The sequence below is a fragment of the Alosa pseudoharengus genome, unplaced genomic scaffold, assembly GCF_046254945.1.
Source record: "Alosa pseudoharengus isolate Yale_2024_CS ecotype anadromous, Long Island Sound unplaced genomic scaffold, YU_APseudo_1.1 YU_APseudo_1.1_scf_1, whole genome shotgun sequence".
Taxonomy (NCBI): Eukaryota; Metazoa; Chordata; class Actinopteri; order Clupeiformes; family Clupeidae; genus Alosa; species Alosa pseudoharengus.
In genome coordinates, this window is record NW_027468564.1 from 25116408 (window position 1) to 25255519 (window position 139112).

Consider the following 139112-nt stretch of genomic DNA (forward strand, 5'->3'; position numbering starts at 1 on the left):
TTAGCTGCTAACACTACCGCCACCACTGCACACAACTGCGAACCTAGAAACATACCTGACGTCCTACTAAATCCTCGGTTATCGCTTAATCAAGTTATGAACTTACTCGACGTAATACCAATCTTATCAAACTAGCTAGAGTTAAACCTAACGTCCTCTCTATACGTAGCAGCTATGAGTTTGTTGCTAATCGATGACAGGTAAAGCCAGCTTGGTTGCTTACTTGATTAACTAGCCAAGTCGTTAAAAACAGACTTCACACAATCCATTCGAATAAAAAACACAAATTAATTGTAACTTACTTTGGGTGTGGTAGGAAAATGTCCGTTTCGTCATAGTTTGTTGGATGAAGCAGACGCCAAGAATGTAAACTTTCTTGAAAAGAATTGAGATATGCTTGAAAGCAGTGTGGTCGAAAGCGATTAGTCATAGGATGTGTAGTTTAGGGAGCGCCAGATTGTATGCTTAGAAGCTGACGTTGCAGGTGGACCCACACCTGATTACTTTACGACCCTTCTAAATGAGCCCCCTTTGTGATGTCATAGAGAGAAAACATTTTAATCCCCTATTTCTCAAAAATTATAAACTTTTCAAAAAATCTAAAAAGATTACTCTTGGCCAATTCCAGACCTACACAACGGTTATTTCAACAAGTCTGTACGTTAAGCGATTATAGCCGCATTCATTTTTGAAAAGGTAAAAAGAAAAGGTAAAAAGAAGAAGCCAGGAGATATCATAATAGTGGATTCCATCCACTATAATTAGTGGGTCACACAGTCACATTGATTTGAGGACTTAATTTATTTGTAAACATAGGTAAGTACAGACGTGTACACACATTTGATTCCATTTCCATTCCATTTATGAATTATTTATTCCATTTTCCATTCCATTTATGACAGACGTTTATTAAAACATGACTAGTACATCTTCAGATATATATCCGGACATCGGACCAGCATGAGAAAAGGAAACCATGAAAACCCTGGTATGGATCTATTTCATGGCTTATTTAATGTGTTGTGTTTTCCCAGTGAAACGGACAGGATTATGCACTTCATCCTCCATGGCCCCTTCAGAGAGTCCCACGTCCAGCTGGACCCTGCAAAAAGAGCCGAAGGAGTCTGGAAGATTGTCCCGTCCTCTGCGTAAACACAGCTCCCAGCTCAAGTTGTGTAATTACACTCACACAAGAGAGAAGCTACACTGCTGTAAACTGTGCGGCAAAAGTTTCAGTCATGCTGGAAATCTCAGAGTTCACCAGCGAGTACACACCGGAGAGAGGCCGTACAAATGCACTCAGTGTGGCAAGAGTTTCAGTGCAGTAGGACATCTCAAAGATCACCAACGAATGCATACTGGAGAGAGGCCGTACAAATGCACTCAGTGTGGCAACAGTTTCAGTGTAGTAGGAAATCTCAAAGTTCACCAGCGAGTACACACCGGAGAGAGGCCGTATAAATGCACTCAGTGTGGCAAGAGTTTTTTTCAAAAGGTACATCTCAAAGATCACCAACGAATGCATACTGGAGAGATGCCGTATAAATGCACTCAGTGTGGCAAGAGTTTTTTTCAAAAGGGACATCTCAAAAGACACCAACGAATGCATACTGGAGAGAGGCCGTATAAATGCAGTCAGTGTGGCAAGAGTTTCAGTCAAGCGGGAGCTCTCAAAGTTCACCAACGAATGCATACTGGAGAGAGGCCGTATAAATGCACTCGGTGTGGCAAGAGTTTCAGTCAAGCGGGAGCTCTCAAAGTTCACCAACGAATGCATACTGGAGAGAGGCCGTATAAATGCAGTCAGTGTGGCAAGAGTTTCAGTCAAGCGGGAGCTCTCAAAGTTCACCAACGAATGCATACTGGAGAGAGGCCGTATAAATGAACTAAGTGTGGCAAGAGTTTCAATGTAAATGGAAATCTCAAAAGACACCAGCACATTCACACAGGAGAGAGGCCGCACCAATGCACTCAGTGTGGCAAACGTTTCAGTCAAATAAAATAATTCAAAAGACATCAGTGCATTCACACAGGAGAGAGGCCGCACCAGAGTTGCAGTGAAAAGAGAATGTAAAAGCTTGTTCACATTTTAAAAGCAGGTGTGTTTACCTGGGCACATCTAATCCAATTACAATTGGATTCATGACTCAGTTGGAATAAAATTACTGTTCTGAAACTGATAGTTCTGGTTCTTGATTATGATCAGTGTTGGGAAAGATACTTTCAAAACGTATTCCGTTACAGAATACATGCCCAAAAATGTCATTTGTAGCGTATTCTGTTACGTTACTCAATCTGAGTAACGTATTCTGAATACTTGGATTACTTCCGCATTGAATTGCATTTTATAAGTGTAGGAATGCGGCCATCATATCCTGCTTACGAAACAGGCCTATTCTGGTGTGTTCTTGTTCCAAATGGCTGAATGTGTTAGGCCCACAGGTATATTCACAAAACCTTGAATATATCACCATGGGACTTCATTACTTACATAATTTCCCCTGATAACCTTAAGTTTTAATAAATAGATAAGCTTGTTTTGTGCGTTCAGGAGAAATGTAGTTTACAGATGCAAACAGAGGGTATTCCAAAAAAAGATGATCAAACCAAAATCTCAAAATTGACAAGTAGCTTATACTGGGGGAAAGGTTTTGGCTCCTTATCTCATAACTTGGCCTATTAATTCTACTAGTTTGTTCTTTGTCAATAGATCTTCATCAATACATGATATAAGCAGCCTTATATGTGAAAGGGGAATAATTAAGAAGACCAGGGGCCTCATGTACAAAGTACAAAAATGTTGCGTACGCCATCTTTAACGCTCACGGTCGGCTGTATCAAGAGTAAATGAGCCTGAGAATTTTCTCCACGGCAACTATATGTGTGTCGTACACACATTTCCAATGTGTATCGTCAGTTGGCGACACTTAGACGCAATGCAGCGCAACAACATTAGTTGATCACGACTAGGCCTTTATTTGTACAGCATATTGTAAAATGTGGGCTATTAAAAATGACAAAATTTCGAAGTAGGCCTATCTTTCTAGACAAATGGGCATGCAACATGCGCAAATACTACTAAGCTATGCAGCATAGGGTTGCCACCTGTCCAGGATTTTCCTGATTGTCCAGGATTTTCATGGTCTGTCCAGGAAAATAAAAATAAAAATCCTGGACACTGAATGTCCCGGATTTTTGTACATGATGCGCAAAATGTGTATTTCAGTTTAATTGAAGCGTGCCTACGTCCATAAACGTATGCACAGCCTTATTGGCTCTACAAAAATGACGTAGCATAACATGGGTGGTGGTGGTGGGGGCACGCACCGTGGAGGTTCATTAGAAATGGTAAGGTGGAGACGGAGAGTGTGTGGGACATATCCTGCTTACGAAACAGGCCTATTCTGGTGTGTTCTTGTTCCAAATGGCTGAATGTGTTAGGCCCAACATGCGCAAATACTACTAAGCTATGCAGCATAGGGTTGCCACCTGTCCAGGATTTTCCTGATTGTCCAGGATTTTCATGGTCTGTCCAGGAAAATAAAAATAAAAATCCTGGACACTGAATGTCCCGGATTTTTGTACATGATGCGCAAAATGTGTATTTCAGTTTAATTGAAGGAGAGACAGAGAAAGGAAAGTTTATTCCACATAAGCAAAAAAGCAGAACCTAATTATGTATTCCCCCTTTTTTCTCAATACTGCCCCCAGGTGTCCACAACTAAAAACTGTTGAAAATATAACAAAATAATAAAGGTCTGCTATTAAATAAAGCAATTAACTAAACAAATAACTAGAAATTGTCATTCTTACTAATTTTAGCTATACAATTGTCGCTTAGAATGACGGTTTTTATCTTGTGTTAGATGTGCGAAAGGCACCGTTGCTTACAAACAAAAAGGTCGATTGGATGGTCAAAATGTCCAGGATTTTTGTCAGACACAGGTGGCAACCCTAATGCAGCAGCCTACATCTATAATGACAATAGTGTTATCAAGAGATATCAAGAATTAAAAGGGAATGTGAAACATATTTTGAGACAGCACCTATATTTAATTACACACATTGTTAATGACTGGCTTATTAAACATTTCAGATTATGAACCTGTTTATTACAAATTACAAACCTGTGATGAATGAGGTCAGTTTCTCGCATTTGCGCATGCCTTGAACATTTGCCGGGCGTTTTCACTTCATATCTCATATCCAGTGTTTGGAATAACGCCGTTTAAAAGAACGGCGTTAGGTAACGACGTTATTTTTTCACTAACGGGGTAATCTAACTAATTACTTTCCCCGTCGTTACAACGCCGTTAACGTTACTGGACGTTAAATGCGGTGCGTTACTATGCATTGATTGAATAAACTGTGTAATCCGAACGCACACTCACAGCTAGTGAGGAGGTGGGTTAATAACGACGTAAGCGATTATGATTGGCTAAGGCAGAGTCATGTTCCATGATAGCCAATCAGAGCCAGTGTTTTTACACACTTGCCAGCACATGTGCCACACACACACACGCAACAGCTAAATTAAATTCGACGAAACAGCAGAGGTCAGGAGCAATCCGAAAAGTTGGCATTTTCAAGGTGGAGATATAAGCACTACTTCAAATTCATCAAGGCAAGAACGTGCATGTAATTTGTACATTATGTCCAGGAGCGAAGACTTTGTCGACATCCGTTGTAAGCAACTCTAATTTAACCCTTAGAACCCGATTGACGCAAAGTGCGTCAAAACACACACCCTTTCTTCTCTGTTACATTGCTCCGCGACTGTTCATCGCAACAAGATGTAACCTTTATTGCATGACAGAGAAGAAGTGGGGCTTTCCAAAGAGACTACAATCAAGTATGAAAATTTAAAAAAATCATGAAATTAAATCAAATTGCATCATATTTACAGTCTATACTTCTCTGCGTTCACCTGCGCACCCATTACTCTCGTTTGAATTACTCGCGAACCCGTGATCGCATAGATATGGGAAGCATATCAGATAAAAGAGGAAACAGGGCTATCCATTGGTACCATGGATATTGATCTTTCTGGCTTATAAAAACAGACAAAGTGACTGCAAAATATTAACGTCATGTACACAAACCAACGCTGCACACCCATTACTCTCGTTTGAATTACTCGCGGACCCGTATGTCAGATGAAAGAGGAGACACAGAGCTATCATTTGATGCCAAATACATCCTTCTGGGTTATAAAACAGACGAAGTGACAGCAAAATAATAACTTCATATAGCTGGACTTACCCCACGTTTTTGTCTGTTTTTGTGGCAAAGCATGTTTATAATCCAACGCTATCGTGTGTTTCTCTATGGCAAAACATGTTCATAATTCGGTTTTGAGATCCTAGCAAATTCCTGCATGGCATCCAATTCAAGGCTCACATTGCATCCCAATTTGTTCAACAAAGAAACACCTTTTTTGCCTTTACTTTGTTCATGGCAATGCAGTAAAAAGTTGAGAATCATCATGAGTGCATACACCATAGTCACACATGCCAACTTGGGTCAAGTCAGGTCAGATCAGTTCGTGTCACAGATATGGAGCGCAGAATGGTCATTTTTCATCGCTAAATAAAAAATGGCATTTATTTCCGTAAATCACACACCACATATTTCTGTAAATTACTCAGCCCCAGAGTATCCCTCCAACATGGCAATTATATTGCCCGTTTCAGGACAGTCTGCCCTATACACACATGAAATGCAAATACAGGTCAAAATATAAAAACATTTATAATATGACTTTTTTTTTTTATTCTTTAATATTCAAAATAAAACCAATGCTAGTACTAATACATGAAATGATGGCAGATCTGGATAGCCTAGACTCTGCTGAAAAAAATATATATAATATGTGTGTGTGGCACTTACATTGACCAGAATACATCCTTATGAATAAAGGTAGTGAAAATGCCCTAAAACAGCTTAGGGTTCTAAGGGTTAATGAAGCATCTCACACACGCATCTAAAGCTAGTGGCCAAAAACCTATACCTCCACCACAGATGATAGCTCGCCATCCACTAGTAAAGAAAGACTCGGAGCAAAGTCCTCCAAGCAGCAAAAGCTAGATCTTTCTGCCTCACAACAAAAACCTATGACACAGGCTGAAGTCAACCGTAGGTCTGTCGATGTGCAATATCTTGAATTTCCCCTTGGGGATCAATAAAGTATCTATATATCTATTTATCTATCTATCTCGATCTAATAAATATCAAAAGTTATGTAGCCTACAAACACCTGTCTGTTCTACTCATTTCAACTGGCTGCTCAAAACTGCTAAAAAAAATCCAAATTCTTTGACATATAGCAACTTTTTTTTTGTAACAGTAACACAAATAGTTACTTTACCTAGTAATAAGTTACTCTTATCATAGAGTAATTCAGTTACTAACTCAGTTACTTTTTGGAACAAGTAGTGAGTGAACTATAACTAATTACTTTTTTAAAGTAACGTTCCCAACACTGCTCATATCATATAAAGTGAATAACTAAAGCCTGACTAATAAGCGCAAATTTAAGCTATTTCCCTTAGTGTGACTGACTGCTATAGGCTACTTTGACTTTCCTTGAGTAAGCATTCACATCATTGATGTTATACTTGTGTGCAAATTATAGGAATATGATCCAGAAATTGTAATGTTGTGGCAAGGTGGCCTGGATCAACTTTGTTTATTCTACTTCGAGTGCGCGATGAGTGGATTCTTACTTGTTCACGATTGACTTAATGACTTTTTAATTAATGCAGTTGTTTTGTAATGGTCCAAATGCCCACCAAACCCCGTTATGCAAACCCTGTCAACTATATGCAGACTGACCAATGAATCTGCCACGGTCTCTGACCCTAGTAGCCCTCTGCCACACTCCTCTGCCACTACTGTTTTTTTTTGTTATTAATTACAGACAATAAAGACGTACGTTTCTTGCCATTTCCATTACATTTTGGAGCAGGTTCGAGTACGGATGGGTCCACAAATTAGTTTTCATTCGTATTAATATTGTGGGATAGGCCATTGTCTCCGGAGGTCTGCAATCTCGAGCGTCCTTCTAGTTAGCATATTAAAATGAGTGTGATTGAGGGAGGAGAGAGGGTGGAGTATAATGCTTGTTCATGTGCGCTTAATTTCACGTTAATTGGGATGTACAAAGAAAGGTTGCGCGGTTTGCTTCTTATGTACAGTTTCATACATCTGGATTATTGTATGCGTGTGCAACTTTCCATATTTTTGCGTACGCAATGTTTTAGTAGGAATTCCACGCGAGTCTTTGTATTTGAGGCCCCTGAAGAAGCATGAAGGTTAAAACATCTGCATTTCAGAATTATTTGTCCCTTTTAATACCCTGAAAATTCAGAGTTCTCGCGAGAGCACAATTTGAATTGTCTCTGCAAGACACTCTGGCAATGAGTAATGATGCACATTGGTTCCTCGCGATGCGAAAAGTAATCACGGCGGTGTATCTGATATAGGCGGGCCAGAGGCGAGCTAAACAGATGACGACAGCGCTGCAACGAATCAGTCAGTAAACATTGGTCGTAGTGTTACCCAATTGCGTCGAAGTCCGGGATCAGTCAGCAAACATTGGTTGTAGTGTTATCCAACTGCGTGCAGTGAGATTTTCAAATGCGTGCTTGGTGCTGCCCCTCGAGTTGGGCCATTAAATTATTTGTGGCCAGACCCTCTGGCAATGAGTAATGATGCACATTGGTTCCTCGCGATGCGAAAAGTAATCACGGCGGTGTATCTGATGCATGCGGGCCAGAGGCGAGCTAAACAGATAATGACAACATTGAAGTCCGAAATCAGTGAATAAACATTGGTCATAGTGTTATCCAATTGCGTGCAGTGAGATTTTCAAATGCATGCTTGGTGCCGCTCCTCGAGTTGGGCCATTACATTAGTCATGGCCAGACCCTTAATCTTTCTAGATTTCCAGGGTCTGTAATCTCCAGGCTAAGAGTTTAACATGTGTGATAATTCAAAATCCCCATGTTATTTTCACATGGAAAAAAATGCAAGATACCTGATCTCATAATATACCGTATTTTCCAGACTATAAGTCGCTCCTGAGTATAAGTCGCATCAGTCAAAAAATGCGTCATGAACAGGAAAAAAACATATAGAAGTCGCACCGGACTATAAGTCACATTTATTTAGAAATGTATTTCACAAAATCCAAAACCAAAAACAGAGACTATGTAACTGGATTATTGAGGCCAAAAAGATGAAGACGAAGGAGTGAAGGCAGCCAAGTGGAGGGCAGGAAGGTAGGCTAATTGCAAAACAAAAGATTCACTGAAAGAAAATGCCATGTGGTACACCAAAATGTATCTAAAATGTGGATACAATGCAATCAAGCATTTTGGGCGATGTGGAGTCACAAGCTGGCAGCAGATTAAATGCTCATGAGAGAGAAAAAGATGCAGTTTTAGACGTGACCAAAGCAAGCCAGGTGATAGGCCTATAGGCCCGAAGGTAATTGTAAAGCAATTTACAAAAGCATTTTTGAATCTGATATGATACATGAAATTTTTGCTAAAAATGTGGAGAATGCAATGCAATCAAGCATTTTGGGCGATGTGTAGCTGGCAGCAGATTAAATGCTCACGATAGAGAAAAAGACTGTTTTAAAAGGACGTGCCCGAAACTGGCATGCCAGGCAATAGGCCTATATAGGCCCGAAGGTATTTGTAAAGCAATTTACAAAAGATCCACTGAAACAAAAATGCTGATGTGGTACATGAAGATTTTGCTAAAAATGTGGAGAATGCAATGCAATGCAATCAAGCATTTTGGACGATGTAGAGAGACAAGCCAGCAGCAGAACAAATGCTCGCTGGCCACCTCCGAGAAAGCAGAGAAAAAAAGATGCACATTTAAAACCAGGGCCTAAATTTCAGCGCGGGATTGCGGGTAGGCTATTGCACATAAATTATTAATAAAATTAATAAGTATTGAGCATACTAATAAAAGTCCTGCAACTCTAGCCATCATAATGCGAGAAATTCCCACACATTTTACAGCGCTGTCTGACGTTAATCTAATAATGGAGCGGCCTGAATGCGGAACTAGACTGGACGGACCAACTCTGACTTCAATTGAACCCCATGCAGAGACACACACACACACACACAGGCGCGCGCAGGACCACTTTGGGGGTGCCTCTCTCTTTGCGCGCTCTCTCTCTCTCTCTCTCTCTCTCTCTCTCTCTCTCTCTCTCTCTCTCTCTCTCTCTCTCTCTCTCTCTCTCTCTCTCTCTCTCTCTCAGCAGGATTTGTCACCACTGAAGTCGCAGGGCGATATGTAGCAAAAAAAGGTGTTTGGAACATTTCATATAGATTTTTGCAAATTATGTTTTTTCACTTCTTCAGACCCTATAGTTTGCAAAACTACCTGTTTCCAATTTTTTCCCGGACTGCACAGGTCCAAAATCCAAGATGGCGGATATATCACCAAAAATTGCAAATAATCGCCTTTTTAAACATTTTAAATGGATATATGTTAGGTTTTATCATTATATACATACATTTTCTAATAAAATTGAATGACTTAGGTAATAAATATGACCATGGGTGACATGAGATGTCATGATTATCAACCAGTGATGGGTGTAACCACCATTATGCTATTTATTGGCATACCCGGAAAAACACATTGACTGATTTAAAAGTTTCCTTCACATAACCTAATAATCATTTGAATTAAAGTAATGTTCTGCACTCACCCCAATAGATTAGAGTAGATTAGATTCAACTTTATTGTCATAGCAGAGTACAAGTATGAAGACAACGAAATGTGGTTTGCGTCTAACCAGAAGTGCAAAAAAGGAGAAAAGTGCAATGTGATATACAAAGTATAGACAGGTGGTGCATAGACAGGTCAAGAAATATAGTGCAGTGTAGACAGTAGTATACAGTTGATTTATATAAAGTAGAGAGGTTTAGAGTAATATAAATATGTGCAGTGTATTAGCAGTTACCTTATAAGAGCAGAATAAATATGGCTATGTAATGTGAACAATGTATGAACAACATGGGGGGGGGGGTCTGCCTCCTTGTTGTCCATGTCAAGGTTGCCATGGTCGTGGACACCTCAACAGGCACAGGCAAGGAGGCATTGGACAGGGGTGGGTAGGGGGGGGGCTTAGTTGGTTGGTTGTCACTGGGATGGAGAGCTAGACTTCAGCTGCAGGAAAGAAGCTTCCTCTGAACCTGCTGTGCGCCTTATGCAAGCATCGCTTGCCCTGGATGGCCTCAATGGAGGGGAGTGAGGAATGCGTTGGGCAGTTTTCACCACCCTCTGCAGTGCTTTTCAGTTGTGGGCAGAGCAGTTGCCATACCAAACTGTGACACAGTTGGTAAGGATACGCTTGATGGTGCAGGGGTAGAAGTTCACCAGGATCTGAGGAGGCCGGTGGACCTTCTTTAGCCTCCTCAGATAGAAGAGATGCTGGTAAGCCTTCTTGATCAGGGTAGAGGTGTTGAGGGTCCAAGAGATGTGGACACCCAGAAATCTGAAGCTGGTGATACACTCCACTTCAGTCCCATTGATGAGAATGGGTGTGTGTGCTAGCTTTAGACTTCCTGAAATCCACAATGAGCTCTTTGGTCTTCAATAATTCTGTTAACAGGACTTGCAGGAAATTGTGGGAACATATGCATTTGTTGATTATATGCAAGCTCTAATGCTGCCCACTACAGCTAAGTCTGCCTTCATCCATGAATTGTGACTGGTTTCAGAAACAGCATCCTCTGAACAATCTACAGAGAGTAGCTCAGTGCAATTAACACACACATTGGATAGCATCTTAATAGATGGCATGGCTGTTGTGCAGGAGATGGTTGTCAGGAAAAGTGACATAAACTGTTGCCAAGATCTGGCAGAATGCTTCTTTGAAAATGTTGAAAGTAAGGCACGAGGCTACAATGATATATACTTATTATTTAACAACTATACCATCACAAACTCCATGAAAGACAGGTCGAGACAGCTCCATACAATGGGAAAAGCACATGATAAGGGATACAAAATACAAGACTACACCAATCAAAGACTTTAAAGCTTTCCTGGGATCGAAGGAAACCAAAGCCAACCTCATCCTCTACCTTGGTCATAAAGCTGTTGAACTATGTAAACTGCCAGTCACAGTTCACACACACAAAGGTGGCAGTAGCAGTCAGTCATTTTGGCAAAAACCCATATATCTACATGTCACACAGATGTCTTGGTGCTTGCCCTTCGCAGGGTACCAGACATCAACAAAGACAGTCTCATTATCATGGGCACTGGAGAACGTCGACAAAAGATACAGCCTAGAAATCTTGACGCACCCTAGCGGCAGCAAATGTAATTTGCAGTCAGGGTAGTCTAGCAACTCTCTGTTGGATTGTGAGGTGGAAAAACCAAACTTCGCTCAGGGCAATCACATCGTGTATAGAGACGGTGGACCTATCTGGTATCCTATTGTATCCTATCCTATCAGGAAATTGAAAGTCAACCGTTTGTCCCGCCATTTACCATTTATCTCGTGGGAAAGGAAAGGTTTCTGTTTCAAGTCAATCAAGTCATGATGGTGTCATTAACACACTTTGTAGGCTTGTAGTAGGTCCTCATCCATCTCCAGACGTGTTAGCTGGATGTGAGAAATTTGTGTGTCAGCTCCTCAAAACATGGTTTTCAAACAGCTAAAGCCCTTCGGTGGAACATGTTTAAAACTCTAAAACCCAACCAGGGAAAAACTCGGGAACTAGGGAAATCCCATCCCTATGATTGCCCTACCATCGCCTATTGCTATCCCCATGCTCGGATTTCTGCCCGCGCAGCCTAGCGACCCACTATTTGCCCGATGACAACTCCTAATTCCTATGGACAATTCATCCCCTACACTGGACTATTTGAACTTAACACTAAATATGCATCATACTGGTTATGTAACCATCCAACCACTTTGTAACATATACCTCAGGTGGCTCTAAATACCATGTTCTATTCTCTGTATATAGACCTTACTGTCCTGTAACTGACCCCAGGCAGATGGGTCAGGCCCTTGAGTCGTGGATCTGCTTGAGGTTTCATCCTATATGTTTCTCCCATTCTTGGGAGTTTTTCCTCGCCCCTGTTACTCATGGGCTCTGTCTGAATGTTTAACACTCTGTAAAGCGCCATGAGACATGTGTAATGTTTTGATGCTCTATAACTGAAATTAAATTGAAATTCTGAGAGCACACAGGCAAGCAAATGTTTGGGCACAAGATACAGTGCCTGCTCCAAAGATTCTTGACTCACTATCACTGGGATGGAGACAAATTGTTGATTGGCAATGGGCTCCTGTTCTGTCAAAACTTCCACCAGCACCGCAGTATAAGGTGTTCATGCAAGAATAACAACTTACCATTCACGCAACTTTGCAGGTGTGAAGGCTCTGAGGAGATGTACACCAATATTAAAAAGACAGTGACAGTGGTGAGGATAAATACTTGAGTGACAATGACAATGTTTTGTTGAACTCTTCAATAATGAAACAAGATGCAGATTTTTTTCTCTTTTTTATTTATTTTTTTTACAATTTTTCTCCAATTTTTTTGGCAAATGATGCAATACATCTTTTGAAAATAGTCTGTATCTCACTTGTCTACCTTATTAGGTGTATATTTATCAAAAAGTTGACCACTTTAAGCCTTTATATTATTTTTCCGCATACATTGTCCGCCATCTTGAATTTTGGCACTGAAAATGAAGAAAAAAATTGGAAACAGGTTGTTTTGTATTCAATGGGGTCCTAGCAAGTAAAAAAACACCAATTGCAAAAATCTATATGAATCGTTCCTAAAAATAACACAATTCCCCATACTAATATAGGTGCTTCTACATCAACTGCTATCGACAGGAAAGGAAAACAAACGTTTAGCGATCAGGAACCGTCACACAACCGGAATTTTGCAAACACAAAAGCATGACAGCCTATAACGCGAGAGAACATGGACGTGTTCTCCATTTCAGGAAAGTTATAATCGATTGCGGACGTGAACAGACAGCTACAGACACGGAGCGCATAGTAGGCCTACTTTTACTTTCTGTGCGTATTCACGTGAAAGATAATTAGTAGCAAAACAGCGATCAAATATTACATGGCAGTGAGTTTTTGTTTTTTGTAGATAACGGGTAAGGAATGTTTAGGGGACAGACTATCGTAAATCCTCAAATTATGGCTGGGCAAAGTACAGCACCTTTATTTGGACCATATTCGAGTCAGCTATAGGCCTTTATTTCTTGCGTTTTATTGTGAGACATAGGCCTATACTTTTCGTTTGGAGCGGTAGGCTATCAAAAGCAGAAGATGTTCAATTTGAGATTTAATTTACATTTGGACTGTTTGATTATACTGCTAAATATCGGGACTGATGACCATGGGGTATTTAATGGTTCACTATTAAGTTTCATATATGAAAGAGTGTCGGGATTTCCATCTGCTTATTGCATAAGGCATCCGCTTTCATTCATTCATGGAACGTGTGCTGTGCTGCAAGGGAAACCATATTCCGTACAGCCAAAGAGGTCTAATATTATTAAATTATGCATGATTTACTTTTTTATAAAATTCGTAGGCTGATGCCTGGCAACAACAATTGTGTTTAAATGTAGGTTATTGCTTCAGCCTCTAGCTCAGAAAGGGGCTGCGTACGACTGGTAGCTTGATAGCAAGGTGTTGGAAACTCATGGTGTAGTACAATGACTTTTCATTGGCAACAATATTAAACCAACCAACAATATAAATTATTAAGAAGAGCTCTTTTATGAGTTGTAACAAAATTATACTGGCTTTTATTTTTCCAAATCTGAGGCCCGGCTATAAATAGAATCCCGGCCATAATTTGAGGATTTAAGTATGCATGTGTGTTTCAGGCATAGCGCAAGCACTAATCTCTGACTGAAAGTGCACAGTACTTGTGCATTTGAGAGCGCTCTCTCGAGGCTGTAGACGGTAATGTTTCATGTAGGGTTCATGTCAGTTAATATAAATTAACATTTAAAAACATGTTCAATTATATATTTTTTTTCATATATAAGTCGCACCTGACTAGAAGTCGCAGGACCTGCCAAACTATGAAAAAAAGTGCGACTTATAGTCTGGAAAATACGGTAGGCAAAAATGTCAGCCTTTTTGTAGGTGAACCTCAGAGGTCTATTGGAGCCCTTTATATTTGCAAAACTTTGTATTCACCAGTAGATGGCAGCAGCTGCTTCTGTCATTCCCACAGTCAGTGCTAATATTTTTTATTAAATGTTGCAACGTTTCGACCCGGCTGGGTCTTCCTCAGGCAAATGTCATATAGCAGTGGCGACAATTCAAGCGTATAAATAGAGCATATACCTGCTCAGATGATCATTCATCAGCTGAGCCCATTCACACTAATTACCAAGGCCTAAGTATCACCTTATCCATCACACGTGCCACCACATAAGACAATTAGTGATAAAATTACATATACGATTTACCCACAAAAAACAAAGAAAATAGAAAAAGACCAACACCATGGCTCACAAAGTAATAAAATTACATTGTATATTACATTATCCCACAATGACATAATTTGTCACATCAGAGCAATCCCACACACAATGTTACATGAAGATACAAAAAAGGACATTAGAGGAAAGGCTTTATGTCAAATTCCTCATTTAACCCCCCTGGCGACATTGTATTGAGGTAATAAATCCAAAAAGTTTCTCTTTGGAGAAGCCTTTTACCACGATCGCCCCCTCTTGGAGGGCTATTTACATATTCCATACATAGCTCCATTGATTATAGTGGAAGCCTATTTGTGATATAATATACAAAATAGTTGTTTTCTGCAAGCTAGTTCACTTGTGTGTGTGTTTGGTAATATTTTGTTCCTTAAGCCAAAACATTTATTTAATGTGATTCATGTTTTGTCTTCATTTATATTACAGTTTTTTCTGAATGCTTAAACACATTTTTTGTAACTATGGCTTTTTTTGCAAAACTCTACACACAAATGGCAAAACCACTCACTGAGTTCGCAAAACTAAAAGCACAAACACTGCTTTGCACTCAGTTTGCAATTTTGTAACACACACTTTGCACAACTGTAGGCACAATGGCTATTATTTACACTATTTTGCCAACTCTCTGGCACACTTTCTCATGTGAAAACTGTTTTAGATAATTAGTTCACTTTGCAATCAGCCTAAGCACTATAAATAAGCCACAGGTAATGTACAATGGGTACAATGGAGTGAGCAGGAAGAGTGAGAAGAGAAAGAAATAGCCCTTTTACAGACAAAAAAACAGTCTACATGTGGGGATATTGTCATGTCAGGCCTGGATACGTCATTCCAGAATATATTTTTCCCGGTGCCTTGGACTAGGACATTGCATGCGATGTAGACAGAATTTTGAGAGAGACGACCCAATGTAGACTGATTTGTTTTGTCTCAGTGAAATGCTATTTTGTGTTTTGACTTGGAAAAACACACTTGTGTTTGTTTTGATGTGTGTAAATAAATACCAATACTTGAAGTTTGGATCGATCCCTGTATGTTTACAGAACTATGACAAAAGTATGACCTCAAACTGACATAGTCTACCTTGTGCACAGAGAAAGCAAAAGCCAGATGTGTTTTTTATTCATACCATCAGTGTGTTGTTGGCACATTGTGTGCTTACTATTGTGATGGCTTGTGTTTACTGTTAGATACGAAAACACCATTTTTACGAAGGTGTGAAGAGTTAAGCAAAGTGTGTTAGCTTTTGCAAGAGAACTACAATGTTTTGCTGATTGGGTGAGAGGTTTTGCCATTTGTGTGTAGAGTTTTGCAAAAAAAGCCATAGTTACAAAAAATGTGCTTAAGCAATCAGAAAAAACTGTAACATGTTCTCATAAACATCAACAACTTCTTACAAATAATATAGGTGTTGCATTTAAACATATTGATAATGTAACAAGAAAAGATATATGAAAGTATACTCCCACTCCATAAGCTAAATATATTATGGCATCACCTTCACTTTGTTTGCTCATGGTTGATGTCATATTGCTTCACATTCTCATCTTTAGACTGCTGTAGATCACAGAGGGCTCCCCCTCTGATGGGTCAAGTGAATTACAGGACAACAGAGATGAGCACAGCCATAAGACAAAAGTAGCAGTGAGGTGACACAGCAAGTAGGGGTCAAGTGAAACAATGTTAACGCTTCCAGGTTGCGATGCCCTCGGTGGCATATTTCAGTGATGTCATTAACATGCTATTATAACGCTGTTATCAACCGTGATTACTGGGTAACAGAATGATACCTTTTTTGTGCACCATCTGTCTTGAAGTGGACACTGGCGTACAGGACATCGTCCCCTTGACCTCCTGCAGTCTGCCCGCTGTGCTTGGGATGGACAGTCATGCTGAATGTCATCCTCTGTTCTTCCTGCTGCCTCGGCACTGGGGGGAGCAAGAGCTCCGCTCATCGTTCTGATTCTGCAGGGATGCAAACCTCAGTCATAGCAGTCACACGAGGATCAAGTTAGGAACCTCATTGTTAGGTCAAAACAGTCATGAGAAGAGCAAGTTTGGAATGTGTAATGCTCTTCAAATTCAGAAACGTCGTAGATTATGTTTCTGAATTGGAGAGCAATACAGATCTGATAATCAAGGTAAATTAGAGAAGCTTTTTGTACACAGTGGGAAGAGGCATCTCACCTCTGTGCCTATTTTCTCTGTCCTACTGTTTCCCTTGTTTTATCTTCCTTGTAAATCAAAAACACTTGATAAAGTCATGTTCTCCAGGAGAGTATATTTTATGACAGTCAACTGTTTTGGAATAGACTCACCCACATCCTCCCTCATGTGATCTCACCTCAGCCAATAGAGGACACACAGTAGACCCACAACTCCACAGAATTGTTCATAATTGCCAAAAGGTCCTTCTTGGCAGCCACCAGAACAGTCATGCATTCATATGGTTGTAACTGACATTCGCTGCTAGTCAACAAGTCATGCCTATGACAAAACACATCAACTGTATTAACAAATCATATTACAGAGAGAGGACTACCAGTTCTGTAGTGTAATAATTTGCATGGGGTACAAACATCAACTAACCTCTTTTGGGTGATGTTTTTGCTCACCAGCTTAGAGGTGACTTTTTTTATCAATGAAGGCAATGAAGTCCTGGCACTGTTCCTGCAGTGTACCATTCTCCATCCTCAGATCTGATAAATTAGCGTGGTAAACCAGGAATCTTTTCAAGCTCTTCAGGTAGTTCAATTGTGTTGCCTCAGAAAGGTCACGCAGGTACTGTCGGAGCTTCTCTCTGTCATTGACAAACTCCAGGGATACTTGCTCAGGGTTCACATAGTACAGATACCGGGAAACATTTTCAACCTGAAAATAAAAGCAACAATGTTAAATTACCTTCTAATCATGACTGTTGCTTCATCATTTGTTATTGTTTTTCCCTGCCTTTGACTCTGTTGTATTGTTTTGTTCTTTTGTTATTGTGTTTCCCTGCCTTCCTACTATGTAAAGCGACCTTGGGTTTGAGAAAGGCGCTATATAAAATAAACTTATTATGTATTATTATCATTTGTCAATTTTCTAATGAATGTGCCTAATAAACACAGAGTGTGTATTGATTGTCCTCACCTCCTGTTTGTAATTTTCTTTTAGGAGATCTATCCTTAGGTGTTCGGCAAAGTCTTTCAGCAGTGGATTTTCCAGTGGATGTTTGTTATAAAGCTCCTTCTTAAGCATGAGTTGCTTGGTCTTCTGGGAATAATTCACATCTCGGCCACTGCAATGTGGGATAAGACTTTTGTCATAATAGTGCATTATTATGATTTAATGTGAACCACACTAAAAAACACAAATCACAGATAAGTTGTGAAAACTGAGACTCTCACCTTTGAAACAACTTTCCACTGCCGTCAGATGCCACTTCGGCTGACTCTCCCCGGTCTCTGGTGGATGGTCTGGCCTCAGAATTAGTCTGCCTGGTGGATGGTCTAGCCACAGAATTAGCCTTCCTGGTGGATGGTCCGGCACCAGAATTAGTCTGCCTGGTGGATGGTCCGGCCTCAGAATTAGTCTGCCTGGTGGATGGTCCGGCATCAGAATTAGCCTGCCTGGTGGATGGTCCGGCATCAGAATTAGCCTGCCTGGTGGATGGTCTAGCCACAGAATTAGCCTGCCTGGTGGATGGTCTAGCCACAGAATTAGCCTTCCTGGTGGATGGTCCGGCATCAGAATTAGCCTGCCTGGTGGATGGTCCGGCATCAGAATTAGTCTGCCTGGTGGATGGTCCGGCATCAGGTGGGAGGACACCATTCTTAACCATGTCATAACGCTTCAGCTCCTCAATCAAGCTTTCAATAAGGAAAACAAGATATTTGAAAAAGGTAATGAAGGCTTTTCACACACATACTCACACAGCAGAACAGAGCTGTCAACCAGAACAATAGGAGGGTCATTAACTAAACAAAGCATGTGGCCTATTGGGGATTGGACATGAGCAGTGACATGAGCTCTGACTAAAGCAGTTACAATCAATAATCAATGACCTATTCACATAAGACTGAGAGAGGTGATAATGGAGCAATTCACTGAGATGCATTCCTACATGGCAATTAACTGAGATACATTCCTACATATATACACAAAGCATGTTTTAAGGCTTTCAAAAACAAGCTGAATGTGATAACTCTGACTAAACAAAAAGTAATGTAGAAGCCACCAACCTTTGGACTGGATCTTGACTTTTCCTAACTTTCTGAAGGATGCAATAGTACCATACTCGATCCAGGACTTCCGCAGCGTCCATCTTCGCCTTTTCAACCACTGCCAAACGGTCTGCTTCAGTGCTCGTTCTCATGCAGGATCTGCACAGGTGGACGGGCAGGTTATCTTGGGTTTTACGACAAAATGGGCAGAACAGAGAGTGTCCCTTTGACACTTTTCTTGGAGCCATTTCTCAGGATTGAGTTAAGCAGAATCTTCAGGTGAAAGCCTATGGAAGAAATGCTTCTCAGTGTAGCAATGAAAATTGCTTTTTTGGCTTCAGGTGAAGGCCTAAGGAAGAAATGAAAAATGCAAAAAGGAAAAATCAGTAGCAATGAAAATCTACTGTAGCAATGTTGTCTGTAGATCTCCTGCACAGTAAGATAATTCCCAAAGTGTCATGCTTCTATTTATGCTTCTGTTTACAGGTTAGCCCCACCCATTAGCACGTGTATGGTTCACCTGTTGAAGATGGGTGGAGCTACATACAGGTTGGCTCCACCCACAGGTTAGCCCATCTGCGGAGGGCATGCTTGAGGGACAGCACTGAAGCTGCCATTGCTGAAGTGGTTGAAAAGGCCAAGTTGGACGTTCGGGACGTCCTGAAGAATTGCAGAACTTTACCTTTTGGAGTCTTTGCTGAAATTATGGAATGGCTTCCACATTACATTTTGTTTAATCAGAGTTACCCACAGTATGGCATGTCACATGCTTTGTTTTGGTTGATGGCCCTCCTATTGTTCTGGTTGATAGCTCTGTGCTGCTGTGTGAGTGTGTGTGAAAAGCCTTCATACAATTTTCTGTAGCCAGTGTGGCAAGAGTTTCTGTCAAGCGGGACATCTCAAAACTCACAAACATATTCATACAGGAGAGAGGCTGTATAAATACACTAGGTGTGGCAAGGGTTTCACCCTGGATGGAAATCTCAGAGTTCACCAAAGAATACATAGAGAGGCCATATTCTGTAGATGCAATCAGTGTGGCAAGAGTTCCTCTCAAGAGGGAGATCTCAAAAGACACCAAATACATACATATAGTATAAAATAGTATACACATACATATAGTATAAAATAGTACATATAATATACTATTTTGATCCTGTGAGGGAAATTTGGTCTCTACATTTATCCCAATCCATGACTTAATGAAACACAGTGAACACACAGTGAGGTGAAGCACACAATAATCCCAACGCAGTCAGCTGCCTGCTACTGCGGCGCCTGGGGAGCAATGAGGGGTTAGGTACCTCAAGGGCACTTCAGCCGTTCCTACTGTTCAGGGTTCCAAATGGCAACTGGTTACAAGTCCAAGCGCTAACCAGTAGGCCACGGCTGCCCACTAGGAGAGAGGCCGTATAAATGCACTCAAGTGTGGCAAGGACTTCAAAGTAAAGGGACATCTCAAAAGACACCTGTTTACACTAGGGCTGTCAATCGATTAAAAAAAATAATCAAATTAATTACATACTCTGTGATTAATTAATCTAAATTAATCGCATATATAATTTTTGCTGTGAATATATTTTAAATATTTTAATTCAAATGAATCATTGAATAACCAGCATTAGTGACATTAAAGTTTAAAAACTCTTTCATTATTATTTTCACTGTTCAAATGATGGCCATAATAATCTATGATATGACGTAATATGATGAGGAAATCAATTCAAAAGTGCTTCGGGAAGAAGTTTTTTTTTCATACAGGCATTTCAGGCCACAGATATAACCCAGGGGACACAATGAAAATAAATTAACACTCCCTTGAATGTCAACACTATTTCTTTGCATTGATGTGCGACTTTAGAGTTGACAAACTCCGGTGATATGCAAATTCCTTGCTGCAGACATTGCAGAAGGCTTTATTTTAATCAACACTTCATTTTTATCAACATCAGGCCGTTTTTTAAAAGTAAATGTTCCAATCAATGATCTAGGCAGCACATTTTTCTCTCTCCTTCATTTTACAGTCTAATGGTTACTGACTAGAATGGCTCGGGGTCAAAGGTCATACGGAATCGGTTAATCTGCGTTATTTTTTTTAATCAGTTATTTTTTCTCAAATTAATTAATCGAAATTAATCAGTTATTTTGACAACCCTAGTTTACACAAAAGAGAGGCCGTACCACTGCAGTTAGTTTGGTAAGAGTTTTGGATGCAACACAACTTGTTCTTGATTATAATTGACTGAATCACGTTTTTTGCTGCTGCAAAACCTACTGCAACCCCCCATGTTCACCTCATTTCATTCTATACTACGTGCTACGAATTGAATCAAAAGTCAAGAGTTGCTACATCTTTATAAACGCAATAACCCCTACTAGAGGTGTCACAATCTCGGTTTGAAGTCAAACAGAAATGACATCACAATCTTGAACTTTGAAATCAAAGCTAGAATCGACGATGCAGCCACACCCCAAATGTCACGTCCAGCATGCATGTCAAGAGGGAGAAAACAAGCACACAATCGATGCTGAAGTGCAGCACGGCAACATTATCTACTTAAACTTTACGCTGTAGCCACTTAAAAAATGCATCAACCAAACTAAAACCTCTTCCCGTTTCTCTGAAATCACAAATTCATTCATTCACGTCAGTTAACCCTAACATAAGCTGCTCAAGTTTGCAAATGAAGTTCTAGACAGAATGAAGCTCTGAGCACATACGCAGCACGCAAAACGCTTACTGCCAAAAGGAAACAACATTAAGAAAGCCGGATCTCACTGCAAATACCGTGTCCTATCTGATCACAGCCTAAGTTAGCTATGTTCTCTCCCTCTCTCTCACCTTTAATCATATTGTGATGACTCGAGCAAGGCTTGTTCAAAACATTTAGCTTTATTTATAGGTCAGGAGTGGGGAATACAGACGACAATACATGGCTCACACTAGGGCAGTCAACAACACTCATACAGTACACAGAAAGGGTGGTCACACTCACACTGACAAGAAGGGTTACACGAGAGGCAGAATTAAAGATGGTTACACGCTACACTAAAACACATCCATAATGTTAGTCACTTTTAAGCGTGATGCTTAGACCACTGGTCTAATCCTATTCATGATCTAGGCTAGAGCTAAGTGGTATCGCCAGACTCAGCGAACAGCTGGAAGAACTGGAGAAAGATAAAACTCAATTTTTTAATTTTTACATTACGTTGGCATGTGTCAGGTAATCGGCCAAGAGGTCTGTGTAACACCTGCTGGAAGTCTGTGGAAGGGCCGTAAGGGCTTGAAATGTTACTAATAAAAAATGCTTCAATGGGAGCACTCCAGTGTGAGGATCTTCACTTTTTGTTTGAACCGTATCTTCGATCCTGCACGCGTATTATTTGGATGCGCGTGATTAAACCGTGCTCATTCAACCCATGTAACCGGCCAACATTGACTTCTCAGCTTCCGGCCAGCTCTCAGCTGCTGTCTGAAACGCTCTCCGCGCCATCTGGCTGGTCACTGACGGGAGGTTGTATCTAAAATGCAAGTTTAAACAGTATGTTAGAAATGTATAAAGACATCTCATCTGAGGCACAATGAACAACACATGGGCAAACATACAGTATAAGAGGGCAAATGGTTCACTTACTTTGAATGCAGCCGCAACAGGTCATTGGATGGGTTGTGAATTGCCCTCCCTGTTGAGGAGACAAAGAACCTGTCTTCCACGTCAGCATCTTTACTCCTCTTGCGTTTCTTGTTGGATCTAAGGAGCTGTGGACGCACCCCTCTATGGTATAGATCAAACCACTGTTGGCAGATGAGAAAAGGTAATTAAGATTAATTTCTGCTGTTGAACACACAGCTGACTAACCCACAGACGGGCAGGTTACAGATGGACTGCTCATCTAAGAATACACTGTCCCTGCTTCTCCTATACAGGATTTCACTCATTCTTCAAATGACATTTGCTTTGGTTTATCCATTTTCTCTGAGGAAATGTAATATCTCTGAATTGAACTTACGCGCGCCTCCTCCTCTGACAGGGCAAACGAGGCCTCTTCCTGTGGTGCTGTCTTGTGCTCGTGTACGTCAATGATGTAACGTGATTGATGTTCTCTCCTGGCAAGCCACTCCGCCACAGTCATGTGTGCCACCACGCCTGGTCGTTGGAGGTGTTGCAGAATGATAACAGCCTCGAGGTAGTACACCACAAAGGTGCACTCGGCCAACTCCAATGAGGCAGAACAACTGTCCGATAGTTTGTTCATAATTGCCAAAAGGTCCTTCTCGGCAGCCATCAGAACAGCCACGCATTCATATGGTTGTAATTGACGTTCGCTGCTAGTCAACAAGTCATGCCTATGACAAAACACATCAACTGTATTAACAAATCATATTATAGAGAGAGGACTACCAGTTCTGTAGTGTAATAATTTGCATGGGGTACAAACACTTCAACTAACCTCTTTTGGGTGATGTTTTTGCTCACCAGCTTAGAGGTGACTTTTTTCAGAGAATCAATGAAGGCAATGAAGTCCTGGCACTGTTCCTGGATTGTAACATTCTCCATCCCCAGATCTGATAAATTAGCGTGGTAAACCAGGAATCTTTTCAAGCTTTTCAGGTAGTTCAATTGTGTTGCCTCAGAAAGGTCACGCAGGTACTGTCGGAGCTTCTCTCTGTCATTGACAAACTCCAGGGATACTTGCTCAGGGTTGACATAGTAGAGATACCGGGAAACATTTTCAACCTGAAAATAAAAGCAACAATGTTAAATTACCTTCTAATCATGACCGTTGCTTCATCGTTTATTAACTTTCTAATGAATGTGCCTAATAAACACAGAGTGTGTATTGATGATCCTCACCCCCTGTTTGTAATTTTCTTTTAGGAGATCTATCCTTAGGTGTTCGGCAAAGTCTTTCAGCAGTGGATTTTCCAGTGGATGTTTGTTATAAAGCTCCTTCTTAAGCATGAGTTGCTTGGTCTTCTGGGAATAATTCACATCTCGGCCACTGCAATGTGGGATAAGACTTTTGTCATAATAGTGCATTATTATGATTTAATGTGAACCACACTAAAAAACACAAATCACAGATAAGTTGTGAAAACTTAGACTCTCACCATTGAAACAACTTTCCACTGCCGTCAGATGCCACTTCGGCTGACTCTCCACGGTCTCTGGTGGATGGTCCGGCCTCAGAATTAGTCTGCATGGTGGATGGTCTAGCCACAGAATTAGTCTGCCTGGTGGATCGTCTAGCCACAGAATTTGTCTGCCTGGTGGATGGTCTAGTCACAAAATTTGTCTGCCTGGTGGATGGTCTAGTCACAAAATTAGTCTGCATGGTGGATGGTCTAGCCACAGAATTGTTCTGCCTGGTGGATGGTCCCGCCTCAGGTGGGGGGACACCATTCTTAACCATGTCACGACGCTTCAGCTCCTCAATCAAGCTTAAGGAAAACAAGATATTTGAAAAAAAGGTAAATTAACTAAAGTATGAAACATTTAAACTCAAAGAAATAGTAAAAGGGGACTGTGATGGAAGATAGTTTTGAGTTTGGAAGCAAGGTATGAAGGCTTTTCACACACAAACTCACACAGCAGAACAGAGCTATCAACCAACAATAGGAGGGTCATTAACTAAACAAAGCATGTGGCCTATTGGGGATTGGACATGCGCAGTGACATGAGCTCTGACTAAAGCAGTTACAATCAATAATCAATGACCTATTCACATAAGACTGAGAGAGGTGATAATGGAGCAATTCACTGAGATGCATTCCTACATGGCAATTAACTGAGATACATTCCTACATATATACACAAAGCATGTTTTAAGGCTTTCAAAAACAAGCTGAATGTGATAACTCTGACTAAACAAAAAGTAATGTAGAAGCCACCAACCTTTGGACTGGATCTTGACTTTTCCTAACTTTCTGAAGGATGCAATAGTACCATACTCGATCCAGGACTTCCGCAGCGTCCATCTTCGCCTTTTCAACCACTGCCAAACGGTCTGCTTCAGTGCTCGTTCTCATGCAGGATCTGCACAGGTGGACGGGCAGGTTATCTTGGGTTTTACGACAAAATGGGCAGAACAGAGAGTGTCCCTTTGACACTTTTCTTGGAGCCATTTCTCAGGATTGAGTTAAGCAGAATCTTCAGGTGAAAGCCTATGGAATAAATGCTTCTCAGTGTAGCAATGAAAAGTGCTTTTTTGGCTTCAGGTGAAGGCCTAAGGAAGAAATGCTTCTCAGTGTAGCAATGAAAAGTGCTTTTCTGGCTTCAGGTGAAGGCCTAAGGAAGAAATGCTTCTCAGTGTAGCAATGAAAATGGCTTTTTTGGCTTCAGGTGAAGGCCTAAGGAAGAAATGCTTCTCAGTGTAGCAATGAAAAGTGCTTTTTTGGCTTCAGGTGAAGGCCTAAGGAAGAAATGAAAAATGCAAAAAGGAAAAATCGGTAGCAATGAAAATCTTCTGTAGCAATGTAGATCTCCTGCACAGTAAGAGAATTCCCAAAGTGTCATGCTTCTATTTATGCTTCTGTTTACAGGTTAGCCCCACCCATTAGCACGTGTATGGTTCACCTGTTGAAGATGGGTGGAGCTACATACAGGTTGGCTCCACCCACAGGTTAGCCCATCTGCGGAGGGCATGTTTGATGGACAGCACTGAAGCTGCCATTGCTGAAGTGGATGAAAGGTCAAGTTGGTCGTTCGGGACGTCCTGAAGAATGGCTGAACTTTACATTTTGGAGTCTTTTCTGAAATTATGGAATGGCTTCCACATTACATTTTGTTTAATCAGAGTTGTTCCAGTGTCCAGTGTTACCCACAGTATGGCATGTCACATGCTTTGTTTTGGTTAATGGCCCTCCTATTGTTTTGGTTGATAGCTCTGTGCTGCTGTGTGAGTGTGTGTGAAAAGCCTTCATACAATTTTCTGTAGCCAGTGTGGCAAGAGTTTCTGTGAAGCGGGACATCTCAAAACTCACAAACATATTTATACAGGAGAGAGGCTGTATAAATACACTAGGTGTGGCAAGAGTTTCACTCTCGAGGGAAATCTCAAAAGACACTAAATAGATACAATATACAATATATATAAATTGGTCTCTACATTTATCCCAGTCCATGAATTAATGAAACACAGTGAACACACAGTGAGGTGAAGCACACAATAATCCCAACGCAGTGAGCTGCCTGCTACTGCGGCGCTTGGGGAGCAATGAGGGGTTAGGTACCTCAAGGGCACTTCAGCCATTCCTACTGGTCAGAGTTCGAACCGGAAACTGGTTACAAGTCCAAGCGCTAACCAGTAGGCCACGGCTGCCCAGTAGGCCACGGCTGCCCACAGGAGAGAGGCCGTAGAAATGCACTCAAGTGTGGCAAGGACTTCAAAGTAAAGGGACTTAGGGACATCTTAAAAGACACCAGTCTTTTTACACAAAAGAGAGACCGTACCACTGCAGTCAGTGTGGTAAGAGTTTTGGATGCACCACAACTATGAAAAAATGTCTTAGGGGGGCATGTTTTGTTAGTAATATTTCTTTAAAGCTGATGCAGTGAAAAGAGAATAAAAAAGCATTTGTTCACATGTTAAAATCCAGTGTGTTGACCTGGGCACATCTAATCCATGCAATTTCAATTGGATTCATGCCTCAGTTGGAATAAAATTACTTACTGTTCTGAAACGGATAGTTCTGGTTCTTGATTATAATTGACTGAATCACGTTTTTTTGCTGCTGCAAAACCTACTGCAACCCCCCATGTTCACCACATTTCATTCTATATTACTGTGCTACGAATTGAATCAAAAGTCAAGAGTTTCTACATCTCAACGTTTCTTTCTTAACGACTTGTTGCTATGTTTAAATGTTATGAAATCTAGACAGGGTTATGTAGTAAAAGGAACCGTTTTATAAACGCAATAACCCCTACTAGAGGTGTCACAATCTCGGTTTGAAGACAAACAGAAATGACATCACAAATCTTGAACTTTGAAATCAAAGCTAGAATCGAAGACGCAGCCACACCCCAAATGTCACGTCCAGCATGCATGTCAAGAGGGGGGAAACAAGCACACAATCGATGCTGAAGTGCGGCATGGCAACATTATCTACTTAAACTTTACGCTATAGCTACTTAAAAATGCATCAACCCAACTAAAACCTCTTCCTGTTTCTCTGAAATCACAAATTCATTCATTCACATCAGTTAACACTAACATAGGCTGCTCAAATTTGAATTGATTCAAATGAAGTTCTAGACAGAGTCCAACAAAACACACAATAAAAGTGTAATATTCTGTGAACACTAAAACACTAGCTTTGTGTCTCTTCGGAGTGTTCTGTGAAAATCAGATTATCATTCCGTGTGATTTCATTTTGCTACTGCATGTTTGTCACATCACATCTATGTGTATGCCTGTTCTGTTCAGTAGCTTGGTAGGAATGGTTTTAAAATAAAAGCCCAGCAAAACATAACTGGAAATAGGACAAAAAAAAGTAAACAATATAATACATGCATTGATAGTAATATATTTTTAAAAAGATGCAAAATTGAATCGAATCATGACTTTAAAATGGAAGATTAAATCGAATCAAGGTAAATCGAATCAAACCGATTAAATCAAATCAAACTAAAGTATGAAAAATCTAAACTCAAAGAAATAGTATAAAGGGACTGTGATGGAACAAAACATCACACACACTCACACAGCAGAACAGAGCTATCAACCAACAATAGGAGGGTCATTATCCAAACAAAGCGTGTGGCCTATGGGGGGTTGGACATGCGCAGTGACATGAGCTCTGACTAAATGAGCAGTTAAAATCAATAATCAATGACCTATTCACATTAGACTGAGAGAGGTGATAATGGAGCAATTAACTGAGATACATTCCTACATGGCAATTAACTGAGATACATTCCTACATAATCCTCTAGTTAGGCCTAGCCACTCAGGTAAGACACCCAGCATGTTTTAAGGCCTTAAAAAACAGCTGGATGTGATAACTATGACTGAGCAAAAAGTAATGTGTATTATTATTATTATTATTATTGGATAAGTGGTCCTTGGTCTGAAAAGGTTTGGGAAACACTGACCTAGGCCTAGGTAAATAGTAAAATGAAATTGAGAACCAAATGGCTGCATCTGTAGGCTAGGCATTTTTTACCTAGAATTCTCTTCCAGGACTGCAGAGGGCGATAAGATTAAGGCATTAATTGAATACCGAAAGCGTCAATCGCTGACGCTGAAGCTTCAGAGAGCATCTAAACAAATCCACGTGTCTGTCGCCTTTCAACTATGGAAACCTGAACATTGGTCAAACAAGATAACTGAGGTCATTCGTACGTAGGCTACACAAAATAATGCAGAAACTGACAGGCGATACACTGAGCTTTGCCTCGAGCCCCGAGGGTTTAAAGTTACAACACACCGATTGGTAGTGATGGCGAACTGAAGCTTTCTGAACCAGTGAAGCTTCCAATCCAATTGTATCGAAAAAAGGTTCAGTACTCGAAGCTTCAGAACTCTATGAGGACCTCTGCTGGTGAAAGTTAAGGATAGCATTGTGTCACGAAGTGTTTCAGCCATTAGCCATGAATGTCTGTGAGTCGAAGATGAATAAATGTTGAGCATGAATTAATGGATAAATAAATAATGTAATAAATAGGCCTAACTAAGCCTATTTTGTACCCTGCATAAATACAAATGTAATTGCCTTCTCTACAAAAACAATAAAGGTAGTATTTTGGCTGTGAACATTTCTTGTATTTGTAAACAAAATATATAAATTTAGAAGGGAGATGAATAAAGAATGGGCATGCACATTGCACACACATTTCTGTGATTACGTTGAGTACATAGACTATGATTGAGTACGTAGACCAATTGTAAACTGGGTTGTGTTGTAACTGTGCGATTCAGTTCTGCACACGCCTGGACTCGAACCCGCGAAACAGACGCACCTTAGAACGGGAGTCGAGCGTGCTGATAATTGAGCTAAAAGCCCAGCCTATAAGCTTTCGTGTTAGCAGCATTATTGACTCTGTTGGCTCTCCTTCTTCAACAACCCACAACGGCGCCCCCCGTGTCGCGCAACTTTAATGCTTTGAATTACATTTCGAAGCAGTCACGTGGGTGTGTGTGAAACGAAGCTTCGGACGTCACTGATCACGTGATTATCACAAAACGAATCAAGCTCCGATACAAAGCTTCATTCCAAATTGGTTCATATCTTCGATACACGCTTCGAAGCAGGGGGTTCACGGGTAACATCACTACCGATTGGTACCAGAGGAATGTACGAAGTAAGGTGAGTGTTTGACTGAGGACTGAGGTAGTCTACAAATTAGTTAACAGTGTATGTATCTGTTGGTGTAGCCTACAATTTCTGGGGATTATATAAATCTCCAGATTTAACAAACCTTGAGATAAAAGCTAACCTCCGACCCAGGTAGCAAACAGACGTGTTGTACACGTTTTTTATCGGTGCTCTGTTGGTGTCAGACACGTTCAGAATTGGTTCAGAATAACGTTCATTTTTGGTAAAAGTGTAGGTTCCCGATTACGCTTTTTACACGTTCCAGAATAGTTCATATTAAGTGTCCAGTACGTTTTGTGCACGTTGCAAAAGGGTGTAAAAACACAATGTTGTGAAAAACACGTTCAATGAACGTGCAAATTAGATTTTTATTACGTGTACTGCACGTTGAGTTTGACACTTAAATTAAACGTGCGTGCTGATGCTTTGAATTTTATTTTGGCCTAGGCCTATATGCTTTATAATAGCATTTATGTGGCCAGTTATTCTAACTTCGATGGAAAAGGCATAACCAATGAATAATTGTAATAAATATAGCTATATTTATTTATTTAAAATAGCATCAGCGACTGTGACGGGCTTGGGCTTGATGTCGGACTTGGGCTGCCGTGGTGCCGCTCGAGGTCATCCAATGCTTGGCCTGCTGAAGTTTCTCTCTGAAACAATACAAACATATATGATGTAAGCTTATTTCTATGAGCAGTTTCTTTACTTCTTTACATAAAAATAGTGGATCAAAACAAAACAACAATGAGTGTAAACCGGAGAATCAACCTAGAGGATGAATTCCATGAATGGCTTTCATGGTAACGCTAGCTGCTACATTGTTTATGTTTTCACCGCCGTTGCGTTGCGAAGGGGTCTATAGCGCTAGCCTACAGCTAACAGAAGTAGCAAAGATCCTTGATTACTCCGCTTGAACCCTCTCTGGAAGTAGCCAAACTATTTTGGAAATAGTATTAAACTATAGTAATATTAGAGATCTACACTGCTGGTTAAGACATTGAATATAAGTAACTGAACATTGCTTATCAAATAAAACTGACTTGACTTGACTTATCAGACTCCGATTGGTTTTTATAAAAATGTAATTATCATGGTCTACATCACAGCATTCGATTCTACGTAGCAGCTAGCATTTTAACTGTCATTTACCAATGTAGTATGCTAGCAAGTAGCTCTGCTTACCTGAGCTTCGTGGTGAAAAGCATAACGTTGAGCACTGGCTTCACGTCGGTTTTCACTTCTGGATTGATCTTTGATATAAAATAACTTATTAGTATTGAATTTCATTACATTTATGAAAGAATTGAGCGATTTCAAAGTATTTAGTACCTTTTTTTCCTTTTGGACGTTAGGCTTGGGTTTCCTTCAGTGTCAAAGCGTAACGACAAACTGACGTTGGCATAACAACAGCTGACTATGGTGTGCGTGCACCACCCTGAGGTCAAACTGCTACAACATCTTTCATGCTGATAATGGCTAACCATTTCATATGGGTTACACCAGTGTTTTTCAACCTTTTTTGTGCCACGGCACACTTTTGACACTTAAAATGTCCCACGGCACACTAACATCCTGTGTGATTTAAATGTCATACTGACTAAAGACTAGTGAAAACAGCTTGTGTGTTATTTTGCACTATACAGTTAACAGTTCAATGTCAACGTCTAATTACTTCAAATCAATATCATACAGCAAAACCTCTCTTAACAGAATGTACTCGTGCTTTAAGAATAAAAAAATATAATTTTGTAATTGTCTACTCTCCTGCTATCTCCACACTTTCTTGGAGGTTTACAGGTACCTGGGTGGTACAGAAAAGGTATTTAAATAATACACTATAATTAACTAACTATCAAATCCTGTGCATTCTTGGCTAAATGTAGCAACAACTATTGTACACGAGTTCAAGTGCCGAATGTGTAGTAGGCTAGCTCAGCTTTCTCAAAATTCAAGTTGAGGCCCGGTCATGGCAGACTTTGAAGTTATAGGGCCCACCTACACATGCCCCCATCAAACCATTATTATGATTATCATTACAACAATTACTTTTATTATCCTATAGTTACACATGCAGTTTCATTTCAAAGCAGTCAATGTTTACAGTGCTATAGTTATAACATTGTTCACAAAAAGTTTGTGAAAACATGCACATCAGAGGACTGCTTTAGGCTACTAATGTAAGATATAATTAGAATAGTTAATTACTTAAGCATGGTTGCATTAGATCTAAAAACAACAGCAATTATATGAGTACTATTGTTTTGGGATGTTTCCCGCATGCAATCATCATACTCTGGTAGGCAAATGGAGAAAAAATGTACATGTTTTTTAATTAAATGCATCATGCATTCGACGAACGCTCACACCATAATTTAATTGTTTGCTCCATGTTTAATGACAACGAATTAGCAAGTATTTCTGTTCTTCCTGATTACCGTTTTTTTTCTGTCGGCCCGCAGTTGCGCAATCAATTGCGCACCGGGCTTATAATTTCACTCCGCGGACCAGCAGTCGCACAAATGCCGGTGTGCTCACAGTTTTGCCTCTGGTTAACATCAGACGTGTCTGACACGTTTCCCACACGTTTTCCCCTCGTTAGTATTTGGTGTAAAAATAACACCACACCAGCACCTTCATTCAATGTTGAAAGTAAGTGTCATATACGTGCGTGAAAAAACGTTGTGATTTTCACCCATTTTGAACGTGTAATTCACGTAGTTTTTTGGTTGGTGTAAATTGAAACCGAAATTGCATCTTCTGTTGGCGTTGGAATCGGTGCTAGATGCGTTGGGTTTTGCACGTATCTTTTGGCACCAGGTTACAACGTTCAATGGACGTTTTTAACATGGTTATTTGTACTGGTGCCAGAAAACAAGTTGAAAGAACGTACTAAACACGTCTGTTTTATTTGAAACCAAAATACAACCTAAATAAAACGTTTGTTTTGGTTCAAATAACGTGTTTTGCTGCTTGGGGAGTTGTCTGAACCTGTGGCGACTAAACCTGAGCTGTCGGTTCCAAAACACCGGTTCCAATTAGTTCAACCTAGAGTTCTGACGGCGAACTTAAAGTTGAAGTTGAAAGACATCATCATAGTCGGAACCATGAGTAAACCGGCGAAACAAGAGCACCGTATTTTTCACTTTTAGAAACGGTTAAACAGAAATTGGCAGATTTGTAAGATTTGCGTTTGCCGGTTCAATAAGTCATAGGCGAAATGTTTTCATGACATAATATACAGTTATATCTAACCGTAGTAAGGATAGCTTCACTCTCATTGAGCCTAGTGCTTCCAAAATCACAACACACATTCTACGGCCTCCCAGGCAACATACTACATCTGGGTCATTCCATGTCAATTCAACCAGGGCCCACGCACTTAGGTCTCAAAAAATTCTGAAAAAATTACCAGGTGTACCTATGTTACCCAGGAGACATACAAACATGTATTTTATGTAAGATCAATACTTTCCAAGATACAGCCAATTTTACAGGGGGGAGGGGGTGTCGATTTTGTCATTAAGTTAAAGTTAACCTCCTCCTCTTGGTTTTTAATGGACTTCCATTCCTGATTGAGTCACCTATGACTGACTATCTAGCCCTATATAATAATTAATCTTGACATGTCGACATTAAACTCGAAATTTCGACAATTAAGTTGAAATAGCATGTTGACTTTTATCTTGATGGTCCAGATTTGACTGTCGAGATTAAAGTTGAAATTTCCAAAATTATATCATCACATATGGCATTTCGTCTTTATTCTAGATTTGTCCATCAAGAGACAGTAGCTGCCAGTGAGTCCGGACAGTCAGTCAGCAACAAAATACCTTGTATAGAGGATTTGGTGAAATTGACTATTTCAAAATCGGGTTTAGCAACAAGGAAATCCTCGTTTTTTTTTTAGCCCAGAAACACAGTGTGCTGTGGAGCAGTTAGGAGCATTTCAAATTTAATGTTTAATCTTGTCATGACAGAATATTTATTTTTTTCTTCATGTTTGGCCCTTATAGGCTACTATAGGCCTAGTCTCCTCTTTATGGAAAATGATATTTTAACATTTTAGGCTAGTTTGTGTGGACGTCTACTTATTGGCATGGTTGTCAGTTGATGGACCGTGCATGAAGTGCTGTTGTGTCCTCTGTGTAGATCATGGATGAAAGTGGTCAGCAGCAGCATGTTGATATGATGAGTCACAAGCAAGCCTGCATTGACCTGGAGAAGGCAACTCAGTTTATCACTCAAGTATTGCAGGTAAGACATACACACACACACACACACACACACACACACACACACACACACAAAAGAGTGAAGACAATCAAACTCACAATTGATTTCAAACCATGCTCATTGTTGTTTAAATTTATGTTTTCATTATTCTCCAATTTATGTAGGCTACCATCTCATTTTTTTTCTCTTGATCTTCAATTTGATGACTTCGATGGAAATACTGTAGATGAAGCTTGTAAATCAAACAGAAATCATCTAGTATTGCCTTAATTTTATGACATATCCTCTTTTCGTCAATCTACTGTTTTGGTCTACTTTTCTACCTCATGCTCGAGCAGACATGAAGCTGACCTAAGCCTCGCTTGAATAAACGAATGCAAGATGCAGCTAACTTCAGTGAATGGAACGGCTTCAGCCCCAAGTGAAAGTCTACGCTAGTTCAAGCCAAGCTATTTCTGTTAAGCGCCACCTTCATTAGTGAGGATGATGGAATACCCCTCTGGGCAATTCTTCAGAATGTTAATTAGTGTGTGTGTGTGTGTGTGTGTGTGTGTGTGTGTGTGTGTGTGCAGCATGCAGTAGGTCGAAACCGGGAGCTTTGTGTATTGATCCGTTGTCTGGAGGAGAAGGATGTGGAGACTGGGCGGAGTCTAACAGAACTGGCAGAGTCAAACCACCTGCTGCAGGCGAAGATTGATGAACTACAGAAACGCCTGGAGGAAAAAGGCCACTCCCTTACACAAGCCAACCAGGTGTGTGTGTGTGTGTATGAGGAATTCCCCTTATTCACCCGGCGGCCATTACGAGGCTGAAGGGTACACTTGCGATTACACCTCAGTCCAGCAGATGGTGGTGGTAATGCACTCCGTTTGCAAACTGCCAAAAAAAAGCTCACCGAAAAAGAAGAAGGGTTCACTAGCCTGTTCTCCTTCTTCAGTGAGTTTTTTTTTTTTGGCAGTTTGCAAACGGAGTGCATTACCACCACCATCTGCTGGACTGAGGTGTAATAGCAAGTGTACCCCTCAGCCTTGTAATGGCCGCCGGGTGAATAAGGCAAATTGAGGTGATTCAGTCACCACATTCACTAAATACAATTTCACTCATTGCAAAACACTACATGAAAACGGGAGATGGCAGCACAGCAAGAATGAACAAAACTGTAAAATGATGGAACAAATTGTTTTATTTACAATAACAGCGATTGTCGGATGAGGTAGGGGAAACGCCACTGCTGGGGAATTGCCCCAATTACTAATTGCATGCATTGTAAGTGTGCATTGACAGGACAGGACAGTAGATACATTATTATGTGATCTAAAAACTACTGATATAAAAAGAAAAGAATGATGCATTTCTGATTATTTATTCATGACCGCATACATTATGCAGGTATAATAGCCTGTTTAAAGTAGCCTACTTCTATACTCTTAAAAGCTCTGCAACAAAAGATACAATTATTATTGATTTATTTATTTTTGGACAACTTAGTTAAGGCGGGAGGCGTGTGTTACTTAGGTAGCTCACTGTCCACATGACAAATGACTGTATTTATCTGTTGGGTGATTTCAGCTAGGGGTGTAAATCGGAGTCTTCATGACGATTCGATACAATATCGATTTCTTAAGCCAATGATTCGATTATTTTCGATACTTCAGAATTCCCCACGATACGATTCAATACTCAATATTTTTACATGATATCTATGAAGTTTCAAATAAATCAACAAAAGTTTGGAATGTAGGAGCAGGTATCTAAAGCCTTCGTTCTCTGTGACACAATTAAATACAGCCTCATGTCTTTGCATATAAAAAAAATGCAATGGCCTTGCAAAGTGCTCGACAACTTTTGAGTGAAAAACGTTGTCATTGATGTGGCAGGCTTAGAAGCCTGTGCTCTCGCCTTTAATACCATAGCGCCTTTTCAGGTGTGCGGATAGATTTGATGGCAACATCTCTTACCACTGCTTCATCTGTTTTTCTGAAGCCAAAATACTTCCACACCCATGACTTGACGCCAACTGGAGTGTGTAAAATTTCACTTTCATTGCCAGAACGCTCTAACGGTACCATCGCTCTTGAAAGTCAGACTCAACAAAACAATGTGTGAAACGTAATAACGAATGCGTCTGAAGTGGTGTGAAGTATAAGTGAAGTAGACAATAATGAGGTTAGTGCCACCCGCAGCTTAGGACTAGGTAGTGCGCTTACATCGGAGCCATAGACAGAAAAAGAAAGGTCGGAGCTAATGCTGAAAATAGATAGGCAAACAAACAGGTGGCAAAATAAACACATTAATCGATACTCTTGCGGACGAATCGATGCATTGAATCGTCGGCTGCATAATCGATGCATCGATACGAATCGATTAATATTTACACCCCTAATTTCAGCAGTCTTTGTGTGTGTGTTTACAGACTGTGGTTTTACTGAGGAATGAACTGAGGGACTTGTGTCAGCAGCTTCAGACGCAGCAGCGTAAAGAGAGGTACAGTGAGAGAGAGAGAGAGAGAGAGATGGTGGGGGGGTGTTATGACTGCCGTTATTCATGACTTCCACACACATGGACATGGCACACACACAAACACACACACACTCATAAGTTAACATAGACAAACACAGAAGCACACATACCCACAACAGCAAACACACAAACACACACACACTCATAAGTTAACATAGACAAACACAGAAGCACACATACCCACAACAGCAAACACACACACACACACACACACACACACACAAACACACACACACTCATAAGTTAACATAGACAAACACAGAAGTAGGCCTGTCGCGATATTCAATAAATCAATTAATCGCATATTAATTAAAATTATTCGATAATTTTTCTGGCCACGATAAATGCCATTTGCATGCTTGTTTGTTTTCCTCGTCTCTCTCTCCCTCTCGGGTCCTTAGAGTAACCATGAGTGAACCCTCATGTCAGTCACTTGTCAGTCGCATGGTGTGTGGGGAGGCGGAACTACTGGCGTAGCCTACCACAGAGTGCAGCTAAAGAGCCGCGTGAGAAGTATACCGGTAGGCACTAGGCAGAGAGAAAGCTAGTTGCAAGTTCGAATAGGCATAGATGGAATTGGTTTCTAAGCCAAACGTGATAGCTGCAGTGTGGGAGCATTTCGGATTTAAACCGAATGCCCGTGGTGAACCACTGAACGTGTACGAGTCGGTGTGTCGCATTTGTTGGAAAACAGTCGGCAACACAACAAACATGCATACCCAGATAACAAACATACACTGGGACGGAACTGGGCCACACCTACCACAACGTCCGGCACGGATCTGCATAATGGACCTGATCCGGCGTCCAAACGCACATCGGTCCAAAACTGGTCTGGATCCGTTTGACGGATCTGGTTCCAATAAGGGCTAAGACTGGCCCAGTTCCGTATGAGAGTCTGTGTTACTGACGTGTTCCAGATCTGCAATACGGGTCCGCTTATTGTGTGTGGTACGGACCCGTTTATCAGATATCAGCTGGCTTTATTTGACACGTGAAATGTGATTGGTAATTAGGCTAATTATCCTGAAAATCTGTTTGCTACACTACACATTAGCTAACAGGTTCGTTATCGGTTAACCCAGGCTAAAGTTCGTAACGTTTTCCCAACAGCTCAACTAATAAACATAAGCTAGGCTACAAACACAATAGGGGGGTAAAAAAAAACTTTACAAATAAGTGTCCTATTATTTTTTTTATTCAACAACCTGGCTGTAGAAGTGCAATCCCATGTTTAAATCGTGTTAATTCCACTGTTCCCATCGATATTCAGGCTGTCTTCCAGTCATCTCCATGGTCAATCTGAAACAACACAAAATAAACATTAGCCATTTATTCCTTTTGAAAAATAGGCTAAGACAATTACACTCGTTTTTTATCATAAGTGATCCTGTTAGCGTTATCACTGTTTTTTTCCAAAATAGGCTAGTTATTGTGAGTTATTTTGCTCAAGCTAAGCTAGTAGCCTATATTGCTGGAAAATAATAGTATAAACTTACAGGAGGCCTAAAGTTATCAATCGCTCGGCTGCTTGTTGTTGTCTCTGAATAAACCAACAGAGATAAAAAGCAGATAGCTTACCTTGTGAGCTGTGTCCTAGTCCAACCCCAGGCTGGCAAATCATGTCAAAAGATTGATAGTGCGCAAACCAAAGATCCTTGATTAACGTTACTGCTTGGACTTCTGCATGCGTGGCAAGAATATGGGGTTGTCTCATAGCACTGTTTGATCTGACACAAACAGCAATTGACTACTTTTACCACTGCTAGGTAATAATAAAAATAATGAAACGAGCGATCAATATTGAGCCAACTATATCTTCTTTTCCAGCCTTACTGTAGAAATGAAGGGGCCAAGGGAACATAGTGCACCCCCATGGCTTCTAAATTTGTGCCATTACAAAATACCTTTTTTTTTCTTTAGCAGCCAGTTGACAATAAAGTAGGGAAAGGACAGTCAATTTAGCAGAATCCGCACCTTAATTAATATCATTACCACCTGGGTCTGCTGTGAAAAAATGGTCATTCGGCTCATATCCGTATCACAGGTTTGGGCCAAATCAGTGTTTTGTATTTTAAACGCATTTCCTGACTTCCAGTTGAGTTGCGGAAATCGGACCTGGGACAAATCTGTAAACCGGTGATAAAACAGCATTACTAGCAGAGCTGAAATCTCTATCAGGAGCAGATCTGGCCCACAGCCAGATACCGTATGTCCGCTACAGGCGGATCTAAAGGCTTTTATGCGGATCCGGCCCAAAGGAAATTGCTATCTGGGTATGCATCTAAAACACAATCATCCGCTGCAGTTTTCCCAGTTGGGGAAAAAAAACACAACAAGTGGGCCGTCTTCCTCTTCCCGAGGAAAATTCTCAGAACGACAATATTATCGCTTATCGCAATAATTTCTGAGACAATTTATCGTCAAGCAAAATTTGTTATCGTGACAGGCCTACACAGAAGCACACATACCCACAACAGCAAACACACACACACACACACAAACACACACACACTCATAAGTTAACATAGACAAACACAGAAGCACACATACCCACAACAGCAGAAACACACATACCAACAAAAGGGATGGAGACATATTGACATGCGTGATTTATTTTTGCAGAGAGAATATGCAGAGCTGAGTGGCAGTCATATTTTGTGGGGTTGGGGGGGGGGGGATAGGCTATTAAGTTACAACTGAGTTTACAAACCATGCGCAGACGGGAACGCATCTTGATGCGTTGTCAGAGCCCCATTACAAACTTGTCTGATCCAGCAAGGAATATGTGAATGCAGCCCCTATGCATTTAGCCTATTAAACAGTGGAAGCTAATTTTTGCCGCGGACGCATCGCGAATAGCGCTGGAATAGCCTCTATGTCTGTGTGACTGCAGATAGATGCGTCTGAAATGTCTGCTGGAATGTGAGCCCGGCGAGGAGAGATGCTTAATTGATGTCACAGGTGGGCTAGTTGAAACTTTCAACTTCTGTCAGAAAAAGACGTTGAGATTGGCAACGTAGCATAGGCTGTTGTTAAAGTTAGCGATATTGGACAGAAATATAGACATAACGAGTTCATTTGATGAAGAATACGTGCAGTTTGAGCCATCTAGATCGACAAAAGGTGAAGCAAATAGGCATACTGTATCAGTCGCCTATAGCAAAGGGACAAAAAAATGTGAATAACTAAATAGTTGAATTAAAAGCTCCAGGCGGATCTAAAGGCTTTTATGCGGATCCGGCCCAAAGGAAATTGCTATCTGGGTATGCATCTAAAACACAATCATCCGCTGCAGTTTTCCCAGTTGGGGAAAAAAAACACAACAAGTGGGCCGTCTTCCTCTTCCCGAGGAAAATTCTCAGAACGACAATATTATCGCTTATCGCAATAATTTCTGAGACAATTTATCGTCAAGCAAAATTTGTTATCGTGACAGGCCTACACAGAAGCACACATACCCACAACAGCAAACACACACACACACACACAAACACACACACACTCATAAGTTAACATAGACAAACACAGAAGCACACATACCCACAACAGCAGAAACACACATACCAACAAAAGGGATGGAGACATATTGACATGCGTGATTTATTTTTGCAGAGAGAATATGCAGAGCTGAGTGGCAGTCATATTTTGTGGGGTTGGGGGGGGGGGGGGATAGGCTATTAAGTTACAACTGAGTTTACAAACCATGCGCAGACGGGAACGCATCTTGATGCGTTGTCAGAGCCCCATTACAAACTTGTCTGATCCAGCAAGGAATATGTGAATGCAGCCCCTATGCATTTAGCCTATTAAACAGTGGAAGCTAATTTTTGCCGCGGACGCATCGCGAATAGCGCTGGAATAGCCTCTATGTCTGTGTGACTGCAGATAGATGCGTCTGAAATGTCTGCTGGAATGTGAGCCCGGCGAGGAGAGATGCTTAATTGATGTCACAGGTGGGCTAGTTGAAACTTTCAACTTCTGTCAGAAAAAGACGTTGAGATTGGCAACGTAGCATAGGCTGTTGTTAAAGTTAGCGATATTGGACAGAAATATAGACATAACGAGTTCATTTGATGAAGAATACGTGCAGTTTGAGCCATCTAGATCGACAAAAGGTGAAGCAAATAGGCATATTGTATCAGTCGCCTATAGCAAAGGGACAAAAAAATGTGAATAACTAAATAGTTGAATTAAAAGCTCCTAAACTGGGCTGGTGCGTTTTGTCGAGTTCAGAGACAAAAGTAGTGTTTGACATGGTAATGCTGTCTTTTAAGAAACGTTCAGTAACCTATTCAGATCACTGTCCTGTGTCGACAGGGTACAGTTTAACATGTGAACACTGTTCACACAACTTTATTGGTTGGTTAAACACACTAGCACAATGCCACAATCTGTATGTAGCCAAGGCTGAAGGTTAAAACATTTCAAACCAATTTTACAAAATAAAGCCTACCCTACCCAAGTTTATTTATTACCTGGTTTGGTCCAACAAATATTCAGACTTATCTTATTCAGACTTATTCTAATAGTCTACAATGAAGTGTCCTTTAGGCCTATGAAATCTTCAGCCACAAAGAAAGAAAGAAAGAAAGAAAGAAAGAAAGAAAGAAAGAAAAAAAGAAAAAAGTCACTCATGTAGATTACTGAGGAGGAGAGGAGGGCCAGACTGAAGCATGTTGCCAAACAGCGCAAGCGGGCCCCTTCACACTTTGGCCCAAGCCAAAAACAAGAAATAAGGGTTTTTTTTTTGTTGTAAAAATTAGTCATTTTGTAGTTTGTTTTCTTTATAAATCTTTGGTTTTAGGCAACTTCATACTCATGAACATACATTCAGCAACAATGTCATCAAAAGAAAAGGGAGTCCAAGGCACTCTTCAAAAAGTTATAAAAAGCCTTTATTTAAACATGGCTATTTTTTAAAAAACTAGATCTGGGCAGACACCCACGCGTAGCGGCACATAGCCTTCTTCAGGGTATACTGCACGTACAAACAATTGCCTCTTTTGAGGTTAACTAATGACATACACCTGGACAGCACAGGTAATGAATTCACATAGTTCTCAGGTAAACACTACATACAAGAGTCAGTAGGTGGCCCCACAGGTGTCACAAGGCAGTGAATAGCCAGGTAAAGAAAAAAAGAAGAAAATAACCACTAGGTGGCAGCATATTTAGGTTAGGACAGACATCAATACTTGTAAGTGAAAAGTCATTACAGATAAGGACTAAAATCTATCTCCTCATTTAATCCAGGGTATGTCATGGCCTGCAGAGTATATATGTAGAAAGTTTCCCTTTGCTTTCATATAAAACCTCTTGCCCAACAGCTCCCTTCTTATATACAGGATACTACCCATGTCTTAAAGATTTTGAATGATATAACTGTTTCTGATGATTCTTATCTGGTCACTATGGATGTAGAATCTTAATACACAAATATTACTCATGACGATGGACTGAAAGCTTTAAACTACTTCTTAACCAACAGGTCTGCAGACTGCTTACCTCCATCTGATTTCCTAATTAAACTCACTGAATAGACATTGAAAAATAACATCTTTTTGTTTCAAGACCAATTATATATTCAGGTATGTGGCACTGCCATGGGGGCATGTTTTGCCCCTAATTATGCCAATCTTTTCCTAGGCCTATGGGAGAAGGAATATGTTTACAATAATGTCTACAGTGATAAGATAAAATGGTATGGGAGGTACATTGATGATGTTTGCCTAATTTGGACTGGTTCTGAAGACGAGTTGTTTATGTTTCATGATATGTTGAATAATAATGACAGAAATGTTAAACTGTCGATGGAACATTCAAAGACAACTATTAACTTTTTAGATCTAACTATCTCAAAAGGACTGGATGGCCGGCTCTACACTACAGTTTTTCGCAAAATCACTGATAGAAACACTATGTTAAGAGCAGATAGTTTTCACCCAGTCTGGTTAAAAAACAACATACCTTTTGGACAATTCCAACGTCTGAGACGTATATGCGATTCAGACCAAGAGTATGAGAAGCAGGCCAAAATCATGTCTCATCGCTCAAAGTACTAAATACTGGAATTATCCTTTAAGGTGAAAATATTGCATGGTGTACCTTTAACCACCCGCTCACTCACACCTATTAACACTCTTTTTTGATGGGCTTGTCTCACACTCATCATGTTCACCTATTAACACTCAATTTTGATGGGCTTGTTTCGTACTCGTCTCGTGTTCACCTATTAACACTCAATTTTGATGGGCTTGTCTCGTACTCGTCTCGTGTTCACCTATTAACACACAAGTGTGATGGGCTTGTCTCGTACTCGTCTCGTGTTCACCTATTAACACTCAATTTTGATGGGCTTGTCTCGTACTCGTCTCGTGTTCACCTATTAACACTCAATTTTGATGGGCTTGTCTTGTACTCGTCTCGTGTTCAGAGTCAGATGGTCTCTCCTGAGGGTCAGAAGCTGTTTGAGGCTCCAGTCTCTTGCAATAAAGAAGAAGAGGCTGAGGAAGAGGAGAATGAGGAAGAGGAGGAGGAGGATTATGGCCATGGAGAGTCCAGTCAGTCTGGTAAGCAGATACACACACACACACACACACAACACACACACCACACACACCCACACACCACACACAACACACACACTAATGTCCTGTGTTGAATATCCACTGAGTGCAACATAATTGTACTGTATTATGCTGGAGGATTACATGTGAATACATTTCCATTTTTCTGCTTTTGCAGTAACGTTAGAGATAACTGACCCCAGATCAGAGCTGTTCCAGGTACGGTGTTTGTTACATATACACATCATGTCAAACACATGGATATGTGTCAGCTTGCTTGGCACACACACAATCACACACGCGCACACACACTCTGATGGTTTTGTTTACTTCTCAGACTCAGCAGGAGCCGTGTGGTGGTCTGGTCCTTGCAGTTAAAGAAGAAGATGGTGAAAGTGGATGTGGGGAGCGGAGAGGCTCTGGCAAGGAGAGCATAGGTGAAAAGAGCAACACACATACACAACACACGAACGCATACACACACACACACACACACACACACACACACACACACACACACAGACAGACACACAGACACACAGACACACAGACACACAGACACACAGACACACAGACACACAGACACACAGACACACAGACAGACAGACAGACAGACTGACACACACATACACACACATACACACACACACACACACACATGACTAATATGACGTCAGAGTTCAAATGTATCATCATATTCATTTATGTAGATAGACTGGACCTGTCCCACATTTTCTGGCCAGCACGTGTCTTTATTGCAGTGGTTTCAAAAACTAGCATGTTAGCTACCATTAACTCATTATTATTGCACATTATGGAAGTAAAAACTCCCTTAACTGTTAATAAAATAAAAAAAACGCCCTGGCCAACTATTTTTGTTAAAAAGGAAGCGTAGTCTGTTCACACTAAGTGTCTTCTTTGTTTGCGTCTGCAGTAGAAGAATCCGTCCTCAGAGCAGAATACCCTGTCTCTTCAGCTGAAGACATCAAAACTGAACAGGTCCAGGTACAGTGGTGAAAGTCTATGATGTTTGTAATGTCTAGTATAGTTATCCACTGTTAAAATCACATCTTTATTTAATTAGCCAAACTAATACTAATATTATAGTAAAATCAAATGAGTAAAAGGTACAATATACAGGTTTAGGTATTTTTGGCAAGTGTAGAGCTCCCTCTAGAGTCGCAATGTATTGATATGTTACTCTGCTATTGTAAATAGTAAACTTCTCGTGACTTATCCCCTATACACAATGCAAATGCTTTTGTTGTGGAGGTGAAGGATTAGCAACAGGCAAACACTATCTCCAAAGAGCTAGATCTACTGACAAGGTAATGTTTCACGATTCTCATGAGATTTGTTGGGTGCCGCTTTTGTTTTGTCTCGTACTCGTCTCGTGTTCAGAGTCAGATGGTCTCTCCTGAGGGTCAGAAGCTGTTTGAGGCTCCAGTCTCTTGCATTAAAGAAGAGGAGAATGAGGAAGAGGAGGAGGAGGATTATGGCCATGGAGAGTCCAGTCAGTCTGGTAAGCAGACACACACACACACACACACACACACACACACCACACACAACACACACACTAATGTCCTGTGTTGAATATCCACTGAGTGCAACACAATTGTACTGTATTATGCTGGAGGATTAAATGTGAATACGTTTCCTTTTTTTCTGCTTTTGCAGTATCGTTAGAGATAACTGACCCCAGATCAGAGCTGTTCCAGGTACGGTGTTTGTTACATATACACATCATGTCAAACACATGGATATGTGTCAGCTTGCTTGGCACACACACAATCACACGCGCACACTAGGGGTGGGCGATATGGACAAAAAATAATATCTCAATATTTTTTGTGATTTTGATGATAACGATAATTAGTCGATATCCTTTAAAAAAATGTTTTGTTAAAGTCTGAGTTACTTTACCGCTAATTATTTATGAATAGCATCATTACAATAATAACCAATAACCTAACCTGTGACTTTTTAACCAAATCAACCAATGCATTGTCACTCTATGACACATTTCCAATTCTGCCCCCACTTGGGTGTGTGGCAATGACATGGTCTAGCCAGCTACATTAGAGAAGATGAATAGGCCTAACAGTTTCCCAAGAGAAAGTCTGAGGCTAAAGTTCCTTTCAAACCTTTACATAGGATTCACTGTAAAACTAAGCAGACCAACAGAGTACATATCAGTTATTTCCTTCTATGTTTTGTTTATGAGCACTAGCCTTCCAAGAGGCTACCATTCCAAGTTACAGAATAGAAACTAATGCGTTAGCTTATGGCTAATGTATATGAGAAATCCCATAGAGATGCTAACGTTAGCATAATCGGTAAACGTAGATATTTACATTTACTTCAGTCCATTTACAAAAGAGTTACTTGAGAATAGTTCTTTGTTTACAACTGACTATTAAAATACTCAAAGGCTAATGTTTTCTCTCCATATAATACCGTGTAGGAAAAAACGTGACTGTCTCATAAATGCTACTTGAACAGATACTTGACAAAAGTAGCCGCATAAAATCCCAAGTAGGCTACTCTCGCTGCACAAAATAAACATTAGGCGTGCGTGGGACAATGTTGTGACCCACTAGTGATCACGTGACACTTGCTCTGCTGCAGCCAGGGGCTTCTCCCACATACACCTGCTGGGAATGTATGAGTCTTCAATGCGTGATTTCGAGTGTTTTTTCCCCATAAGTAATTTAAATACTCGATAATGTCAAATTGCACATCGTTAAAACAACAATCACGATATTATCGTAGACGATATATATCGCCCACCCCTAGCACACACACTCTGATGGTTTTGTTTACTTCTCAGACTCAGCAGGAGCCGTGTGGTGGTCTGGTCCTTGCAGTTAAAGAAGAAGATGGTGAAAGTGGATGTGGGGAGCGGAGAGGCTCTGGCAAGGAGAGCATAGGTGAAAAGAGCAACACACATACACAACACACAAATGCATACACACACACACACACATATGACTAATATGACGTCAGAGTTCAAATGTATCATCATATTCATTTGTGTAGATAGACTGGACCTGTCCCAAATTTTCTGGCCAGCACGTGTCTTTATTGCAGTGGTTTCAAAAACTAGCATGTTAGCTACCATTAACTCATTATTATTGCACATTATGGAAGTAAAAACTCCCTTAACTGTTAATAAAAAAAAAAACGCCCTGGCCAACTATTTTTGTCAAAAAGGAAGCGTAGTCTGTTCACACTAAGTGTCTTCTTTGTTTGTGTCTGCAGTAGAAGAATCCGTCCTCAGAGCAGAATACCCTGTCTCTTCAGCTGAAGACATCAAAACTGAACAGGTCCAGGTACAGTGGTGAAAGTCTATGATATTTGTAATGTCTAGTATAGTTATCCACTGTTAAAATCACATCTTTATTTAATTAGCCAAACTCATACTAATATTACAGTAAAATCAAATGAGTAAAAGGTACAATATACAGGTTTAGGTATTTTTGGCAAGTGTAGAGCTCCCTCTAGAGTCGCAATGTATTGATATGTTACTCTGCTATTGTAAATAGCAAACTTCTCGTGACTTATCCCCTATACACAATGCAAATGCTTTTGTTGTGGAGGTGAAGAATTAGCAACAGGCAAAAACTATCTCCAAAGAGCTAGATCGATCTACTGACAAGGTAATGTTTCACGATTCTCATGAGATTTGTTGGGTGCCGCTCTTGGTTGTTGCATGGTTGGTTTTCTCGGTAGGGACTCACTACGTCTATGCTGTATAGCTATGCTAGGTGAACAATTTCCCTATTACAAGTTAGTTTACCATCAAATTGGCTTTGTAAAGATGAAAATCTTGCATAATGTACCTTTAAGGCAAGAACTACATCAAGCTTAAACTCTGAAGAAGAAGGCATTCTGATGTATGAACTTGTAAGTGGCCTTGGCTGAATTTGCCTGGGAAGAAAATGTATTCTGAGAAAAAAGAAAATCTTATAAAGAAATAAATATTTTTTAACGAAAACACAATTATTGGCACCCCTAGAAAATCATACATACAAAATCTAACAGAAGCATTTCCCTATCTAATTTTAACTTTGTTAAGTTAATCAGAGTGTCTGTGAACTTTCAGAGGTAGTTCATTACTTTGTTTTTCACTAAGGTATGAAAATAAAGTCACACAGATGCTAAATTGTCTTGTCATTTTTCAACATCAGAAAGACAAGAGAATACACTAAATTCAAATAAAAAGAAATTGTGTTGACATTTGTAAGTCAGTGAATGTCTATAAAAACTAGGTACTTTGTTGAAAATGCCTATATTTACTAGCCTGACGTAGTCATACTCAATTCTAGTCAGAATATGAGTCTGATACTGCTCCATTGGGACATAATTATGGGGCGTGTTTTAACCGATACAGGGGGGGAATGCCTCTGCACTCAATTGGATAGACCTAACCAATCAGAGCAATGAAATAGCTTACCGTGAGGCAGGGCTCCAGAGTGCGACCAATTTGGTCGCATATGCGACCTAATTTTTCAAAAGTGCAACTAAAAAAAATTGGAGGTCGCACCGGTGCGACCAGCTATTCGAGAGAGGAAAAAGTGTCCGCATTGAAACTCTACCTTTGGTTCAATAACAGACACATATTTGGCCAATATCGTGGTTTAAACAAATCACAGATAGTGAAGGGCGGGACCCAGTGCCTGTGTGTAAATTTGAAAATGCAAACCGATAAGACTAGCCCGAGATGATGATCAAGTTTATCGTTGCCTACGATAGGCCTAGTGAAACTTCCCTTCACCAAGTTCAGTCCGAAATAATTATTCACCAGAAAAATAGTTTGAACGTAAACCCGACGTACAGGAATGCCACTTGCACCAAATTTATAGGAGTCATTGCAGATGAAAAGACGTCTTAAAATTGCGAACAATGCATACAAGGCCTTCCCGAACGACAGAGATACAGATATCGCCGAAAAGGAGTGCGTCATTGACCGCAGTTACATGCAGGGAGTAACCCGGTTTTCAACAGCAATATTCGTTTTGCGCGCGAGTTGTGTAAACTCATTCTGATGGCATCAATCAATTTAATCCGGTATTTGGCGCAAACCGAATATCGCTGCTACATTTAAAGCCCGAATATTCTCTGCATGTATAACTGTGGTCATTGTGTACGGTGAATTGAATGGACACATTTAGATTGAGCATGGCCTAAAGATCATGAAGGATAGTATGTAAGACATTGAGCCATGAGATGTGCAGTGTGAAGCCCTTAAAAGGCGTGCACTGTTAACTTACTCACTGTTTTTATTTAATTCATCTTGAGATGTTTTAAGTTTAAATTTCAGCTCAGTGAAGCACTTAAAGCACCAACACTTCATTAAGTTACTTTTCTTGTAGAAGTTTAAATCATAAGTCATAGGACAACCTATATAGGACAATAACTAAGGAAGAAAAGTGAACCTGCTGCGGTGTTAAATGCGATGTGGTTGAAAATTGGGTGCACCTAACTTTTGTGCTGGTGCACCTAAGAAAAAAAGTTAGGCGCACCAGTGCAACCAGTGCAAAAAGTTAGTCTGGAGCCCTGCCGTGAGGTGTAGGAAGAAAACACACGAACCATCCTTCTCCATAAATGCCTTAACTTTGTTTTCTGGTCTTTTGTAAAAGTTAGTGGCGTCTATAACTCATAGCCTACAACACTCATTAGCGAAATATAAGAGATACGTAAGACTAGTAGGGTAGGCTATTAGGGAAAAACGGATAGCCTATAGCCCCTCTGTTTTTAAAAATAATTCTGTTCAACACTGATATGCTACAAACATGTTAAACAGCTGGGAAAGGCTGTTGCAAATCCCTCGAACAGGTGGTCAATCAGAGATTTCAAATGAACGAGGGAACATGTCACAATGCAACAGCACTGTTTTCCCTTGATGAAAGTGAAACCACGAGTTTTCCCACATCTCAACTTTGGCCAAAGTTTTCAAAAATCATCGTTTTCAGTGATAAAACCTCATTAAATAATATGCATTTTCCATATGGGGTCTTAAAAGCCATGTATCCTTCTAGCCACAGTGTTTTTGTTTCAAACATAAGCTTAATCTAAGTTTATGTTTGAACGACGACGTGATAGACTAGGCGCTGTTGCTCACCTGTCCATCATCGTAAAGCCCAATTTGATTGGTCCACCTGATTTAGGGCGAGCATACTTGCTCCACAATGCAGCAATGCCAGACCGAACTTCCCGACCTCAAATGTTGTGGGCGGGATTAAGTTGAGATGTGGGAAAACTCGTGGTTTCACTTTCATCAAGGGAAAACAGCGCTGTTGCATTGTGACATGTTCCCTTGTTCACATCTCAACTAAGCACCCAGGCTATATATTTACAGTTTAAACAATGATTAAAAGGTTCTAATCAACTGAAAATGTGACAAACATGCTTGGACAAAGACCCATGGTTATCTCTCCCCCATTTACAGTATATGGAGGATGATAAGATAGGCAAAAAATTCCATAAGGACCACTATTGGAGAGTTACAATCTTCAAAAGTGACCTCACTGCTAGCTTATTTAGAGTGCATGCTAGGTAAACGCCTGTCCAGTCCTTTAATTACCAATGTAAATGGCAGGAGTCACCGAATGGTACAGTGACTTTGTCTGGAAGTGCGCTCTTTGGCTAGGAACACTTTAGGTGTGTTTGGCATACATAGAAGAATGACTTTACTGAAAAGAACCCCATGCTTAATGAGAATTATGGTGGACAGGCTGTGCTATTGTGGGGCTGTTATTATTCTCAAAGGCCTTGGGAATCTAATTAAAGTGCCTGGTATCACAAACAACATGAAAAACCTGAAAATGTTTTAAACAAAATCTGTCAATCTCTGCCAAGATACTAAACGTTGGTCATGATTGGATCGATCAAAACAAATATGGTTTACTGAACGCAAAATCAAGCTTCGGCCATTGCCATCTCAGCCCCCTGGAAATTTTGTAAAGACCAACAGTCTTAAATCTCTTGCTTTGTATTCTCCAACTCTATGGGGTGTCATAGGTGAATATTACAAGCTGTTTTATTGGAAAAGGGAGGCTTAAGAAGTAGAGATGCACCGATAGATCGGCTGGTGACCGGAATCGGCCGATTTTCACGTGATCGGCCATGACCGGCGACCTGCCGGTCAGTCTGAGACATGCCGATTTTATGCCGGTCAAATGCACTCGTGCGCCGCAATTGTAACAACACCCAGAGTTTGCAAAGTTTGAAGAAGCTAGCAACCAACACTCAGGGCTGGATGTAGGGCTACAAAGAAAGCGCTAATAGGCTACTGAGTTTTTCTATGCAGCAAACGCTGTGCTTTGCCATTGGCCTACTGCGTGGAATTTACTAAGCTGTCACTTCATTAGGCTACGTAAACATCGCTCATCACCGCCCGTCACTGCCGCTAATTGCGTGCCCACAGCTGAACAGAGATAACCGATTGCGACATTAAAAATAATCAAAGTTTAGCGATCATAGGCTACATAATAAGATGTCAACAAGCAGGGACAGTAGCCCTAGTAGTTCTACTCCACTTAAAAAAAAAATACTCAAAGTATTTACTGCACGTAGACTAAGGCTATGCCTTAAAATACCCTAGTCTAGCAGATTGAGAAGTGGATGTCGTGAAGTGAACAAACGATAGCCTATTAGAAAGGCAAAAAAAGTTGCTTTTGACATAGTAGCCTACAATGAAGAAAATTGATGCTCTGAATACTGAATCAGCCGTCTCTGAAAGTTTATTTAGCCTAATTGATGCATTTAACCGGAATTTGGATTTAATTTTTTCACCGCAAAACAGACGTGCACTGTTTTCATATATGGTGGAGCACCTAATCGCTATTAGCACTTCTCCCCTGTTGATTGCGTGATAGCCTAGGCTACTACCATTTTTCCCTCGCCCTCCCATAAATTCATCAATGCATTTGAAAATATGACATGGTAGCATGTTCAAATGTAGGCCTATCATGAAAATTGTTCTTATATATTTAGTTGGATATTGGATGTGAGAAGAATAAAATGGGTGTTCCATAACTTAACTTAATCCATAATTTGATACTGCAGCTGAAGTTAGACTTGAAGAAGAATCTGTCTGCTCACCGGTTCCATTTTTTAACAGCCATTTCATTATTGATAAGTTGATTACATGCCTATATTAACATGCTCTATCAAAGAAAAGATAGAAATTAACTATTTGTGTTTGTGCTGTAAAATGGTTAGAAGAAATGAAATCGGAATCGGCTAAAATCGGTATCGGCAGGTCAAACTCTATGAAAAATCGGATATCGGTATCGGCCCAGAAAATTGCAATCGGTGCATCTCTATTAAGAAGGTATTATAAGCAGGTGTGCCAATAATTGTGAGCAACATGTTTTTGTTAAAAAATTGGAGGAGTTGTATAGTGTTGGGCACGACAGGAGTTAGTTCTCCACAATCGGCAATGTGGCAGATAGTGTAAGTATAAGTATATATACTTTTTTGATCCCGTGAGGGAAATTTGGTCTCTGCTTTTAACCCAATGGTGAATTAGTGAAACACAAACAGCACACAGTGAACACACAGTGAGGTGAAGCACACACTAATCCCGGCGCAGTGAGCTGCCTGCTACAATGGCGGCGCTCGGGGAGCAGTGAGGGGTTAGGTGCCTTGCTCAAGGGCACTTCAGCCGTGGCCCACTGGTCGGGGCTCGAACCGGCAACCCTCCGGTTACAAGTCCAGAGTGCTAACCAGTAGAGATACAAGCTGGGCTACATTTGAGGTATTTACAGTACCCTCCAGAATTATTGGCACCTTTGGTAATGTTGACTAAAAACAGGCTTCCCTTCAAGGTTGGATTTTTCCTATTTGTTTTTATTGTGAGATTACAATAAATCACCAACAGATTATTTTTTATACCAGATTTTAGTCAACTTTAGCATGGGGTGCCAATAATATTGGAGGGTACTGTATGTAAGATGAATACAGTACATGTCTGAAGTATTTATTTAGGATGAGTTAGGGGCCAGTTATCAGACAACCTAATGCTAACAGTAAGGTGCTGCATTTAACCAACTGGCTCAAGTTACCTCTTTTTCTCCTTCTGTGTGTGTTAGGAAGAGGAGGATGAATCCCACTTGGCTCCAGTGTTCAGCTCTGAAGCTGCCTCATCCACCCTCTCCCTTGCAGACCCCCTGCATCTGGTCCAATTAAGCAGGGTGTCCGTGAAGTTGGTGGACTGCTGCAGGACAGGACAGCATGGGACAGAGAAGAACAGAGAAGGAGAACAGCAGAAGAGTCGTAAGATAATTCAAAAAAGAAAAATTTCACTTCATTGTTAGTCTATATCAAAAGTGGTGGTTCACTTTGTGCGAATTATGCTATTTTCTGAAAATAGAATAAGCCTACAATCAAGTAATTTTACACCACAACCTACCACTCATACAAATGTAGTTCAAAACGAAGGCTAAGTTTCTGCCAGTGACTGCCATAGAAGGCCATTTCCCTTGTCAGGCCAGCTATCGCTAGGAAAGGTGGCTGACAATTTGAGTGTGAAGCTAATTATTACTTAGCTGCTAACACTACCGCCACCACTGCACACAACTGCGAACCTAGAAACATACCTGACGTCCTACTAAATCCTCGGTTATCGCTTAATCAAGTTATGAACTTACTCGACGTAATACCAATCTTATCAAACTAGCTAGAGTTAAACCTAACGTCCTCTCTATACGTAGCAGCTATGAGTTTGTTGCTAATCGATGACAGGTAAAGCCAGCTTGGTTGCTTACTTGATTAACTAGCCAAGTCGTTAAAAACAGACTTCACACAATCCATTCGAATAAAAAACACAAATTAATTGTAACTTACTTTGGGTGTGGTAGGAAAATGTCCGTTTCGTCATAGTTTGTTGGATGAAGCAGACGCCAAGAATGTAAACTTTCTTGAAAAGAATTGAGATATGCTTGAAAGCAGTGTGGTCGAAAGCGATTAGTCATAGGATGTGTAGTTTAGGGAGCGCCAGATTGTATGCTTAGAAGCTGACGTTGCAGGTGGACCCACACCTGATTACTTTACGACCCTTCTAAATGAGCCCCCTTTGTGATGTCATAGAGAGAAAACATTTTAATCCCCTATTTCTCAAAAAGTATAAACTTTTCAAAAAATCTAAAAAGATTACTCTTGGCCAATTCCAGACCTACACAACGGTTATTTCAACAAGTCTGTACGTTAAGCGATTATAGCCGCATTCATTTTTGAAAAGGTAAAAAGAAAAGGTAAAAAGAAGAAGCCAGGAGATATCAAGATAGTGGATTCCATCCACTATAATTAGTGGGTCACACAGTCACATTGATTTGAGGACTTAATTTATTTGTAAACATAGGTAAGTACAGACGTGTACACACATTTGATTCCATTTCCATTCCATTTATGAATTATTTATTCCATTTTCCATTCCATTTATGACAGACGTTTATTAAAACATGACTAGTACATCTTCAGATATATATCCGGACATCGGACCAGCATGAGAAAAGGAAACCATGAAAACCCTGGTATGGATCTATTTCATGGCTTATTTAATGTGTTGTGTTTTCCCAGTGAAACGGACAGGATTATGCACTTCATCCTCCATGGCCCCTTCAGAGAGTCCCACGTCCAGCTGGACCCTGCAAAAAGAGCCGAAGGAGTCTGGAAGATTGTCCCGTCCTCTGCGTAAACACAGCTCCCAGCTCAAGTTGTGTAATTACACTCACACAAGAGAGAAGCTACACTGCTGTAAACTGTGCGGCAAAAGTTTCAGTCATGCTGGAAATCTCAGAGTTCACCAGCGAGTACACACCGGAGAGAGGCCGTACAAATGCACTCAGTGTGGCAAGAGTTTCAGTGCAGTAGGACATCTCAAAGATCACCAACGAATGCATACTGGAGAGAGGCCGTACAAATGCACTCAGTGTGGCAACAGTTTCAGTGTAGTAGGAAATCTCAAAGTTCACCAGCGAGTACACACCGGAGAGAGGCCGTATAAATGCACTCAGTGTGGCAAGAGTTTTTTTCAAAAGGTACATCTCAAAGATCACCAACGAATGCATACTGGAGAGATGCCGTATAAATGCACTCAGTGTGGCAAGAGTTTTTTTCAAAAGGGACATCTCAAAAGACACCAACGAATGCATACTGGAGAGAGGCCGTATAAATGCACTCAGTGTGGCAAGAGTTTCAGTCAAGCGGGAGCTCTCAAAGTTCACCAACGAATGCATACTGGAGAGAGGCCGTATAAATGCACTCGGTGTGGCAAGAGTTTCAGTCAAGCGGGAGCTCTCAAAGTTCACCAACGAATGCATACTGGAGAGAGGCCGTATAAATGCAGTCAGTGTGGCAAGAGTTTCAGTCAATCGGGAGCTCTCAAAGTTCACCAACGAATGCATACTGGAGAGAGGCCGTATAAATGAACTAAGTGTGGCAAGAGTTTCAATGTAAATGGAAATCTCAAAAGACACCAGCACATTCACACAGGAGAGAGGCCGCACCAATGCACTCAGTGTGGCAAACGTTTCAGTCAAATAAAATAATTCAAAAGACATCAGTGCATTCACACAGGAGAGAGGCCGCACCAGAGTTGCAGTGAAAAGAGAATGTAAAAGCTTGTTCACATTTTAAAAGCAGGTGTGTTTACCTGGGCACATCTAATCCAATTACAATTGGATTCATGACTCAGTTGGAATAAAATTACTGTTCTGAAACTGATAGTTCTGGTTCTTGATTATGATCAGTGTTGGGAAAGATACTTTCAAAACGTATTCCGTTACAGAATACATGCCCAAAAATGTCATTTGTAGCGTATTCTGTTACGTTACTCAATCTGAGTAACGTATTCTGAATACTTGGATTACTTCCGCATTGAATTGCATTTTATAAGTGTAGGAATGCGGCCATCATATCCTGCTTACGAAACAGGCCTATTCTGGTGTGTTCTTGTTCCAAATGGCTGAATGTGTTAGGCCCACAGGTATATTCACAAAACCTTGAATATATCACCATGGGACTTCATTACTTACATAATTTCCCCTGATAACCTTAAGTTTTAATAAATAGATAAGCTTGTTTTGTGCGTTCAGGAGAAATGTAGTTTACAGATGCAAACAGAGGGTATTCCAAAAAAAGATGATCAAACCAAAATCTCAAAATTGACAAGTAGCTTATACTGGGGGAAAGGTTTTGGCTCCTTATCTCATAACTTGGCCTATTAATTCTACTAGTTTGTTCTTTGTCAATAGATCTTCATCAATACATGATATAAGCAGCCTTATATGTGAAAGGGGAATAATTAAGAAGACCAGGGGCCTCATGTACAAAGTACAAAAATGTTGCGTACGCCATCTTTAACGCTCACGGTCGGCTGTATCAAGAGTAAATGAGCCTGAGAATTTTCTCCACGGCAACTATATGTGTGTCGTACACACATTTCCAATGTGTATCGTCAGTTGGCGACACTTAGACGCAATGCAGCGCAACAACATTAGTTGATCACGACTAGGCCTTTATTTGTACAGCATATTGTAAAATGTGGGCTATTAAAAATGACAAAATTTCGAAGTAGGCCTATCTTTCTAGACAAATGGGCATGCAACATGCGCAAATACTACTAAGCTATGCAGCATAGGGTTGCCACCTGTCCAGGATTTTCCTGATTGTCCAGGATTTTCATGGTCTGTCCAGGAAAATAAAAATAAAAATCCTGGACACTGAATGTCCCGGATTTTTGTACATGATGCGCAAAATGTGTATTTCAGTTTAATTGAAGCGTGCCTACGTCCATAAACGTATGCACAGCCTTATTGGCTCTACAAAAATGACGTAGCATAACATGGGTGGTGGTGGTGGGGGCACGCACCGTGGAGGTTCATTAGAAATGGTAAGGTGGAGACGGAGAGTGTGTGGGACATATCCTGCTTACGAAACAGGCCTATTCTGGTGTGTTCTTGTTCCAAATGGCTGAATGTGTTAGGCCCAACATGCGCAAATACTACTAAGCTATGCAGCATAGGGTTGCCACCTGTCCAGGATTTTCCTGATTGTCCAGGATTTTCATGGTCTGTCCAGGAAAATAAAAATAAAAATCCTGGACACTGAATGTCCCGGATTTTTGTACATGATGCGCAAAATGTGTATTTCAGTTTAATTGAAGGAGAGACAGAGAAAGGAAAGTTTATTCCACATAAGCAAAAAAGCAGAACCTAATTATGTATTCCCCCTTTTTTCTCAATACTGCCCCCAGGTGTCCACAACTAAAAACTGTTGAAAATATAACAAAATAATAAAGGTCTGCTATTAAATAAAGCAATTAACTAAACAAATAACTAGAAATTGTCATTCTTACTAATTTTAGCTATACAATTGTCGCTTAGAATGACGGTTTTTATCTTGTGTTAGATGTGCGAAAGGCACCGTTGCTTACAAACAAAAAGGTCGATTGGATGGTCAAAATGTCCAGGATTTTTGTCAGACACAGGTGGCAACCCTAATGCAGCAGCCTACATCTATGATGACAGTAGTCTTATCAGAGTATATCAAGAATTAAAAGGGAATGTGAAACCTATTTAGAGACAGCACCTATATTTAATTCCACGATTGTTAATGACTGGCTTATCAAACATTTCAGATTATGAACCTGTTTATTACAAATTACAAACCTGTGATGAATGAGGTCAGTTTCTCGCATTTGCGCATGCCTTGAACATTTGCCGGGCGTTTTCACTTCATATCTCATATCCAGTGTTTGGAATAACGCCGTTTAAAAGAACGGCGTTAGGTAACGACGTTATTTTTTCACTAACGGGGTAATCTAACTAATTACTTTCCCCGTCGTTACAACGCCGTTAACGTTACTGGACGTTAAATGCGGTGCGTTACTATGCATTGATTGAATAAACTGTGTAATCCGAACACACACTCACAGCTAGTGAGGAGGTGGGTTAATAACGACGTAAGCGATTATGATTGGCTAAGGCAGAGTCATGTTCCATGATAGCCAATCAGAGCCAGTGTTTTTACACACTTGCCAGCACATGTGCCACACACACACACGCAACAGCTAAATTAAATTCGACGAAACAGCAGAGGTCAGGAGCAATCCGAAAAGTTGGCATTTTCAAGGTGGAGATATAAGCACTACTTCAAATTCATCAAGGCAAGAACGTGCATGTAATTTGTACATTATGTCCAGGAGCGAAGACTTTGTCGACATCCGTTGTAAGCAACTCTAATTTAACCCTTAGAACCCGATTGACGCAAAGTGCGTCAAAACACACACCCTTTCTTCTCTGTTACATTGCTCCGCGACTGTTCATCGCAACAAGATGTAACCTTTATTGCATGACAGAGAAGAAGTGGGGCTTTCCAAAGAGACTACAATCAAGTATGAAAATTTAAAAAAATCATGAAATTAAATCAAATTGCATCATATTTACAGTCTATACTTCTCTGCGTTCACCTGCGCACCCATTACTCTCGTTTGAATTACTCGCGAACCCGTGATCGCATAGATATGGGAAGCATATCAGATAAAAGAGGAAACAGGGCTATCCATTGGTACCATGGATATTGATCTTTCTGGCTTATAAAAACAGACAAAGTGACTGCAAAATATTAACGTCATGTACACAAACCAACGCTGCACACCCATTACTCAACCTCCACCCTGGTCATCGGCAGTTCCATGGTTAGAGACCTCTGCATTCCCCCATCATGTAGCGGTCCCTCCAAGGTCTACTGCTTCCCTGGTGCCAAGGTCCTTGACATCCAGCAGAAACTCCCAAGCATCCTGGCCTGCCACACCAAGGTCAACAACATCATCGTACACGTGGGCACAAACGACATCAGAGATAAGCAGTCAGTAGCACTGCAGGAAAACTACAAAACTCTCATCACCACCCTGATGGGCACAGAAAAACGCTTTGTCATCTCTGGGCCTCTCCCTACCTACAGAAAAGGTGCTGAGAGATGGTCCAGACTGTTCGATCTCCACACCTGGCTCAAACGCTACTGCGCTTCCCTAAGCATCCCCTATGTCAACAACTGGGGCTTGTTCTGGGAGAGGCCCAGTATGCTGAAGCGTGATGGTCTCCACCCAAACCAACATGGAGCCAGGCTACTCTCTGACAACATAGCGTCCACACTGAGGCATTGACATTCTGTAGAAAATATTACAGATTCACGCCCCCCAGGTATTGATTCGAATGGCATTATACATGTGGATGGGTCTGAGAATGTTTTCTGCAGGGTAACATACAATACTACTACCATAGATCAAGCTGCTTCATGCAATAGCATGACTTATGCTTATAGTTCTATTCCAACGTTGATTTCTACCAAACGTATAGTAAAAAGAAAAGACAAATTTAAAACTAGAAACCTAACAAATATTCTTTCCATACCTCAGCATATTCCTCAAAAGCCAGAGGCATTTTCAGCTAACATGGGTTTACTGAATATAGGTGCACTTACTACCAAAACCTTTGCAATCAATGATTTTATTAGTGAAAAACAATTGGATTTTCTGTTTCTTGTTGAAACCTGGCTGACTTCAGACAGCGAAGCTGTTCTTGTTGAAACTTGTCCCCCAAATTATAATTTCTTCCACTCAATTAGACAAGGCAAACGAGGTGGTGGAATTGCCTCCATTCTCTCAAACAAATATAGTTGCACTAGAGTCAACTTTGGTGAATTCGCTTCCTTTGAGTACATTGCCCTCACTCTGAAGGCTGACCCAGCTGTACTTCTATTAACCTTATACCGCCCTCCGAAACTATGGGCTGGCTTTCTCGACCAGTTTTCTGAACTTATGTCGCTCATCATCACTAGCTATGATCGGATAATTGTAAATGGCGACTTTAATATTCATGTCAATAAGACAACTGATGCTAAAGCCAGTAAGTTCCTTAATGTGTTGGACAGTTTAGAGCTAAAGCAGCATGTTACAGGACCCACCCACAACCTTGGCAACACCCTCGATCTAGTCATTTCTAGAGGGATAGAAGTCACAGACTTATCAGTAAATGATATAAATATGTCTGATCATTATTGTGTATCTTTTAATATAGTACTACATACTCCAAAAATTCATCCCGAAATTGCAATCAAATCGCGACTCTTGGACATTAGAGCAGAACAGCAGTTCATAGCTCTTATAGACTCCATAAATTTAGATATTTTACATCATCCCATTGATCAAATGGTAGAGGCTCTCAATCATGAATTAGGCGCTATGCTTGATAGAGTGGCACCCTTAAAGACTAAAAAAAGGCCCTGTAGCAAACTGACACCTTGGATGAACGAAAATATCCATGATCTAAAAAGATCATGTAGAAAAGCTGAGAGAACATGGAGAAAAACTAAGTTACAGGTTCACCGTGCCATTCTAAAAGAAAAAATAGCAAATTATAATAGAGCTATTCGGAATGAGAGAAGGAACCACTTCTCTAAGGTAATTGCTGAAAACAGTGGAAACTCTAGGGTGTTGTTCTCTACCATTGATAGGCTATTGCATCAAACACCTTTTGATACACTCAGTCAGGCATCCTCTCTAAGATGCGAAGAATTTGCAGACTTCTTCGAAAACAAAGTAATTTCTATAAGGGAGGCTATTGGTAATACAAGTAATATGTTTGATAGTACACCCAAAAACAGCCCCCCAAAATTAAGGTCCTTTAGCACTATTACTCAATCTGAGCTTGGTAAAATTATAACTCAAACCGGCTCCTCAACATGTGTTTTAGATCCAATCCCTACTAGATTCCTCAAAAAACTATATGATAGCTTAGCTCCCTTTATTCTCAAGGTAATAAATACCTCATTAGAAACAGGTATATTTCCAACTGCTTTTAAAACCGCTGTTGTGAAACCTTTACTTAAAAAGTCAAATCTTGACCATACCAATCTGAGCAACTACAGGCCTATATCAAATCTACCGTTCCTGAGCAAAGTACTTGAAAAAGTTGTTTGTAATCAGTTAAATACCTTCCTCAACGAAAACAGTATCCTTGAAAAATTCCAATCAGGTTTTAGATCAAATCACAGCACAGAAACGGCTCTAGTAAAAATAGTCAATGATCTCAGACTGGCTACTGACTCAAACAAAGTCTCAATCCTTATTCTTCTGGATTTGAGTGCGGCATTTGACACCATTGATCATAGCATCCTAATTCACCGCCTTGCGAAGTGGGTGGGTCTCTCTGATAATGCTCTAAACTGGTTTCAAACCTACATTACTGGCAGAGATTTTTATATCAGTCTAGGAGATCATGTATCTGAAAAACATGACTTGCCTTTTGGTGTGGCCCAGGGGAGCTGCCTTGGTCCCCTGCTATTTTCCCTATATATGCTTCCATTGGGAAATGTCATAAGTCAGCATAATGTAAACTTCCATAGCTACGCAGATGATACCCAATTGTATATTTCTGTGGAGCCAACTAACCCAGATGGCCTTTGCTCCCTCACTGCATGCCTAACCTCCATTAATCAGTGGATGAGCAAAAATTTTCTGAAACTAAATGATGACAAAACAGAGGTACTTTTGGTGGGACCAAAACTAAAGCGAGATATTGTTCTTAGTAATCTGGGGAACTTGGCACACCAGGTCAAACCAAAAGTAACAAGCCTCGGTGTCATCTTAGATGCAGAGTTAAGTTTTAAGCCCCATATCAGTAAAGTTACTCAAACAGCCTATTTCCACTTGAGAAACATTGCCAAAGTGCGGCCCTTTTTAACTCAACAAGATGCAGAAAAACTAATTCACGCCTTTATCACTAGCAGGTTAGACTACTGCAATGCACTTTTCACTGGTCTTCCCAAAAAACATCTAAAGAAATTGGCACTCATACAGAACTCTGCGGCTAGACTTTTAACTAAGACTAAGAAGAGAGAACACATCACCCCTGTGTTGGCTGAACTGCACTGGCTCCCTATTTCCTATAGAATTGATTTTAAGGTTATGTTAATTACTTACAAAGCTCTGAATGGCACAGCACCTTCATATATCTCTGAGCTTTTAATATCTTATCAACCACAAAGGAAACTTAGATCATCCAATTCTAATCTTTTAATCGTACCCAAAGTGCTCCACAAACAAAGTGGAGAAGCTGCTTTTATCCATTATGCCCCCAAACTATGGAACACCCTGCCTCTGTACATCAAGCAGGCGAGTTCAGTAAATATTTTTAAAAAAGATCTGAAAACATACCTGTACAGGAAAGCTTTTAGTTAACTCGTCTTATCCTGTAGACTACTTTTTCAGATTATTCTACATCTGCTGCTATTGGAGGGCGCAGCCAGCCAGAAGCAGATGGGCTCCCCCTATTAAGTCAGGTTCTGCTCAAGGTTTCTTCCTGGAATATGGGAGTTTTTCCTTGCCACAGTTGCCATATGGCGTGCTTGTGGGGGGTAAGAGGGTTAAGGCTGCCAGTCTTATGACATGTCATTTTCTATATTTTTGATATGTTGCTGAGTGGATCATAAACGGCCCCAGCAATGAAGAAATGTGATTGATAATGACTGACTGACTATTATTTTGCTACATGCTTCAAATGTAAAGCACTTTGAGCTGCATTCTGTGTATGAAAGGTGCTATACAAATAAAGCTTATTATTATTATTATTATTATTACTCTCGTTTGAATTACTCGCGGAACCGTATGTCAGATGAAAGAGGAGACACAGAGCTATCATTTGATGCCAAATACATCCTTCTGGGTTATAAAACAGACGAAGTGACAGCAAAATAATAACTTCATATAGCTGGACTTACCCCACGTTTTTGTCTGTTTTTGTGGCAAAGCATGTTTATAATCCAACGCTATCGTGTGTTTCTCTATGGCAAAACATGTTCATAATTCGGTTTTGAGATCCTAGCAAATTCCTGCATGGCATCCAATTCAAGGCTCACATTGCATCCCAATTTGTTCAACAAAGAAACACCTTTTTTGCCTTTACTTTGTTCATGGCAATGCAGTAAAAAGTTGAGAATCATCATGAGTGCATACACCATAGTCACACATGCTAACAGGCCAACTTGGGTCAAGTCAGGTCAGATCAGTTCGTGTCACAGATATGGAGCGCAGAATGGTCATTTTTCATCGCTAAATAAAAAATGGCATTTATTTCCGTAAATCACACACCACATATTTCTGTAAATTACTCAGCCCCAGAGTATCCCTCCAACATGGCAATTATATTGCCCGTTTCAGGACAGTCTGCCCTATACACACATGAAATGCAAATACAGGTCAAAATATAAAAACATTTATAATATGACTTTTTTTTTTTATTCTTTAATATTCAAAATAAAACCAATGCTAGTACTAATACATGAAATGATGGCAGATCTGGATAGCCTAGACTCTGCTGAAAAAAATATATATAATATGTGTGTGTGGCACTTACATTGACCAGAATACATCCTTATGAATAAAGGTAGTGAAAATGCCCTAAAACAGCTTAGGGTTCTAAGGGTTAATGAAGCATCTCACACACGCATCTAAAGCTAGTGGCCAAAAACCTATACCTCCACCACAGATGATAGCTCGCCATCCACTAGTAAAGAAAGACTCGGAGCAAAGTCCTCCAAGCAGCAAAAGCTAGATCTTTCTGCCTCACAACAAAAACCTATGACACAGGCTGAAGTCAACCGTAGGTCTGTCGATGTGCAATATCTTGAATTTCCCCTTGGGGATCAATAAAGTATCTATATATCTATTTATCTATCTATCTCTATCTAATAAATATCAAAAGTTATGTAGCCTACAAACACCTGTCTGTTCTACTCATTTCAACTGGCTGCTCAAAACTGCTAAAAAAAATCCAAATTCTTTGACATATAGCAACTTTTTTTTTGTAACAGTAACACAAATAGTTACTTTACCTAGTAATAAGTTACTCTTATCATAGAGTAATTCAGTTACTAACTCAGTTACTTTTTGGAACAAGTAGTGAGTGAACTATAACTAATTACTTTTTTAAAGTAACATTCCCAACACTGCTCATATCATATAAAGTGAATAACTAAAGCCTGACTAATAAGCGCAAATTTAAGCTATTTCCCTTAGTGTGACTGACTGCTATAGGCTACTTTGACTTTCCTTGAGTAAGCATTCACATCATTGATGTTATACTTGTGTGCAAATTATAGGAATATGATCCAGAAATTGTAATGTTGTGGCAAGGTGGCCTGGATCAACTTTGTTTATTCTACTTCGAGTGCGCGATGAGTGGATTCTTACTTGTTCACGATTGACTTAATGACTTTTTAATTAATGCAGTTGTTTTGTAATGGTCCAAATGCCCACCAAACCCCGTTATGCAAACCCTGTCAACTATATGCAGACTGACCAATGAATCTGCCACGGTCTCTGACCCTAGTAGCCCTCTGCCACACTCCTCTGCCACTACTGTTTTTTTTTGTTATTAATTACAGACAATAAAGACGTACGTTTCTTGCCATTTCCATTACATTTTGGAGCAGGTTCGAGTACGGATGGGTCCACAAATTAGTTTTCATTAGTATTAATATTGTGGGATAGGCCATTGTCTCCGGAGGTCTGCAATCTCGAGCGTCCTTCTAGTTAGCATATTAAAATGAGTGTGATTGAGGGAGGAGAGAGGGTGGAGTATAATGCTTGTTCATGTGCGCTTAATTTCACGTTAATTGGGATGTACAAAGAAAGGTTGCGCGGTTTGCTTCTTATGTACAGTTTCATACATCTGGATTATTGTATGCGTGTGCAACTTTCCATATTTTTGCGTACGCAATGTTTTAGTAGGAATTCCACGCGAGTCTTTGTATTTGAGGCCCCTGAAGAAGCATGAAGGTTAAAACATCTGCATTTCAGAATTATTTGTCCCTTTTAATACCCTGAAAATTCAGAGTTCTCGCGAGAGCACAATTTGAATTGTGAGTAATGATGCACATTGGTTCCTCGCGATGCGAAAAGTAATCACGGCGGTGTATCTGATATAGGCGGGCCAGAGGCGAGCTAAACAGATGACGACAGCGCTGCAACGAATCAGTCAGTAAACATTGGTCGTAGTGTTACCCAATTGCGTCGAAGTCCGGGATCAGTCAGCAAACATTGGTTGTAGTGTTATCCAACTGCGTGCAGTGAGATTTTCAAATGCGTGCTTGGTGCTGCCCCTCGAGTTGGGCCATTAAATTATTTGTGGCCAGACCCTCTGGCAATGAGTAATGATGCACATTGGTTCCTCGCGATGCGAAAAGTAATCACGGCGGTGTATCTGATATAGGCGGGCCAGAGGCGAGCTAAACAGATAATGACAACATTGAAGTCCGAAATCAGTGAATAAACATTGGTCATAGTGTTATCCAATTGCGTGCAGTGAGATTTTCAAATGCATGCTTGGTGCCGCTCCTCGAGTTGGGCCATTACATTAGTCATGGCCAGACCCTTAATCTTTCTAGATTTCCAGGGTCTGTAATCTCCAGGCTAAGAGTTTAACATGTGTGATAATTCAAAATCCCCATGTTATTTTCACATGGAAAAAAATGCAAGATACCTGATCTCATAATATACCGTATTTTCCAGACTATAAGTCGCTCCTGAGTATAAGTCGCATCAGTCAAAAAATGCGTCATGAACAGGAAAAAAACATATAGAAGTCGCACCGGACTATAAGTCACATTTATTTAGAAATGTATTTCACAAAATCCAAAACCAAAAACAGAGACTATGTAACTGGATTATTGAGGCCAAAAAGATGAAGACGAAGGAGTGAAGGCAGCCAAGTGGAGGGCAGGAAGGTAGGCTAATTGCAAAACAAAAGATTCACTGAAAGAAAATGCCATGTGGTACACCAAAATGTATCTAAAATGTGGATACAATGCAATCAAGCATTTTGGGCGATGTGGAGTCACAAGCTGGCAGCAGATTAAATGCTCATGAGAGAGAAAAAGATGCAGTTTTAGACGTGACCAAAGCAAGCCAGGTGATAGGCCTATAGGCCCGAAGGTAATTGTAAAGCAATTTACAAAAGCATTTTTGAATCTGATATGATACATGAAATTTTTGCTAAAAATGTGGAGAATGCAATGCAATCAAGCATTTTGGGCGATGTGTAGCTGGCAGCAGATTAAATGCTCACGATAGAGAAAAAGACTGTTTTAAAAGGACGTGCCCGAAACTGGCATGCCAGGCAATAGGCCTATATAGGCCCGAAGGTATTTGTAAAGCAATTTACAAAAGATCCACTGAAACAAAAATGCTGATGTGGTACATGAAGATTTTGCTAAAAATGTGGAGAATGCAATGCAATGCAATCAAGCATTTTGGACGATGTAGAGAGACAAGCCAGCAGCAGAACAAATGCTCGCTGGCCACCTCCGAGAAAGCAGAGAAAAAAAGATGCACATTTAAAACCAGGGCCTAAATTTCAGCGCGGGATTGCGGGTAGGCTATTGCACATAAATTATTAATAAAATTAATAAGTATTGAGCATACTAATAAAAGTCCTGCAACTCTAGCCATCATAATGCGAGAAATTCCCACACATTTTACAGCGCTGTCTGACGTTAATCTAATAATGGAGCGGCCTGAATGCGGAACTAGACTGGACGGACCAACTCTGACTTCAATTGAACCCCATGCAGGGACACACACACACACACACAGGCGCGCGCAGGACCACTTTGGGGGTGCCTCTCTCTTTGCGCGCTCTCTCTCTCTCTCTCTCTCTCTCTCTCTCTCTCTCAGCAGGATTTGTCACCACTGAAGTCGCAGGGCGATATGTAGCAAAAAAAGGTGTTTGGAACATTTCATATAGATTTTTGCAAATTATGTTTTTTCACTTCTTCAGACCCTATAGTTTGCAAAACTACCTGTTTCCAATTTTTTCCCGGACTGCACAGGTCCAAAATCCAAGATGGCGGATATATCACCAAAAATTGCAAATAATCGCCTTTTTAAACATTTTAAATGGATATATGTTAGGTTTTATCATTATATACATACATTTTCTAATAAATTTGAATGACTTAGGTAATAAATATGACCATGGGTGACATGAGATGTCATGATTATCAACCAGTGATGGGTGTAACCACCATTATGCTATTTATTGGCATACCCGGAAAAACACATTGACTGATTTAAAAGTTTCCTTCACATAACCTAATAATCATTTGAATTAAAGTAATGTTCTGCACTCACCCCAATAGATTAGAGTAGATTAGATTCAACTTTATTGTCATAGCAGAGTACAAGTATGAAGACAACGAAATGTGGTTTGCGTCTAACCAGAAGTGCAAAAAAGGACAAAAGTGCAATGTGATATACAAAGTATAGACAGGTGGTGCATAGACAGGTCAAGAAATATAGTGCAGTGTAGACAGTAGTATACAGTTGATTTATATAAAGTAGAGAGGTTTAGAGTAATATAAATATGTGCAGTGTATTAGCAGTTACCTTATAAGAGCAGAATAAATATGGCTATGTAATGTGAACAATGTATGAACAACATGGGGGGGGGGGGGGTCTGCCTCCTTGTTGTCCATGTCAAGGTTGCCATGGTCGTGGACACCTCAACAGGCACAGGCAAGGGGGCATTGGACAGGGGTGGGTAGGGGGGGGGCTTAGTTGGTTGGTTGTCACTGGGATGGAGAGCTAGACTTCAGCTGCAGGAAAGAAGCTTCCTCTGAACCTGCTGTGCGCCTTATGCAAGCATCGCTTGCCCTGGATGGCCTCAATGGAGGGGAGTGAGGAATGCGTTGGGCAGTTTTCACCACCCTCTGCAGTGCTTTTCAGTTGTGGGCAGAGCAGTTGCCATACCAAACTGTGACACAGTTGGTAAGGATACGCTTGATGGTGCAGGGGTAGAAGTTCACCAGGATCTGAGGAGGCCGGTGGACCTTCTTTAGCCTCCTCAGATAGAAGAGATGCTGGTAAGCCTTCTTGATCAGGGTAGAGGTGTTGAGGGTCCAAGAGATGTGGACACCCAGAAATCTGAAGCTGGTGATACACTCCACTTCAGTCCCATTGATGAGAATGGGTGTGTGTGCTAGCTTTAGACTTCCTGAAATCCACAATGAGCTCTTTGGTCTTCAATAATTCTGTTAACAGGACTTGCAGGAGATTGTGGGAACATATGCATTTGTTGATTATATGCAAGCTCTAATGCTGCCCACTACAGCTAAGTCTGCCTTCATCCATGAATTGTGACTGGTTTCAGAAACAGCATCCTCTGAACAATCTACAGAGAGTAGCTCAGTGCAATTAACACACACATTGGATAGCATCTTAATAGATGGCATGGCTGTTGTGCAGGAGATGGTTGTCAGGAAAAGTGACATAAACTGTTGCCAAGATCTGGCAGAATGCTTCTTTGAAAATGTTGAAAGTAAGGCACGAGGCTACAATGATATATACTTATTATTTAACAACTATACCATCACAAACTCCATGAAAGACAGGTCGAGACAGGTCCATACAATGGGAAAAGCACATGATAAGGGATACAAAATACAAGACTACACCAATCAAAGACTTTAAAGCTTTCCTGGGATCGAAGGAAACCAAAGCCAACCTCATCCTTTACCTTGGTCATAAAGCTGTTGAACTATGTAAACTGCCAGTCACAGTTCACACACACAAAGGTGGCAGTAGCAGTCAGTCATTTTGGCAAAAACCCATATATCTACATGTCACACAGATGTCTTGGTGCTTGCCCTTCGCAGGGTACCAGACATCAACAAAGACAGTCTCATTATCATGGGCACTGGAGAACGTCGACAAAAGATACAGCCTAGAAATCTTGACGCACCCTAGCGGCAGCAAATGTAATTTGCAGTCAGGGTAGTCTAGCAACTCTCTGTTGGATTGTGAGGTGGAAAAACCAAACTTCGCTCAGGGCAATCACATCGTGTATAGAGACGGTGGACCTATCTGGTATCCTATTGTATCCTATCCTATCAGGAAATTGAAAGTCAACCGTTTGTCCCGCCATTTACCATTTATCTCGTGGGAAAGGAAAGGTTTCTGTTTCAAGTCAATCAAGTCATGATGGTGTCATTAACACACTTTGTAGGCTTGTAGTAGGTCCTCATCCATCTCCAGACGTGTTAGCTGGATGTGAGAAATTTGTGTGTCAGCTCCTCAAAACATGGTTTTCAAACAGCTAAAGCCCTTCGGTGGAACATGTTTAAAACTCTAAAACCCAACCAGGGAAAAACTCGGGAACTAGGGAAATCCCATCCCTATGATTGCCCTACCATCGCCTATTGCTATCCCCATGCTCGGATTTCTGCCCGCGCAGCCTAGCGACCCACTATTTGCCCGATGACAACTCCTAATTCCTATGGACAATTCATCCCCTACACTGGACTATTTGAACTTAACACTAAATATGCATTATCATACTGGTTATGTAACCATCCAACCACTTTGTAACATATACCTCAGGTGGCTCTAAATACCATGTTCTATTCTCTGTATATAGACCTTACTGTCCTGTAACTGACCCCAGGCAGATGGGTCAGGCCCTTGAGTCGTGGATCTGCTTGAGGTTTCATCCTATATGTTTCTCCCATTCTTGGGAGTTTTTCCTCGCCCCTGTTACTCATGGGCTCTGTCTGAATGTTTAACACTCTGTAAAGCGCCATGAGACATGTGTAATGTTTTGATGCTCTATAACTGAAATTAAATTGAAATTCTGAGAGCACACAGGCAAGCAAATGTTTGGGCACAAGATACAGTGCCTGCTCCAAAGATTCTTGACTCACTATCACTGGGATGGAGACAAATTGTTGATTGGCAATGGGCTCCTGTTCTGTCAAAACTTCCACCAGCACCGCAGTATAAGGTGTTCATGCAAGAATAACAACTTACCATTCACGCAACTTTGCAGGTGTGAAGGCTCTGAGGAGATGTACACCAATATTAAAAAGACAGTGACAGTGGTGAGGATAAATACTTGAGTGACAATGACAATGTTTTGTTGAACTCTTCAATAATGAAACAAGATGCAGATTTTTTTCTCTTTTTTATTTATTTTTTTTACATTTTTTCTCCAAATTTTTTGGCAAATGATGCAATACATCTTTTGAAAATAGTCTGTATCTCACTTGTCTACCTTATTAGGTGTATATTTATCAAAAAGTTGACCACTTTAAGCCTTTATATTATTTTTCCGCATACATTGTCCGCCATCTTGAATTTTGGCACTGAAAATGAAGAAAAAAATTGGAAACAGGTTGTTTTGTATTCAATGGGGTCCTAGCAAGTAAAAAAACACCAATTGCAAAAATCTATATGAATCGTTCCTAAAATAACACAATTCCCCATACTAATATAGGTGCTTCTACATCAACTGCTATCGACAGGAAAGGAAAACAAACGTTTAGCGATCAGGAACCGTCACACAACCGGAATTTTGCAAACACAAAAGCATGACAGCCTATAACGCGAGAGAACATGGACGTGTTCTCCATTTCAGGAAAGTTATAATCGATTGCGGACGTGAACAGACAGCTACAGACACGGAGCGCATAGTAGGCCTACTTTTACTTTCTGTGCGTATTCACGTGAAAGATAATTAGTAGCAAAACAGCGATCAAATATTACATGGCAGTGAGTTTTTGTTTTTTGTAGATAACGGGTAAGGAATGTTTAGGGGACAGACTATCGTAAATCCTCAAATTATGGCTGGGCAAAGTACAGCACCTTTATTTGGACCATATTCGAGTCAGCTATAGGCCTTTATTTCTTGCGTTTTATTGTGAGACATAGGCCTATACTTTTCGTTTGGAGCGGTAGGCTATCAAAAGCAGAAGATGTTCAATTTGAGATTTAATTTACATTTGGACTGTTTGATTATACTGCTAAATATCGGGACTGATGACCATGGGGTATTTAATGGTTCACTATTAAGTTTCATATATGAAAGAGTGTCGGGATTTCCATCTGCTTATTGCATAAGGCATCCGCTTTCATTCATTCATGGAACGTGTGCTGTGCTGCAAGGGAAACCTTATTCCGTACAGCCAAAGAGGTCTAATATTATTAAATTATGCATGATTTACTTTTTTATAAAATTCGTAGGCTGATGCCTGGCAGCAACAATTGTGTTTAAATGTAGGTTATTGCTTCAGCCTCTAGCTCAGAAAGGGGCTGCGTACGACTGGTAGCTTGATAGCAAGGTGTTGGAAACTCATGGTGTAGTACAATGACTTTTCATTGGCAACAATATTAAACCAACCAACAATATAAATTATTAAGAAGAGCTCTTTTATGAGTTGTAACAAAATTATACTGGCTTTTATTTTTCCAAATCTGAGGCCCGGCTATAAATAGAATCCCGGCCATAATTTGAGGATTTAAGTATGCATGTGTGTTTCAGGCATAGCGCAAGCACTAATCTCTGACTGAAAGTGCACAGTACTTGTGCATTTGAGAGCGCTCTCTCGAGGCTGTAGACGGTAATGTTTCATGTAGGGTTCATGTCAGTTAATATAAATTAACATTTAAAAACATGTTCAATTATATATTTTTTTTCATATATAAGTCGCACCTGACTATAAGTCGCGGGACCTGCCAAACTATGAAAAAAAGTGCGACTTATAGTCCGGAAAATACGGTAGGCAAAAATGTCAGCCTTTTTGTAGGTGAACCTCAGAGGTCTATTGGAGCCCTTTATATTTGCAAAACTTTGTATTCACCAGTAGATGGCAGCAGCTGCTTCTGTCATTCCCACAGTCAGTGCTAATATTGTTTATTGAGTGTTCAAGTGTGCAACGTTTCGACCCGGCTGGGTCTTCCTCAGGCAAATGTCATATAGCAGTGGCGACAATTCAAGCGTATAAATAGAGCATATACCTGCTCAGATGATCGATCATTCATCAGCTGAGCCCATTCACACTAATTACCAAGGCCTAAGTATCACCTTATCCATCACACGTGCCACCACATAAGACAATTAGTGATAAAATTACATATACAATGGAGTGAGCAGGAAGAGTGAGAAGAGAAAGAAATAGCCCTTTTACAGACAAAAAAACAGTCTACATGTGGGGATATTGTCATGTCATGTCTGGATACGTCATTCCAGAATATATTTTTCCCGGTGCCTTGGACTAGGACATTGCATGCAATGTAGACAGAATTTTGAGAGAGACGACCCAATGTAGACTGATTTGTTTTGTCTCAGTGAAATGCTATTTTGTGTTTTGACTTGGAAAAACACACTTGTGTTTGTTTTGATGTGTGTAAATAAATACCAATACTTGAAGTTTGGATCCCTGTATGTTTACAGAACTATGACAAAAGTATGACCTCAAACTGACATAGTCTACCTTGTGCACAGAGAAAGCAAAAGCCAGATGTGTTTTTTATTCATACCATCAGTGTGTTGTTGGCACATTGTGTGCTTACTATTGTGATGGCTTGTGTTTACTGTTAGATACGAAAACACCATTTTTACGAAGGTGTGAAGAGTTAAGCAAGGTGTGTTAGCTTTTGCAAGAGAACTACAATGTTTTGCTGATTGGGTGAGAGGTTTTGCCATTTGTGTGTAGAGTTTTGCAAAAAAAGCCATAGTTACAAAAAATGTGCTTAAGCCATCAGAAAAAACTGTAACATGTTCTCATAAACATCAACAACTTCTTACAAATAATATAGGTGTTGCATTTAAACATATTGATAATGTAACAAGAAAAGATATATGATCTAGTGTATACTCCCACTCCATAAGCTAAATATATTATGGCATCACCTTCACTTTGTTTGCTCATGGTTGATGTCATATTGCTTCACATTCTTATCTTTAGACTGCTGTAGATCACAGAGGGCTCCCCCTCTGGTGGGTCAAGTGAATTACAGGACAACAGAGATGAGCACAGCCATAAGACAAAAGTAGCAGTGAGGTGACACAGCAAGTAGGGGTCAAGTGAAACAATGTTAACGCTTCCAGGTTGCGATGCCCTCGGTGGCATATTTCAGTGATGTCATCAACATGCTATTATAACGCTGTTATCAACCGTGATTACTGGGTAACAGAATGATACCTTTTTTGTGCACCATCTGTCTTGAAGTGGACACTGGCGTACAGGACATCGTCCCCTTGACCTCCTGCAGTCTGCCCGCTGTGCTTGGGATGGACAGTCATGCTGAATGTCATCCTCTGTTCTTCCTGCTGCCTCGGCACTGGGGGGAGCAAGAGCTCCGCTCATCGTTCTGATTCTGCAGGGATGCAAACCTCAGTCATAGCAGTCACACGAGGATCAAGTTAGGAACCTCATTGTTAGGTCAAAACAGTCATGAGAAGAGCAAGTTTGGAATGTGTAATGCTCTTCAAATTCAGAAACGTCGTAGATTATGTTTCTGAATTGGAGAGCAATACAGATCTGATAATCAAGGTAAATTAGAGAAGCTTTTTGTACACAGTGGGAAGAGGCATCTCACCTCTGTGCCTATTTTCTCTGTCCTACTGTTTCCCTTGTTTTATCTTCCTTGTAAATCAAAAACACTTGATAAAGTCATGTTCTCCAGGAGAGTATATTTTATGACAGTCAACTGTTTTGGAATAGACTCACCCACATCCTCCCTCATGTGATCTCACCTCAGCCAATAGAGGACACACAGTAGACCCACAACTCCACAGAATTGTTCATAATTGCCAAAAGGTCCTTCTTGGCAGCCACCAGAACAGTCATGCATTCATATGGTTGTAACTGACATTCGCTGCTAGTCAACAAGTCATGCCTATGACAAAACACATCAACTGTATTAACAAATCATATTACAGAGAGAGGACTACCAGTTCTGTAGTGTAATAATTTGCATGGGGTACAAACATCAACTAACCTCTTTTGGGTGATGTTTTTGCTCACCAGCTTAGAGGTGACTTTTTTTATCAATGAAGGCAATGAAGTCCTGGCACTGTTCCTGGAGTGTACCATTCTCCATCCTCAGATCTGATAAATTAGCGTGGTAAACCAGGAATCTTTTCAAGCTCTTCAGGTAGTTCAATTGTGTTGCCTCAGAAAGGTCACGCAGGTACTGTCGGAGCTTCTCTCTGTCATTGACAAACTCCAGGGATACTTGCTCAGGGTTCACATAGTACAGATACCGGGAAACATTTTCAACCTGAAAATAAAAGCAACAATGTTAAATTACCTTCTAATCATGACTGTTGCTTCATCATTTGTTATTGTTTTTCCCTGCCTTTGACTCTGTTGTATTGTTTTGTTCTTTTGTTATTGTGTTTCCCTGCCTTCCTACTATGTAAAGCGACCTTGGGTTTGAGAAAGGCGCTATATAAAATAAACTTATTATGTATTATTATCATTTGTCAATTTTCTAATGAATGTGCCTAATAAACACAGAGTGTGTATTGATTGTCCTCACCTCCTGTTTGTAATTTTCTTTTAGGAGATCTATCCTTAGGTGTTCGGCAAAGTCTTTCAGCAGTGGATTTTCCAGTGGATGTTTGTTATAAAGCTCCTTCTTAAGCATGAGTTGCTTGGTCTTCTGGGAATAATTCACATCTCGGCCACTGCAATGTGGGATAAGACTTTTGTCATAATAGTGCATTATTATGATTTAATGTGAACCACACTAAAAAACACAAATCACAGATAAGTTGTGAAAACTGAGACTCTCACCATTGAAACAACTTTCCACTGCCGTCAGATGCCACTTCGGCTGACTCTCCCCGGTCTCTGGTGGATGGTCCGGCCTCAGAATTAGTCTGCCTGGTGGATGGTCTAGCCACAGAATTAGCCTTCCTGGTGGATGGTCCGGCACCAGAATTAGTCTGCCTGGTGGATGGTCCGGCCTCAGAATTAGTCTGCCTGGTGGATGGTCCGGCATCAGAATTAGCCTGCCTGGTGGATGGTCCGGCATCAGAATTAGCCTGCCTGGTGGATGGTCTAGCCACAGAATTAGCCTTCCTGGTGGATGGTCCGGCATCAGAATTAACCTGCCTGGTGGATGGTCCGGCATCAGGTGGGGGGACACCATTCTTAACCATGTCATAACGCTTCAGCTCCTCAATCAAGCTTTCAATAAGGAAAACAAGATATTTGAAAAAGGTAATGAAGGCTTTTCACACACATACTCACACAGCAGAACAGAGCTGTCAACCAGAACAATAGGAGGGTCATTAACTAAACAAAGCATGTGGCCTATTGGGGATTGGACATGAGCAGTGACATGAGCTCTGACTAAAGCAGTTACAATCAATAATCAATGACCTATTCACATAAGACTGAGAGAGGTGATAATGGAGCAATTCACTGAGATGCATTCCTACATGGCAATTAACTGAGATACATTCCTACATATATACACAAAGCATGTTTTAAGGCTTTCAAAAACAAGCGGAATGTGATAACTCTGACTAAACAAAAAGTAATGTAGAAGCCACCAACCTTTGGACTGGATCTTGAGTTTTCCTAACTTTCTGAAGGGTGCAATAGTACCATACTCGATCCAGGACTTCCGCAGCGTCCATCTTCGCCTTTTCAACCACTGCCAAACGGTCTGCTTCAGTGCTCGTTCTCATGCAGGATCTGCGCAGGTGGATGGGCAGGCTATCTTGGGTTTTACGACAAAATGGGCAGAACAGAGAGTGTCCCTTTGACACTTTTCTTGGAGCCATTTCTCAGGATTGAGTTAAGCAGAATCTTCAGGTGAAAGCCTATGGAATAAATGCTTCTCAGTGTAGCAATGAAAATGGCTTTTTTGGCTTCAGGTGAAGGCCTAAGGAAGAAATGAAAGATGCAAAAAGGAAAAATCGGTAGCAATGAAAATCTTCTGTAGCAATGTAGATCTCCTGCACAGTAAGATAATTCCCAAAGTGTCATGCTTCTATTTATGCTTCTGTTTACAGGTTAGCCCCACCCATTAGCACGTGTATGGTTCACCTGTTGAAGATGGGTGGAGCTACATACAGGTTGGCTCCACCCACAGGTTAGCCCATCTGCGGAGGGCATGCTTGAGGGACAGCACTGAAGCTGCCATTGCTGAAGTGGTTGAAAAGGCCAAGTTGGACGTTCGGGACGTCCTGAAGAATTGCAGAACTTTACCTTTTGGAGTCTTTGCTGAAATTATGGAATGGCTTCCACATTACATTTTGTTTAATCAGAGTTGTTCCAGTGTTACCCACAGTATGGCATGTCACATGCTTTGTTTTGGTTGATGGCCCTCCTATTGTTCTGGTTGATAGCTCTGTGCTGCTGTGTGAGTGTGTGTGAAAAGCCTTCATACAATTTTCTGTAGCCAGTGTGGCAAGAGTTTCTGTCAAGCGGGACATCTCAAAACTCACAAACATATTCATACAGGAGAGAGGCTGTATAAATACACTAGGTGTGGCAAGGGTTTCACTCTGGATGGAAATCTCAGAGTTCACCAAAGAATACATAGAGAGGCCATATTCTGTAGATGCAATCAGTGTGGCAAGAGTTCCTCTCAAGAGGGAGATCTCAAAAGACACCAAATACATACATATAGTATAAAATAGTATACACATACATATAGTATACAATAGTACATATAATATACTATTTTGATCCTGTGAGGGAAATTTGGTCTCTACATTTATCCCAATCCATGACTTAATGAAACACAGTGAACACACAGTGAGGTGAAGCACACAATAATCCCAACGCAGTCAGCTGCCTGCTACTGCGGCGCCTGGGGAGCAATGAGGGGTTAGGTACCTCAAGGGCACTTCAGCCGTTCCTACTGTTCAGGGTTCCAAATGGCAACTGGTTACAAGTCCAAGCGCTAACCAGTAGGCCACGGCTGCCCACTAGGAGAGAGGCCGTATAAATGCACTCAAGTGTGGCAAGGACTTCAAAGTAAAGGGACATCTCAAAAGACACCTGTTTACACTAGGGCTGTCAATCGATTAAAAAAAATAATCAAATTAATTACATACTCTGTGATTAATTAATCTAAATTAATCGCATATATAATTTTTGCTGTGAATATATTTTAAATATTTTAATTCAAATGAATCATTGAATAATCAGCATTAGTGACATTAAAGTTTAAAAACTCTTTCATTATTATTTTCACTGTTCAAATGATGGCCATAATAATCTATGATATGACGTAATATGATGAGGAAATCAATTCAAAAGTGCTTCGGGAAGAAGTTTTTTTTTCATACAGGCATTTCAGGCCACAGATATAACCCAGGGGACACAATGAAAATAAATTAACACTCCCTTGAATGTCAACACTATTTCTTTGCATTGATGTGCGACTTTAGAGTTGACAAACTCCGGTGATATGCAAATTCCTTGCTGCAGACATTGCAGAAGGCTTTATTTTAATCAACACTTCATTTTTATCAACATCAGGCCGTTTTTTAAAAGTAAATGTTCCAATCAATGATCTAGGCAGCACATTTTTCTCTCTCCTTCATTTTACAGTCTAATGGTTACTGACTAGAATGGCTCGGGGTCAAAGGTCATACGGAATCGGTTAATCTGCGTTATTTTTTTTAATCAGTTATTTTTTCTCAAATTAATTAATCGAAATTAATCAGTTATTTTGACAACCCTAGTTTACACAAAAGAGAGGCCGTACCACTGCAGTTAGTTTGGTCAGAGTTTTGGATGCAACACAACTTGTTCTTGATTATAATTGACTGAATCACGTTTTTTGCTGCTGCAAAACCTACTGCAACCCCCCATGTTCACCTCATTTCATTCTATACTACGTGCTACGAATTGAATCAAAAGTCAAGAGTTGCTACATCTTTATAAACGCAATAACCCCTACTAGAGGTGTCACAATCTCGGTTTGAAGTCAAACAGAAATGACATCACAATCTTGAACTTTGAAATCAAAGCTAGAATCGACGATGCAGCCACACCCCAAATGTCACGTCCAGCATGCATGTCAAGAGGGAGAAAACAAGCACACAATCGATGCTGAAGTGCAGCACGGCAACATTATCTACTTAAACTTTACGCTGTAGCCACTTAAAAAATGCATCAACCAAACTAAAACCTCTTCCTGTTTCTCTGAAATCACAAATTCATTCATTCACGTCAGTTAACCCTAACATAAGCTGCTCAAGTTTGCAAATGAAGTTCTAGAGAGAATGAAGCTCTGAGCACATACGCAGCACGCAAAACGCTTACTGCCAAAAGGAAACAACATTAAGAAAGCCGGATCTCACTGCAAATACCGTGTCCTATCTGATCACAGCCTAAGTTAGCTATGTTCTCTCCCTCTCTCTCACCTTTAATCATATTGTGATGACTCGAGCAAGGCTTGTTCAAAACATTTAGCTTTATTTATAGGTCAGGAGTGGGGAATACAGACGACAATACATGGCTCACACTAGGGCAGTCAACAACACTCATACAGTACACAGAAAGGGTGGTCACACTCACACTGACAAGAAGGGCTACACGAGAGGCAGAATTAAAGATGGTTACACGCTACACTAAAACACATCCATAATGTTAGTCACTTTTAAGCGTGATGCTTAGACCACTGGTCTAATCCTATTCATGATCTAGGCTAGAGCTAAGTGGTATCGCCAGACTCAGCGAACAGCTGGAAGAACTGGAGAAAGATAAAACTCAATTTTTTAATTTTTACATTACGTTGGCATGTGTCAGGTAATCGGCCAAGAGGTCTGTGTAACACCTGCTGGAAGTCTGTGGAAGGGCCGTAAGGGCTTGAAATGTTACCAATAAAAAATGCTTCAATGGGAGCACTCCAGTGGGAGGATCTTCACTTTTTGTTTGAACCGTATCTTCGATCCTGCACGCGTATTATTTGGATGCGCGTGATTAAACCGTGCTCATTCAACCCATGTAACCGGCCAACATTGACTTCTCAGCTTCCGGCCAGCTCTCAGCTGCTGTCTGAAACGCTCTCCGCGCCATCTGGCTGGTCACTGACGGGAGGTTGTATCTAAAATGCAAGTTTAAACAGTATGTTAGAAATGTATCAAGACATCTCATCTGAGACACAATGAACAACACATGGGCAAACATATAAGAGGGCAAATGGTTCACTTACTTTGAATGCAGCCGCAACAGGTCATTGGATGGGTTGTGAATTGCCCTCCCTGTTGAGGAGACAAAGAACCTGTCTTCCACGTCAGCATCTTTACTCCTCTTGCGTTTCTTGTTGGATCTAAGGAGCTGTGGACGCACCCGTCTATGGTATAGATCAAACCACTGTTGGCAGATGAGAAAAGGTCATTAAGATTCATTTCTGCTGTTGAACACACAGCTGACTAACCCACAGACGGGCAGGTTACAGATGGACTGCTCATCTAAGAATACACTGTCCCTGCTTCTCCTATACAGGATTTCACTCATTCTTCAAATGACATTTGCTTTGGTTTATCCATTTTCTCTGAGGAAATGTGATATCTCTGAATTGAACTTACGCGCGCCTCCTCCTCTGACAGGGCAAACGAGGCCTCTTCCTGTGGTGCTGTCTTGTGCTCGTGTACGTCAATGATGTAACGTGATTGATGTTCTCTCCTGGCAAGCCACTCCGCCACAGTCATGTGTGCCACCACGCCTGGTCGTTGGAGGTGTTGCAGAATGATAACAGCCTCGAGGTAGTACACCACAAAGGTGCACTCGGCCAACTCCAATGAGGCAGAACAACTGTCCGACAGTTTGTTCATAATTGCCAAAAGGTCCTTCTCGGCAGCCATCAGAACAGCCACGCATTCATATGGTTGTAATTGACGTTCGCTGCTAGTCAACAAGTCATGCCTATGACAAAACACATCAACTGTATTAACAAATCATATTACAGAGAGAGGACTACCAGTTCTGTAGTGTAATAATTTGCATGGGGTACAAACACTTCAACTAACCTCTTTTGGGTGATGTTTTTGCTCACCAGCTTAGAGGTGACTTTTTTCAGAGAATCAATGAAGGCAATGAAGTCCTGGCACTGTTCCTGGAGTGTAACATTCTCCATCCCCAGATCTGATAAATTAGCGTGGTAAACCAGGAATCTTTTCAAGCTTTTCAGGTAGTTCAATTGTGTTGCCTCAGAAAGGTCACGCAGGTACTGTCGGAGCTTCTCTCTGTCATTGACAAACTCCAGGGATACTTGCTCAGGGTTGACATAGTAGAGATACCGGGAAACATTTTCAACCTGAAAGTAAAAGCAACAATGTTAAATTACCTTCTAATCATGACCGTTGCTTCATCGTTTATTAACTTTCTAATGAATGTGCCTAATAAACACAGAGTGTGTATTGATGATCCTCACCCCCTGTTTGTAATTTTCTTTTAGGAGATCTATCCTTAGGTGTTCGGCAAAGTCTTTCAGCAGTGGATTTTCCAGTGGATGTTTGTTATAAAGCTCCTTCTTAAGCATGAGTTGCTTGGTCTTCTGGGAATAATTCACATCTCGGCCACTGCAATGTGGGATAAGACTTTTGTCATAATAGTGCATTATTATGATTTAATGTGAACCACACTAAAAAACACAAATCACAGATAAGTTGTGAAAACTGAGACTCTCACCATTGAAACAACTTTCCACTGCCGTCAGATGCCACTTCGGCTGACTCTCCACGGTCTCTGGTGGATGGTCTAGTCACAGAATTAGTCTGCATGGTGGATGGTCTAGCCACAGAATTGTTCTGCCTGGTGGATGGTCTAGTCACAGAATTGTTCTGCCTGGTGGATGGTCCCGCCTCAGGTGGGGGGACACCATTCTTAACCATGTCACAACGCTTCAGCTCCTCAATCAAGCTTAAGGAAAACAAGATATTTGAAAAAAAGGTAAATTAACTAAAGTATGAAACATTTAAACTCAAAGAAATAGTAAAAGGGGACTGTGATGGAAGATAGTTTGGAGTTTGGAAGCAAGGTATGAAGGCTTTTCACACACATACTCACACAGCAGAACAGAGCTATCAACCAACAATAGGAGGGTCATTAACCAAACAAAGCATGTGGCCTATTGGGGATTGGACATGCGCAGTGACATGAGCAAGATTCAAAAACAAGCTGAATGTGATAACTCTGACTAAACAAAAAGTAATGTAGAAGCCACCAACCTTTGGACTGGATCTTGAGTTTTCCTAACTTTCTGAAGGATGCAATAGTACCATACTCGATCCAGGACTTCCGCAGCGTCCAACTTGGCCTTTTCAACCACTGCCAAACGGTCTGCTTCGGTGCTCGTTCTCATGCAGGATCTGCACAGGTGGACGGGCAGGTTATCTTGGGTTTTACGACAAAATGGGCAGAACAGAGAGTGTCCCTTTGACACTATTCTTGGAGCCATTTCTCGGGATTGAATGAAGCAGAATCTTCAGGTGAAAGCCTATGGAATAAATGCTTCTCAGTGTAGCAATGAAAATTGCTTTTTTGGCTTCAGGTGAAGGCCTAAGGAAGAAATGAAAAATGCAAAAAGGAAAAATCAGTAGCAATGAAAATCTACTGTAGCAATGTTGATCTCCTGCACAGTAAGATAATTCCCAAAGTGTCATGCTTCTATTTATGCTTCTGTTTACAGGTTAGCCCCACCCATTAGCACGTGTATGGTTCACCTGTTGAAGATGGGTGGAGCTACATACAGGTTGGCTCCACCCACAGGTTAGCCCATCTGCGGAGGGCATGCTTGAGGGACAGCACTGAAGCTGCCATTGCTGAAGTGGATGAAACGGCCAAGTTGGACGATCGGGACGTCCTGAAGAATTGCAGAACTTTACCTTTTGGAGTCTTTGCTGAAATTATGGAATGGCTTCCACATTACATGTTGTTTAATCAGAGTTGTTCCAGTGTCCAGTGTTACCCACAGTATGGCATGTCACATGCTTTGTTTTGGTTAATGGCCCTCCTATTGTTTTGGTTGATAGGTAACAGCACTCACTGATGCACTTATTCTTACTGTACTCTAATGTTTTTTAAATTGTCCTAATATTGTTGAGAATTGCTCTAAAACTTAAACTGTTTACCATGTTGTTAGTCGCTTTGGCTAAAAATGCGTCAGCCAAATGTAATGTAATGTAAATGTAATGTAATGATAGCTCTGTGCTGCTGTGTGAGTGTGTGTGAAAAGCCTTCATATAATTTTCTGTAGCCAGTGTGGCAAGAGTTTCTGTCAAGCGGGACATCTCAAAACTCACAAACATATTCATACAGGAGAGAGGCTGTATAAATACACTAGATGTGGCAAGGGTTTCACTCTGGAGGGAAATCTCAGAGTTCACCAAAGAATACATAGAGAGGCCATATTCTGTAGATGCAATCAGTGTGGCAAGAGTTCCTCTCAAGAGGGAGATCTCAAAAGACACTAAATACATACAATATATGTATATATATTATATACTATTTTGATCCTGTGAGGGAAATTTGGTCTCTTCATTTATCCCAATCCATGACTTAATGAAACACAGTGAACACACAGTGAGGTGAAGCACACAATAATCCCAACGCAGTGAGCTGCCTGCTACTGCGGCGCCTGGGGAGCAATGAGGGGTTAGGTACCTCAAGGGCACTTCAGCCATTCCTACTGGTCAGAGTTCGAACCGGCAACTGGTTACAAGTCCAAGCGCTAACCAGTAGGCCACGGCTGCCCACTGGAGAGAGGCCGTAGAAATGCACTCAAGTGTGTTCTTGATTATAATTGACTGAATCACGTTTTTTTGCTGCTGCAAAACTGCAACCCCCCATGTTCACCACATTTCATTCTATATTACTGTGCTACGAATTGAATCAAAAGTCAAGAGTTTCTACATCTCAACGTTTCTTTCTTAACGAACTGTTGCTATGGTTAAATGTTATGAAATCTAGACAGGGTTATGTAGTAAACGGAACCGTTTTCTAAACGCAATAACCCCTACTAGAGGTGTCACAATCTCGGTTTGAAGACAAACAGAAATGACATCACAAATCTTGAACTTTGAAATCAAATCATCAACCAAACTAAAACCTCTTCCTGTTTCTCTGAAATCACAAATTCATTCATTCACATCAGTTAACACTAACATAGGCTGATCAAATTTGAATTGATTCAAATGAAGTTCTAGACAGAGTCCAACAAAACACACAATAAAAGTGTAATATTCTGTCAACACTAAAACACTAGCTTTGTGTCTCCTCGGAGTGTTCTGTGAAAATCAGATTATCATTCCGTGTGATTTCATGTTGCTACTGCAATCACATCTATGTTTATGCCTGTTCTGTTCAGTAGCTTGGTAGGAATGGTTTTAAAATAAAAGCCCAGCAAAACATAACTGGAAATAGGACAAAAAAGTAAACAATATAATACATGCATTGATAGTAATATATTTTTAAAAGATGAAAAATTGAATCGAATCATGACTTTAAAATGGAAGATTAAATCGAATCAAGGTAAATCGAATCAAACCGATTAAATCAAATCAAACTAAAGTATGAAAAATCTAAACTCAAATAGTATAAAGGGATTGTGATGAAACAAAACTTGGAAGCAAGGTATGAAGGCTTTTCACACACACTCACACAGCAGAACAGAGCTATCAACCAACAATAGGAGGGTCATTACCCAAACAAAGCATGTGGCCTATGGGGGGGGGGGGGGGGGGGGGTGGACATACGCAGTGACATGAGCTCTGACTAAAGCAGTTACAATCAATAATCAATTACCTATTCACATAAGACTGAGAGAGGTGATAATGGAGCAATTAACTGAGATACATTCCTGCATGGCAATTAACTGAGATACATTCCTACATAATCCTCTAGTTAGGCCTACTCAGGTAAGACACCCAGCATGTTTTAAGGCCTTAAAAAACAGCTGAATGTTACAACTATGACTGAGCAAAAAGTAATTATTATTATTGGATAAGTGGTCCTTGGTCTGAAAAGGCTTGGCAAACACTGGCCTAGGCCTATAGGTAAGTAGATATAGTAAAATGAAATTGAGAACCAAATGGCTGCATCTGTAGGCTAGGCATTTTTTACCTAGAATTCTCATCCAGGACTGCAGAGGGCGATAAGATTAAGGCATTAATTGAATACCGAAAGCGTCAATCTATTAAGTATAAGGAATGTACATTCTGAATCCAGGCAGGATATTATATATGAGATAGTGCATTTGGTAAATAGGTTAACCAATTCAGGAGTCAGCATCCTTCTGGGGTGGGTTCCAGCCCATGTAGGAGTAGTGGGGAATGAAGTGGCAGACAAGTATGCTAAACAGGCAACAAAACAAGACAGTATAGGTATTCAGGTACAATATAGCAAAGCTGAAATTAAAAACATGATTAAAGCTAAGAATAAGGAAATATGGCAATATTTATGGGATAATGAAGTTACAGGCAGGCATCTGCATTCAATTCAAAAGAATGTAGGATGGAGTAGGAGTACCAGCAGAAACAAACAGGAGGAGGATATTGTGTCAAGAATGAGGTATGGGCATACAGGGTTGAACAGCACACTAGTTCTAATGAGAAAGCATGCTGATGGTTACTGTGAGTGTGGCATTCAAGCAACCGTAGAACATGTCATAGTACTTTGAACTTTGAAATCAAATCATCAACCAAACTAAAACCTCTTCCTGTTTCTCTGAAATCACAAATTCATTCATTCACATCAGTTAACACTAACATAGGCTGCTCAAATTTGAATTGATTCAAATGAAGTTCTAGACAGAGTCCAACAAAACACACAATAAAAGTGTAATATTCTGTGAACACTAAAACACTAGCTTTGTGTCTCCTCGGAGTGTTCTGTGAAAATCAGATTATCATTCCGTGTGATTTCATGTTGCTACTGCAATCACATCTATGTTTATGCCTGTTCTGTTCAGTAGCTTGGTAGGAATGGTTTTAAAATAAAAGCCCAGCAAAACATAACTGGAAATAGGACAAAAAAGTAAACAATATAATACATGCATTGATAGTAATATATTTTTAAAAGATGGAAAATTGATTCGAATCATGACTTTAAAATGGAAGATTAAATCGAATCAAGGTAAATCGAATTAAACCGATTAAATCAAATCAAACTAAAGTATGAAAAATCTAAACTCAAATAGTATAAAGGGACTGTGATGAAACAAAACTTGGAAGCAAGGTATGAAGGCTTTTCACACACACTCACACAGCAGAACAGAGCTATCAACCAACAATAGGAGGGTCATTACCCAAACAAAGCATGTGGCCTATGGGGGGGGGGGGGGGTGGACATGCGCAGTGACATGAGCTCTGACTAAAGCAGTTACAATCCATAATCAATTACCTATTCACATAAGACTGAGAGAGGTGATAATGGAGCAATTAACTGAGATACATTCCTGCATGGCAATTAACTGAGATACATTCCTACATAATCCTCTAGTTAGGCCTACTCAGGTAAGACACCCAGCATGTTTTAAGGCCTTAAAAAACAGCTGAATGTTACAACTATGACTGAGCAAAAAGTAATTATTATTATTGGATAAGTGGTCCTTGGTCTGAAAAGGCTTGGCAAACACTGGCCTAGGCCTATAGGTAAGTAGATATAGTAAAATGAAATTGAGAACCAAATGGCTGCATCTGTAGGCTAGGCATTTTTTTACCTAGAATTCTCATCCAGGACTGCAGAGGGCGATAAGATTAAGGCATTAATTGAATACCGAAAGCGTCAATCTATTAATTCAAGCAACCGTAGAACATGTCATAGTACAGTGTCCTAAATTCCAACAGGAACGACAGACACTTATACAGCAGCTAGCACAAGAAAAAAAAAAAGTCTGGACATAACAGATATACTGCAAAGAAATTCTGGGGAACAATGTTTTAGATGTGTTTTTCAATATTTGAAAACAACAGGTTTATTCCATAGAATTTAGAGGGATGTAGTATTCAGACCCACACTCCTATTCAGAAGGTGGCGGTAATGCACCTAAAAGCTGTTTGCCAACCGCCAAAGAAAAAAAGAAGAAGAAGAAAGCGTCAATCGCTGACGCTGAAGCTTCAGAGAGCATCTAAACAAATCCACCTGTCTGTCGCCTTTCAACTATGGAAACCTTAACATTGGTCAAAGAAGATAACTGAGGTCATTCGTACACAAAATAATGCAGAAACTGACAGGCGATACACTGAGCTTTGCCTCGAGCCCCGAGGGTTTAAAGTTACAACACACCGATTGGTACCAGAGGGATGTACGAAGTAAGGTGAGTGTTTGACTGAGGTAGGCTAGTCTACAAATTAGTTAACGGTGTATCTGTTGGTGTAGCCTACAACTTCTGGGGATTAGGCTATATAAATCTCCAGATTTAACAAACCTTGAGATAAAAGCTAACCTCTGAGTTGTCTGAACCTGTGGCGACTAAACCTGAGCTGTCGGCTCCAAAACACCGGATCCAATTAGTTCAACCTAGAGTTGTGCGTTGACGGCGAACTTAAAGTTGAAGTTGAAAGACATCTTCTATTGAGAGTCGGAACCATGAGTAAACCGGCGAAACAAAGAGCACCGTATTTTTCACTTTTAGTGTTAGACAGAAATGGGCAGATTTGCAAGATTCGCGTTTTGCGGTTCAATAGCCTAAGTCATAGGCGAAACGTTTTCATGACATAATATACAGCTATATCTAACCGTAGTATGGTAGACAACAAGCTACAACCCGGTTTTATCAGAAAGCACCGTATAGCATATGTAGATAAATAAAATGCGTCCCTTGAGCATTCTGCTTCCAGCGTCTAGGGACCGTCTACAAAGTGCAAAACCGATAATGGATAGGCCTACAAAGATACATTTTAAAATAGCTTCACTATTATTGAGCCTAGTGCTTCCGAAATCACAACACCCAGCTAGGGCCTCCCTAGCAATGTAGGCTACTACACCTCCTAATTATTGAAAAACTGACTCACCCTATTTATAATATATTTTTTATCGGGGATACAATTCAATAGCTTCACTCTCATTGAGCCTAGTGCTTCCAAAATCACAACACACATTCTACGGCCTCCCAGGCAACATACTACATCTGGGTCGTTCCACGTCAATTCAACCAGGGCCCACGCACTTAGGTCTCAAAAAATTCTGAAAAAATTACCAGGTGTAGGCCTACCTATGTTACCCAGGAGACACACAAACATGTAGCCTCGTGAGACCATCCTGATCTCGCGAGCTTCAGGGTTTCACTCGCAGATCAGTCTGGATACTTTACGTTAAAGAGAATTTGGAGCAGTTCACCAAACGAACGTCCAATCAGCGTTGGCTTTGAGGCGGGTTGAGGTGTGACGCAACGAACAACATGACGGCATCCACAGAGATGAGCATAGCTATCGCGCAAGTTTTATTCAAATTAGAAAGTATTCCTGGGTAAGCTGTGAAGCTATGAGTCTCAGCCATGCAGCTGGGAGGAATGAAAGACACAGACATCCTCCACGGCTGATTCCAGTTCACAATGGAGGAATATACTTTCTTCAGAAGTGTAGGGCCTACCGTGAAAACTTGATGGGAATTGTCGTTGATTAGGTTCATGTCACATACAAATTCTTAACGTCTTAACGTTAGTCACGTTACCTAACTTAATTGTATGTTAAACGAAGGCATTAGAAGAACACTTTGTTCATCTAATTGGTTGATTTGGCCCGTCGATAACCAACAAAGGTAGTGATAGACAGATGGTTTATCCAATCAGCTAACCAGTATTTCCGCCCCTTCCCAAAAGTTCTTCAATGAAAAGTTCCCAGATGGATATGCGGAGCAAATCCATCTGGCGGAGTCAGGTTAACAAACATGTATTTTATGTAAGATCAATACTTTCCAAGATACAGCCAATTTTATAGGGGGAAGGGGGTGTCGATTTTGTCATTAAGTTAAAGTTAACCTCCTCTTGGTTTTTAATCGACTTCCATTCCTGATTGAGTCACCTATGACTGACTATCTATTATGATATAATAATTAATCTTGACATGTCGACATTAAACTCGAAATTTCGACAATTAAGTTGAAATAGCATGTCGACTTTTATCTTGATGGTCCAGATTTTACTGTCGAGATTAAAGTTGAAATTTCCAAAATTATATCATCACATACGACATTTCGTCTTTATTCTAGATTTGTCCATCAAAACTAGTTTGGAGACATTAGCTGCCAGTGAGTCCGGACAGTCAGTCCGCAACAAAATACCTTGTATAGAGGATTTGGTGCAGTTGACTATTTCAAAATCGGGTTTAGCAACAAGGAAATCCTTGTTTTTTTTTTTGTTTTTTTTAGCCCAGAAACACAGTGTGCTGTGGAGCAGTTGAGATTAAAGTCGACATGATGGGCTATGTCAAATTTATATTTGAAATGTCAACTTCGACAAGTCTACTTTAATCTGGACATTTCAAATTTAAAGTTTAATCTTGTCATGACAAAATATTTCTTTTTTTCTTAATGTTTGGCCCTTATAGGCTACTCTAGGCCTAGTCTCCTCTTTATGGAAAATTTATATTTTAACATTTTAGGCTAGTTTGTGTGGACGTCTACTTATTGGCATGGTTGTCAGTTGATGGACCGTGCGTGAAGTGCTGTTGTGTCCTCTGTGTAGATCATGGATGAAAGTGGTCAGCAGCAGCATGTTGATATGATGAGTCACAAGCAAGCCTGCATTGACCTGGAGAAGGCAACTCAGTTTATCACTCAAGTATTGCAGGTAAGACACACACACACACACACACACACACACACACACACACACACAAGAGTGAAGACAATCAAACTCACAATTGATTTCAAACTCATTGTTGTTTAAATTTATGTTTTCATTATTCTCCAATTTATGTAGGCAACCATCTCATTTTTTTTCTCTTGATCTTCAATTTGATGACTTTCGATGAAAATCCTGTAGATCAGGGGTATTCAATTAATCTTCAGCGAGGTCCAGTTACGGAAAATTTCCTCAAGCAAAGGTCCGGAGCAACATAATGTTTAACTTGCGTGTTTAGGCTATGTAGGCTATATGTATGTATGTATAATATTAGGATGGATGGATGGAGCCTAGTTGTAGATATATAGATAGATACATACATACATACATACATACATACATACATACATACATACATACATACATAATTGATCCCCAAGGGGAAATTCAAGAAATAGAAGATTGTAGGCCTAGGCCTAATGTTTAATGTGAAATAAAATAAGTAGCCTAAAAGGCAACATTCGAAATGAGGAGAAATAAGGCAAGATAAGAGTAATTGGGGAGAAAAACTGAGTAGCCTTGGCTATTTTTAAGATCTTAACGGGAACTTAAAATAAAATTTGAGCTGAGACAAAGATGGATATTCCCCAGCTGGTTCCTTGAACCCATTAATCAGCAAGTTTAATTAAATTAATCAATCAAAAATCAATCGATGATTTGAAAATAACTTATCTGATTGTTTCTCGTCCCGTCTCCTCTCCTTGCTCGTTTCAGGCTATCAGTCTCTTCTCCATAGTAGGCTGCTTTACTCACTGACTCGTAGCAGCAAGCAAAATGATGGTTCCTGAAGCTCCTGAAGTAAATGCTGTTATCCTAACCAACGAAACATTTAGCACAGCTTTGAAATCTTACGTGAAAATCTAAATTAGCCTATTATGGTCTGGGTCCGAATAGGATCACGTCACGTCACGGTCCGGACTCGGACCGCGGTCCGCCATTTGGTGATCCCTGCTGTAGATGAAGCTTGTAAATCAAACAGAAATCATCTAGTATTGCCTTAATTTTATGACCTATCCTCTTTTCGTCAATCTACTGTTTGTGTCTACTTTTCTACCTCATGCACGAGTAGACATGAAGCTGACCTAAGCCTCGCTTGAATAAACGAAGGCTAGATGCAGCTAACTTCAGTGAATGGAACGGCTTCAGCCCCAAGTGAAAGTCTACGCTAGTTCAAGCCAAGCTATTTCTGTTAGGCGCCGCCTTCATTAGCGAGGATGATGGAATACCCCTCTAAGCAATTCTTCAGAATGTTAATTAGTGTGTGTGTGTGTGTGTGTGTGTGCAGCATGCAGTAGGTCGAAACCGGGAGCTTTGTGTATTGATCCGTCGTCTGGAGGAGAAGGATGTGGAGACTGGGCGGAGTCTAACAGAACTGGCAGAGTCAAACCGCCAGCTGCAGGCGAAGATTGATGAACTACAGAAACGCCTGGAGGAAAAAGACCGCTCCCTTACACAAGCCAACCAGGTGTGTGTGTGTGTATGAGGAAATTGCCTTATTCACCCGGCGGCCATTACGAGGCTGAGGGGTACACTTGCCATTACACCTCAGTCCAGCAGATGGTGGTGGTAATGCACTCCGTTTGCAAACTGCTAAAAAAAAGCTCACCGAAAGAAGGGTTCACTGGCCTGTTCTTCTTCTTCAGTGAGTTTTTTTTTGGCAGTTTGCAAACGGAGTGCATTACCACCACCATCTGCTGGACTGAGGTGTAATGGCAAGTGTACCCTATAGCCTCGTAATGGCCGCCTGGTGAATAAGGCGAATTGAGGTGATTCAGTCACCACATTCACTAAATACAATTTCACTCATTGCAAAACACTACATGAAAACGGGAGATGGCAGCACAGCAAGAATGAAGAAAACTATAAAATGATGGAACAAATTGTTTTATTTACAATAACAGCGATTGTCGGACGAGGTAGGGGAAGCCTGGCTTCCCTTGGCCTCCGGGAGAAAACGCCACTGCTGTAGCCTGGGTGTTCCCATGCTGCCTTGCGCGCGATTTGATTCAGCTGCTAAGGCAGCCTGGAGACCATGGAGCAAATTTTCGCCTGAGATAGGGGATGAGTTATGCACAGACGCATTTGATAGACATCCGTGGCACCCAATAAACGGATCTGGGCATTTTTTTTTTCAAATACGAGAAAATGAACGTTTGGTTCCCAGACCACGTCTCATTGAGAAGTGGTGGCGCTAGCCAGGCTACCACTGCTGGGGAATTGCCCCAATTACTAATTGCATGCATTGTAAGTGTGCATTGACAGGACAGGACAGTAGATAAATTATTATGTGATATAAAAACTACTGATATAAAAAGAAAAGAATGATGCATTTCTGATTATTTATTCATGACCGCAAACATTATGCAGGTATAATAGCTTGTTTAAAGTAGCCTACTTCTATACTCTTAAAAGTTGCACTTAGCTCTGCAACAAAAGAGTTATAAAATGATTATTGATTTATTTATTTTTGGACTGTATTTATCTGTTGGGAGATTTCAGCAGTCTTTGTGTGTGTGTTTACAGACTGTGGTCTTACTGAGGAATGAACTGAGGGACTTGTGTCAGCAGCTTCAGACGCAGCAGCGTAAAGAGAGGTACAGTGAGAGAGAGAGAGAGAGAGAGATGGTGGGGGGGTGTTATGACTGCCGTTATTCATGACTTCCACACACATGGACATGGCACACACACAAACACACACACACTCATAAGTTAACATAGACAAACACAGAAGCACACATACCCACAACAGCAAACACACACACACACACTCATAAGTTAACATAGACAAACACAGAAGCACACATACCCACAACAGCAAACACACACACACACACACACACATAAGTTAACATAGACAAACACAGAAGCACACATACCCACAACAGCAAACACACACACACACACACACTCATAAGTTAACATAGACAAACACAGAAGCACACATACCCACAACAGCAAACACACACACACACACACACACACACACACATAAGTTAACATAGACAAACACAGAAGCACACATACCCACAACAGCAAACACACACACACACACACAAACACAGAAACACACACACACTCATAAGTTAACATAGACAAACACAGAAGCACACATACCCACAACAGCAAACACACACACACACACACAAACACACAAACACACACACACTCATAAGTTAACATAGACAAACACAGAAGCACACATACCCACAACAGCAGAAACACACACACACTCATAAGTTAACATAGACAAACACAGAAGCACACATACCCACAACAGCAAACACACACACACACACACACACACACACACAAACACACACACACTCATAAGTTAACATAGACAAACACAGAAGCACACATACCCACAACAGCAGAAACACACATACCAACAAAAGGGATGGAGACATATTGACATGCGTGAATTATTTTTGCAGAGAGAATATGCAGAGCTGAGTGGCAGTCATATTTTGTACCGTTATGTGGTACATCTAGTTTATAACTTATGTAGCCTTTGATCTCTTCTGACTCCTACAGGGTGTTGCAGGAAGGGCAAGAATGGCTGCAGGGTGTTGAGAGGCAACTTCAGGTTAAGGTACACACACACACACACACACACATACACAAACGTGCACATAGTATACTAACACACACACACACACATTAACAAGCACATACACACACACACACACAGACACACACACACTTGCTGTCAGTGTTAATCACATGTTAATCGCGATGAGATTATGGACCATAACATGTTATTTTTTTTTTAAATTGCGTTCATGGTGTGCCGCCAAATGTTTTTTTTATTTTTTATTTTTTTTACACCGTCACTTGTGCTGTTATCAACGATTCTCTTTGGCTGCTTTCTATTCATGACCCTTTCTTGTCCTCAGACTGGCACAGACCACCAACATTTCCCAGCACAGACACTTCCTAGTGGGCTTCTGCCTGGTCCTCCTGCTGAGGTCATAGAGATAACTATAGCACAACAGATAACAGCAACACAGCTGTGAATGACACATTTTTTAAAATAAAAAACAACTCCCTATTGGCTGAAAGGCCCATTTTTTACTTTTTAAATAAGTTGACTCAATAGACATGGAATTAAATGATCCTCAAAGCACTTCAGGTATAGCTATGATCTACAACAGAGGTGGGCAAACTACGGCCCGCCACGCACTTTATGCGCTTCATTAAAATGTGTTGAAGGACTAGGCTACATTTTGCTCATGCACTGGTGCATATTTCTCAATATGACAAGTTCTTTTCAACTGAACGTAAAGGTCCCATGTGGAAGAACTTCTCCCATCTAGTGTTTAGGGATTATATTGCAACCTAATAGAACTACGGTAGCCGTTGCACATCAAAAACATAACACCCAATCATAGATATATACACTAGATGTCGCCTTCTGCTTCTCAGCATGCGTCAACACCGCCGCCATCATGGTACAGGGATCTGAATCGCTAAACTAGTTCTCCTGTATTGTCAGCGTTACCTATTTAGCGACGTTTGGCCATCCCCAGCGATAGAAAACCTTTTTGGTGATTAGCGACAAATTTGGGAACTTCTCACAATGATGGCAGATCGGCTTCTTTGTTGTTGAAACGTAAGAAAATCACCTTTCTCATGGTTTTGTCATTTATGAATTCAGCTACATCTCGTTTGCCCATGGCACTGACCCATGCATATAAAAGTAACGACTGGCGTAGCCTATGTAGTAGCAGAGGTAAATGTTCTACAGATCTACAGCAACTTCTGGTGAGATTACAACTTACATGAGTAAACGAGACGAGGAGTATGTGGCCTCAACCACAGCCTGTCTACGAAGAGTCTGTTTACTTTCATTGTATCGAACCTGGTTGCAGTTTACTCATTGTTCCTCTAGGGGCCGCCGCTAGCTAGTGCAGAATGAATGGGAGTCTATGGGGCTAGACGGGTAAAATGTATCTTTATTATCGTCTTAAGCTTAGTTTTCTCTAGACTCAACCATAAATACATGCCTGTCAGTTGGAACAACCCAAAAAACTAGATAATTGCTTGAGATTTTGACGATTTATGGTGATTTTATTTTCGCTAGATCTTTGCCCAGATTGACGCTAATGCATTATAGAGGAGTGGATCACTGAAGCAAGATGGCGTCTCGATTGACGCATTCGTTCCAATGAACAGCAGTAGTCAAGGCGACATCTAGTGTATATATCTATGACACCCAATTCACACCAAAGATCCGCATCGAGACGAAACCGCCGCAGAAGGAGTTGCAGCTGTGTAAATTAAATGGCGCACGTCGTTGCCAGCTGTCGCAAAGCATTTAACGTTACCATATCTAGTCGCAGCTCATCTCGTTGCAAATCTACCTAGATGACTGCCCTAGTTCCGGACTCTTAAATAGGTGTGTCAAAACATTAACTGTTTTCTTTTGTCATTGCTTGTGTGTGATGCCAATGAAACACACTTTCGGACATGGAATAAATCATTTAATTTTGCCTGTTAACTGAGCTAGTTAGCTAACGTTAGCACAGTAAACTGAAAGTGAATGGGAATGGCTAGTGATCTTCGCTAGCTTGGTAGCAGCTAAGGACTTTGGTTAAACGTGTACATTGTTGCAAACTAACCTGAAATAGCATACAAGCATGAAAACTCCTCACCTTTCGGCGAAATTCGCCATTTTGAATCCAAAATGGGGGACTTAAGTGGTTCGCGCAGATCTGATGAGAAAATATTGTGGGGGGGTGGGGTAGGCTATTAAGTTACAACTGAGTTTACAAACCATGCGCAGACGGGAACGCATCTTGATGCGTTGTCAGAGCCCCATTACAAACTTGTCTGATCCAGCAAGGAATATGTGAATGCAGCCCCTATGCATTTAGCCTATTAAACAGTGGAAGCTAATTTTTGCCGCGGACGCATCGCGAATAGCGCTGGAATAGCCTCTATGTCTGTGTGACTGCAGATAGATGCGTCTGAAATGTCAGCTGGAATGTGAGCCCGGCGAGGAGAGATGCTTAATTGATGTCACAGGTGGGCTAGTTGAAACTTTCAACTTCTGTCAGAAAAAGACGTTGAGATTGGCAACGTAGCATAGGCTGTTGTTAAAGTTAGCGATATTGGACAGAAATATAGACATAACGAGTTCATTTGATGAAGAATACGTGCAGTTTGAGCCATCTAGATCGACAAAAGGTGAAGCAAATAGGCATACTGTATCAGTCGCCTATAGCAAAGGGACAAAAAAATGTGAATAACTAAATAGTTGAATTAAATGCCCCTAAACTGGGCTGGTGCGGAGTTCAGAGACAAAAGCAGTGTTTGACATGGTAATGCTGTCTTTTAAGAAACGTTCAGTAACCTGATCAGATCACTGTCCTGTGTCTACAGGGTACAGTTTAACATGTGAACACTGTTCACACAACTTTATTGGTTGGTTAAACACACTAGCACAATGCCACAATCTGTATGTAGCCAAGGCTGAAGGTTAAAACATTTCAAACCAATTTTACAAATTAAAGCCTACCCTACCCAAGTTTATTTATTACCTGGTTTGGTCCAACAAATATTCAGACTTATCTTATTCAGACTTATTCTAATAGTCTACAATGAAGTGTCCCTTAGGCCTATGAAATCTTCAGCCACAAAGAAAGAAAGAAAGAAAAAAAGTCACTCATGTAGATTACTGAGGAGGAGAGGAGGGCCAGACTGAAGCATGTTGCCAAACAGAGCAAGCGGGCCCCTTCACACTTTGGCCCAAGCCAAAAACAAGAAATAAAGTTTTTTTTTTTTTTTTTGAATTAGTCATTTTGTAGTTTGTTTTCTTTATAAATCTCTGGTTTTAGGCAACTTCATACTCCATGGAAGCTATGCAATATTGGCAACAATGTCACTCGCGCTTGTTTTGCTATGAAACGGCCATTTCCCTCTTTGCGCGCCCTTCTCACCTTTTTCACCCCTGACCCGTTTTCATGCCTGAACATACATTCAGCAACGTTGTGGTTAGGGCTGCACGATTATGGCCAAAATGATAATCACGATTATTTTGATCAATATTGAGATCACGATTATTTATCACGATTATTAATTCATTTTAGTGACAAAAATATTTTTTCCCTAAACATATTTGACTTGCTATCTGGCTCATCCAAATTCTTTCCTTCACATTTACTCCCCTAAATTACTGCAAATATAGACTTGACTGCGACTTCCAAACTTCCAAACTAATTTTTTGTGCATGCTACTTTGTTAATATTTGGGGAAACGTTAACGGCCCACCGGGAATCCTCCCAATGCTCCCCATTAGCCAGTTAAGCTCTGCTTCTTGTTCCTGAGTTTAATCGCTTAGTCCAGGGGTTTCCAAACTTTTTGACTCAAGAACCACATTGGGTTTTGAAAATTGGCCTGCGGGCCACACACTAATAATAATAATAATAATAATAATAATAATAATAATAATAATAATAACATTTTGTATTATTTAAATGACAACTTAATTTCTTAAGAAATACTGTTAATTTGATGCTGTTTAAATCATTTATAAATGGTGCACTGTCAAAGACTCTTTGCTATGGCTAGTGCTGTGCCTATGGCTGTGCCCTCTTACAGTTTATAATGGTCAGTAGTGGGAACTACTGTTGCCATCCTGCTCTCTCCCTCTCGTGCACTCAAATACGTTTCCCAAATGGAGTAGCATAACATAGTTAGATCTGCTGCTATAGAGATACTATCTATCTCGATGTAACAAGCTGTTTTGACATTGTAAACGTTGTCTAAGAAGAGTGTAAAGCAGTTTGCAGTAGCCTAAAGTTGACCACAACGTCGTGTATCGCTGGAAAGAAATAGCGAGCAGCCTATAATAAACTAATAAATGCTCGGCGGGCCGGATTAAAGTGCGTGGCGGGCCGCAGTTTGGACACCCCTGGTTTAGTCATTCGTTGATATGTAAACCACTGACGTGTAGGCTACATTTTCATTATTGTTTACTCGTTTTGCGTAGGCTGTGTCTTGAAACGCATATGCATTGTAGGTTGCACATGTAGCTTATAAAATACATGAATAAATTCACGGATCCCGTCGTTAGCTCAACTCTTATTATAGGCTTTATCGGAGGAAGCAAACAAGGACTAAAAGTTACCGTGCTAAAAAAAGGCATGTGTGGTTTACGTCATGTGATGTGTTTCACGGTATGAGTTGAGAGCCCTGCTTTGCTTATGTTTTTGGTTAACTTCACTTGCCTGAAATCCGAAATATTTTCGAACAACGGATGATCCGTTTCGGGGGACAAGCCTTCTGCTGCGCCACACATACCACACATTTGATTTTTGATCGTCGTTTTTTTGTATAATCTAACTAGCCTACTAATAGTTAACATAATGCTATTAGTCCACAGTGCATACAAACTGAGCAGTGCATCAGGCTGAGCAGTGCAGGGAACAGCGGTCATTGGTAGGCTGCCTGCAGGCACATGGTCAGACAAGTTTAAGGAGCGCTTGATTTGTTTTGTAGCGGAGCGTTCTATGGGTTGCCAGGTTGGTTCTATGGATAGAGCACGCATTTTTAATATCGCTCGATCACGTAAATTTGATCGTGGGAAGCCAAAATCGTGATCGTGATTAAAATTCGATTAATTGTGCAGCCCTAGTTGTGGTAGTCATTAAGGGTTGTTTTAAGGACATGTTTGTGCATGCCCATAGCCAGCCACTCTGAAACAGTCAAAGGCGATTCAAAACGAGTCAGAAAGTCGAGACAGGACCCATTGTCAAAATTTCGGTTTCCACCACTCTAGTTCATCCAAAACAAACCAGAAAAGGGACTCAAAGTACTAAATACTGGAATTATCCTTTAAGGTGAAAATATTGCATAGTGTACCTTTAACCACCCGCTCACTCACACCTATTAACACTCAATTTTGATGGGCTTGTCTCGTACTCGTCTCGTGTTCACCTATTAACACTCAATTTTGATGGGCTTGTCTCTTACTCGTCTCGTGTTCACCTATTAACACTCAATTTTGATGGGCTTGTCTTGTACTCGTCTCGTGTTCAGAGTCAGATGGTCTCTCCTGAGGGTCAGAAGCTGTTTGAGGCTCCAGTCTCTTGCAATAAAGAAGAAGAGGCTGAGGAAGAGGAGAATGAGGAAGAGGAGGAGGAGGATTATGGCCATGGAGAGTCCAGTCAGTCTGGTAAGCAGACACACACACACACACACACACACACACACACAGACACACACACGCACCACACACACACACACACACACACACAGACACACCCACATACACACACAACACACACACACACACACACACACACACACACACACACTAATGTCCTGTGTTGAATATCCACTGAGTGCAACACAATTGTACTCTATTATGCTGGAGGATTAAATGTGAATACGTTTCCTTTTTTTCTGCTTTTGCAGTAACGTTAGAGATAACTGACCCCAGATCAGAGCTGTTCCAGGTACGGTGTTTGTTACATATACACATCATGTCAAACACATGGATATGTGTCAGCTTGCTTGGCACACACACAATCACACACGCGCACACACACTCTGATGGTTTTGTTTACTTCTCAGACTCAGCAAGAGCCGTGTGGTGGTCTGGTCCTTGCAGTTAAAGAAGAAGATGGTGAAAGTGGATATGGGGAGCGGAGAGGCTCTGACAAGGAGTGCATAGGTGAAAAGAGCAACACACATACACAACACACAAACACACACACACACACACACACACACACACACACACATATGACTAATATGACGTCAGAGTTAAAATGTATCATCATATTCATTTGTGTAGATAGACTGGACCTGTCCCAAATTTTCTGGCCAGCACGTGTCTTTATTGCAGTGGTTTCAAAAACTAGCATGTTAGCTACCATTAACTCATTATTATTGCACATTATGGCAGTAAAAACTCCCTTAACTGTTTTTTTTTTTTTTTTTTTTTTTTTTTTTTTTTTGCTGTGAGTTATTTTTCAAATAAAAAAACCGCCCTGGCCAACTATTCTTGTCAAAAAGGAAGCGTAGTCTGTTCACACTAAGTGTCTTCTTTGTTTGCGTCTGCAGTAGAAGAATCCGCCCTCAGAGCAGAATACCCTGTCTCTTCAGCTGAAGACATCAAAACTGAACAGGTCCAGGTACAGTGGTGAAAGTCTATGATGTTTGTAATGTCTAGTATAGTTATCCACTGTTAAAATCACATCTTTATTTAATTTGCCAAACTCGTACTAATATTACAGTAAAATCAAATGAGTAAAAGGTACAATATACAGGTTTAGGTATTTTTGGCAAGTGTAAAGCTCCCTCTAGAGTCGCAATGTATTGATATGTTACTCTGCTATTGTAAATAGCAAACTTCTCGTGACTTATCCCCTATACACAATGCAAATGCTTTTGTTGTGGAGGTGAAGGATTAGCAACAGGCAAACACTATCTCCAAAGAGCTGGATGTACTGACAAGGTAATGTTTCACGATTCTCGCGAGATTTGTTGGGCACCGCTTTTGGATGTTGCATGGTTGGTTTTCTCGGTAGGGACTCGCTATGTCTATGCTGTATAGCTATGCTAGACATAGGCCCAGTCCCAATTCTCTTCCCTTCACCCTACCACTTCATTGAAGTGCCCTTCACTGGGGAGTGCCCCTTCACAACGGAGTGAGAAGTGTTAAGGGATTGAAATCTTTACCTACGAAATGGGATACCACTCCATGCGTCATTGCGTCATTAGTAGCTAACGAGTTCTCCTACGTCACACGCATCAACGAAAGTAGCCTAGTAGTAGACGTTTCATTGATGAAAATGCCTGCTCCAGGTGTTATGTTAGCTTTTATCATCCTTCTCCGTTTAACCAACCAACGGAGAAGAAATGAGATGAACAGAAGACGTCTTCGACGCCTACTAGCGATGTCGGATGTCTTTCAGGTATGTGGATTTTTTTTTTTTAAATGTAAGGTTGTCCTGAACTTGGATGTAACGTTAACGTTGGTCTTACCTGCTCGAGAGGTGCGTGCGTTCACATCAGTCTATGGTTCAAAATTTGCGAACGTTTCTGTTGAACAAGTTTTCTCTGTAGCCTACAGTTAAATGTAACTTTTGTTTAAACAGTTAGCCTCCCTGTTTAGTAGTAGCCTAGTATAGTGACGCTCATGGTTAAAGCATAACTTTCGCCAAAATGCAGGGTGTTTTTGTGAATGGGAATCGTAGGGGCACTAGTCCTACTATTTTGATACATGATCGCGTCAAAATCGCTAAATCAAAACAAAAAGTTAATTGTTCTTCTATGTTATTATTGCCATTTCCTGTGATTAGGCCTACTCAAGCTCTATGTAACTCAGTTGAATGTTTGATTTGCTTTTTAATTTTTCGTTTGTAGGCTATTTTAGAGGCATCACAAAGCACACTCATTGTGAACTGAATTGGTAAAAACAGTGAAGTTTAGCCTAGGCTACTGTTTGTGCCTGTTAAAGCTGGTGACTTTTGTCCAATAATGTTTATTGTTTGTTCTTCAGAGTGGCCGTATTATGACCTACTGTCATCTGAATATCCACGTACCCATCCTGCAGTTGTGGTTGAATGAAGAGCTGGAGCTAAAGGAGGACTTCAGACTGAGTAGACGGGCCATACATGCTCTGCAGAGACTGCTGAAAAGCGAGCAGGATCATGGCTGGGGCCATGAACTGGAGGTCCTCATGTATCTTTACTGGCTTGCTCATGGACTGTCGTATCGTGTGGTGCCACGGGTATTCAGTGTACCCCGATCAACAGTCCACCGTGTCATTCACAAAACCGCTCAAAACATCTGGAACAATTTACATCGAGCCATCTCTTTCCCAAAGCCTGCAGATCTAGACAATATTGGACTTAGATTTGGCCAGATATCTAAAAATCCAGTGTTTGATAAAGCTGTGGGTGCCATTGATGGCTGCCACATTCAAATCAAGCCCCCATCACTACACCGGTTGGACTATCTGAATTACAAGGGCTTTTTCTCTGTAAACATGCAGGCCATTTGTGATGCATCTGGGAGATTTCTAGATATATTTGTTGGATATCCAGGATCTGTACATGACACCCGAATTTTAAAAAATAGCCCCTTTTACCTGCCTAAAAGGTACCCTCCCGATGTATACTTTCTGCTTGGTGATGGTGGATATCCTTGTTTGGAGACTCCAATCTGCTTAATCACGCCATACAAGGAGCCAGTGAATGGACGGGAGCGGAAACGATTTAATAAACATCAATCAAAGGGGCGTTCAATAGTCGAGAGAGCTTTTGGTGTAATGAAGACCCGATGGAGGAGTACACTTTTCAAGGCCTTGGAGGTGAAGCCCACATTTGCGCCGCAGGTTATCGCATCGTGTGCCTTCCTGCACAATGTGTGCATAGATAATGGGGATTTCCTTGAACCTGATGATGATGCTGTGGCACAGGACGACCTGGATCCATAACCTCTGCAGGAAGCCCCTGCACCACATGAGAGGCCAGGGAATGCAACAAGGGACAGGCTTGCTGCCCTGATCACTGGCAATATAGAGGTGCCTCAGTAGGAATGCCTCTACAAACTTGTAAATAGTTCATATGCACATGTCCTCATTCTATAATTTTGTGCTGTATTTTCTTATTTATTGTTTTTATATTTGTTCTAGATAAAATGTATGTAAATAATATGTAATTACTATGATGTTTGGACAACTTCTTTGAGATTTTGGGTCTCCTATGTCCATACACAGGTTTTTACACATCTACAATAAGATATATAAATAAATAAAAAAACAGAATAGAACAAAGAAATTACTGCTCTGGCATTTTATTTACTAGCTTCTCAAATAGGCTGAGGAAACGTTCAGTTTTGGCTTCAGTCTCTTCGTGCCTCTTCTGCTCCTTTGCAGATTCCTGTTTCAGAAATTCCAGGACATGATTGCTCTTTGTGCGTTTCTTCCTGGGAGAGGGTGTTGTGGGAACAGGAGCAGTGGGAGTAGTTTGAAGACCAGGACTAGAGGCAGAATCTTCTCTTGGTTCAACAATGTTCTGTAAATAGAAAAAATAATAACCATATTGGCTCAGTACCATACAGTACACCGTAACATCCTGTACACACTGTAAGCGTGCTACAGCAGTAAACCAGGGCCTGAAGGTCTATTCAGACTGAATGTTTTGGAGACCTACAGACATGGCATGTACTTCAGGCTTTAGATATGTAAGTGTCATTGAAGTTTTACATTGGTTAAATGTAAGTGATCAATTTTAGTTTATTTTCCTTACAACTTACCATCAGTAATGTTGTGGCATCACTGTCTTCATTAAAAGATGCCACTAATACAGGGGGCTCTATGCATGGTCTGGCTCCGAGAACTTCATGCATGTCCTCATAGAATGGCCAGTTGGCAGCTGTTTTCTCCCCGCTTTCGGTCCCTGAACCAGTCTTTGGCGTTTTCAGATCCTGCAATAGCAAACATACAGATACATATACAAGATATATAGATTATGCATTCATTTGTAAAGGAAGATGGCAATAACATGCAGCATATATCTAACCAAATAATTATTACCTTATATTATATTACTTTTTTTAAATTTTCCCATTTCTTTCCAACCTGCTGTACATTGACCTTTCCCTCCAGGCCCAGCTGTTTGATTAGTGTCCTGACTCAGACAACAAACAGTGATGAAGATTAGGCTCTGGTTACAGGAATTATCAGATATTCATGGTTCATTAGAAAACAACAACCGTCACTCACTCATATAGCTGCTTGGATGCATATTTCTTTTTTGTAAATTGCTCCTCATTTTCTGTCCTGAACCTAATGAGTGCTCTGGTCTGTTCGGGAGTCCCTAACATTGTAACATAGACACAGTTTGTTATCTTGCGATAAACTTATCTTTCAACCGTTACATTTAAACTATTTTAGTTACATTCCATTGTAACGGCAGCAGCTAACGTTAACATTTCATCCAGCTCCTGTCCAGCTCCACTGTAGGCTACGTTTGCCAAAAGCTCAAGGCAAACAGCTTATGTTTGCAAATATGAACACACGTCAGGTTTTCAGGTTTTGACAAACATTATTAACGTTATCCACATGACATAGGCTAATAAAATAGCGTTTTTTGACATCCTAACGTTAACGTTAATCAGCTAGGCTACTCTCAGCAGCATAGACAGGCGTTCATTTACATGTCGAAATAGCGATTTTTTTCTGACAACCATATTCAACTCAACTGTAAGGAATACTATTTTGCATGATGATCAGCTAGATATCCCGATGTGTTTCACAATTTTTAAATCTTTATTTGCGAAGATATACTTACATTTGCAAACTTCTTTTTCCGCACTGGCAGCCATCTTTCTTCAAAATGTTTGGAGTCAATCGGTTACCAAGGTGTTCGCAAGGTATCCTGGGAAATGTAATCTTTCCCTTCAGCCGTAGTCTGCCTCTGATCGCACTCCGTGTGAAGTGGTAGTTTGAAGGGTTGAACAACACTTCTACTTCGTTCTAAAAGAATTGGGATACCCTACCCCTTCACATGAACGCGCAAACGAAGGGAAAGGGCGAAGTGCTAGGGTGAAGTGGTAGTATTGGGACTGGCCCATAGGCTCTGCAAGAGGAGAAGAACTACCAGAATGTTCTGCAGGTGGTGGAAGCAGACAGAAAGAAAACACCAAACCTGAGGAAGAGGAAGGGAAACATGTAAAGAGTGTGTGTTCTTTGTAGCGGTTCGGAGTTGTAACCGGAGGGTTGCCGGTTCAAACCCCGACCAGTAGGCACGGCTGAAGTGCCCTTGAGCAAGACACCTAACCCCTCACTGCTCCCCGAGCGCCGCTGTTGCAGGCAGCTCACTGCGCCGGGATTAGTATTGCCATCTTCCTTGACGGATCCTCGGAAACAGGAGAACCCGCACGTTTACCAGAGAAAAAACGACAACGGGCTTCCCATGTGTGCGTAGGCATAATTAAACAATTCATGCACTACTGGGGGGCGTCCCTTGCCAAGAAAGCATGTTGGTGGCCCAAACACAACACACGCTTATCAGGCCATCCAAATGTGCATGATCAGTTAGTGCCACAGCTACTATCTCTCACCAATTCCAAAAGCTTGTAAGGAGATCACCTCCTGTGGTTGCGTCAAGGGATGTCTAAGCCAGCGCTACAGTTGCAGGAAAAGTTGCATGTTATGCATGGAGTCATGCAGCTGCAGCAGCACCTGTCAGAACACTGCTGGAGAGGAGGAGGATGAGGATGATTAGGATAGCCTAAGTGTGTAGCCTACCTCTTCATACCAAGAAGTTTAAAGAATTGATTAGAACAGAATGGATTAATTACTAAATAAATAGGTAAATATGCATTATTAAATAAATAGTTAAAATACAGATAAATAGATAAATACAGATAAATAATATAAATATATAATTGAAATATGGTAATCAACCTTGCTTCTAAACATGTTTCAAGTAAATTCTTCAGAAAGCCATCAACCTGTTTCATGGTCCTCTTTTTTCATGAATTATTCATTATCCGAGACAACAATTTTAACCATGTACATTAATTTCAAGCATTTTCTCTAGTCTTGATCTTAAATCTGAGCATGACATTGAATTCCCTATATGTGAAAACCTATAAAAGCACATTACATTCAGGTTTTTACCTTGTACAGTCTAAAAGATAAGTGATTAATTCGATTTTGACCTGGCGGCGGTGGCCATATTGGATTTCTCCATTTTGAGGCATTATGGGACATTTTTGAGCCTGGCATACAGAAGATTTGAATTCAGCACCCTTCAAAACACCTAAAAATGTTGTATGCCAAAAATTAACATGATTTGCCTTCGGGACTTTAAATAAGCACATTTTCCAAAATCCTGCCTAGTCTATAGTGTGTGCTTCACCTCACTGTGTGTTCACTGTGTGCTGAGTGTGTTTCACTAATTCACGGATTGGGATAAATGCAGAGACCAAATTTCCCTCACAGGATCAAAAGAGTATATATACTTATTCTTATTAATATGAAAAAATATAAGACCATGACTGGACTACCTTCACATCTGCTTTTTATAGATATTGGGACAAAGAAATGCTAAAAATAGGGGGAAAATGCAATATTTTAGAAACCAATGAAGCTAGAGACATCAGACTGGTACCAAAAGATGCGCAATAGCCACATTTATATTCAACTTTCATTGACACTGTAGGCCTAAATGCATTATTTTGGAAGTTATTTACGAAAAAACTGATTTTTCCAGAGCGGGAATATAGGCTCTGCTAAGAAGCAACTTTAGAGGCTTGGTGGACCCCTTAGATACTATTCAATCCAGCTAATATTCTACACATTTTCTTTTCATTAGTATTGTCACATTTTAAAATTGGGTACAAGTTGAATTTCCAAAATTGGGGCAAATGATGCACCTAATGGGCATGACAGGAGTTAGTTCTCCACAATTGGCAATGTGGTAGATAGTGTAGAGCAGGGACGCCGCTAGCCCCCCCCCCCCAAAAAAAAAAAAAAAAAAAGATACCCGACCTTATTTACAAAATGTGCGCTTTTGGTAAATGTAGGCTACATGTAGGCCTCTCCTTATTGAGCCTCAGAAAAACATTTACATAAACTGGATCAGAAAGCCCCTCTTAGTCACGTCAACCTACCCATGTCATCCCTTATGAAATAGCCTACCGCATGAAGCGTCTAACTTTTATAACACTGGCTGTAGGCTACGTGGGCTATAGGGGTGTTTCAAGCTTTTATAAAAGTTCTGGGATGAGGGAGATTTCTCCCCCGAGAAATTTTTTTAATTTTGGTTGCTAAACACACTATTTTAACAGAGTTTGGGAAGGACAGAAATACCGTTACAGAGCAAGCGACTCTGGCTCAAATTAGGTGAACATACCTTATGCGCATTATAACTTCACTGCCCATCCCGCGAAAAAGGGAAAGAAAAGAAAAAATTTTGCGATTTGTGATAGAGAAAAACACAGTTAAGGTAACCTACTAACAATAACGATTTGCTCACAACACTCTAAATACATTGCACTGCTGTTTTGGTTGTCCCAAACTTTTAGATGATAGGCCTATGCACAGTCAAGGACTTTTTAACACCCGCACCAACCAGACTCGTCATGACGTGCCTTAGCCCCAAAAAGGTTGAGAACCTCTGTTCTACGCATTAACTGAATCCCTGTTCCAAACAGTGCTTTATTTTTTTTTAAATAAGCCTACAGAGGAAAGCAAACAATTCAACATTTTAAACATGTGTAGGCCTACACCGTAACCGTGACCGAGGACAATCTCTCACTGCTGTCAGTGTCAGCATCACTGCTAAGAACAGTAGCTACGTCTTTTAACATTACGGTTAAACGCCTGAAAAATATTAAGCTGCTGCTGTTTTTTTCTTTAATGACTGAATGATTTAGGCTATATCCTATGAATTAATGAAACTTTGTGTTTTTAAGCGCCAGAATTGACCCATCCAAAGCCACGCCCGAAAACCGCCACAGGCCAATCGTTATCATGACAATGCTACGTTTTCATATTTTATAGTCTATGATTTCCATGCACATCGTATTCCGGTTTTATTCGGAATAATGCCAATATTCAGATTGCACATGATTACTTTTACATTAATACACAGGATTAGATGTTAAAATCCCTTGTGCCAAAATCCAAGGTAAAAACACATTCAGAAGCCCCTGCTCAAGTTTAACTTTAAAAAGCACACTACCCACAAATCCGCCAACAAATGGTCACAAGCACAATACAAATGGCCCATCCAACAGCAGTAGCCTATACAGTATGCGGCATTTCATTGGGGTTATCAAGTGGGCACCCTCATTCACCGATGTTTCGTTAAGTTAGGCCCACGACACCTCATGAAGGCTTAACAGTGAAACCAGCGTCCTGGAGACACTCCCCTCCATGCTGCCACCATATTATCACATTGAAATATTCAATACCCAAAATACTCTTAACCAGCCCAGGCATGGTCAAGGTTGGCTAGGTTGGTCCGTCCCGTTGATGTGGACTGAACCATAACCATAAAAACCTTGGCCAACCAACCATCACCCTAGGCACAGCCCATCACAAACACAAAACAAATTAGCCAGTTAGCTTAGCCCATTAGCTTAGGTCCCATCCCAAACACAAAACAAAATAGCCAGTTAGCTTACGCCCCATGATGCCACCATATTACCACAACAAACATCCAAATACCCTTAACCAACCTAGGTATGGTCTAAGTTGGCTAGGTTGGTCCGTCCCGTTGATGTGGACTGAACCATAACCATAAAACCTTGGCCAACCAACCATCAACCTAGGCACAGCCCATCACAAACACAAAACAAATTAGCCAGTTAGTTTAGCCCGTTAGCTTAGGCCCCATCCCAAACACAAAACAAATTAGCCAGTTAGCTTATGCCCCATGCTGCCAAAAACCTGTTTCGTTAAGTTAAAGGTTAAACAGTTAGCTTACCTTAGCTTGCGCCCCAGGAAGGGTAACTTCTCCTTACCCACAACCAAGACAAATGAGCCAGTTAGCTTACCTTAGCTTGCGCCCCAGGAAGGGTAACTTCTCCTTACCCACAACCATTCGCTTGCCCGTTCTGCTGCTAAAGACATGTTACTAACCACCTGCCTTAGACTTTGACCACAAATGCCCAATTCAGACAGCAAGCCAATAGCAGATCTGGCCACAAACCCACGTGCACCGATTTCAATAGGTCTTAATCGTGCACTACAAGCTCGCTTAGCTGCCTCCTCTGCTATTTCAGTGTATTTAGCTCTCTTCAGCTCATTGGCCACTTCCACTCTGTCTTCCCAAGGAACAGTGAGTTCAATGAAGTAAACTATCTTCTCTGAATCCGACCATAAAATTACGTCGGGTCGTAGCTTAGTACTCACTATATGTGGAGGTACCGCCATCTGCTGGCCAAGATTAACCTTCATTTCCCAGCCCGCCCCATTTTTCAACTGGCCGGTTTTACACCTGGCCTTCGCGGAACAAGGTTTATCCCCCTGACGTACAAAGTTAATTTGCCTTACCCCTTTACTAGCTGCTAATGAATTGACTTCTCTCCTTTTATCCTCTATTGCCGCTGCCACACATTTCAATACCTGGTTATGATGCCACGTATACCGCCCCTGGGTGAGACTTACCTTGCATCCTGATAGGATATGGTGGAGACTGCCCACACACGAGCAAAGTATGCATTTATCATCCTCACCAAACCATTGACTTAAATTATTGGGAGATGGGAGCACATCATATGTAGCACCTAACATAAATCTGATCTTACCAGCTTCCATGCCCCATAGATCTTTCCATTTAATCCGTCTTTTTTCCACCCCTTCCCAGTTCACCCACTGCCCTTGTTTTGCCTGCGACACTGCCTTAGTACATCTTACAGCCTCCTCCTGTCTATGCATTTCCTCCACTACCATTTTCCTCTTTTCTCCTGCAGAAGCCTTACTCCACAAGGGTTTACTTGCACCCACCCCTAGACCCCGCCGCCCGTGCTGCACATGGCCCATTATATCCCTATGCTTCAATGCCGATTGAGCTTGCTTAACTGCCTGCTCTGGGTCCCACTTCCTCCCTGCATTAACTGTGGGTGCAACTTTCCTCACCACTGGGTCCTTGGACTGAGTTAGAGTCAATTCCAATCTAGCCTTAGCACACTTAAATTCCTCTGTCAGACTAGATATTGGCAACTCTATAATACCCTTCCCATACAAGGCTACACTGCTTAAGCAGCGTGGGACTCCGAGCCATTTTCTGACAAAGGAGTTGATCATTTTTTCCAACCTCTCTACCTTTGACAGAGGAACTTCATAAACTGTCAATGGCCACATTAGCCGAGGCAACAAACCAAACTGCAAAGTCAATAACTATAGGCTAGTTATCACAAGTTTTTTTTTATTGTTGTAGGCTAATATTGAATGATTTCACAAATAAAGCTGTGAAAAATGGTACGCACAGTGCGTACAGGATTACGCCTGCCGGCGCCACTAGTGTAGAGATACAAGCTGGGCTACATTTGAGGTATTTTCAGTACCCTCCAGAATTATTAGTACCTTTGGTAATATTGACTAAAAACAGGCATAAAAAATAATCTTTTGATGATTCATTGTACTCTCACAACGAAAACAACAAGGAAAAATCCACCCTTGAAGGGAAGAAAACTTATTCTGAGAAAAAATAAATAAATACTTTTAACGAAAACACGTTGCTCACATTTATTGGCACCCCTAGAAAATCATACATACAAAACCTAACAGAAGCATTTCCCTATCTAATTTTAACTTTGTTAAATTAATCAGAGTGTCTGTGAACTTTCAGAGGTAGTTCATTACTTTGTTTTTCACTAAGGTATGAAAATAAAGTGACACAGAGGCTAAATCCTCTTCTCATTTTTCAACATCAGAAAGACAAGAGAATACACTAAATTTAAATAAAAAGAAAGTGTGTTGACATTTGTAAGTCAGTGAATGTCTATAAAAACGAGGTACTTTGTTGAAAATGCCTATATTTACAGTTCTAATCAACTGGAATCAAGTAGGTTCTAATCAACTGGAAATGTAACAAACATGCTTGGACAAAGACCCATGGTTATCTCGCCCCCACCTACAGTATGGAGGATGGTAAGATAGGCAAAAAATTCCATAAGGACCACTATTGGAGAGTTACAGACAAAGGTGTCATCTTGGGGTCACCAAGTCCCCCAAACAATCTTCAAAAGTGACCTCACTGCTAATAGCTTATTTAGAGGGCATGCTAGGTAAACGCCTGTCCAGTCATTTTATTACCAATGTAAACGGCAGGAGTTACCGAATGGTACAGTGACTTAGTCTGGAAGTGTGGTCTATTGTCAGATGACATGAAAACTGCGCTCTTTGGCTAGGTACACTTTAGGTGTGTTTGGCGTACATAGAAGAATGACTTTACTGAAAAGAACCACATACTTAATGAGAATTATGGTGGAGAGGCTGTGCTATTGTGGGGCTGTTTTTATTCCCAAAGGCCTTGGGAATATAATTAAGGTGCCTGGTATCACAAACAACATGAAAAACCTTTTTTAAAGGAAATCTGTCAATCTCTGCCAAGATACTAAACGTTGGTCATGATTGGATTATATATCAGGTCAATGAACCACAACAAACGTCCAGATCAAAACAAATATGGTTTACTGAACGCAAAATCAAGATCCGGCCATTGCCATCTCAGTCCCCTGATTTAAACTCCACAGAAAAACAGTGGGGTGAGTCAAAGAGGAGAATGCACAAGTGTGGACCTAGGAATCTGGGCGACCAGACAGTAAAGACCAACAGTCTTAAATCTCTTGCTTTGTATTCTCCAACTCTATGGGGTGTCATAGGTGAATATTACAAGCTGTTTTATTGGAAAAGGGAGGCTTAAGAAGGTATTATAAGCAGGGGTGCCAATAATTGTGAGCAATGTGTTTTTGTTAAAAATATTTATTTCTTTATGATATTTTCCTTTTTCCAACAGATTATTTTTTATACCAGATTTTAGCATGGGGTGCCAATAATTCTGGAGGGTACTGTATGTAAGATGAATACGGTACATGTCTTTGAAGTATTTATTTAGGATGAGTTCTTAAGGGCCAGTTATCAGACAACCTAATGCTAACAGTAAGGCGCTGCATTTAACCAACTGGCTCAAGTTACCTCTTTTTCTCCTTCTGTGTGTGTTAGGAAGAGGAAGATGAATCACACTTGGCTCCAGTGTTCAGCTCTGAAGCTGCCTCATCCACCCTGTCCCTTGCAGACCCCCTGCATCTGGTCCAGTTAAGCAGGGTGTCCGTGAAGTTGGTGGACTGCTGCAGGACAGGACAGCATGGGACAGAGAAGAACAGAGATGGAGAACAGCAGAAGAGGCGTAAGATAATTCAAAAAAGAAACATTTCACTTCATTGTTAGTCTATGTCAAAAGTGGTGGTTCACTTTGTGCGAATTATGCTCTTTTCTGAAAATAGAATAAGCCTACAATCAAGTAATTTTACACCACAACCTACCACTCATACAAATGTAGTTCAAAACGAAGGCTAAGTTTCTGCCAGTGACTGCCATAGAAGGCCATTTCCCTTGTCAGGCCAGCTATCGCTAGGAAAGGTGGCTGACAATTTGAGTCTGAAGCTAATTATTACTTAGCTGCTAACACTACCGCCACCACTGCACACAACTGCGAATCTAGAAACATACCTGACGTCCTACTAAATCCTCGGTTATCGCTTAATCAAGTTATGAACTTACTCGACGTAATACCAATCTTATCAAACTAGCTAGAGTTAAACTTAACGTCCTCTCTATACGTAGCAGCTATGAGTTTGTTGCTAATCGATGACAGGTAAAGCCAGCTTGGTTGCTTACTTGATTAACTAGCCAAGTCGTTAAAAACAGACTTCACACAATCCATTTGAATAAAAAACACAAGTTAATTGTAACTTACTTTGGGTGTGGTAGGAAAATGTCCATTTCGTCATAGTTTGTTGGATGAAGCAGACGCCAAGAATGTAAACTTTCTTGAAAAGAATTGAGATATGCTTGAAAGCAGTGTGGTCGAAAGCGATTAGTCATAGGATGTGTAGTTTAGGGAGCGCCAGATTGTATGCTTAGAAGCTGACGTTGCAGGTGGACCCACACCTGATTACTTTACGACCCTTCTAAATGAGCCCCCTTTGTGATGTCATAGACATCCCCCATTTCTCAAAAAGTATAAACTTACATATGTAAGTACAGACGTGTACACACATTTGGTTCCATTTCCATTCCATTTATGAATTATTTATTCAATTTTCCATTCCATTTATGACAGACGTTTATTAAAACATGACTAGTACTAGACATGATCTTCAGATATATATCCGGACATCGGACCAGCATGAGAAAAGGAAACCATGAAAACCCTGGTATGGATCTATTTCATGGCCTATTTCATGTGTTGTGTTTTCCCAGTGAAACGGACAGGACTATGCACCTCATCCTCCATGGCCCCTTCAGAGAGTCCCACGTCCAGCTTGACCCTGCAAAAAGAGCCGAAGGAGTCTGGAAGATTGTCCCGCCCTCTAAGTAAACACAGCTCCCAGCTCAAGTTGTGTAATTACACTCACACAAGAGAGAAGCTACACTGCTGTAAACTGTGCGGCAAAAGTTTCAGTCGTGCGGGAAATCTCAGAGTTCACCAACGAATACATACTGGAGAGATGCCGTATAAATGCAGTCGGTGTGGCAAGAGTTTCAGTCAAGTAGGAAATCTCAAAGTTCACCAGCGAGTACACACCGGAGAGAGGCCGTATAAATGCACTCAGTGTGGCAAGAGTTTCAGTCGAGTAGGTAATCTCAAAGATCACCAACGAATGCATACTGGAGAGAGGCCGTATAAATGCACTCAGTGTGGCAAGAGTTTCAGTCGAGTAGGAAATCTCAAAGATCACCAACGAATGCATACTGGAGAGAGGCCGTATAAATGCACTCAGTGTGGCAAGAGTTTCAGTTTAGTAGGAAATCTCAAAGTTCACCAACGAATGCATACTGGAGAGAGGCCGTATAAATGCACTCAGTGTGGCAAGAGTTTTTTTCAAAAGGGAGAGCTCAAAAGACACCAACGAATGCATACCGGAGAGAGGCCGTATAAATGCACTCAGTGTGGCAAGAGTTTTATTGAAAAGGGAGCTCTCAATAAACACCAGCGAGTACACACCGGAGAATGCAGTCGGTGTGGCAAGAGTTTCAGTCAAGCGGGACATCTCAAAGTTCACCAACGAATACATACTGGAGAACATCAGCGAATTCACATAGGAGAGAGGACGCACCAATGCACTCATTGTTAGTTGAGTTATGCCTCAGGCCTATTAATTCTACTAGTTTGTTATTTGTCAATAAATCTTCATCAATACATGATATAAGCAGCCTTATATGTGAAAGGGGAATTGTATAATACTACTAATTAAGAAGACCTGGGGCCTCATGTACAAAGCTTGTGTACGCACAAAAATGTTGCGTACGCCATCTTTCACGCTCACGGTTGGCTGTATCAAGAGTAAATGAGCGTGAGAATGTGCGTTCCTCCCGGGTTTCTCCACGGCAATTACATCTGTGGCGTACGCACATTTCCGATGTGTATCGTCAGTTGGCGACACTTAGAGGCAATGCAGCGCAACAACATTAGTTGATCACGACTAGGCCTTTATTTGCATAGCATATTGTGAAATGTGGGCTATTAAAAATGACAACATTTCAGACCAGAACTGTCACATTTTGCTCCCATAGTAACGAATTACATTGCTCTATCTTGCTAGTAATCAAGAATCTTTGCCCTCGTCTGACTCTGCTTTTTCTGACAGCCGTTTTCCTGAGACCTTAGGCCTACTCATTTTTATCTGATGTCTGCAACCTGACTCTGATAACTGTTTATCTGAGACCTTTTAGTCTGACTCCGCTTTTCCTGAGACCTGACTCCTTTTCATCTGATGTCTGAAACCTGACTCTGATAACTTTTCATCTGAGAACTTTTCGTCTGACTCTGCTTTTCCCGAGACCTGACTCCTTTTCATCTGATGTCTGAGACATGAGTCTGAAGCTGAGAATGTCTTAAAATGTACACCGTACAGGGGTCATTCACAGAACTAGAGAGTGTCCACAAGCCTCACACCTGCAGGGTTCATTCACAGTACTAGGGAGTGTCTACAAACCTCAATTCTGAACAGGTCGAGTCAAGTCAACTTTATTTATATAGCGCCTTACATACACTGAGGTCATTCAATGTGCTTTACATAAACAAAAGCAAACAGTAATAGCTGATAAAAGCATAGAAGGGCAATAATCAAAGAATAGCTTAAGAAGTAAAGAATAATAATAAAGATAATAAAAAGAAAAAAGAAAATGCACAAGGTAAAATCATTTAAAAATAAAGAATAATTAATAAGCAAAAAAACAAAAGCAAAAGTAGTACAAAAGTAATAAAAAGACAAGGTAGAATAATTTCCAAGGCAGATTCAGAATTTGTAACTCAGTGCAGTTAGCATAAAGCATCTGAGAACAGTTTGGTCTTACCGGTAAGTTATAAAAGAAGATTTAAGGTTTAAGGTAAGATTTAAAACTGGCTACAGTTGGGGCCTTTTTGATGTAATCCAGGTCATTCAGAGTACTAGACTGTCCACAAAATTCTTGTTATGGTAGCTGTGCTGCCTATTTAGTTCAATCTACAAACTAAGCAACAAAGTCAATTTATAAACATTGGTAACATTTTGTTCCTAAAGCCAAAAAAATTATTTAATGTGATGTTGTGTCTTCATTTACATTAACATGTTCTCATAAACATCAACAACTTCTTACAAATAATATAGGTGTTGCATTTAAACATATTGATAATGTAACAAGAAAAGATATATGAAATTATACTTCCACTCCATAAGCTAAATATATTATGGCATCACCTTCACTTTGTTTGCTCATGGTTGATGTCATATTGCTTCACATTCTCATCTTTAGACTGCTGTAGATCACAGAGGGCTCCCCCTCTGGTGGGTCAAGTGAACTACGGGACAACAGAGATGAGCACAGCCATAAGACAAAAGTAGCAGTGAGGTGACACCACTGATCTATAAAGAACACTGGATAGCGCAACTACGTCACAAACCTGAAGCCTCCGTGAAATCGGCGCGGCGGCCATATTGGGACCACTTGCGAGTCCGAACTACGCTGCTCCGTTCTGAAACCTCACCAAAATGATCTAGCCTAGGCTACTGTGTGCTGCACCCACGGAGAAAATCACTGTAGGCTTTTAATGTTGTCAATGTAGCCTGTCTGGAAGAAGTTTAGTGGGCGTGATAATAATATGAATAATGCTTTAATCATGTATATAAAACAGACAGAGGTCTCCATTCAAAGAGACCAGTATCCTATTTATTATGACCGCCGCGCAGCGAAGCGGCGGTCATATAGGTTTAGTCAGATTTTTGTTTTTTTTTGTTTTTTTTTCTTTCTTTTTTTCTTTTTCGCATGCCCAAATTTCCGTCAATGAGTCCCGGGACACTGAAAGACCATGGTACATGAAACTTGGTGGGCATGTAACCCCACATGGATAGCATGGAACGTGGAATCGTTTTTCGTTTTGATCTGTAGCCCCCCCGCTGGACTGGACCCCCCGAAAGGAGGGTAGGGCAGACACAGTTTTCTGTGAATATCTCGAGAACCGTAGGGTTTAGGAGGACCATTTTTTTTTGTATGTTGATCTCAAGGGGCCATGTCAACCCATTCCATAACCACTCATTTCATGTATAGCGCCACCTAGTTAAACACAAAAAAGTAAAAATGAGGTGTTGTAATTGAAGGTATCTGTGACCTAACATAGTCAAAACTGCACAAAATTGGAAGTGTATGATCATTATGACACCCTCTGTATGCACGCCAAATTTTGTGGAATTCCGTTCATGGGGGGCCACACAATAAATTAATTTATGTTACTATACACCAACTGGCCTGTAGGTGGCCGGAGACAGTTTTCTGTGAATATCTCGAGAACCATAGGGCCTACGAGGTCCACCTTTTTTATGTATGTTGGTCTTAAGGGGGCATGTCAACCCATCCCATTACCACTTATTTCATGTATAGCGCCACCTAGTTAAAAATTAAAAAGCAAAAAATTAGGTGTTTTCATCACAATATCTCTGGCTGACAAGGTCAAAACTGCACGAAATTAAAAGTGTAGGATCATTATGACACCCTCCGAATGCATGCCAAGTTTTGTGTACTTTCGTTCATGGGGGGCCTTACAATAAAATAATTTAGTGACGTACACCAACAATGATTCCCGGGACACTGAAAGACCGGGGTACACAAAACTTGGTGGGCATGTAACCCCACATGGAGAGCATGGAACCGTCGTTTTTCGTTTTGATCTGTAGCCCCCCCGCTGGACTGGACCCCCGAAAGGAGGGTAGGGCAGACACAGTTCTCTGTGAATATCTTGAGAACTGTAGGGACTAAGATGACCATTTTTTTCCGTATGTTTGCCTCCAGGGGTCAGGTTAACCCATTTCATGTACACACATGTGCACAAACAGATACACACACACACACACATACATTCACAGTAATCATACGTATGACACATACTCACACAGTAGACATATGTACGCTTGCACAGGCACATACGCAGGCACACACACAAGCGCACACGCACACACACACACACACACACACACACACACACACACATAACATAAACATGAACATGCACACAATTCAAGAATTTCTCAGAATTATGAACAGGCAAGGTGGAGGTGGGGTTGTATAAAATGAATTTTACATGTGAAATCTATGAACTAATCATGTTTTGGTACTTGTTGTCTAGCAGATATCAGTGAGAATTGAGTACGTGTGGATAATGCAATTTAGTGAGACAGTTAGAATCATATAGGCCTTTCAGCGTGATTTATTTTTGTGGAAAAAATGTGCTGGACTGGGCGGCGGTCATATTTTGTACCGCTCTGCGGTACATCTAGTTTCTATAGGTTTTTTCACTATTTTTTTTTTATTTGTGCGATCGACCTAGCATGGAGGGGGGAGACAAACAATGTTAATAGGCCCATATCTATATTTCAGTATGCAATAGCTCTTACAAATACAAATAGTTTTGTCATATCATAGGCTAGCCTACATTGGGGATTTGAACTATTTGTTCAACTTCTTCCGGACGTTAGTCCCGTCGCTTTTCTGCCTGCATTCTTTCCCCGGGTGATATAGCCTTATTTTGCTGTATGATTTCGTAATCAATTTTATCAAATTGAAAACATGATTGTCATTGATTGCAGTGTCCATCATAGCCTATGATTAGGCCTATTCAGATCAGAGAAGATGCGTGCAAGGCCAGCTCTGGCAAGCAGCACGTTGCTTGTTACAGATGGCTGATAACGATTTATTTAAAAAAATGTATCAAAAGTTCCCCATCCCCAGTGGGGAATAGGCTAGCCTAGGCTACGTTAGCCTATCTGCAAGTATCAAGACGTGAGATCAAGAGATGTTGTCGGTAGGCTAAACTAGGGGGAAATGTCTGTTAACAAATCTGGTAGCTAGAAAAAAAGAACATTAACGGAGGATAGAAAATACAAAAAAGGAGGCAGAGAACGGTTCTTGGCTTAATGTTTGGGCAGCAGACGAGTTTGAGGATAGCATAAAGTTTTAAGGTAGGAGAATGAGGACGTTAATAACCTGTGCCCGCTGTGGCATATGGTCGCTTGCAATTGTACTGTAGGACTGATCTATAGGCCTAATATTATTTGATAATTAATTAATTAATTAATATTAATTGATATGAATTGTTGTTTCTCCTGGTAGGCTGTGCTGCGTGCGTAGAGTGAATAGAGAACGGCCTTGTCATCACATCACATAGCCTATAAAGAACTGACTCCACATTTCACTTTTGATTTGAGGTTTGTTTATAAAGAGTCAAGACATAATTTAACAACTCACTGTTGAGAAAGAACGTTTCAATGGCAGCTGCATTCTCATAGTATAGACCCACGGTTGTCAAACTGGGGTACGCGTACCCCACATTAAAAACTTATTTTCTCCGCATTAACAAAATATTCGAGAGTGGATACATGGAGGGTAAAACGGCGTTTCTCAAACTGTGGGTCGCGGAGACATGCCAGGTGGGGCGCGAACTGACGTGAGTTTTTTTTTCTTTATTTTTTATCTGTAGCCTAGGCCCAGGTAGCACCTGATGCGCAATGGACGCACTGTGTTATTCATAGGGAAGCGCTTGTGTCAAGGCAGCTTAGTTAGTCCCGACCTGAATGAGATTTTGAACGAGGTTGTGAGAGTGGTGAATTTCATCAAGACCCGGCCCTTAAAAGCGTGTCTATTCTCCGCACTTTGAGAGGAGATGGGAGCTGACCAAAAGGCTGTAGGCTACTGTTTAACAGCGAGGCAAGGTGGCTTTCCCGAGGTAAAGTGCTGTCGCGTGTTTGAGCTCCGAGTCGCCTCTTCTTGGAGGAATTAGCGCATGTTTGAATCTGCAAGCACGTTCACTAATGAACATTTCTTGATGAAGCTGGCCTATCTTAGCGATATATTTGGAAAGCTCAATGAGTTAAATCTCCAGTTACAAGGCAAAGACAAGCACCTAGCCGATAAGATCACTGCATTCAACAAGACGAGTGTGTGTGAGAGCCTAGGTGCAGATCTATTTAAAATCATTATATTCAGCACATTTGTAGACTATTGATGAGATTTGTATCATATGTTTATGATCCTATTCACTATTCTCGACAAAATTGATCAAAATAAATATTAATAAAACAATTAAAAAAAAACTTGTTAACAATTGGTGGTGGGGGTACTCCGGAAGATCATAATGTCTCAGGGGGTACATGCCTATTAAAAGTTTGGGAACCACTGGTATAGACGGACACCTGCAGTTTTGATTAGTAGAGAACATATAGGCCTACTCTATTAGCCTACAAACAAATCGAGACAGCAGGAGAATATAAACTCTGCTACGTGCTCGACAATATATGTCTGTGCAAATGTTTGGGATGACTTGGTTAAGTTGGAAAGAAATGGGCAGATTCGAGCTATGGGATTAGGACTTCACGTCAAGTTAAAACTAAAGATAGGCCTACCGACTGTAGCCTAAGCGCCAATATCGAAAGTGGGTGATTATAACGGTGTTTTCACTATTTAAAAATGTAGCCTACCAATGGATAAGGTAATGTCGGGTAATATGCCACTCTGTCACACTGTAAGGGGAAAACACGAAGCCGTAACAGCATAGCCTATTAAGCACCAAATGTGAGACTGTAATGTTCATTTGTAAAGTTCTGCAACCTACATTTAGATCGAGGCATAGGCTACTGACGTCGAGCAATATGCTGTTTCACCTTTCAACCTTAAAACAGCCCTCCGGAGTGAAATTTCCTTTGAATAGGCTACGTTAATTGTATTGAGATATTTTACACATTTTAGTATAGATGAATAATTTAAGTAAATGCCCATGATTTTTTTAAAGACTATATATTTAAAAATAATAGGTTTATATTTCCCCCCTAATATTTTCGAGTAATTAAGTTGCCTCACTTTTTTCATGCATTTCTACTGTAAGCCTATCATTTTCTACAGTGCAGTGGTCCCAATATGGCGGCGGTGTTCCGATTCCATTGGCTTCATTGTTGATGGGGCGGCAACAATGGGATAGTCTATCCAGTGTTCTTTATAGATCATTATCACCCGGAGAGAAGAAATACTCTTTTCTGATTGGCTGGCGGGTGGCCTTTAATTCTGAATAACAGGACACCGTTCCATATCAATGCTTATGAATGGTAACTATAACAACCATAGTAGGACGACGGTTGCAGCGCTCTAGAATCTTTTGGATGCAGGCTTCCCAACAATGGAATCAACTGTAAACAAGCTAACTGTCCATGCTAAAGTTGTACAACAAGCTGAAGTAGTGAGCTTCTTTTTAAACAGAACCGCGTGTGTACAGTCTTTACAGTGGCAACCGGGTGATAAGCGGGATAACGGCCTTCGAGGTGTGTCCAGTTATACGGAATTAATGGACTTGGGCGGAGGCAACTCCCCTCCGCTGCGCGTCGGGGAGTTTTTGCCCCTCGCCCTCGTCCATTAATTCCGTATAACAGAACACCTCGGCGGCCGTTATCCCTTACGTGGGTGACACAGCAAGTTAGGGGTCAAGTGAAACAATGTTAACGCTTCCAGGTTGCGATGCCCTCGGTGGCATATTTCAGTGATGTCATCAACATGCTATTATAACACTGTTATCACCCGTGATTACTGGGTAACAGAATGATACCTTTTTTGTGCACCATCTGTCTTGAAGTGGACACTGGCGTACAGGACATCGTCCCCTTGACCTCCTGCAGTCTGCCTGTTGTCTTGGAGCTGGACACTGGCGTACAGGACATCGTCCCCTTGACCTCCTGCAGTCTGCCCGCTGTGCTTGGGTTGGACACTGGCGTACAGGACATCGTCCCCTTGACCTCCTGCAGTCTGCCTGTTGTCTTGGAGCTGGACACTGGCGTACAGGACATCGTCCCCTTGACCTCCTGCAGTCTGTCTGTTGTCCTGGAGCTGGACACTGGCGTACAGGACATCGTCCCCCTGACCTCCTGCAGTCTGCCCGCTGTGCTTGGGTTGGACACTGGCATACAGGACATCGTCCCCTTTACCTCCTGCAGTCTGTCTGTTGTGCTTGGGTTGGACACTGGCATACAGGACATCGTCCCCTTGACCTCCTGCAGTCTGCCCGCTGTGCTTGGGATGGACACTGTCATGCTGAACGCCATCCTCTGTTCTTCCTGCTGCCTCGGCACTGGGGGGAGCAAGAGCTCCGCTCATCCTTCTGATTCTGCAGGGATGCAAACCTCAGTCATAGCAGTCACAAGAGGATCAAGTTAGGAACCTCATTGTTAGGTCAAAACAGTCATGAGAAGAAGAAGTTTGGAACGTGTAATGCTCTTCAAATTCAGAAACGTCGTAGATTATGTTTCTGAATTGGAGAGCAATACAGATCTGATAATCAAGGTAAATTAGAGAAGCATTTTGTACACAGTGGGAAGAGGCATCTCACCTCTGTGCCTATTTTCTCTGTCCTACTGTTTCCCTTGTTTTATCTTCCTTGTAAATCAAAAACACTTGATAAAGTCATGTTCTCCAGGAGAGTATATTTTATGACAGTCAACTGTTTTGGAATAGACTCACCCACATCCTCCCTCATGTGATCTCCTCACCTCAGCCAATAGAGGACACACAGTAGACCCACAACTCCACAGAATTGTTCATAATTGCCAAAAGGTCCTTCTTGGCAGCCACCAGAACAGTCATGCATTCATATGGTTGTAACTGACATTCGCTGCTAGTCAACAAGTCATGCCTATGACAAAACACATCAACTGTATTAACAAATCATATTACAGAGAGAGGACTACCAGTTCTGTAGTGTAATAATTTGCATGGGGTACAAACACTTCAACTAACCTCTTTTGGGTGATGTTTTTGCTCACCATCCTCAGATCTGATAAATTAGCGTGGTAAACCAGGAATCTTTTCAAGCTCTTCAGGTAATTCAATTGTGTTGCCTCAGAAAGGTCACGCAGGTACTGTCGGAGCTTCTCTCTGTCATTGACAAACTCCAGGGATACTTGCTCAGGGTTGACATAGTAGAGATACCGGGAAACATTTTCAACCTGAAAATAAAAGCAACAATGTTAAATTACCTTCTAATCATGACCGTTGCTTCATCTTTTATTAACTTTCTAATGAATGTGCCTAATAAACAGTGTGTATTGATGAACCTCACCTCCTGTTTATAATTTTCATTTAGGAAATCTATCCTTAGGTGTTCGGCAAAGTCTTTCAGCAGTGGATTTTCCAGTGGATGTTTGTTATAAAGCTCCTTCTTAAGCATGAGTTGCTTGGTCTTCCGGGAATAATTCACATCTCGGCCACTGCAATGTGGGATAAGACTTTTGTTATAATAGTGCATTATTATGATTTAATGTGAACCACACTGAAAGCACAAATCACAGATAAGTTGTGAAAACTGAGACTCACCATTGAAACAACTTTCCACTGCTGTCAGATGCCACTTCGGCAGACTTTCCCCAGTCTCTGGTGGATGGTCCGGCCTCAGAATTAGTCTGCCTGGTGGATGGTCCGGCATCAGAATTAGTCTGCCTGGTGGATGGTCCGGCATCAGAATTAGTCTGCCTGGTGGATAGTCCGGCATCAGAATTAGTCTACCTGGTGGATAGTCCGGCATCAGAATTAGTCTGCCTGGTGGATGGTCTAGCAACAGAATTAGTCTGCCTGGTGGATGGTCTAGTCACAGAATTAGTCTGCCTGGTGGATGGTCCGGCATCAGGTGGGGGGACACCATTCTTAACCATGTCACGACGCTTCAGCTCCTCAATCAAGCTTAAGGAAAACAAGATATTTGGAAAAAAGGTAAATCAACTAAAGTCTCAAACATCTAAACTCAAAGAAATAGTAAAAGGTGACTGTGATGGAAGAAAACATAGTTTTGAGTTTGGAAGCATGGTATGAAGGCTTTTCACACACACTCACACAGCAGAACAGAGCTATCAACCAGAACAATAGGAGGGTCATTAACCAAACAAAGCATGCGGCCATTGGGGGATTGGACATGAGCAGTGACATGAGCTCTGACTAAAGCAGTTACAATCAATAATCAATGACCTATTCACATAAGACTGAGAGAGGTGATAATGGAGCAATTCACTGAGATGCATTCCTACATGGCAATTAACTGAGATACATTCCTACATATATACACAAAGCATGTGTTAAGGCTTTCAAAAACAAGCGGAATGTGATAACTCTGACTAAACAAAAAGTAATGTAGAAGCCACCAACCTTTGGACTGGATCTTGAGTTTTCCTAACTTTCTGAAGGGTGCAATAGTACCATACTCGATCCAGGACTTCCGCAGCGTCCAACTTGGCCTTTTCAACCACTGCCAAACGGCCTGCTTCAGTGCTCGTTCTCATGCAGGATCTGCACAGGTGGACGGGCAGGCTATCTTGGGTTTTACGACAAAATGGGCAGAACAGAGAGTGTCCCTTTGACGCTTTTCTTGGAGCCATTTCTCAGGATTGAATGAAGCAGAATCTTCAGGTGAAGGCCTAAGGAATAAATGAAAAATGCAAAAAGGAAAAATCAGTAGCAATGAAAATCTTCTGTAGCAATGTTGTCTGTAGATCTCCTGCACAGTATGAGAATTCCCAAAGTGTCATGCTTCTATTTATGCTTCTGTTTACAGGTTAGCCCCACCCATTAGCACGTGTATGGTTCACCTGCTGAAGATGGGTGGAGCTACATACAGGTTGGCTCCACCCACAGGTTAGCCCATCTGCGGAGGGCATGCTTGAGGGACAGCACTGAAGCTGCCATTGCTGAAGTGGATGAAAAGGCCAAGTTGGACGTTCGGGACGTCCTGAAGAATTGCAGAACTTTACCTTTTGGAGTCTTTGCTGAAATTATGGAATGGCTTCCACATTACATTTTGTTTAATCAGAGTTGTTCCAGTGTCCAGTGTTACCCACAGTATGGCATGTCACATGCTTTGTTTTGGTTAATGACCCTCCTATTGTTTTGGTTGATAGCTCTGTGCTGCTGTGTGAGTGTGTGTGAAAAGCCTTCATACAATTTTCTGTAGCCAGTGTGGCAAGAGTTTCTGTGAAGCGGGACATCTCAAAACTCAAAAACATATTCATACAGGAGAGAGGCTGTATAAATACACTAGGTGTGGCAAGGGTTTCACTCTCGATGGAAATCTCAGAGTTCACCAAAGAATACATAGAGAGGCCATATTCTGTAGATGCAATCAGTGTGGCAAGAGTTCCTCTCAAGAGGGAGATCTCAAAAGACACCAAATACATACAATATATATATGATTGATCGATCCTGTGAGGGAAATTTGGTCTCTACATTTATCCCAGTCCATGAATTAATGAAACACAGTGAACACACAGTGAGGTGAAGCACACAATAATCCCAAAACAGTGAGCTGCCTGCTACTGCGGTGCTTGGGGAGCAATGAGGGGTTAGGTACCTCAAGGGCACTTCAGCCATTCCTACTGGTCAGAGTTCGAACCGGCAACTGGTTACAAGTCCAAGCACTAACCAGTAGGCCACGGCTGCCCACAGGAGAGAGGCCGTATAAACGCACTCAAGTGTGGCAAGGACTTCAAAGTAAAGGGACATCTCAAAAGACGCCAGTCTGTTTACACAAAAGAGAGACCGTACCACTGCAGTTAGTGTGGTAAGAGTTTAGGATGCACCACAACTATGAAAAAATGTCTTAGGGGGGCATGTTTTGTTAGTAATATTTCCTTAAAGCTGATGCAGTGAAAAGAGAATGGAAAAGCATTTGTTCAAATGTTAAAATCCAGTGTGTTGACCTGGGCACATCTAATAATCCAATTACAATTGGATTCATGCCTCAGTTGAAATAAAATTACTTACTTTTCTGAAACGGATAGTTCTGGTTCTTGATTATGATTGACTGAATCACGTTTTTTGCTGCTGCAAAACCTACTGCAACCCCCCATGTTCACCTCATTTCATTCTATATTACTGTGCTATGAATTTAATCAAAAGTCAAGAGTTGCTACATCTTTATAAACGCAATAACCCCTACTAGAGGTGTCACAATCTCCGTTTGAAGTCAAACCGAAATGACATCACAATCTTGAACTTTGAAATCAAAGCTAGAATCGACGATGCAGCCACACCCCAAATGTCACGTCCAACATGCATGTCAAGAGGGGGGAAACAAGCACACAATCGATGCTGAAGTGCGGGACGGCAACATTATCTACTTAAACTTTATGCTGTAGCCACTTAAAAAATGCATCAACCCAACTAAAACCTCTTCCTGTTTCTCTGAAATCACAAATTCATTCATTCACGTCAGTTAACCCTAACATAAGCTGCTCAAGTTTGCAAATGAAGTTCTAGACAGAATGAAGCTCTGAGCACATACGCAGCACGCAAAACGCTTACTGCCAAAAGGAAACAACATTAAGAAAGCCGGATCTCACTGCAAATACCGTGTCCTATCTGATCACAGCCTAAGTTAGCTATGTTCTCTCCCTCTCTCTCACCTTTAATCATATTATGATGACTCGAGCAAGGCTTGTTCAAAACATTTAGCTTTATTGTGCGGAATACAGACACCAATACATGGCACACAATAGGGCAGTCAACAACACTCATACAGTACACAGAAAGGGAGGTCACACTCACACTGACAAGAAGGGTTACACGAGAGGCAGAATTAAAGATGGTTACACGCTACACTAAAACACATCCATAATCTTAGTCACTTTTAAGCGTGATGCTTAGACCACTGGTCTAATCTTATTCAATGATCTATGCTAGGATAGAGTTAAAAGTGGTATCGCCAGACTCACCGAACGGCTGGAAGAACTGGAGAAAGATAAAACTCAATTTTTAATTTTTACATTACGTTGGTATGTGTCTGGTAATCGGCCAAGAGGTCTGTGTAACACCTGCTGGAAGTCTGAGGAAGGGCCGTAAGGGCTTGAAATGTTACCAATAAAAAATGCTTCAATGGGAGCACTCCAGTGTGCGGATCTTCACTTTTTGTTTGAACCGTATCTTCAATCCTGCACCCGTAATATTTGGAAGCGCGTGATTAAACCGTGCTCATTCAACCCATGTAATCGGCCAACATTGACTTCTCAGCTTCCGGCCAGCTCTCAGCTGCTGTCTGAAACGCTCTCCGCGCCATCTGGCTGGTCACTGACGGGAGGTTGTATCTAAAGTGCAAGTTTAAAGAGTATGTTAAAAATGTATCAAGACATCTCATCTGAGGCACAATGAACAACACATGGGCAAACATATAAGAGGGCAAATGGTTCACTTACTTTGAATGCAGCCGCAACAGGTCATTGGATGGGTTGTGAATTGCCCTCCCTGTTGAGGAGACAAAGAACCTGTCTTCCACGTCAACATCTTTACTCCTCTTGCGTTTCTTGTTGGATCTAAGGAGCTGTGGACGCACCCGTCTATGGTATAGATCAAACCACTGTTGGCAGATGAGAAAAGGTAATTAAGATTCACTTCTGCTGTTGAACACACAGCTGACTAACCCACAGACGGGCAGGTTACAGATGGACTGCTCGTCTAAGAATACACTGTCCCTGTTTCTCCTATACAGGATTTCACTCATTCTTCAAATGACATTTGCTTTGGTTTATCCATTTTTTTTTCTCCGAGGAAATGTGATATCTCTGAATTGAACTTACGCGCGCCTCCTCCTCTGACAGGGCAAACGAGGCCTCTTCCTGTGGTGCTGTCTTGTGCTCGTGTACGTCAATGATGTAACGCGATTGATGTTCTCTCCTGGCAAGCCACTCCGCCACAGTCATGTGTGCCACCACGCCTGGTCGTTGGAGGTGTTGCAGAATGATAACAGCCTCGAGGTAGTACACCACAAAGGTGCACTCGGCCAACTCCAATAAGGCAGAACAACTGTCCGACAGTTTGTTCTTAATTGCCAAAAGGTCCTTCTCGGCAGCCATCAGAACAGCCACGCATTCATATGGTTGTAACTGACATTCGCTGCTAGTCAACAAGTCATGCCTATGACAAAACACATCAACTGTATTAACAAATCATATTACAGAGAGAGGACTACCGGTTCTGTAGTGTAATAATTTGCATGGGGTACAAACACTTCAACTAACCTCTTTTGGGTGATGTTTTTGCTCACCAGCTTAGAGGTGACTTTTTTCAGAGAATCAATGAAGGCAATGAAGTCCTGGCACTGTTCCTGGAGTGTAATATTCTCCATCCTCAGATCTGATAAATTAGCGTGGTAAACCAGGAATCTTTTCAAGCTCTTCAGGTAGTTCAATTGTGTTGCCTCAGAAAGGTCACGCAGGTACTGTCGGAGCTTCTGTCTGTCATTGAAAAACTCCAGGGATACTTGCTCAGGGTTGACATAGTAGAGATACCGGGAAACATTTTCAACCTGAAAATAAAAACAACAATGTTAAATTACCTTCTCATCATGACCGTTGCTTCATCTTTTATTAACTTTCTAATGAATGTGCCTAATAAACACAGAGTGTGTATTGATGATCCTCACCTCCTGTTTGTAATTTTCTTTTAGGAGATCTATCCTTAGGTGTTCGGCAAAGTCTTTCAGCAGTGGATTTTCCAGTGGATGTTTGTTATAAAGTTCCTTCTTAAGCATGAGTTGCTTGGTCTTCCGGGAATAATTCACATCTTGGCCACTGCAATGTGGGATAAGACTTTTGTTATAATAGTGCATTATTATGATTTAATGTGAACCACACTGAAAAACACAAATCACAGATAAGTTGTGAAAACTGAGACTCTCACCATTGAAACAACTTTCCACTGCTGTCAGATGCCACTTCGGCTGACTTTCCCCGGTCTCTGGTGGATGGTCCGGCCTCAGAATTAGTCTGCCTGGTAGATGGTCCGGCTTCAGAATTAGTCTGCCTGGTGGATGGTCTAGCCACAGAATTAGTCTGCCTGGTGGATCGTCTAGCCTCAGGTGGGGGGACACCATTCTTAACCATGTCACGACGCTTCAGCTCCTCAATCAAGCTTAAGGAAAACAAGATATTTGGAAAAAAGGTAAATTAACTAAAGTCTCAAACATCTAAACTCAAAGAAATAGTAAAAGGTGACTGTGATGGAAGAAAACATAGTTTTGAGTTTGGAAGCATGGTATGAAGGCTTTTCACACACACTCACACAGCAGAACAGAGCTATCAACCAGAACAATAGGAGGGTCATTAACCAAACAAAGCATGCGGCCATTGGGGGATTGGACATGAGCAGTGACATGAGCTCTGACTAAAGCAGTTACAATCAATAATCAATGACCTATTCACATAAGACTGAGAGAGGTGATAATGGAGCAATTCACTGAGATGCATTCCTACATGGCAATTAACTGAGATACATTCCTACATATATACACAAAGCATGTGTTAAGGCTTTCAAAAACAAGCGGAATGTGATAACTCTGACTAAACAAAAAGTAATGTAGAAGCCACCAACCTTTGGACTGGATCTTGAGTTTTCCTAACTTTCTGAAGGGTGCAATAGTACCATACTCGATCCAGGACTTCCGCAGCGTCCAACTTGGCCTTTTCAACCACTGCCAAACGGTCTGCTTCAGTGCTCGTTCTCATGCAGGATCTGCACAGGTGGACGGGCAGGCTATCTTGGGTTTTACGACAAAATGGGCAGAACAGAGAGTGTCCCTTTGACGCTTTTCTTGGAGCCATTTCTCAGGATTGAATGAAGCAGAATCTTCAGGTGAAGGCCTAAGGAATAAATGAAAAATGCAAAAAGGAAAAATCAGTAGCAATGAAAATCTTCTGTAGCAATGTTGTCTGTAGATCTCCTGCACAGTATGAGAATTCCCAAAGTGTCATGCTTCTATTTATGCTTCTGTTTACAGGTTAGCCCCACCCATTAGCACGTGTATGGTTCACCTGCTGAAGATGGGTGGAGCTACATACAGGTTGGCTCCACCCACAGGTTAGCCCATCTGCGGAGGGCATGCTTGAGGGACAGCACTGAAGCTGCCATTGCTGAAGTGGATGAAAAGGCCAAGTTGGACGTTCGGGACGTCCTGAAGAATTGCAGAACTTTACCTTTTGGAGTCTTTGCTGAAATTATGGAATGGCTTCCACATTACATTTTGTTTAATCAGAGTTGTTCCAGTGTCCAGTGTTACCCACAGTATGGCATGTCACATGCTTTGTTTTGGTTAATGACCCTCATATTGTTTTGGTTGATAGCTCTGTGCTGCTGTGTGAGTGTGTGTGAAAAGCCTTCATACAATTTTCTGTAGCCAGTGTGGCAAGAGTTTCTGTGAAGCGGGACATCTCAAAACTCAAAAACATATTCATACAGGAGAGAGGCTGTATAAATACACTAGGTGTGGCAAGGGTTTCACTCTGGATGGAAATCTCAGAGTTCACCAAAGAATACATAGAGAGGCCATATACTGTAGATGCAATCAGTGTGGCAAGAGTTCCTCTCAAGAGGGAGATCTCAAAAGACACCAAATACATACAATATATATATGATTGATCCTGTGAGGGAAATTTGGTCTCTACATTTATCCCAGTCCATGAATTAATGAAACACAGTGAACACACAGTGAGGTGAAGCACACAATAATCTCAAAACAGTGAGCTGCCTGCTACTGCGGTGCTTGGGGAGCAATGAGGGGTTAGGTACCTCAAGGGCACTTCAGCCATTCCTACTGGTCAGAGTTCGAACCGGCAACTGGTTACAAGTCCAAGCACTAACCAGTAGGCCACGGCTGCCCACAGGAGAGAGGCCGTATAAACGCACTCAAGTGTGGCAAGGACTTCAAAGTAAAGGGACATCTCAAAAGACGCCAGTCTGTTTACACAAAAGAGAGACCGTACCACTGCAGTTAGTGTGGTAAGAGTTTAGGATGCACCACAACTATGAAAAAATGTCTTAGGGAGGCATGTTTTGTTAGTAATATTTCCTTAAAGCTGATGCAGTGAAAAGAGAATGGAAAAGCATTTGTTCAAATGTTAAAATCCAGTGTGTTGACCTGGGCACATCTAATAATCCAATTACAATTGGATTCATGCCTCAGTTGAAATAAAATTACTTACTTTTCTGAAACGGATAGTTCTGGTTCTTGATTATGATTGACTGAATCACGTTTTTTGCTGCTGCAAAACCTACTGCAACCCCCCATGTTCACCTCATTTCATTCTATATTACTGTGCTATGAATTTAATCAAAAGTCAAGAGTTGCTACATCTTTATAAACGCAATAACCCCTACTAGAGGTGTCACAATCTCCGTTTGAAGTCAAACCGAAATGACATCACAATCTTGAACTTTGAAATCAAAGCTAGAATCGACGATGCAGCCACACCCCAAATGTCACGTCCAACATGCATGTCAAGAGGGGGGAAACAAGCACACAATCGATGCTGAAGTGCGGGACGGCAACATTATCTACTTAAACTTTATGCTGTAGCCACTTAAAAAATGCATCAACACAACTAAAACCTCTTCCTGTTTCTCTGAAATCACAAATTCATTCATTCACGTCAGTTAACCCTAACATAAGCTGCTCAAGTTTGCAAATGAAGTTCTAGACAGAATGAAGCTCTGAGCACATACGCAGCACGCAAAACGCTTACTGCCAAAAGGAAACAACATTAAGAAAGCCGGATCTCACTGCAAATACCGTGTCCTATCTGATCACAGCCTAAGTTAGCTATGTTCTCTCCCTCTCTCTCACCTTTAATCATATTATGATGACTCGAGCAAGGCTTGTTCAAAACATTTAGCTTTATTGTGCGGAATACAGACACCAATACATGGCACACAATAGGGCAGTCAACAACACTCATACAGTACACAGAAAGGGAGGTCACACTCACACTGACAAGAAGGGTTACACGAGAGGCAGAATTAAAGATGGTTACACGCTACACTAAAACACATCCATAATCTTAGTCACTTTTAAGCGTGATGCTTAGACCACTGGTCTAATCTTATTCAATGATCTATGCTAGGATAGAGTTAAAAGTGGTATCGCCAGACTCACCGAACGGCTGGAAGAACTGGAGAAAGATAAAACTCAATTTTTAATTTTTACATTACGTTGGTATGTGTCTGGTAATCGGCCAAGAGGTCTGTGTAACACCTGCTGGAAGTCTGAGGAAGGGCCGTAAGGGCTTGAAATGTTACCAATAAAAAATGCTTCAATGGGAGCACTCCAGTGTGCGGATCTTCACTTTTTGTTTGAACCGTATCTTCAATCCTGCACCCGTAATATTTGGAAGCGCGTGATTAAACCGTGCTCATTCAACCCATGTAATCGGCCAACATTGACTTCTCAGCTTCCGGCCAGCTCTCAGCTGCTGTCTGAAACGCTCTCCGCGCCATCTGGCTGGTCACTGACGGGAGGTTGTATCTAAAGTGCAAGTTTAAAGAGTATGTTAAAAATGTATCAAGACATCTCATCTGAGGCACAATGAACAACACATGGGCAAACATATAAGAGGGCAAATGGTTCACTTACTTTGAATGCAGCCGCAACAGGTCATTGGATGGGTTGTGAATTGCCCTCCCTGTTGAGGAGACAAAGAACCTGTCTTCCACGTCAACATCTTTACTCCTCTTGCGTTTCTTGTTGGATCTAAGGAGCTGTGGACGCACCCGTCTATGGTATAGATCAAACCACTGTTGGCAGATGAGAAAAGGTAATTAAGATTCACTTCTGCTGTTGAACACACAGCTGACTAACCCACAGACGGGCAGGTTACAGATGGACTGCTCGTCTAAGAATACACTGTCCCTGTTTCTCCTATACAGGATTTCACTCATTCTTCAAATGACATTTGCTTTGGTTTATCCATTTTTTTTTCTCCGAGGAAATGTGATATCTCTGAATTGAACTTACGCGCGCCTCCTCCTCTGACAGGGCAAACGAGGCCTCTTCCTGTGGTGCTGTCTTGTGCTCGTGTACGTCAATGATGTAACGCGATTGATGTTCTCTCCTGGCAAGCCACTCCGCCACAGTCATGTGTGCCACCACGCCTGGTCGTTGGAGGTGTTGCAGAATGATAACAGCCTCGAGGTAGTACACCACAAAGGTGCACTCGGCCAACTCCAATAAGGCAGAACAACTGTCCGACAGTTTGTTCTTAATTGCCAAAAGGTCCTTCTCGGCAGCCATCAGAACAGCCGCGCATTCATATGGTTGTAACTGACATTCGCTGCTAGTCAACAAGTCATGCCTATGACAAAACACATCAACTGTATTAACAAATCATATTACAGAGAGAGGACTACCGGTTCTGTAGTGTAATAATTTGCATGGGGTACAAACACTTCAACTAACCTCTTTTGGGTGATGTTTTTGCTCACCAGCTTAGAGGTGACTTTTTTCAGAGAATCAATGAAGGCAATGAAGTCCTGGCACTGTTCCTGGAGTGTAATATTCTCCATCCTCAGATCTGATAAATTAGCGTGGTAAACCAGGAATCTTTTCAAGCTCTTCAGGTAGTTCAATTGTGTTGCCTCAGAAAGGTCACGCAGGTACTGTCGGAGCTTCTGTCTGTCATTGAAAAACTCCAGGGATACTTGCTCAGGGTTGACATAGTAGAGATACCGGGAAACATTTTCAACCTGAAAATAAAAACAACAATGTTAAATTACCTTCTCATCATGACCGTTGCTTCATCTTTTATTAACTTTCTAATGAATGTGCCTAATAAACACAGAGTGTGTATTGATGATCCTCACCTCCTGTTTGTAATTTTCTTTTAGGAGATCTATCCTTAGGTGTTCGGCAAAGTCTTTCAGCAGTGGATTTTCCAGTGGATGTTTGTTATAAAGTTCCTTCTTAAGCATGAGTTGCTTGGTCTTCCGGGAATAATTCACATCTTGGCCACTGCAATGTGGGATAAGACTTTTGTTATAATAGTGCATTATTATGATTTAATGTGAACCACACTGAAAAACACAAATCACAGATAAGTTGTGAAAACTGAGACTCTCACCATTGAAACAACTTTCCACTGCTGTCAGATGCCACTTCGGCTGACTTTCCCCGGTCTCTGGTGGATGGTCCGGCCTCAGAATTAGTCTGCCTGGTAGATGGTCCGGCTTCAGAATTAGTCTGCCTGGTGGATGGTCTAGCCACAGAATTAGTCTGCCTGGTGGATCGTCTAGCCTCAGGTGGGGGGACACCATTCTTAACCATGTCACGACGCTTCAGCTCCTCAATCAAGCTTAAGGAAAACAAGATATTTGGAAAAAAGGTAAATTAACTAAAGTCTCAAACATCTAAACTCAAAGAAATAGTAAAAGGTGACTGTGATGGAAGAAAACATAGTTTTGAGTTTGGAAGCATGGTATGAAGGCTTTTCACACACACTCACACAGCAGAACAGAGCTATCAACCAGAACAATAGGAGGGTCATTAACCAAACAAAGCATGCGGCCATTGGGGGATTGGACATGAGCAGTGACATGAGCTCTGACTAAAGCAGTTACAATCAATAATCAATGACCTATTCACATAAGACTGAGAGAGGTGATAATGGAGCAATTCACTGAGATGCATTCCTACATGGCAATTAACTGAGATACATTCCTACATATATACACAAAGCATGTGTTAAGGCTTTCAAAAACAAGCGGAATGTGATAACTCTGACTAAACAAAAAGTAATGTAGAAGCCACCAACCTTTGGACTGGATCTTGAGTTTTCCTAACTTTCTGAAGGGTGCAATAGTACCATACTCGATCCAGGACTTCCGCAGCGTCCAACTTGGCCTTTTCAACCACTGCCAAACGGTCTGCTTCAGTGCTCGTTCTCATGCAGGATCTGCACAGGTGGACGGGCAGGCTATCTTGGGTTTTACGACAAAATGGGCAGAACAGAGAGTGTCCCTTTGACGCTTTTCTTGGAGCCATTTCTCAGGATTGAATGAAGCAGAATCTTCAGGTGAAGGCCTAAGGAATAAATGAAAAATGCAAAAAGGAAAAATCAGTAGCAATGAAAATCTTCTGTAGCAATGTTGTCTGTAGATCTCCTGCACAGTATGAGAATTCCCAAAGTGTCATGCTTCTATTTATGCTTCTGTTTACAGGTTAGCCCCACCCATTAGCACGTGTATGGTTCACCTGCTGAAGATGGGTGGAGCTACATACAGGTTGGCTCCACCCACAGGTTAGCCCATCTGCGGAGGGCATGCTTGAGGGACAGCACTGAAGCTGCCATTGCTGAAGTGGATGAAAAGGCCAAGTTGGACGTTCGGGACGTCCTGAAGAATTGCAGAACTTTACCTTTTGGAGTCTTTGCTGAAATTATGGAATGGCTTCCACATTACATTTTGTTTAATCAGAGTTGTTCCAGTGTCCAGTGTTACCCACAGTATGGCATGTCACATGCTTTGTTTTGGTTAATGACCCTCCTATTGTTTTGGTTGATAGCTCTGTGCTGCTGTGTGAGTGTGTGTGAAAAGCCTTCATACAATTTTCTGTAGCCAGTGTGGCAAGAGTTTCTGTGAAGCGGGACATCTCAAAACTCAAAAACATATTCATACAGGAGAGAGGCTGTATAAATACACTAGGTGTGGCAAGGGTTTCACTCTGGATGGAAATCTCAGAGTTCACCAAAGAATACATAGAGAGGCCATATACTGTAGATGCAATCAGTGTGGCAAGAGTTCCTCTCAAGAGGGAGATCTCAAAAGACACCAAATACATACAATATATATATGATTGATCCTGTGAGGGAAATTTGGTCTCTACATTTATCCCAGTCCATGAATTAATGAAACACAGTGAACACACAGTGAGGTGAAGCACACAATAATCCCAAAACAGTGAGCTGCCTGCTACTGCGGTGCTTGGGGAGCAATGAGGGGTTAGGTACCTCAAGGGCACTTCAGCCATTCCTACTGGTCAGAGTTCGAACCGGCAACTGGTTACAAGTCCAAGCACTAACCAGTAGGCCACGGCTGCCCACAGGAGAGAGGCCGTATAAACGCACTCAAGTGTGGCAAGGACTTCAAAGTAAAGGGACATCTCAAAAGACGCCAGTCTGTTTACACAAAAGAGAGACCGTACCACTGCAGTTAGTGTGGTAAGAGTTTAGGATGCACCACAACTATGAAAAAATGTCTTAGGGAGGCATGTTTTGTTAGTAATATTTCCTTAAAGCTGATGCAGTGAAAAGAGAATGGAAAAGCATTTGTTCAAATGTTAAAATCCAGTGTGTTGACCTGGGCACATCTAATAATCCAATTACAATTGGATTCATGCCTCAGTTGAAATAAAATTACTTACTTTTCTGAAACGGATAGTTCTGGTTCTTGATTATGATTGACTGAATCACGTTTTTTGCTGCTGCAAAACCTACTGCAACCCCCCATGTTCACCTCATTTCATTCTATATTACTGTGCTATGAATTTAATCAAAAGTCAAGAGTTGCTACATCTTTATAAACGCAATAACCCCTACTAGAGGTGTCACAATCTCCGTTTGAAGTCAAACCGAAATGACATCACAATCTTGAACTTTGAAATCAAAGCTAGAATCGACGATGCAGCCACACCCCAAATGTCACGTCCAACATGCATGTCAAGAGGGGGGAAACAAGCACACAATCGATGCTGAAGTGCGGGACGGCAACATTATCTACTTAAACTTTATGCTGTAGCCACTTAAAAAATGCATCAACACAACTAAAACCTCTTCCTGTTTCTCTGAAATCACAAATTCATTCATTCACGTCAGTTAACCCTAACATAAGCTGCTCAAGTTTGCAAATGAAGTTCTAGACAGAATGAAGCTCTGAGCACATACGCAGCACGCAAAACGCTTACTGCCAAAAGGAAACAACATTAAGAAAGCCGGATCTCACTGCAAATACCGTGTCCTATCTGATCACAGCCTAAGTTAGCTATGTTCTCTCCCTCTCTCTCACCTTTAATCATATTATGATGACTCGAGCAAGGCTTGTTCAAAACATTTAGCTTTATTGTGCGGAATACAGACACCAATACATGGCACACAATAGGGCAGTCAACAACACTCATACAGTACACAGAAAGGGAGGTCACACTCACACTGACAAGAAGGGTTACACGAGAGGCAGAATTAAAGATGGTTACACGCTACACTAAAACACATCCATAATCTTAGTCACTTTTAAGCGTGATGCTTAGACCACTGGTCTAATCTTATTCAATGATCTATGCTAGGATAGAGTTAAAAGTGGTATCGCCAGACTCACCGAACGGCTGGAAGAACTGGAGAAAGATAAAACTCAATTTTTAATTTTTACATTACGTTGGTATGTGTCTGGTAATCGGCCAAGAGGTCTGTGTAACACCTGCTGGAAGTCTGAGGAAGGGCCGTAAGGGCTTGAAATGTTACCAATAAAAAATGCTTCAATGGGAGCACTCCAGTGTGCGGATCTTCACTTTTTGTTTGAACCGTATCTTCAATCCTGCACCCGTAATATTTGGAAGCGCGTGATTAAACCGTGCTCATTCAACCCATGTAATCGGCCAACATTGACTTCTCAGCTTCCGGCCAGCTCTCAGCTGCTGTCTGAAACGCTCTCCGCGCCATCTGGCTGGTCACTGACGGGAGGTTGTATCTAAAGTGCAAGTTTAAAGAGTATGTTAAAAATGTATCAAGACATCTCATCTGAGGCACAATGAACAACACATGGGCAAACATATAAGAGGGCAAATGGTTCACTTACTTTGAATGCAGCCGCAACAGGTCATTGGATGGGTTGTGAATTGCCCTCCCTGTTGAGGAGACAAAGAACCTGTCTTCCACGTCAACATCTTTACTCCTCTTGCGTTTCTTGTTGGATCTAAGGAGCTGTGGACGCACCCGTCTATGGTATAGATCAAACCACTGTTGGCAGATGAGAAAAGGTAATTAAGATTCACTTCTGCTGTTGAACACACAGATGACTAACCCACAGACGGGCAGGTTACAGATGGACTGCTCGTCTAAGAATACACTGTCCCTGTTTCTCCTATACAGGATTTCACTCATTCTTCAAATGACATTTGCTTTGGTTTATCCATTTTTTTTTCTCCGAGGAAATGTGATATCTCTGAATTGAACTTACGCGCGCCTCCTCCTCTGACAGGGCAAACGAGGCCTCTTCCTGTGGTGCTGTCTTGTGCTCGTGTACGTCAATGATGTAACGCGATTGATGTTCTCTCCTGGCAAGCCACTCCGCCACAGTCATGTGTGCCACCACGCCTGGTCGTTGGAGGTGTTGCAGAATGATAACAGCCTCGAGGTAGTACACCACAAAGGTGCACTCGGCCAACTCCAATAAGGCAGAACAACTGTCCGACAGTTTGTTCTTAATTGCCAAAAGGTCCTTCTCGGCAGCCATCAGAACAGCCACGCATTCATATGGTTGTAACTGACATTCGCTGCTAGTCAACAAGTCATGCCTATGACAAAACACATCAACTGTATTAACAAATCATATTACAGAGAGAGGACTACCGGTTCTGTAGTGTAATAATTTGCATGGGGTACAAACACTTCAACTAACCTCTTTTGGGTGATGTTTTTGCTCACCAGCTTAGAGGTGACTTTTTTCAGAGAATCAATGAAGGCAATGAAGTCCTGGCACTGTTCCTGGAGTGTAATATTCTCCATCCTCAGATCTGATAAATTAGCGTGGTAAACCAGGAATCTTTTCAAGCTCTTCAGGTAGTTCAATTGTGTTGCCTCAGAAAGGTCACGCAGGTACTGTCGGAGCTTCTGTCTGTCATTGACAAACTCCAGGGATACTTGCTCAGGGTTGACATAGTAGAGATACCGGGAAACATTTTCAACCTGAAAATAAAAACAACAATGTTAAATTACCTTCTCATCATGACCGTTGCTTCATCTTTTATTAACTTTCTAATGAATGTGCCTAATAAACACAGAGTGTGTATTGATGATCCTCACCTCCTGTTTGTAATTTTCTTTTAGGAGATCTATCCTTAGGTGTTCGGCAAAGTCTTTCAGCAGTGGATTTTCCAGTGGATGTTTGTTATAAAGTTCCTTCTTAAGCATGAGTTGCTTGGTCTTCCGGGAATAATTCACATCTTGGCCACTGCAATGTGGGATAAGACTTTTGTTATAATAGTGCATTATTATGATTTAATGTGAACCACACTGAAAAACACAAATCACAGATAAGTTGTGAAAACTGAGACTCTCACCATTGAAACAACTTTCCACTGCTGTCAGATGCCACTTCGGCTGACTTTCCCCGGTCTCTGGTGGATGGTCCGGCCTCAGAATTAGTCTGCCTGGTAGATGGTCCGGCTTCAGAATTAGTCTGCCTGGTGGATGGTCTAGCCACAGAATTAGTCTGCCTGGTGGATCGTCTAGCCTCAGGTGGGGGGACACCATTCTTAACCATGTCACGACGCTTCAGCTCCTCAATCAAGCTTAAGGAAAACAAGATATTTGGAAAAAAGGTAAATTAACTAAAGTCTCAAACATCTAAACTCAAAGAAATAGTAAAAGGTGACTGTGATGGAAGAAAACATAGTTTTGAGTTTGGAAGCATGGTATGAAGGCTTTTCACACACACTCACACAGCAGAACAGAGCTATCAACCAGAACAATAGGAGGGTCATTAACCAAACAAAGCATGCGGCCATTGGGGGATTGGACATGAGCAGTGACATGAGCTCTGACTAAAGCAGTTACAATCAATAATCAATGACCTATTCACATAAGACTGAGAGAGGTGATAATGGAGCAATTCACTGAGATGCATTCCTACATGGCAATTAACTGAGATACATTCCTACATATATACACAAAGCATGTGTTAAGGCTTTCAAAAACAAGCGGAATGTGATAACTCTGACTAAACAAAAAGTAATGTAGAAGCCACCAACCTTTGGACTGGATCTTGAGTTTTCCTTACTTTCTGAAGGGTGCAATAGTACCATACTCGATCCAGGACTTCCGCAGCGTCCAACTTGGCCTTTTCAACCACTGCCAAACGGTCTGCTTCAGTGCTCGTTCTCATGCAGGATCTGCACAGGTGGACGGGCAGGCTATCTTGGGTTTTACGACAAAATGGGCAGAACAGAGAGTGTCCCTTTGACGCTTTTCTTGGAGCCATTTCTCAGGATTGAATGAAGCAGAATCTTCAGGTGAAGGCCTAAGGAATAAATGAAAAATGCAAAAAGGAAAAATCAGTAGCAATGAAAATCTTCTGTAGCAATGTTGTCTGTAGATCTCCTGCACAGTATGAGAATTCCCAAAGTGTCATGCTTCTATTTATGCTTCTGTTTACAGGTTAGCCCCACCCATTAGCACGTGTATGGTTCACCTGCTGAAGATGGGTGGAGCTACATACAGGTTGGCTCCACCCACAGGTTAGCCCATCTGCGGAGGGCATGCTTGAGGGACAGCACTGAAGCTGCCATTGCTGAAGTGGATGAAAAGGCCAAGTTGGACGTTCGGGACGTCCTGAAGAATTGCAGAACTTTACCTTTTGGAGTCTTTGCTGAAATTATGGAATGGCTTCCACATTACATTTTGTTTAATCAGAGTTGTTCCAGTGTCCAGTGTTACCCACAGTATGGCATGTCACATGCTTTGTTTTGGTTAATGACCCTCCTATTGTTTTGGTTGATAGCTCTGTGCTGCTGTGTGAGTGTGTGTGAAAAGCCTTCATACAATTTTCTGTAGCCAGTGTGGCAAGAGTTTCTGTGAAGCGGGACATCTCAAAACTCAAAAACATATTCATACAGGAGAGAGGCTGTATAAATACACTAGGTGTGGCAAGGGTTTCACTCTGGATGGAAATCTCAGAGTTCACCAAAGAATACATAGAGAGGCCATATACTGTAGATGCAATCAGTGTGGCAAGAGTTCCTCTCAAGAGGGAGATCTCAAAAGACACCAAATACATACAATATATATATGATTGATCCTGTGAGGGAAATTTGGTCTCTACATTTATCCCAGTCCATGAATTAATGAAACACAGTGAACACACAGTGAGGTGAAGCACACAATAATCCCAAAACAGTGAGCTGCCTGCTACTGCGGTGCTTGGGGAGCAATGAGGGGTTAGGTACCTCAAGGGCACTTCAGCCATTCCTACTGGTCAGAGTTCGAACCGGCAACTGGTTACAAGTCCAAGCACTAACCAGTAGGCCACGGCTGCCCACAGGAGAGAGGCCGTATAAACGCACTCAAGTGTGGCAAGGACTTCAAAGTAAAGGGACATCTCAAAAGACGCCAGTCTGTTTACACAAAAGAGAGACCGTACCACTGCAGTTAGTGTGGTAAGAGTTTAGGATGCACCACAACTATGAAAAAATGTCTTAGGGAGGCATGTTTTGTTAGTAATATTTCCTTAAAGCTGATGCAGTGAAAAGAGAATGGAAAAGCATTTGTTCAAATGTTAAAATCCAGTGTGTTGACCTGGGCACATCTAATAATCCAATTACAATTGGATTCATGCCTCAGTTGAAATAAAATTACTTACTTTTCTGAAACGGATAGTTCTGGTTCTTGATTATGATTGACTGAATCACGTTTTTTGCTGCTGCAAAACCTACTGCAACCCCCCATGTTCACCTCATTTCATTCTATATTACTGTGCTATGAATTTAATCAAAAGTCAAGAGTTGCTACATCTTTATAAACGCAATAACCCCTACTAGAGGTGTCACAATCTCCGTTTGAAGTCAAACCGAAATGACATCACAATCTTGAACTTTGAAATCAAAGCTAGAATCGACGATGCAGCCACACCCCAAATGTCACGTCCAACATGCATGTCAAGAGGGGGGAAACAAGCACACAATCGATGCTGAAGTGCGGGACGGCAACATTATCTACTTAAACTTTATGCTGTAGCCACTTAAAAAATGCATCAACACAACTAAAACCTCTTCCTGTTTCTCTGAAATCACAAATTCATTCATTCACGTCAGTTAACCCTAACATAAGCTGCTCAAGTTTGCAAATGAAGTTCTAGACAGAATGAAGCTCTGAGCACATACGCAGCACGCAAAACGCTTACTGCCAAAAGGAAACAACATTAAGAAAGCCGGATCTCACTGCAAATACCGTGTCCTATCTGATCACAGCCTAAGTTAGCTATGTTCTCTCCCTCTCTCTCACCTTTAATCATATTATGATGACTCGAGCAAGGCTTGTTCAAAACATTTAGCTTTATTGTGCGGAATACAGACACCAATACATGGCACACAATAGGGCAGTCAACAACACTCATACAGTACACAGAAAGGGAGGTCACACTCACACTGACAAGAAGGGTTACACGAGAGGCAGAATTAAAGATGGTTACACGCTACACTAAAACACATCCATAATCTTAGTCACTTTTAAGCGTGATGCTTAGACCACTGGTCTAATCTTATTCAATGATCTATGCTAGGATAGAGTTAAAAGTGGTATCGCCAGACTCACCGAACGGCTGGAAGAACTGGAGAAAGATAAAACTCAATTTTTAATTTTTACATTACGTTGGTATGTGTCTGGTAATCGGCCAAGAGGTCTGTGTAACACCTGCTGGAAGTCTGAGGAAGGGCCGTAAGGGCTTGAAATGTTACCAATAAAAAATGCTTCAATGGGAGCACTCCAGTGTGCGGATCTTCACTTTTTGTTTGAACCGTATCTTCAATCCTGCACCCGTAATATTTGGAAGCGCGTGATTAAACCGTGCTCATTCAACCCATGTAATCGGCCAACATTGACTTCTCAGCTTCCGGCCAGCTCTCAGCTGCTGTCTGAAACGCTCTCCGCGCCATCTGGCTGGTCACTGACGGGAGGTTGTATCTAAAGTGCAAGTTTAAAGAGTATGTTAAAAATGTATCAAGACATCTCATCTGAGGCACAATGAACAACACATGGGCAAACATATAAGAGGGCAAATG

General features: G+C 41.1%; 3 protein-coding genes and 1 long non-coding RNA gene across 4 annotated transcripts in view; all 4 read left to right on the plus strand.

Annotated features, from left to right (window-relative positions):
* Nucleotides 1–2176, plus strand: part of LOC143123393 (uncharacterized) — a 20157-nt gene extending 17981 nt beyond the window's left edge. The window contains exon 11 of the mRNA XM_076284775.1: nucleotides 1035–2176. Coding sequence (XP_076140890.1) covers nucleotides 1035–1885 — 851 coding nt within the window. The 3' untranslated portion in view covers nucleotides 1886–2176. The remainder of the gene's footprint in view (nucleotides 1–1034) is intronic.
* A 26873-nt stretch (nucleotides 2177–29049) lies between these two features.
* LOC143123905 (uncharacterized) lies at nucleotides 29050–33919 on the plus strand. The gene is made up of 3 exons (XR_012986948.1): nucleotides 29050–29061; nucleotides 33226–33330; nucleotides 33882–33919. It is a non-coding gene; the product is annotated as an uncharacterized LOC143123905 (long non-coding RNA).
* A 9954-nt stretch (nucleotides 33920–43873) lies between these two features.
* LOC143123583 (uncharacterized) lies at nucleotides 43874–54127 on the plus strand. The gene is made up of 6 exons (XM_076285004.1): nucleotides 43874–43920; nucleotides 44079–44119; nucleotides 45232–45331; nucleotides 45663–45733; nucleotides 51500–51683; nucleotides 52986–54127. The coding sequence occupies exon 6, from the start codon at nucleotides 53018–53020 to the stop codon at nucleotides 53834–53836; it is 819 nt and encodes a 272-aa protein (XP_076141119.1). The 5' UTR covers nucleotides 43874–43920; nucleotides 44079–44119; nucleotides 45232–45331; nucleotides 45663–45733; nucleotides 51500–51683; nucleotides 52986–53017; the 3' UTR covers nucleotides 53837–54127.
* Nucleotides 54128–84317: 30190 nt separating this feature from the next.
* On the plus strand, nucleotides 84318–119298 carry LOC143123425 (uncharacterized). The gene is made up of 11 exons (XM_076284841.1): nucleotides 84318–84534; nucleotides 86902–87006; nucleotides 89584–89654; nucleotides 90595–90652; nucleotides 96103–96238; nucleotides 96481–96521; nucleotides 96640–96739; nucleotides 97132–97202; nucleotides 108761–108944; nucleotides 110021–110134; nucleotides 117909–119298. The coding sequence occupies exons 1-11, from the start codon at nucleotides 84436–84438 to the stop codon at nucleotides 118484–118486; spliced, it is 1557 nt and encodes a 518-aa protein (XP_076140956.1). The 5' UTR covers nucleotides 84318–84435; the 3' UTR covers nucleotides 118487–119298.
* Nucleotides 119299–139112: the final 19814 nt, after the last annotated feature.

Excerpts from the sequence above, each read along its gene's own strand:
- LOC143123583 (XM_076285004.1), top strand. The coding sequence starts at position 53,018 with ATGGCCCCTTCAGAGAGTCCCACGTCCAGCTGGACCCTGCAAAAAGAG.
- LOC143123425 (XM_076284841.1), top strand. The coding sequence starts at position 84,436 with ATGCAGAAACTGACAGGCGATACACTGAGCTTTGCCTCGAGCCCCGAG. Across the intron at positions 84,535-86,901 it reads AGAGGGATGTACGAAGTAAG|ATCATGGATGAAAGTGGTCA; the intron begins GTGAGTGTTTGA and ends TCCTCTGTGTAG. Across the intron at positions 96,740-97,131 it reads CTCTGACAAGGAGTGCATAG|TAGAAGAATCCGCCCTCAGA; the intron begins GTGAAAAGAGCA and ends TTGCGTCTGCAG.